Genomic DNA, 144,179 nt, shown 5'->3' with positions numbered 1-144,179 from the left:
AGAACGGGCTCCTCACTAAGATAGAGGGGATGGTTGGTGGCTGGCATGAGGACATGCAGCTGTGGGCCTAAGCTGCTGTTGGCTGTCTTCCCCAAATTTGGCGATACATGAAGAGAATCAGGACTCTGATGCACAATTGGGAACTTATTTGAAGACAGATGCTGCTTAGACATCCCCTCAATAAGAGGCTTTGCTCCAACTGAGCCTACACTTGGCCATTTAACACTGTCTCAGTATGGTTCCCCCTGTACATGACCAATATGCATTTCAACTTGAGATACTCTTTTTTTCCATTTTTATTTAAATTAGAAACAAGATTGATTTACATGCCAATTCCAGTTCCCTCTCCCTCCCCTCCTCTCCTGCCCCTCCACTAACTCCCTATCCCATCCCCTTTCTGCTCCCTAGGGAGGGTGAGGCTTTCCATGAGGGATCTTCAGAGTCTGTCATATCATTTGGAGCGGGGGAGGGGGGGCTAGGCTCTCCCCCAATATAGCCATATGGAAGGTATTGGTTCTTCATGCATTGCACTGACACAGACACATAGGAGAGACAGAAGCTGATCTATATTATGACCAGATTTATAGAATAATAAGATATTCCTTACAAGACCTCATTTTAGCTAGAGCTTCAAGTACAATATTGAAGAGATACATAGAGAGTGGACAGCCTTGTCTTGTTCCTAATTTTGGATTTATAGTGTTGGGTTTCTCTCCATTTCATTTGATGTTGGCTGCTGGTTTACTGGATATTGTTTTTATTAAGTTTAGGTATGTTCCTGTTATTCCTGATCTCTCCAGGACCTTTATCATGAAGGGATGTTGGATTTTGTCAAAGGCTTTTTCAGCATCTAGTGAAATGATCATGTGTTTTTTTCTTTTGCAGGTTGCTTATAAGGTGGATTACATTGATAGATTTTTGTATGTTGAACTATCCCTATATCCCTGGGATGAAGACTACTTGATTATGGTGGATGATTTCTCTGATGTGTCCTTGGAATCGATTTGCCAGTAGTTTATTGAGTATTTTTGTGTCAATACTCATGAGGGATATTGGTCTGTAGTTCTCTTTCTTAGTTGTGTCTTTGTGTGACGTGGGTACCAAGGTAATTGTAGTCTTTTAAATGAATTCATCAATGACTCTTCTGCTTCTATTGTGTGTAACAATTTAAGGAGTGCTGATATTAGCTCTTCTTTGAATTTCTGGTAGGATTCTACACTGAAACCATCTGGCCTTGGGCTTTTTTTGGTTGGGAGACGTTTGATGACTGCTTTTATTTCATTAGGGGTTATGGGTTTATTTAAATTGCTTATCAGGTCTTGATTTATTTTTGGTAAGTGATATATATCCAGAAAATTCTCCATTTCATTTAAACTTTCAAATTTTGTGGAATAGAAGTTTTCAAAGTATGACCTGATGATTCTCTGGATATCCTCAGTGTCTGTTGTTATGTCCCCTTTTCATTTTGGATTTTATTAATTTGCATGTTCTCTCTCTGCCTTTTGGTTAGTTTGAATAAAGGTTTGTCTATCTTGTTGATTTTTCTCGAAGAACCTACTCTTTGTTACATTGATTCTTTGTATTGTTTTCTTTGTTTCTACTTTATTGATTTCAGCCCACAGTTTGACTATTTCCTGGCATCTACTCCTCCAGGGTGAGTTTGCTTCTTTTTGTTCTAGAGGTTCCAGTTGTGCTGTTAATTCTCTAGTTGGACTATTCTCCAGTTTCTTCGTGTGGGTACCTAGTGCTATGTACTTTTCTCTTAGCACTGCTTCCAAAGTTCTAGCTAGAGTAATAAGACAAAAAAAAGAATATCAAGGGGATACATATTGAAAAGGAAGAAGTCAAACTTTCACTATTTGCAGATGTTATGATAGTTCTACTATATATAGATGGTAAAAGGGCTGAGAAAGAAATCAGAGAAACATCACTCTTTACAATAGCCACAAACAACATAAAATATCTTGGGGTAACACTAACCAAACAAATGAAAGATCTGTAAAGCAAGAACTTTGAGTCTTTAAACAAAGTGAAGAAGATACCAGAAAATGGAAAGATTTCCCATGCTCTTGGATAGGTAGGATCAACATAGTAAAATTGGCAATCTTGCCAAAAGCAATCCACAGATTCAATGTAATCCCCATCAAAATACCAATACAATTCTCCACAGACCTTGAAAAAACAATTCTCAACTTTATATGGAGAAACAAAAGACCCAGGATAGCCAAAACATCCCTATACAATATAGGAACTTCTGGAAGCATCACCATCCCTGACTTCAAGCTCTATTACAGAGCTATAGTCCTGAAAACAGCTTGGTATTGGCACAAAAATAGACTGGTAGACCAATGGAATAGAATTGAAAACCCTGATATTAACCCACACACTTATGAACACCTGATTTTTGACAATTATACAATGGAAAAAATAAAGCACCCTCAACAAATGGTGCTGGTATAACTGGATGCTGGCATGTAGAAGACTGCAGATAGATCCATATCTATCACAATGCACAAAACTTAAGTCCAAATGAATCAAAGACCTCAACATAAATCCAGCCATATTGAACCTATTAGAAGAGAAAGCAGGAAATACTGTTGAATTGGTAAAGGAGACCACTTCTTGAAAATAACATCAGTAGCACAGACACTGAAATTGACAATTAATAAATGGGACCCCCTGAAACTGAGAAGCCTCTGTAACGCAAAGGACACAGTCAACAAGACAAAACGGCAGCCCACAGAAAAGATATTCACCAACCCCACATCTGACAGAGGGCTGATCTCCAAAATTTACAAAGAACTCAAGAAGCTAGTCTCCAAAACACCAAATAATCCAATTAAAAAGTGGAGCGCAGAACTAAATAGAGATTTCTCAATAGAGGAGTTGAAAATGGCTGAAAGACACTTAAGAAAGTGCTCAACATCCTTAGCCATCAGGGAAATGCAAATCAAAACAACTCTGAGATACCATCTTACTGCTGTCAGAATGGCTAAAATCAAAAACACCAATAACAACTTAAGCTGGAGAGGATTAGAGAACGGGGATCACTCTTAAACTGGTGGGAGTGCCAACTTGTACAGCCACTTTGGAAATCAGTACGGAGGCTCCTCAAGAAAATGGGAATGAGTCTACCACAAGATCCAGCAATTCCACTTCTAGGCATATACGCAAAAGAAGCACATTCATATAACAAGGACATCTGTTCAATGATGTTCATAGCAGCACTATTTGTAATAGCCAGAACCTGAAAGCAACCCAGATGCCCCTCAACTGAAGAATCGATAGAGAAAATGTGGTACATTTACACAATGGCATACTACTCAGTGGAAAAAAACAATGGCACTAGAAGAAACCATCCTGAGTGAGATAACCCAGTCACAAAAAGACAAACATGGTATGTATTCACTCATATATGGGTTTTAGACATGGAGCAGGGGGATTGCCAGACTAAAATCTATGCCACCAGAGAGACTGGGAAACATGTATGGTACCCAGAAGGGGAAGGAGACAGGATCTCTTGAGCAGATTGGGAGCATCGTGGGGAGGGAGCTGGGAGAAAGAGAGGGGAAGAAGAGAATGGGGAGAGGGAGAAATGGAGGAGCAGAAAGGTTGAGTAGGGAGAATAGAGGAGAGCAGGATGAGAGATATCATAATAGAGGGAGCCATTATAAGTTTGAGGAGAGCTCTGTCTCTAGGGAGATTTCCAGAGATCTACAAGGATGCAACCAACTGTCAATCTAAGCAATAGTGGAGAGGTTACTGTAAATGCCCTTCCCCGATAATGAGATTGATGACTACCTTATACGCCATCCTAAAACCTTCATTTGGTGGCTAATGGAATCAGAAGCAGACACCCACAGCTAAACGCTGAGCTGAACTCTGGAATCCAGTTGCAGAGAGGGATGAGTGAAGAGCAAAGGGGTCAAGACCAGGCTGGTGAAACCCACAGAAACAGCTGACCTGAACAAGGGAGAGCTCGTGGACCCCAGACTGATGGCTGGGAGGCCAGAATGAGACTGATCCATGAACATGGGTGTAAGTGAGGAGGCCTGGGCAACCTATGGGGTGTCTAGCAATGGATCAATATTTATTCCTGGCATACAAATGGACTTTGGGAGCCTATTCCATATGGAGGGATGCTCTCTCAGCCTGGACACATGGGGGAGGGCCTAGGCCCTGTCCCAGATAATATGACAGACTATTGGGATCCCCATGGGGGGCCTCATCCTCCCTGGGGAGGGGGTATGGGGTGGGGTGTTGGTGGGGATCAGGGGAGGAGGGGAGGGAGCTGGGATTGATATGTGAAGCAGGCTTGTTTCTAATTTAAATTAAAAAATTTAAAAATACCTCATTTTATATTTATTAACTGAAATTTGTATAAAGTTATAAAAAACTATTATCTTAAAGACCTAATATGGTTAACTACTTGATAGTCTTAAGTTTATGAGAGATACCATAAACATTTCGTACATTTTGGGTCACTATTATGAAATACCTTAAGCATATTATAAAGAAAGAAGTTTTATTTGACTCTCTGTTCTGAAGGGTCTAGTGAAGATTAGGAGGACCCACTAGGTTGAGGGTGACAGCAATAGCAGGGTACAGGTGGTAGAGAAAACCCTCTTAATCACAACATCTGGGAAGAAAAAGAGAATAAAAGAGGGGATGGGCCAGCATACCCCTATCCCCTTCAAAACCACACCTCCAAAGACTTAATGATCTTCTATAAGGCTTCCTCTCTGAAGGGTCCAGCAACTCTTAACAGTGTTCTCCTTGAACCTCAGGCCTTTTACACACAGACTTTTTGAAACTGTTCACCATCCAAATTGCATTAAAGGGTTAGAAAAACACAAAGCCTATCACTGTGTTCCCATCATGTCCCAAAGCGTCATAAAACCTGAAAAACCTCTGAGGAATTATCTGCAGACCTGAGGAGCTGCCACCTGAAGACTGTGCACTTGTCAATAACATGACAGTAATTCAACAGAGTATATAATACTTCATAGCTTCCTTTGTGACAGTGGTGTATAGACAGCACTGTGGTGTGTGCTAAGGTAAACCGATTCAATAAATGGAGACACTCTAGTTTATCTGCATGCTGTTTGACTTTGAGAGAGATGCTCTTGTTTGCATCTAAGTCACATTTCCTGTTTCCAAGACTCTGAGTCCAAAGGAAACAGGAAAGAGAAACACCCCATCTTGCTTTATAATAAACTAAACAAAAAGTTAATCCACTGACTATTTACAAAGGAATCCAACAGCTGAAACGGGGCTTTCAGAGTTTTAAGAATAGTTTTCTAATACAATTTACATTTATCCACACGACTTTAAGTGAGGGCACTTTTGTCCACACAAAATCCCTGTTGGGCAAACAGCAGTCTCCCTTTTTCAAAGTCATATGGTCCTGAAGGAACAGTATTAGAAGAAATATCTCCAGACCCTCTTTCTAACCCTCTACTTATTCTTCTTCATTGAAGCAAAAACAAATCTGGCTGGGAAGACAGAGAACAATCTGGTGTGAATTTACCACGCTGACTGGCATAGGGATGCCAACACACCAAAAGGACAACTGCACACACTACTCACTCTTGTAGCTGGCCTCCTTTCATAGCAGGCATTGGAGTACAGAACAGTCATGCCACTCTGTGGTCGGCTGGGATTTGTATTCTCTCCAAAAACATCTCTCTCTGCAGATGGGGACACACCTAGACTTGGAGGAAGGGAGAAGATGGAAGGCCTCATTCCAAATATGTGTAACTCAGTCAACTGACACTACTTCCTAGTGGCCACCAAGCCAACAAGGCTAAAACTCTGCAGCAAAGAGAATTGTATTGCCTTCCACTGAGTTCAATTTATTCAGAGCCCATAGTGTTACTTAGGGTGATCAGCACCCTAGGTCCTAGGCTTTTGAGTTTGGGAAAGCTATACCTTGTCAATGGAAACAGCATTTGGCTGACGAAGAACTACCGAGAGCCCAGTATCTTGATGCCTCTTTTGCCCTTGGGATGTTGGAATTTAATTAGCCTGACTCCACATACTTTAGAGTTACTGTTAGTTACAGCTCTGCTTGATAATTTGAGACACAGACTTCAGTTTCTGTTTATAATGAAAAAGATTCATTTGGGGATCGAGACAGCTTTTCCTAGAACCTAAAATGGGGTAAGAAGAAATACTCTCGCAAGTTTTGAGATAAACATCTAGATCTAAGGGAGAGTCTTTTTGGAAATTTATTTGTTTTGGGTTTTGTTGTCGTTTGCCCTTTGAGTTTTTGTTTTTGTTTTTTGTTTTTCTCTGTGTAATAGTCCTAGCTGTCTTGGCACCTACTCTGTAGACCAGCCTGACCTCGAACTCACAGATATCCACCTACCTCTACCTCCGAAGTGCTGGTATTAAAGACATACACCACCACTGCCTGGCTTAGAAATTTAAAAAAGAATGGTAACTTTATTCCTTTAGAGGGGAACTTGAGAGGAAAAGACACACAAATCTTCTTAGTAAGGTCTGTATTGTAAAGACAGATGAAGGTAGAAAGAACAATTCTTGATTCTTAATTATGGTGTTTTTTTTTTAATTTCCAAGAAAAAGTCATTTGTCAATGAAGACTACAGCTATAAAATTGATGAGTTTCCATGACAGGTTTCCATGACAAGGGGTGGAGATGAAGCCTTAATGGAGTAGACTGAAATTACTTGGCCTCAGATACCTAGGACCATCTCTACTTTGTGACTTTAGCTGGTTCTGAATTAATTAAGTGTGTCTTGAGTATGATTTTCAACTTCTTATTTAAAGCACTGTAGTGAGAAAAAGTTACTATATTTTTTAAAAAGATGAATAATTTCTTTGTATGTCAGGATCTATACTATTTGAGTTGCAGCAAAGCAAAAAAAAAATCTCAGTGGGGTAATAGCATCTGGGCCAGGACATTTTAAAAACCTATGTGGGACCATTGAATCACTAGGAAAGTTTTGTTTTGTTTCCAGACTTAAAAAGAATGAATATCAGTGCAAAGTGTGGGTTTGAAGCTTTACAAAATGAGAGTGAAAAATGGGAAGTACATTTCTGTCAGTGAAAAGTTCCATTAACAGAAGCAAGACTAGCAAGATGGCTAGGATAGGGAAAAGGAAAAATCCTTGTATCCCTGTGTATAATGGCAATCTTTTTCATATGCTTCTAAAGACAAAACCAGGAAAGAAGTGGGCTGTGCTGTGCATAGTAAAAACTACCCTTTAGACATGTAAAAACAGCTTAGTCAGGAAGGCCACCACACCCAAGGCTGCATCTGAGACATCACTGATGTCTTTCACTCAGAATAACTAGGCACATGACTAGAACTCCATGAAGCCCACTGGACAGTGTGTAAGCAGAAACCAAAAGCAATGCTCTGCTCTGCTCTGCACATCTTCAGGGCTGCTGGAGAAATGCTGTGTTGATCCACCCTGTGGCTGGAGAGTCGATCCTGGGATCCTGACCCTCAAACCCAGAGACTATTGTGAGATACTGGACCCAACCTTCAGCTAAGATATGTCTCACAGGGAGAAGCCTTGGGGAAATAGGCTTAGAACTGTAGTTAGGAACTTGTGTGATGACCCTCAGCATAATTAAATATAACTTGTGTTATATCACCTATGTGTACCTACGTTCTTGCTTGCAAATGGGCACTTTCCTCAGTAGATTGAGATCACATGTACATTCATAGTCTTCACATTTACAGAGATATAGCCATAGACTTCCTGTCCTGTCTTTCTATGGTGCTACTTCCAATTCCTGACAACCCAGAGAAACCATTATCAGAACCACCACCAAGCTAACCATTTGGCCATCTCTCCTTCTAGCTACAATGAATAAGTGGGTGTGCTTGTTATCGTTCTGCACACACTTTTTCTTTAGTTTTGGCCATGAGTACAGTTGGGAGAGATAGGTAACATGAGTGAAGATCATGGGAGTTTGAATTCATTATTCATGAAAATTAACTGACTCTTCTAGACCTGCTTGAACCAGGTGTAACATTTTCATACAATGATGGAGTGTTGCTATTCATGATAAACTTCATGGCTTCCAGGGTCAGAAAGCATCTAGTTCATGCCTGGCAATCATACAACACGGTCTCACAGCAATTTGGTAGTCCATGATCACAGGCATCCACAATCTGCTGGTGCTCAGGGATAAGTCAACAGCTGCTTCTAAGAGAAAACAGTTATCAGGGCTGGAGAGATGGCTCAGTGGTTAAAAGTACAGGCTGCTCTTCCAGAGGATCCATGTTCAATTCCCAGCACCTATGTGGCTGGTTACACCTGTCTATAAATCCAGTTCCAGAGAATCTAACACCCAGACACAGACATACATGCAGGCAAAGCACCAATGTATATAAAATAAAATTTAAGAAGAACTATGAGAGAGGAAGAAAGAAAGAGAGAAAGAGAGGGGAGGTTATCTTCAGAGGATAGTATACCTTGGTTCCACATTGTGATGATCTGTGTGGTCATTTATCTACAAATTTACAATTTAAAACTTTCCACTAAAAACTGTCAGATTGGACAGTCAGTGGTAAGTGTACACGTTTAATCCAGCACTCATGAGGTAAAAGCAGGGAAATTTTTTGTGAGTTTGAGGCCAGCCTGGTCTACATAGAAAGTTGCAGAACAGCAAACGCTACTCAAATAAACTCTGTCTCACAAAACCAAAAACCAAATGTATATATACATGTAAATGTATATATAAATAAATATATATAATTAAAAAACAAACTTGTCAGATTTTCTGGATCATGCAATATTCTTAAATTTTTGTGGTATTTATTGCAAACCATCTGTTACATATATGTCTTTCCAGGATTTTTAGAGCAGTTGGTAGACCTGCTCACCAAATTCTATGAGCATACCATTAGTGTAATGGGTTATCCTGGTATCTTAGTGAAGAGAGCAATGATTGAGACCCCTACAGACAAGATTTGACATAGGACTGGGGAATTGATATGGAGCAAAGGTAATACAGATGATAAGTGACTTAAGAGGGTTTGATTTGTGAGTTTTGGTCTTTACAATGGTATAAAAGCAGTATGTGATCAATAGAAACCTTAATTCCAAATTTGAAATTAGTTCTTCTTCTGAATTAACAGTGTATTATTCTCTTAATTCAGGTTCAAGTAGCCATGTTCCCCATCAGCCATATCAGCAGGAGAGTAAATCAGGAATATGCAGATTGCTCTGAGTTGCTGAGCTGTGATGGTCAGTAGGCTAAATGCATCGAACCTATGATAGCTTCGCTGTATTCAGATGTATCCCTGTTGTAAGTGAAAAAGTTCCTGTACATCAATAGTCTTGCCAATTGAACAACAACTGCAACCTGATTTGACAGTTTTACTAATAGGCATTTACCAGATCAATAGCTGTCTTCCAGGTGCTTAGGGTGGGTAGATTTGCTCCAGAATGAAAAGAACATCTGGAACCGTCACTATAATTTGCATCAACATCTGATTAAACTTCTAATAATCAGCTATCATTCTCCAAGATCCATCTGTCTCATTCACAATCCAGATAGTAAGCAGATAGCGACTACCACTTGAATTTTCCAAAACCTGGATGGTGACTGTGATCTGGTCCTCCTTCTGGGGCTGCAGAATTGCTGTGATATACAGAAGAACATCCCCCATCACTGGTCTAACTAATTCTGGAAGGAAAGGTGGTCTTTATTACACCAGCCTCTTCTAGCATAACAGCTGTCACCTCACAGAATACAGAACTAATTTGAGGTTTCTCCTGTTGCTGAATATGTCTTTTCCAATCTGGCAATCTGGAGTTGGGTTGCCAGAATCCTTGCCAAAAAAATTTGAGCTAAGAGAGGAAATCTGAATTTGTGGCTGAGATCAACAAATATCTTTCAAACAGCAGTTTCTACTTCAAACCCAACCCTAAGGATCCAGCTTCTTAAATCAGTAGTTCTCAGCCTGTGGGTCACAACCCCTTTGGGGGTCAAATGACCCTTTCACAAGGTTTGCCTAAGACCATCAGAAAAAGATGTTTGCATTACGATTCTTAACAGTAGCAACATTATAGTTATGAAGTAGCAATAAAAATAATTTTATAGTTGAGGATAACAACAACACGTGGAACTATATTAAAGGGTCATAGAAGGTTGAGAACCACTGCGGTAACTAAATTTCAGGTTTCAGATAATACAAATTGTCAAAAAGAAAGACCCTTGCTTTTTCCCCCCTGGAGATGTGAGTTGTGCTTTTGTGTCTCCTCAGAAGGAAGTTTTTATCTTACTATCTAGAGCCTGGATAAAACTGAGTCTTATAGGTGAGAAACAGTAGGAGGTGGTGGACTTATATTCTAAGGAAGATTAGGAATGCCCTCAAATTCATTATGGCTTCTTTTAGCATGGAGGTACTGGCTTCATCAGATGAGAGGGGAAAGACTAACTCCTTTTTTTTAGCCTTTGAATCTTTAATATATTCTTTTTATTGAGCTATACATTTTCCCCACCCCCCTACCCTCCTCCCCTCTCCCCTCCACCCTTCCTTCCCCCTATCCCCATGCTACCAATTTACTCAGGAGATCTTTTGTCTTTTTCCATTTCCTAGGCGGATCCATGTATGTCTCTCTTAGTGTCCTCTTTGTTACCTAGGTTCTCTGGGGTTGTGGACTGTAGGCTAGGTGTCCTTTGCTCTATGTCTAGTATCCACTTATGAGTGAGTACATATTATATTTGTCTTCCTGAGTCTGGGTTACCTTACTGAGGATGGCTTTTTCTAGTTCCGTCCATTTGCCTGAAAATTTCAAGATGTCATTGTTTTTTTTTTCCACTCAGTAGTACACCATTATGCAAATGTACCCCATTTTCTTTATCCATTCTTTGGTTGAAGGACATCTAGGTTGTTTTCAGGTTCTGGCTATTATGGATAATGCCCCTATGAACACAGTTGAGCAAATGTGGAAAGGCTAACTTCTGATGGCACAAAAGGGTTAGCAAAACATAGGCGTGCCAGGCTCTCACCTTGAATAGCTTCCTTCTCTTTCCTATTTGGGCTTTCAGCACCCATTCATCATAACTTTAATACACACATCAAGGTTGGTAATCCAAATTGTTCTGAAATGGGGTTGGGCCTGTGTGAGCCTATACTGTCTCTCCACAAGACTAGCTAGCTTGAGCAGAGGAATCAACACCCTCAAACCCCTGGAAGCAGTTTGAGCAGCCTCTGAAAGGGGGAATAATGGGCCACGGGCCATCCAACTCATCCCTATTCTTACTACACTAGACATTGTTTGCAGGGCTCAGAACTAAAGCAGCTGGACAGAAACCTTCTTTGTGTCAGTTAGCTTCTCTGTCTCACCAACTCTCAAGAAAACCTTAGAGAAATTTCAGATCAGCTTAACATCCTTCAGGACCAACTCTATTATTTGGCTGTTGTAGTACTCCAAAATTAAAGGGGACTAGATCGGCTTCTGCTAAGGATGGGATTTGTGTCATCCTCCACAAATAGTGTTGCTTCTTCACCAACACACCCTAACTGGTTTGAGATAGGCACCAGACAAAAATTCAACCACAATCCTCCTTTTGGATTCCTCTCACTCTGGCTTCTACCCTTAGTCACTTCTCTCCTTCGTATTTTCACCATGCTCATGTTTTTGCCCTGACTTTTAAATGTTTTACTTACTGAACTCCCTATACCCAAACAAAATATTCTGTGTAAGCTCTTCTAATGGTCCTCACCCTACAACAGCTCTATTTGTTCCTGATACATGTGAAAAAATACCTTTTAGGCACCATGAAGAAACTGTGGATGCATGGGATTGAAGAGATCGATCCACAGTCTGTAAAGCTAAGGTTTCTTTATTCAGATAACACCAGCCAAGTGCAAGCCAAAGCGTGCCAGGGGCAGCCAGGCAGCCAGGCCACAGAGAAGGGAGAAGGGGATATCCACGTGTGCATGATCCCTTAAAAACCCTTCTGAGTCACCTTTAGACCTCCCCTCACCGCGTCCTCATGGGCGTGTCCCGGCACACCTGTCCAGGCTACTAGGAGATGGGGCTACAGTGTCTCCCTACAAGGGATCATCATCACTTCACCCCAGGCCAGAAATAATTCTTTGTATCAGTCCTCTGTTTTCTCTTGTGTGGCATTCCTGGTAGTGAGTCTAGTCACTGTCACCCTGAATCAACCCTATATCTACTTCCTCTCACTGACTCTCTCTGTTTCTCCCACCTCTAGTCCTTCCCCTCCACCCACCTTCCTGGGAAATCTCTCATTTTGCTCTGTAACCAAATCATCTGCTTACAGCCTTCTAACAATAGTTTTTCAGAAGTCTCTCCAAGAAGGTCTGATGGCAATCACGTTATCCATCACAGATGATCAAGCTAAGGACCTGCTCTTCAATGAACTCAGGACGACCCCCTTCTGATAATGACCCTCTGCAGCAGGAAGCAGCTAAGAAAGGATGGATGCCTCCACCCCATTCCACCCCTTTAGGGTTTGGAATGAGAGTGCCTCATCTGTAATGCAGGATTCCTACAAGGTCACAGATAATCTTGCTCAACCTTTCTGGGTCATCCTAGAAAGCACTATCTGTTGCATCTGGATCTTGTCTTTTTGTGCTCCCATGTTCAGAGGAGGAGAATAGTGGACTAGCAGGGATTAAAAGTAGATGAGAGATGATTGGGCAGGATAGAAGACAGAGTAGAGGTATCAAGGTATCAATAACTAGTGATAAGACCTTTGAATATGCCATATGGAAACCTATTTCTGTATAAACATCCTAAAATACATACATATACATATACATATACATATACATATACATATACATATACATACAAAAGCAAATTAAAAATAGCAGGGGGATGTGCCTCTCCCAAATACCATAGACTACCAATAAAAAGCCCACTACTAAGTCTGTGTTACCTCTTCTTGACTTTTTGGTTAGTAGGGTTCCATAGATCCTCCCAAAACATTATAGGGTATTGCCATTGCTTTCAGTTATCCTCAAGAAATTGATGGATGTTTGTTTCTGAAGATACCACACACTTGAATCATATGACATAGAGAAAGCAAGCCAGTACCAATTCTGAAGCTTTGTTCCTACTGACTAGCTTTCATAGTGCTGAAAATCTGTATTTAGACTACTAGGAGAGAAAATTCCTCAACAGTATCACCCTGCTTTTATTACAATAAAGGCAAGATAGGTCTGCTGATGCAATAGTGGTACACATGTTATAGTATTAATCAACAACTTCCTAATTGGATTTAAAAGCCATTCCATGAACAGAACCATTTGTGGTACTGATAACTGGGCCAAAAGGAAAAAAAACCTTCAGTTGGCTAGGTCATGAACTTCAGGGGAGAATCTAATACTATTGTTCTGTTTAGTGGACATACTAATAAGCTGCACCCTAAACTCTCAGTTTTATACTCATATGTTAGTATATCTTTCAGCCTCATCAGAGGAGTGTACTTTGGCAGTAGATGGCAATTAATAAGAAGACCCACAACTGGTCAATGTGCAGAGAAGAGACTTCGGAGTGTTCAACCCTAAATCAAATATTTAATTCACCACCTCCCCAAGGCTCAGGGCTGAACCAAACAGGATTTGCTTGATATTACAGAGCTGCTGCACACATGAGCTCACAGTGTCTGTGACTGCATGCATAAGACCTACACAAGATCAAACCAGAAAAAAATACCAGCCTGAATTGGGAGGGTCTTATAAAGCCCTGCCCTTAGCTGAGTTATTGGTAGCTGATGAATGATGGGGGAAGCAAAGTCAGTTTTCTTCAGGGATACAGTCCTTGAGAGGCTACATGTGCTCTAGTAGATGATTCTACACTCATGTCATACAGGCAGCACTAACTGGACTCACTGGGTTTCATAAAAGGGTTCATGAAGTTGGGGAGTTAGGAAAGATGGGGAGGATTTGGTGAGAAGGGAAAGGTGGTAGATTTGACCAAAACAAATGATATGCCTGTGAAATTCCCAAACAGTAAATAATCATAAAAATATTAAAATCCCATTGTTAAGTGAAGAACAATTATCATTAGCTGTGGGTATTTTATGAATACCTTTCATTGGGATAAGAAACAACCTTTATGTTTCAAATATTTTCATTTTGTTGCCATACATGGGCTTTGGACTTTTCTGTTCCTATGAGATAACTATATTAGCAGTGAAATGCAGCCTGCCTTTCTCTTTACAGACAAGAATAAGGCCAGAGTGTTCATTCTTACCATCACTATTCTAACCATACTTGTGGTTCTAGCCAATATGATGGGGGAAGTTGTTTTTTTTTTTTTTAAGAAAGGGAGATAATGGAATTCAGATTGGAAAGAAACAAATCAAATCATTTTTATGCACAGGAAAATAATTTCATATTGTTTAGAAATGTATAATGGATGGGGAAGCTAGAGCTGTAAAGTCAATATCTGTTTGACTGTGCTGTGTTTAAACAACCCTTAGTTATATTTAGATCACTGACATTATTTTGTCAGTGACAAATGCTATGCTTGATTCAAAGAAAAAAATCCCAAAGGTTAAAACATGCTAATTTGAGTAGCTTTTCTAAAAATGAAATTCCCGTTTTACTTCAAATTACAGAACAAATAGTCGCAATCTTTTTTATTCAAATACATACCCTTCAACAATAAAAACAATAACAAATAAATCAATACTTTTCAGGAAGAACATAAAAGGAAACTCTTGGAAGAAGTGGGTGATTAGGGATGTAGTTCTGAAACCTATCTTGTGACCAGACACTTCCCTGGGTGCTCTCTCTCTCTCTCTCTCTTCTCTCTTCTCTCTCTCTCTCTCTCTCTCTCTCTCTCTCTCTCTCTCTCGGTGTATACTAATGTTACAATACAACTGTGAGCTTGAACAAAACTCAGTCTTCCTCCACTAAGTTATTCTACTCAGGCGTTTCATCTTAGTGACAAAAATTAACGCACCTTTAATCTAAAGAATTAAAAGCTATTCTCTTATGGTACCACTCATAAAAATGAGACTTTTAAAACATGTATATTCTGAAACTGGCATTGTACAAATAGTTAACAGGAGACAATTAGGGTTGCTGATAATTCTTTCCAAAGCTAACTGCTTCTGCATGACCTATTTGTATGGTGTTGAAAATCCAGTGAAACCCTGTTCCTTATATTTTTTAATATTTTTACAGTTTTACACTTCCTTTTTATAATTTCCAGAAAATAGAAACAAAACAGCAACATGATCTATAGTTTCCAGAAAAAAGGAACAAAACAACAAAATATGTTTCCTGGTATCAATCTACAAATTCAAGCTACAAGTTCAAGAAACTAAAAGACTTAGGTCCAACCCCTTCTATAGGTACAGAAGCCAGTGGGGGCTCAGCCAAGAATAAAGCAGGCACAGAAAATGAAAGTACTAGGCGGGAATGAAATCAGCCAGATCCTGCCTCCACTGACTGCTAAGTCCCCGGGTGACAAGCTCAATTCCATTTCTCCTTTTACAAGCAGAGCTTACTGCCATTTTCTGAGTACCAGAAGCGTTGCTGATTACAAGGTGATTCAGTTTTTCTGACAGGAGCCAGAATTTAAAGCTGGCATCAAAACTAGCCAGTTTCAAGCCAGGAAGAAGAAACCATTGCCTGGTTTGTATAGAGATGAGCCATTCAATATTTCGGTACAATGATGCTATGTTTATCTGAGAATAGCTTTAAGAAGTCAGGCTGCACAGGACCACCTATGTGTGACTTCATCTGTCTCTGACTAGATGGATAGATGATTAATGAAACAGTCACTAGGGGCTGCTGCCACCAATGCAGTTCAGTGAAGTCCAGTAGCCCTTCATAGCATGCTCTCGCAGAATGATCTAGACCATGGCTAGCTTCCCTAGGTCAATATGAACCTTGGGAAGATGTTCTTATGTGGAAGTCCACGTGACTGGCCATACTCAGGGAAGATTCTTATTTGAGGAGAGAAAGCTGGCAGTAGTGCAGGGAAGGGGTTAAGGGAGATGCATGCTAAGTTTTTAAAACATCCTAAAAATCAAAGGATGGAAGTGGATTCAAAAACTTATTCAGGATTACCTAAAATAGCAGCACCTACTCTCTCTCTCTCAATGCATCAAATGCTTAAAAATGATGAATAAAATAAAAACGCTCTTCTTGCCTTTGACACATTTTCATAGCTTTCAGTAATAAAAAAATAGTGGCTCCTTTAGCAATTTCCAAGGCTTAAAGGAAAGCTTATAATGCCATTAGCATGGAAATAGTAAAACCTAAGCCACCAAGTATTCATTAAAAAGGGCTAAAATGACATTTAATTTTAAGATTTAAACTTGAATGGAGGTTCAATCCTCTTTAAACATATTTTAAAGATTAGACACCCCTATCTGCTCATCATATATCCGTGAAGGAGGTTACAGGCTTAAAGGAACACAGGCTGGTTTTTAACCTAGTCATAAGTTATTAGTTATCAAGGGGGAAATACTTGTGCTTTGGGTTGAGAATCCAGAAAGCAATATCTCTAAAACACAGCTGACAACTGCTCTAGAGAAATGCTCTAGAGAAATGGACATGTGTTCACACAGGAACTGGGCTACAAAAGGTCTGTGTGCCCAAGGCTTATCACATTGGGTAAGTCCAGTCATTGGAGGTGACAGGACTGTGAATGAAGATATCTCACCACTGGTGAGTTCATACTGAAAGGACAATTCGGAGATAGCATTTGGTTGGAGCAAGTAGGTCCTTGGAGGCATGTCTCTTAAGGGTGAATTTCGCCCTGATCTCACTCTTCCCCTCCCCTCCCCTCCCCTCTCCGCCTCTCTCTTCTTTCAAGTTGTTGTGGTTGAGTAGTTCTACAACACTACAATTTTTGGTCATGATGCTTTTGCCTCACTATCAGCCCAGACACAGCAGAGTCACCTGCTATGATAATAGACTGAAAACCCTGAAACTGATCTCAAATAGCTACTTTTTGTGTAAACTGCTTCCTTCAGGCCTCTGACATCATGATAAAAAGTCTGGTGACACACCACAGTGTCTGGCCTGCTGGCTTAGTTTTAAAAAGCCCATAGACCTTAATTAAACAACACATAACTTATTAAATGGTCTAATTTTTTATGTAATCTAATGTTTATCTAGCTTAATATTCCCTAGGTTTGATTCATGACTTTAGTAGAAACCATTGGAGAAATATCTTTTTTTTTAAATACAATATTTGTGGCTGGAGAAATGGCACATTTAGAAGACTTGGGCAGTCTATGGGACCTCTAACAGTGGAGCCAGTGTTTATCCCTAGTGCACAAATGGACTTTGGGAGCCCATTCCCCATGGAGGGATACTATTGCAGCCCAGATACACGAAAGAGGGCCCAGGCCCTCCCTAAATGATGTGAGGGGCTTTGATGGTCCCCCTGTGGAGGGCCTCACTATTCTTGGGGAGTGGGTGGGAGGTGGGTTGAGGGGGTCAGTGGGGGGGCATGCGCAGATGGGAGGGCGAGGGAATGGGGGATTGATATGTAAAATAAGATTGTTTCTAAAATTTAAAAAAATTAAAGAAAAAAAAAGATGTCTTACTTAGGGTTTCTATTGCTGTAAAGAGACATCATGACCAAGACAACTCTTATAAAGGAAAACATTTAATTGGGTGACTTACAATTTTAGAGTTTCAGTCCATTATCTTCATGGTGGAACATGGCAGTGTGCAGGCAGACATGGTGCTGAAGCAGGAATTGAGAGTTTTACATCTTGATCCATAGGCAACCGGAAGTGGTCTGAGACACTGGGTGTGGCTTAAGCATATATGAGACCTCAAAGCCCACCTCCTAGATGACATACTTTCTCCAACAAAGCCACACCTTCTAATAGTACCACTCCCTTTGGGGGCCATTTTCTTTCAAACCACCACAGTAGTTATGAACTTGAGTTCAGATCCCAAGAACCATGAAACAAGTTGGGCATCCCATGAACTCCGGTAACTCTAATCTGAAGGAGGCAATTCTAGGATCTCTGGGATTTGCTGACTTACAGCCCATCCAGAAAAATGGGAGCTCCAGTTCTAGGGAGAGACCCTGCCTCAATGGAATAGGCAAAGAATGACACAGGAGGACACCTGACACCCTCTTCTGCCTTCGGCAAGCACACACCCACACAGATACATTTATAGAGATACATACACACAGGAATAAAAATAAATAAATATTTTAAAATACAATGTTTGTACAGAGACAGGGTATAACTACATTCATGAATGAGGTCATAAAAGAGCCTTTGAGCAATAAATGGTGGTAGTTTGGGTTTTCTGTATTTCAAGCAGTATCTGGTAAAATATTGTTTGACTTAGCCTGAAGTCCCTAGGAAGCAAAGTCCTTAGAGACAGAATCTTTACATTTTATTATTTTGTTAGTGAAAGAAATACCAGGAACCAAACTGAGGATAAGGGCTTATGTGGGGAAAATAAAGAGAACCATTTTTATTCTGCACATCTCCAGGCACAAATATGTGCTCCTCTCATGAGACCCTCCTCTGCTATGCATAGAAGGTATAGTTTAAGACAGTGTCCCTTGCATTTCCAAGTTTGCAGGTTTGGGAGCTGCAAGTTACTCCCCATACCTCATCTAATGACACCTGTAGTCACTCCTTAGGAGACCTGGTTATGGTGTCTCCCTACACTTATTCCTGAAGCCATGAAAAACATAGGCAGCAGCTCAGAAGCAGCTCCTTGTACCGGCATAAGACAATAAGAGCTCACCAGAGATGGGTAAGAAGCACAGATCACGTTGTTCTACATAGGGGAATAGGATACAACATATAACATATGTTTTCTGAAAGCATATAGTTCCATTATAATAATCTCACTTACTAGTGAAGAGGTTTGAAAAGTTGATAATCATCCCATAGCTATCAATGACTTAGTGAAGAAAGCACACAGGGTCTGCTCTGAAAGAGTTAGTTTCATGTCTGAGTTTTAATTACTTAATTCTTCATCAATTCCACCCCCCTAACTGTCAACTTGCATAAAAGGGACTGATTAATGACAAAGCCATCACTGGTGGGCATGCTCTTCCTCCAAACTAAAGCATGAGGCAAATAAAGCATGAATTTCATAGCATCAGGGGTAACAAATATCTCAGTTGGTGTTCATGTTTCTTGAACTCAGCCACTCTCATATGCACTGGCCCTTCTACTATCCTGCCAGCCTTCAAACACCAACTGGGAAATCACTGCTACCAAGACACCTTCCTCCTGACACATTGTCTCTCTCCACCTTCTTTCTGTTTCTTTCTCCTTTTCTTCCTTCTACCTAATCTCTTTCAAGGGCTTTTAAGTGACCCAGTCACCAGCTATTGTAGCATTTATATTCTATTGGACTTTGGACTTTCCCTCTGGATGGTCAGCTCTTTCAGCACTGAGACTGAGACATTTCTCAGCCCAGGATACAACACACAGGAGACAGCCAGTGAATTTCAGCCTAATGAAAGACAAAGTAGGTTGCTTAGTGTGGAGAGAAACGTGGGTAGTTAAAGCTGGCTAGGCAGAGAAACGGTGCAGGAGCGGGATGAGGACTCAACAAAGAAGAAAGCTTGGATTCATGGGTGTGGAGAAAAAGAGAATTACATTCCAAGCACTGACTATGAGGCAGAAATGCACCCAATGGACTCTAAAGCAATAACAATTACAGTTAAACTAGCATAGAAGGTTCTAGGAAAAAAATCACTAAGAATGAAATGTCAGACTGGCAGCTTAACTGCTTTCTCTATTGTGAAGTTTTGACCAAATGGAGTGATAATCAGATGGTGGGTGGAGGGCCAGGTAGTACAAGCCCATTATCCTAGGTATTCATGATGCTGAGGTGAGATGACTACTTGAGCTCACAAGTTCAAGACCCACCTGGAAAATATCATGAGAGCCTTATCCCTACAACAGTTAAACTAGCAAAGAAATGTACAAAAAGACATGTAGAAATTGGGCTGAAAAGAAAAACAATTCAAATTGAAGAAAAATATGTCTCCTTGTCTAAATATGAACCAAACAAATAACACAAAATTTGGCTTTGGAAAATAAATGATTTTAGAGGATTTGAAGACTATTTCCAAATCAGCAATTTTCTACCCTTTGTTTAGAGTTTGCCTTTTCCATGGCATATTCAAGTTACACAGTCTAGTCCAATGCCCTATCCTACTAAATCAAACCATTAACTGTCTTCACACATGACCTGATCTGCCACAGTTCTGAGAAAACCTTGGGCCTGGTATGTTTTGCCTTCAACCCATTTTTTCCTGTCAGAATTTGACCTGTATTTCAACCCTCTCTTCCAAGGCTACTTCATAATGGAGAGCCCATGTGAAAAAGTCACTCTCAAGTGACACAAGCCCCTTGTATTTGAGCCTTCTGGTGACAAGATTTTCTATTTCGCATGTCTGTGTCATACACACAAGACTAAACTAGTGACAGCCCTCTCGAGGATTTTATTTGAAGAAGAAATGAAGTTGATTGTATTCTCTAGAAAATCTAGTATTCACTAGAAAAAAAAAGCAACTGATAGGATGCAAACACACGCACACACACACACACACACACACACACACACACACACACACACAGAGTTGCAATTTGTACTTTTAGAAATTTACTTCTAATTAGACATGCCCTGCCATTGCTCTCTGAGATTGATTGTTGTCAATACATTTTTGTATCAGTTTAGTTCCTAGACTGGGACAGAAAATGAAGAGGTAAAATCCTGTCTCCAATCCTGTTATGTTTTCTGGACTAGTCATGAAATGTTAACAGGATAGTGGAACATTTCCATTTGAACCATTCTGTCCCTTTGGATGGGTCTGGAAAGAAGGGCTTAACAGTGTACAGAATGGTAGATGTCTACATGATCCACTTAGTTAATATTGATGTACCTGCAATTATCAACTCTGTGCTGTCTGACCCAATGACGGGTAGTTACATGTGTCAGCACAAGTGACCCATGTGCCTTTCCCTTAGCCAAGTTACTGGCAGTGCATGTGTTTGTGGCTCAAATGAGCTACCCATACTTAAAAGACTAAACAGGCATTTTGTTGTTGTCTTGCCAAATTCTGCTAGAAAGTGCTACTAACTTGCAGGGCCTACTTGCACCAAAAGAAAAAATGGTGGCAGAGGTGGGGGTGGGGTGGGCAGGTCATAGTATTTTCTAGCTGCCACAATGTTTTATCAAGGAGAATCATTTAGCATTTTAAATTTATGAGGACGCCAGTCTTAATCAAAGGTCTCTGCCACCTGGAGGTTTATAATCACTATTATATGCAAAGCTTCCTAATTTGTCTCTAGGATAGATGATTTCGGTGGTCCCTAATGAGTTTCTTGATTCCTACTATTTCTCCATACCAGAATTGTTCTTGCTTACATAATTTTTGTCTTGAAGACTAAGACAAGTTTTTTTTTCCAAATTTGAATATTTAATTTTTTTGATGTTTCCACTATTTTGTGTTTGGTCCAAGTACACATTGTGTGAGTAATAAAATAGAAGTCAGGTTGATAAATATTCACTGTATTTTTTCACTTTGAAAATGCACAGACTTTTTCAAATAGTCCATAATAAGTATGTTCTATTGTATGAGCCAAAGGGTATTTTTAAATGAGATAAATTACTGTCGTTAAAGACAATAAGCATAGTCACCTTTAAAATAATTGTTAATAGCAACATAGAAAATAATGTGTGGTTCTTTTCTGGCTTTTCCAAAGAGAGAGAAAAGTTAAGAAAATCTCTGTTGTTGTTGTTGGTTTGTTTTTGGTTTTTTTGTCAAAAAAGATGAGCAAATCCCTACTACCTTGAGAAAAGTGCATTACTGGAACCATTACTCTTGGTGACTTAGAAAAGTCCCCCTCTCTTTGGAGCTCTGGAAAGTGACCTGGCAATTTGTGTACATCTGGAGGAAAAAGCACCATTTCATCTCAATTTTCACAATTTCCAAGTTATTCTCAAATTGTGGCTTGGGTCAAAAAGGATCCCACAGATTCTACAGAGGCATCTATATGCAGTTCAGGGCAGCCTGTGGCTGAGTCTCCAAGCAGATTTGTGAGGACACCTGGCTGGCCATGTGCCTACAGCTGCTCATACCTACAGATCTGGTCAACCTAGCTGCATGGCTATAAAGCAGTATTCATTCTTTCTATACAAGGTTAACCCCTAGTTTACAGACTTATTCAAAAGCAGAGAAGGGATCAAATGGAAATGTACCACAACCCTGTTAACATTTCACTATCAGCCAGGAAAACCTGAAGTATGGGAGACAAGATTTTACCTATACTGTCTTCATTTGTGGGCTGGGTCACAGAACTACACTAATAAGAGGTGGATTAACAGGAGAAAAAGAATGCAAATGCAAGTGATACTAAGTTCCGTGTAACACAGGAGCCCTCGTGAAGAAACATAGAAACAGAAACCTCAATGTTTTGTATTAGATAGGTGCCTTAGTTAGGGTTTCTATTGTTGTGAAGAGACACCATGACCATGGCAACACTTACAAAGGAAAACATTTAATTAGTGCTGGCTTACAGTTTCAGTCATTTAGTCCATTATCGTCATGGCAGGAAGCATGACAGAAAACATGGTGCTGGAGAAGGAGTTGAGAGTTCTACATCTGGATCCACAGGCAACAGGCCATACTGGTCATGGCTTGAGCTTCTGAGACCTCAAAGCCCACTCTAGTGACACATCTACTCCAACAAGGCCATATGTCCTAATAGTGCCACTCCCTACGGCCAAGCATTCAAACACAGGAGTCTATGGGGCCATTCCTATCCAAACCACCACAGTGGGCCAAAGAGGCAACCAGAAAAGTAAACTCTGTAAGTAGGTTATTAGAAAAATATTTATCTCAAAAAGGTGAGTCTGTAAGAAGTCTCTTATTCTCAACTTCTTGTCCTGGATGAGAACACTGCATTCCTTTTTAGTACAGAGAGGACACCTTCCAGTTGAGGGCATTCCAGATGAAAGAGAGGCCAAAGAGTGCCTCCTTGTACTTTTAAAGTCTATTGCCTTTCAGACATATTTCTGCACCCCAAGCTGGAGATCAGAGCAATAGTGGTTCAGCTACACTTTCCTTTGTTTTTTGGTAGGCCAGGGAAAGTGACAATACTCCCTCCGCAAAGTTCCATATGTTTAGGAGCCTGAATATTTGTTGATAGTATTCCAAATACAGCATTCTCGGCAAGTTGTTCTTGATTTATACTGCCCTGTACCTTTTGGCTGTGCATTCTTGTGGCCTGTTACTTGGGGAAAATACCCAGAGAGCCACAGGCAGCATGTCAGTGACAAAGAAATCCAGAAAAATCTGCAAATGATTTTGTTAGCAATAATCTCTTGGACTCTGAGAATTCAAAAAAAAATCATCTTCATTCAAAATAGTTATTGACTCTAGGTTCCCTTCAGGATATCTTTTATAAACATCTAGACATACATGAAGAAATACTCAAATGGAAATAGCAAATACTAGTTGTGGTGGTTGCTCCAAAGGGAGGAACACTAATGGGAGGTGTGCCCTTGGTGAAAGAAGTGTGTCACTGTGTGGGTGGGTTTTGAGGTCTCCCATGTTCAAGCTACACCCAATGAGAATGTCCACTTCCTGTTGCCTGCCAATCAATATGTATAACTCTCAGCTCCAGCACCATGTCTGCCTACATGCTGCCATGTCCTACCATGATGGTAATGGATTAAGCCTCTAAAACTGTAAGTCAGCCCATTAAATGTTTTCCTTTATAAGGGTTGCTATGGTCATAGTGTCTCTTCACAGTAATAGAAACTTTAAGACACTAGTAATATATTAATGATAGAACTCTTAGCTCATTAATGTATGAAGAGCTTTTACCCTTTCATTGCAAACCTACCAGATACACAAGCTGGGGATGGAGATGGGGACTTATAAAACTATCCAATAAATAAAAGGAGAGAAAAATAAAGGAGTCATAGTTCTGAAAACTAGAAGATAAAACTTGTCAAGTGATGATGCCCCACAGCTGGCTGATATACATGAAAGGCCTACATTTTTCTGAAGGGAAGGGAGAAAGAGTGGGCAGGGGAAGCAAGAAGGTTGAGGGAAGGAACTGGGAGGAGAGAAAAAAATGTAATCAAGCCTGGAAAAATTAATTAATTCATTACTTAAAAAGTAAAAAATAAATTGAAGAAAGATTTAAAAAATACTTTACCAAGTGAAGTAAAGCTGTATTTCCCAAAGGAGACTGGTTTTTATGAAACATATTTATAACTGACTAGCTTCTGCACACCCACCCCTACTTCTGATCTTTTCTCTCCTTTATTTCTAGTTGTTCAGTGAGGAAGCATCACATCCTCTAGATTGGGTCTTAAGAGAATTTATAAAAGTCTCCGGTGCCCACAAGCCTCTACACTGTCCATCCCTCGAGCCAAAAGAGAGACAAAAGCCCAGAGAAATGTGATGGAAGGAGGTATGTGATATGGAGGCAGTCACCGAGTATTTGCAATAGGCAACAGTGCAACGCACACCATGGTGCTATTTAAGCTTTTCACAGGCCTTCAGCTATTTCACAATTCTTTATAATGGAAAGAGAAATAATAATTACAAACAATTCTTGCTTAGCAATACACTGTAAATTGCATCTAGTGGAGATTAAATTGATGCCCCTTTCTACACATGGAAAGCCACTTTTGCAATCTCTTGCATATTCATATCAACACTTCTGAGTTATAAATGTATCTGTCCTTTGTGTTCTCCTTACATCAGCTATAACAACACTCTGAATTCCCTCATTAAATTAATGAATTAAATAAAATATTTGACATATGCTCATTTTATATTCATATGAGTCAGAAAGTTCCTTTTTTGGGGGGAAATTACCCTTTCACAAATTTAGGAAATAAAATATTTCATCACTTTCAATTTCAAAAGAACTCTTCAATTTTTACTGAAAAATGAACCCAACCAGTAGATTAAATTTAACTGAATTTGCATTTTCCTATTATATATTCCTAACATAGAACTCTTATATGAAAGAATTGATTCCTGCAGAGATGGATTGACAGCTCAAGGCCATTAAATGCACAGCGTTTCTATAGTATCCCCATTTTGATGACTTTTGGTTAGACGATTTCTATATCAGCCCTGTTTTACTCAAAAGAAAGGCTGGAATAAAGCCACAGAAAATGCAAATTAATTTGGCTTCCCTTACAAACTAGCACATCAAAGTCAAGGTAGACAACAGTGTGATTCTAAAAATAATTAGCTGCTTGATGATAATGCAATCATTATGTTTGGACAATAACTGCACAATTTATACATCACAGAATAAGAGAAGGAGTAGAGAAAGGAATGTATCCTTCAGCTCAATTCTGTTACTACCATTGTGCCCTTTCTGCCTATTGCCATGTCTCTCTCATCAATGATGTAACTGTAACGGTAACTAAACTATAACCTCAAACAAATCTTCTCTCTTGTTACTTATCCCATCACAGTAGCAAAAAGTATCTAGGGTACAATCTTTGCTGACAATAGTAGATTTTAAATAACTTTGATTTTCAAATAGTATCTACTTTCGACATGTTAACTTTTCTAGGCAAATACCATTTTTTTAAAAAGTTGAGGTTGGTGAGATGATGAAGTGGGTACCAGTATGTGGTGGTTTGAAAGAAAACGGCCCCCAAAGGGAGTGGCACTATTAGGAGGTATGGCTTTGTTGGAGTGGGTGTGGCCTTATTGGAGGAAGCATGTCACTGTGGAGGCAGGCTTTGAGGTCTCATATATGATCAAGATATACCCAGTGTCTCAGACCACTTCCTATTGCCTGCTAATCAAAAATGTAGGACTATCAGTTCCTTTTCCAGCAGCATGCCTGCCTGCCTGCATGCTGCCATGTTTCCTGCCATGAGGATAATGGACTAAAGCTCTGAAACTGTAAGCCACCCTAATTAAATGTTTTCTTTGTAAGAGTTGCTGTGGTCATGGTGTCTCTTCATAGCAACAGAAACCCCAAGACAAGCTGTTTGCCATACAAGCTTGAAGAATCAAGCACAATCCAGTTGTTCCTCTGATTTCCATATATGTGTTGGGAGTGTATGCCCAACACACACACACACACACACACACACACACACCATGCCTCACACAATAATAATAAATAAATAAATAGCTGCATTTTTAAAAAAGGAAATTAAAACTCATGCAAATAGTTATTCAGGTTTTGACTGAAAAAAGGCAAATTAGTGGAGAAATGAGAGCCTCTCTCCCTTTGTAAAACATGTTCAAGGTAAATCATAGACCTAAATATATAACTTGAAACTATAATTTTTCTTTAAGGTAGCAGGTGACAAATCTATGTGGCTTTGAGTTTACTGATAACTTTTTAGGTTAACAACTAAAAGCATGATTATTAAATAAAAATTTGCTAGATGAGGCTTCATAAAAATAAGAAATCTCTATTCTTGGGAAGATAAATAAATATAAGCCAGACACTGAGAAGATATTTGCAAAACATATAGCTGATAAAAGATATTTCCAAAATATGCAAATAACTAAGAGCTCAACCCAAGTGAACAGTAGGAGAAATTTCTGAAAACATACCCATCTTATTGCATAATTCTGGAGGATGAACACACAGCAGATAAGCATGAGGAAAGATGAATGTCTTTAGGAAATTGAAAGTTCAATTAATGAGAAAAAATTCTACACCTATTAGAATGCTTCAAATCTCAAACATTGATGATACCAAATGACAACAAGAATGAGGGGTAATTCATCCCTCACGGGGGGGGGGGAGGCGAAATGAAACCTACTTTTCAGCTTTTTATCAGCTAATTTTTCTCACATTATCCAGCAATTACATTCCTACATTTTCCTAAATGGGTTGAAAACTCATATCCATATTCTCTTACATTCCAACTATATATTTGAGAAGAACAATGAAAAGATCAGTAGTCTACACAACATGCTCTAAGCTGCCAGTACCTACTTCATCCTGTCTCAATAATTAGCGGTTACTGGGGGTTTAGAGAAGAGGGGGAAGGGAGAAAGGGACGGACGGCTAGAGCATGTTTCAGAGGAAACTATTCTATGTGACACTGTAAATGCAAATAGCTCAAAGGCCCTGAAGGCATACACCAGGTGACCTGAAGTAGTATGCTTAACACATGTTAAGTCTTCAATTGAAAATAGTAACCGGCAGCCTCTTTGAAGGAGCCAAACCTGCCACCGAAACCCAAGCTAGAATCAGAGTACCGTCCTGGCGCAAGGAACTCCGAGAAGAGTTTGGGACCAGGGTGGGTCCTCAATGGCCTGCTTGGACCAACAGACCCTGCCCATAGCATGGAGTGGCCAATGCCGAGGAGCTGTGTGGACCTGGATTGGTCGGTCTTCACCAAGGGCAGAGAGATGTGTCCCCAGGATGCCCTGCCTAGACAAAAGATCACCATGATTTTGGGGAACAAGAGGATATCTGAAAGGATTCTCAGTGATAGTCCACTATTTATAGTGCTTCAGAAACCAGAGCCCTTGAATGAGACTAGTGACCCACTGAAATAAGTGTTTGCATGTAAAGCTGTTCGGACAAAAGCATATCGTGGGACACACTGCAGTTTGCAATGCCACTTTGATGAATAAAGCTGTGAGAAAGATGGTGGAACAGAGTGACATGCCTGTGGCAGAGAGGGACAGAACCGGTGGTGCAGCAGCACCATTGACAGGAGTGAGAGCAGAGATGCAGGGACCGGGGGGGGGGGGGTTTGCCATTGCCAAGTAGGGGGGCAGGGTAGTGAGCAGCAGCCTGGAGCTCGCATAGGCACTGCCCCCAAATGAGATGCGCAGTCCCGTGGTTGCCCCGGCTCTGAGCAACAGCAGGATGTCTGAGAGGAAGAACGGTTCCGTTTCTGAACTGGGCCTTCTAAGAAAACCTCCATGGTCTGCGCGGCCTCCAGAGCATGTTGCTGTATGTGGCCCATGCTGAAGACCAGCATCCTGGCTGCCACTGCAGGCTGTGTTGATGCCCGGGGACCATGCTGTTAGCAGAGGCAGTGTGGTCCATGCTCCGTGCTTCCAACAGGGGCCATGTTGATGTTAGTAGTCTGTGGTCCCTCCGGCATCAAGTTGATGTTTATGGTCTGTGCTGGCCCCTGAGTCGGTGTTTGTGTCTGTGAGCCGAAAAGCCAACTTGGCCATGTTGATGTCCATGGTTCATGATACTGCCAGAGCCCATGTCAGTGCTACCATCATAGGCCATGTTGATGTTGGTGGCCCATGCTGCCATTGGAGGGCATCTTGATGTCCATGGTCTGTGATGCTGCCATGGGCCATGTTGATGTCCATAGTTAGGGTTACTACTGGGAGCCATGTTGACATCAGTGGTGTATGCTACTGCCAGAGGTCTTGTTTATGTCTGGTCTGTGTGGTCGCCAAATATCTTGTTGATGTCCATAGTCTGTTTGGTCACCAGAGGCCATATTCACATCCATGGTCTGTGCTGCCACCTCTGGCCTTGTTGAACAACTTTCAGAGGACATGTGGGTGTTCACGGATTGGGCTGCTACCTGAGGCCATGTTGACCTCTATGGTCTGTGCTGCTGCAGAGGACTAGATTGGTGTCTCTGGTCCCTGCTGCTGATGGAGTCCATGTTTATGTCCATGGTCCACCCTGCCACAGGGGTTTATGTTGATTGATGTCTGTTGTCTGTGCTGCCAGAGGAGACCATGTAGATGTCTGTGGTCTCTGATGCCACTGGAGGACATATGTGTACATGCTGCAACTGGGGGCTGTGTTGATTTCTGAGATCCATGAAGCTATCAGAGGCCATGATGAGGTTTGTGTTCCATACTGCCACTGGAGACCATGTTGAGTCTATCTTTCATGGTGCAATCAGAGGGAGAGTGGATTTCCATGGTCCATGCTGCCACCAGAAGAAACCATGTGGATGTCCATAATCCAAGTTGCCACTGGAGGTCATGATGAGGTTCATGGTCTGAGATGCCACCAGAGACCATGTGGCTGTCCATGGTCCATGCAGTCATGGGAAGCCATGTGGAAGTCCATGATCTGTGCCGCCACTGGTTGTTATGGGCAACGAAGCAGCTGCTTCAGTGATATCAACGACTCTACACTCATAATTGAGAATAAAAGACTTTGAAGGATTCTGCAATGCACCCCCACACACACACACACACAAAGAAAAAAGAGGCAGTCTATCTAGACAGGAAACCATTGAGGGAAGTCCTTAAAAATGATAAAGATGCTGAAGTGTAGCTCTTCAAAGTTGTAGACTTCTGGCAGGAGGATGGGAAAGGTGTCATTATCAATAAGGGGCTGGCCACTGGGAGCTTGATCATGCTTCAGTGAGTATATGGGTAACACAAGTTATACTTGGTGACAGAGTGGATCTGGGAGGAATGGGAAGCAAGCATGACCAGTGAGTTGTATGAAATTCCCCAATAATCAATAAAAATATTATGTTGAACAAAAATAGGGAAAACAGTAAGCATTTAAATTATAAATTTCCTTGTAATTTTTCTATGCTTCTATTTTTCTTTCAATTATAGGACTTCAAATCCTTTCAAACATTATGGAGAATTATCAGTATGGGAGACTTTTGTTCTTCTAAAACCTAATCTGGTAAGACATATACTATGGTTTGTTTTTGTTTTTGTTTTTTATAAGTCACAGTATAAAGTATTCTTTGAAACAAGAATGTTATCCTAGGAATACATACCAGGAATATGTATATGTAGTTACATTTTATATAATGAATTCAATTTTAAGTAAAAATTTAGGGCATCTTTTCCACTGGAAAGTGACAAAATATTTCATAAAACTTGTCATCAATCTGTGAAGCAATTTTTGGAAAAGTAACTTTTTGGCTCATATGAATATAAACTATATGTAAAATGTATTTTCAAAACTCATAGAATTATTCAAAAACCTATGATAACATATATTTTCCACAATTCATAGACTCATTCAGGGATAAACTAGGGATTTCAGTTAAAAATAACAGCAAACATTAGTTATATAAAATGTGCCTTACCACCACGAGATGCTCCTAATAAGGAAAACAGTATGCAGTGGTAGAGGACCGAGTGCATCTTCTATGCACTATTTATGTAAACTGAAGATGTTTTACAAGTCATGCATATAAGAGAATCACAGACAAAGCAAGATGTTTACACAAACAAATCACTCTTAGTAGAGTACTGGCAGATGGTACTAAGCATTCTGGCACCCCTGAACCCCAGTCTTCAGTCTTTCTCCTTTAGAACCATTCCTTGTATCTGTACCTGTCCCAGACCTTCTGATGGGCAAATATCAGTAATTATACCTTATCATCCCCTTGTATTCTTGCACACAGAAGGTGCTGACACTTCCATGTCAGACTTAAAACCAGACACTGACACTTCCTATTCTACTATAGTCTCTGGCTTTTGGCATTCCTGAAATAGGAATATATATATATATATATATATATATATATATATATATATATATATATATATATTCCCTATCCATTACTCTGCTGATGGACATTTAGTCTGGTATCAGTTCCTTGCTATTGCAAATACTACAAAATACTACAGTAACGAGCTTGGATATGCAAATATTTCAGTGGGAGAATACCAGTTCCTTTGAGTGTAGGTCCAGGAATAGTATAGCTAGATCATATTGAAATTTTACTTTTCATTTTTAAAGATTTTATTTTTACTTGTGTGTGCACACACGCATGGGCACATGCGCACAAACACACACACAAGTGCATGCACATTGTTAATGTATACTACTTGTGTGCAGGTACCACAGAGGCCAGGAGAAGGAAGGCGTCAGATCCTCTACAGCCCGAGTGTCCCCTTTCTTGACCAAAGCTGGACGATGGAATTTCAAAGTCATTTTAATTTGCATTCTCTGGTGGCTACGGATGTCACACACTTTATTTTTATTCTTCTTTTATATAATACATCCCAACCATATCCTCCCCTCCCTCTACTCCTCCCAGCAGGCCCCAAACTCCCTCTCTCCAGGATCCACTGTTCCTGTTTCCCTTCAGAAAAGAGCAGGCCTCCCAGTGATATCAACAGAACATGACCTAACAAGATGCAATAAGACTAAAGACAAACCCTCTTATCAAGGCTGGACAAAACAACCCAGTAGGAGGAAAGGGTCCCAAGCAGGCAAAAGAGACAAGAGACACTCCCTACTCCCACTTTTAGGAGTCCCCCACCACACACACAAAAAACCAAAACAACAACAAAAACAAAACAAAACAAAACGCTAAACAACCACAACATATTTGCAGAGGATCTTGCACAGATCCATGCAGGCTCTGATTGCCACTTTAGTCTCTGTGAGCTCCTATGAGTCCCGCTTAGCTGACTGCAGGGGCCGAGCACTCCTGGTGTCCTAGAAGCCTCTGGCTCCTACAGTTCTTCCTCCCACTTTTCTTCAGGAGTCCCAGAGCTCCAGGTTTCCTTCCCAGTCCATTTGGCTGTGGGTCTTTGCATCTGCTCCTATCAGCTGCTAGAGGGAGCCTCTCGGATGGTGACTGGGCTAGATCTCTGGGCCGTCCAGCTTGCAGTTCCTGGCCATCCCAGCAGTATCAGGCCTGGACTTCCTCTCGTGCTTGAGCCTCAAGTTAGACTGCTCATTGGTTGGCCACTCCAAGTTCTGAGTCACCATTATCCCATCACATCTTGCAGGCAGGACATACTGTAGGTTGAAGGTTTTGTGTCTGGGTAGATGTCTCAATCCCACTGCTGGTAGCCTTGCCTACTTACAGAAGATGGCTGATTCAGCCTCCATATTCACCATTACTAGGAGTCCTCCCTAGGGTCATCCTCATAGGTTCCAGAAAGTTTCCACTGTACTAGGTTTCCACATCCCCCCACCCCACCAATGCCCTCCAATTCATCTCTCCTCATACTTTCTCCTTTTTACGATAATTACGACTCGATTCCTCTTGTTCCCATCCCCATCCTCCCTCAGTCCACCCTCAAAATCTATTCTATTTCCCTTTCCTAGGGAGATACATGCATTCCACCCTAGAGCCTTCCTCGTTACTTAAGCTTTTCTGAGTTCGTGGATTGCAGCATGATTTTCATTTATTAACAGATAATGTCCATTTATGAGTGAGTGCATACCATGTTTGTCTTTCTGGGTCTGGGTTAACTAATTCGAGATTTTTTTTTTCTGTTTCCATCCATATGCCTACAAATTTCCTGTTGTCGTTGTATTACATAGTGCAAATGTGCTAAATTTTCTTTCTCCATTCTTGAGGAATATCTAGGTTATTTCCAATTTCTGGTTATTATGAATAAAACCACTATGAGTATAGTTGGGCAAGTATTCTTGTGTAGGACAGAGCATCCTTTGGGTATATGACCAAGAGAACTGGATCTGGAGGTAGATTGATTCCCAATTTTCTGAGGAACAGCCATATTGATTTTCATAAAGGCTGTACAAGTTTGCACGCCCACCAACAATGGAGGAGTGTTCCCCCTTGTCTTAGCTTTAGGGTTTTCCATTGCTGTAAAAAGAAACTATGAGCAGACTCTTACAAATAAAACATTTAATTATGGTGGCTCGCTTAGTTTCAGAGGTTCAGTCTATTATCATCACGATGGGGAGCATGGTGGCATGCAGGCAGACATGGTGCTAGAGAAATAGCTGAGATTCCTACATCTTATAGGCAACAGAAAATCAACTGACTCACTGGGCAGTACTCTGAGCATAGGAAACCTCAAAGCCCACCCCCACAGTGACACACTTCCTCCAACAAGGCCAAACCCACTCCAGCAAAGTCATACCTCCTAATAGTGCCACTGCGTATGAGATTATGGGGGCCAATTACATTCAAACTACCACAATCTTGATCCACATCCTCCACAGCACGAGCTGTTACCTGTGTTATTGATCTTAGTCATTCTGACAGGTATAAGATGGAATATCAAAGTAGTTTTGCTCTGCATTTACCCGATGGCTAAGTATGTTGAACATTTAAAACTTTCTTGGCCACCAGGTGTTGGTGGTGCATGCCTTTAATCCCAGCACTCGGGCGGGAGGCAGAGGCAGGCAGATCTCTGTGAATTCAAGGCCAGCCTGGTCTACAGAGTGAGTTCCAGGATAGACTCCAAAATAATACAGAGAAACCCTGTCTTGAAAAAACCAAACAAAACAACAACAACAAAAACCTTTCTTGGCCATTTGAGATTCCTCTGTTGAGAATTCTGTTTGGAACTGTACCTCATTTTTAAGTTGGATTATTTAGTGATTGATGTCTAGTTTCTTACACAATGTGGGTTTAGTGAAAATAGTTTCCCATTCTGTAGGCTGCTGTTTTGTCCTATTGTTGGTATCCTTTTCTATGGAAGCTACTCAGTTTCATGTGATCCCAATTATTAATTGTCAATCCTAGTGCCTGCACTATCAGTGTCCTGCTCAGGAAGTTGTCTCCTGTGCCAGTGCATTCAAGCTATTTCCTAATTTCTCTTCTATCTGGTTCAGTGTGTCTGGTTTTATGCTGAGGTCTTTGTTCTGCTTGGAGTCGAGTTGTTCAGGGTGATAAATATGGATCCTTTTACATTCTTCTACATGCAGACATCAAATTAGACCAATGCCATTTGTTGAAGATTTCTTAGATGGCATATCAATCATCATTGCAGTAAGCTGTGCTGGAAAAGATACCACAGACCCAAGATCAGCCAGCCTCCTGGAGATGGTGAGCCTATAGCATAAATGATTCAGAACAAGACTGCCATTCTCAGGACATCCCTGTCTACACTGGCAAACTAAGATGAAATGCTAAGTCCTATACTAGGCTTCATTCGTAAATATTTCAGCAAAGTCTTACCTTTTGTTCAAAGATTGGACTCATTTGCCCAACTTGGAAAACTGAAGCCAAATCTGTTGGATAACTAGGATGACTTCTGATGTCAATAGAGATTATAAAAGTTCCCAAGGGAGCACAGCACTATCAGCTGAGACGTACACAGCCCCTAAGGGAGCACAGCACTGTCATCTGAGATGTACACAGTTCCTAAGGGAGCACAGCACTATCAGTTGATGTGCACACAGTTCCAATGGGAGCAAAGAACTATCAGCTGAAATATACAGTCCCTAAGGTAGCACAGCACTATCAGCTGAGATGTGCAGTCCCTAAGGCAGCACAAACTATCAGCTTTGGTGCACACAGTATTGACAATGTGTTTATGACACCTGTGGCAGGAAATCTCTCTACCTTTCCAGAAAGATGTTGAGGAAATGCTTTTTAGCTAACAAAATAAGAGAGACTTAGAAAGCAGAAGTCTTGTGCTCCGGGCAACAATTTTTCTGTGTGTTTATAGAAATCTTTTGCTTAAAAATCAATATATTCTTATCATTGAGAACTTGGGATAGACAGTCTGGAACGTCAAATACCTTCTTATACCAACATTAGGTACCACGAAAACAAATATTTTTGTAAAAAAATTTATTTCTCTGTAAATACAAATTCCAACATCAACAAACAATAGTCCAGTGGAAAAATACTAGCCATTAACATTGAAAACATTTTTTTCTTAGTTTAATAAATAGAACTTTGGCATTCAAATTTCTAGCTGTAAACCCTATTTAAAAAACAAAACCAAAACAACTCCTTTCCAAAAAGGAGGAAAAACAAAAAGTTAGAAGGCATAAGCCAGCCAGTGGCTTCACATTTTTTTTTTTTACAATAACTGCATTTCAGTTAAGTCATGAACACTGTATTTACACATGAGGTATTCTGGTGGTTCAAAAACTGAACCTAGTTTACAAACCTACCAGTCACTGACTGATTGCACGCTCTGCTGTGCTCTTAATGTGACCAGCTAGCACCTGATGACTTCTGGTCACCACGGCAACATGATGTCAATAAATACACACATACATACAAATGAATACATTTTAGAGGAATTTCCTGCTCTCTACAAAGAAAAGGCTGGGCTTCAAAAACATCCAAATAGGATACATCCTCTCACGTTTACTAAGGTAACTATCATCTAAGAAGAAATGGCTCTTTTTAGAAAAATTTTTAAGTCTATTTACCAAAGAACAAGGTGCAATAATTGACATTCTTATAGTTCATGTAAGAGAAATAAACACTGCAGGCAAAAAGGCACAAAAGGTTCTCTCTGTATACAGCTGCAACAGTGTTGCCGATGACTTATTGATTTCAAAGTACATTCTATTATATTCAATATTTCATTTAAATAAGAAATCTCAAATCATTCCCTTTCATGATTAAATGTATGATACATTCATACAGCAATTATCATCAATGTGTTTGGAGGGTGAAGTTGAAATTTTTACTCTTTATACCAAACAGGAGACAGTTTCTCTTGGTTTGTGAACACTCAAAACAACTCTCAGAAATGGAAACAAAAGGGAAGCAAGAGCCATTGGTGGTTAGAAATGTCATCTGCTATGTGTGCTCATTCAGAGAACAGCCTATCACTGTAATTACATATCCAATGACAAATATGAATAAGAACTCCAGCAATCCAAACCAGAGGCATGCTAGAGTTGAACAGTACTGTGCAAAACAGCCCGGGTGTTCAGCTCCTGTTGCTCAGTGAACAATTACTGGTATTTAAAGAGCATTCTCCAATGAAACAGTCCCTTTATAAACATCTGCCAGAGATTCCCACCGAGTCTGAAGCAAGAACACTATTTCCTCACAAGCCTCTAAGTCCAACTGCCCCACACTCATTTTAGCAACATTCTCTAGCTCTTGAATTTTCTAATAATCTACTGAAAGTTAAATTTAGTTTCATAAAATTACAACCCTACAACCATCACTAAGATGTAACAATGTTAACATTAAACAGTGAATCTTATTCAAATATTAAAAGGGAACATGCTCTTAAAAATGAAATTCTTGTATATTTACCTAGTCAAGATTTACCATCTTAAAATCAGAGGTCACTGAAAATGTACTAGGTGTAAGTCTTATTTTTCTGACATAGAATGCAAGGGCAGTGCATTATTTTGTTCTTGATTCAGCTACATTTATCTGCATAGGTAATAGGGGTCTTTCCTGAGGCAACTGTTAGTCTACCTCTGTCCTATGTGGCTGTGTTTGAAGGGCTTCAGCTCGAGCAGACCTAAAATAAAATACTGTGTAACACTTCCTAGGAGAATTAGACTTTATACACAAAAGCGTAAGTGAAAAGCAAGTTCATTACATATGGGAATTTACAGGTAGATTTACGAATTTGAGTCCCTTTTTATTTTAGGCTTATGTCATTACAGTATCTTCCATGACAACCTACTTCAAAACAGAGATAAAACACTATAGAATTACTATTTGTCATATTACTCCACCTAATGGTAAACTTCTGTTTTCTATGTGATGTGATATTATTACTTTTCTAGGAAGGGTGTGCTTAAGGAAGGAGATGTTTCTGAAAAAATGAAATGCTGACTAACTAGAACGCAACTAGTCCATCTTCCTCAAAATTCCCTCCAAAGCTGACTACTTACTATCAAAGTCCTTCATTAACTCTAGACTCTAGTTAAGAGATTACTATTTTGTAACCCATTATATCAAAATCTATCACATATAAATGCCTTTAAATGGTAGTATACAATTTAGAAACTGAAATGTATCAGTAAAAGTTTGGTAGTTTCTTAATTAAAAATTTCTTATTCTAATAAGACCTGTGAAATAAATTCTTTAAGTTTTAGAAAACTAGCCAAAACAAAAATTATTTATTGCAAGTGACCAGAAAAAAAGGTATGTGTGCATGTCTCTCTGTATATATAGTTTTATGTATATATGCATATATATACATATTAAAATATATGACCATATATTCATTTTAAAACACAGTAACTATAAAACCTCAAAACATAAAACTAAAAACCTAGGACTTAGGAGCTGTAAGAAGATGCTAACATGGAACAGCAATGGTTGCTTTATAGTACTGTAGTTTTGGGTGCCTTTATTTCTGAAATCATGACAGGACAGTGAAGACTCTATCCAAAGAAAAGGCAAGTCTGTTACTTGGTGCACTGTGGTTGACCCATGTAGGTGCTATCATCTGACTTCACAGCTCAGGACCATCTGCACAGACACTACTTTTTGCAAGCCATATATTTTTGCAATTAACAATTTCTTGATTGTCATCAAAGCCTTAAAACCCAATGAACACATTTTTAAAGAACCAAATTCTTAACGTGGCTAAGTTCCTCTCTGGGTTAGGGAGTTGGGATGCATATTCACCTCAACACACTGATTTGTTGGTAGGCAGATCCAAGAGGAGTAGAGTGAATTTATCATTAAATAGAAGGGAAATCTGTACTTATGATGGAGTATAACAACTACTGAAATATAACTATCAAAAGACTATGGACAGCAGAATAAAGGCCCGTTCTGAACCGAGTGGGTCTTCTGGGCAGTCTCCTCAGAGGCCAGTCCTGCTAAGTTTTCATTGTTGAGATTAGGAAAAATATTTTCTAGGAGCAAGCTTTACACCAGAATAAGCTTAGCAAGAAAACGGGTATGTGTCTGATTTCAGCCCACTGTACTACCCTGCTGGTTCCACACACTTTACTCTCCCACCTATGCAGTCCTACCTGAAGAAAACAAGGTTATATTAAGAAAGAAGGAAGGAAGGAAGGAAGGAAGGAAGGAAGGAAGGAAGGAAGGAAGGAAGGAGGAGGGAGGGAGGCAGAGAAGGAGGAAGGGAGGGAAAGAAAACCAACCTATAAAGGGCAATGTTTTGCCTACATGGGAAAGACTGTAATGAATTCTCAGCCAGCAATAAAATATATAACCTTTCCAAAACATAAAATGATACAGACAATATTATTTGACATTTAAATGGCTGTGTATCTGCCAGATGAGTTGCATTTCATAGTAGTACCCTGTGCTCCAGATGAACCAACCTAAGCAATATCATATTCCATGACAAACTATAATGTAACAAATCTAATAAAAGAAATTAAAATATCATTAAGACTTAGGCTTTATGCTACTGTTAATTCATTTATGAATAATGAGTTGGCCTTCTCTTAAAGTAGTTAAAGCAGGCATGAAACTGTTTAATGTAAACGCTGAAATATAGATAAAAAGCAACTCTGCCAGACTTACTTTATCATCTGTCTTTTTATAATAGTCACCAAGGGCCTCAGAGGGCTCCTATTAATTTTATATGGCTGTTTACATATATATATCATAAAGATTGCTTAAATTAATTGCAATTACTTTTCTTACAAAGCCAATGAAAATATCACAGCAGAATTTTCACACTGCTAAGACAATCTATGAACACTCCAGAAGAAATAGCTGTCTTCAGTACTAAAATCAGTCCAATTTCACAATCACACCATCTAGACAGTCACTTTTAAAACACTAATGATTTTGCTTGCTGTTCTTATGCATTAGAACACTGCCTTGTTATTGGATCTAGTCAGCCTGCCTATAAAATTCCAAATGAAGAATTGACAGTGTGGGCCTTTCAAAGCTTTGCTTTGACCCTTGAAATCCTATTACTGTGTGAATAGAGTCCATGCATTTGCAAATGCACATGCATGGCATGCACACAGAGAGACAGACAGACAGAGACAGAGTGATCAGGCGGGAGAACGAATGAGCTCTGACTTGTACATACATAAAGTGATAGGATTAAGGAAACCCTATGCCTTTATCTTCAAAGCACTGTTCACAGCTTGGTCCTACAATCAGTAGTTTGAAAATGCAGGTTGTTTTGTTTTCCTTTCTTGCAGACATTATCACATTCTTTTAAATAGCAACATGATTGTTTGCCTGATTTGACCAGCTCCTTCGAACTTCCTCAGTAAAGCAAACAGAACAACAACAAAGCTGAAGTATGCCACAAGGAGCTTCACCTTTCCCTTATAAGTCTGAAAAAGAAACAAAAGAGTCTAACACAGCAGCATTTTACAATGGATCATTGTTGCTGTGGACCAACACTTGATCACTGGGTAACACAGTTGTCTCCCATGTCCTGAGCATAGCGGTCTGATATTGTAGTCCTTAATTCATCAATGTCCCTCCGTAACTGGCACACATCTGAGAGCTTTTTTGTGAGTGCTTCTGGGCTGTGGTCATGTTCAGTCTCTTCAGCTGAACAGTTCATTGCTGTGTAAAGAAAGCACGGAGAGAAGGTCTCACATTTCTGCACAGACATTTCAAGATTCTCACCTTCACCATGGGAACATCATGATGTACAATGAATACTGGCAAGGCTTAGGTTCAAATCATACATTATCTGATATTAAATAGAACCTACCTATGTAGTTTAAAAAAACACTGCTAGTTAGAATGTATTGAATTCATATAGCATACACAACTTGAGCATGCTTGGTGGATGACAGTATTAGCAAAGTGAAACAGAATGTACCCTCACATCTATTCAAGGTCCACGGAGCACTTAAGTCTTTCCCACTGACAAAATCTCAAAATTATTTGCATAGAGAAAATGTCTTAAAGGCGGGTTTTACTGGCATGCAGACATTAGTTTCAAAAGACAGAGCCAGAGTATTAGGACCCTAGAATCTCAAACAACTGAATCAAGTACATATAGAGTGCCCAATGTCTGGATAATGAGGATGAGGCTCTACTCAGCTAGCTTTTAGGTATCTACTCTAGTTTCTCTTTTTAAGCTTGTCCCAATAAAAAAAAGCAAGAAAGCTGTGAAATAACCTCCTTTTACCTTGGACACTACTGAACATTTACTTATTCTCAATGCTTTCTATACAATTCCATAAACAACTAAGTGTACAGTATATTGTAGATGACTCACCACCACCCAAAAAAACACAGAGGCACAGGCAAAAGATACAGATACCTAACTGGACAAACAGCTGGACTTATTTATTGGTGGGCCATTGAAACACAAAACAAAATAGTCTGATAGAATCTGAGAAACAAGACTAATATCTAGCCATAAAGCAGCAGAACACAAATTATACATGACAAGAGACATAATAAGGAACAAACTACAGAGATAGGTAGAACCTATTATATCACAGGGAGTATATTAGGAAAAACCATTTGTGATTTAAACAAAACACTGGCAACAATATAAAAAATGAGTAGGGAAAGGAGGAAAAATAAGATGGGTAACAGTCCAGTGCAGGGTTATGTGTGTATGAATTAAGCCTGCTATAATAGTAAGAATAAATATTAGCTCTAGTAGAGCTCAATTGTCATCAACTTGAGTGAGGATCAGAGACTGGGAACAGCTTGTGGAAGAAAAGGCTGATAGAGTGTGGTGGTGCTCATTCCTGTGAGGAGCAGGGCTAGTTGGGGCAACTGGGATTCTACTTCAGTCATGCTGAGTCTCTGATGCTGCCTAGGAAACAGCCAGATTGAATATATAAAGAGAAAGAGTTGACTACAATCAGGACACCAAAGATGCCTTCTAGGGTGAGAGATCAGTATCTGTATTGGGGGGAGGAAGTATTGTAATAACAGAAAAGATATAAAAACACAAAAAGAAGTATTCAGAGATAATAGGGACTAAAAGTAGAAACAAATGAAAACACCAACTGACTAGTAGTTCTTATGTACCCCAGTATGATTTTTTTTTTTTATTTTTGAGACAGGTCCCACTATGCAGCTCTGCCTGACCTGTATCTCATTCTGTAGACCAGGCTGGACTTGCACTAACAGAGATCCACCTGTCTCTTCATCTCAAATGCTGGGGATAAAGGTGTGTCCAGCTTAAAGCCAGTAAAAAAGTTGCAGAGAAGTCTATAGAATATTGAGGCTAAGTAGTCATAAAGGTGGAAGTAGAACTTGGAGAACGATGTCATGAAAACCAAAGAGGCAGAGAATTTTAAGAAAAGTGGGGTAGGGCTGCCAAGAGACAGAAATCCAAACAACTTCATTGGTTCTTTACAAAGTAGCTGGCTGAACAGAATTTCACAATGTCAAATGTAAGGTAAAGACTCATAGGTTGAACCTGAAAGCCTAAAAAGAGCATGCACTGGGATTAGGGATGGGGAAAGTGGTGAGAGTCTTGAATCTCCACTGCATTCATATTAGCATAACTCTGTTAACGTAAAGGTTAATAAATGCTATACTAAAATGTCAATTATAAAATAACCAAAGGTAAACCAATTTTAAAGCTTTGAAGTCTTTTATATGTGAACTTCAGTTTCTTCCTCCAAGAGATCCAGTCTTAACCAGTGTCAGTGTTCATCTGGCATCTTCTCCTCTAAGATCTGTATCAAACACCCGTTACTCCATGAAGCCTTTGCAGTCCTTCCGAGGTATATTTAGTCATTTTAATTACTTGTGTTACCACCGTTCTTTGATCATATCTCAATTATAGCACTTACTGCATGGATATAATAATTCAGTTAGTGTGTGAGAGGTGGTAGTTTCATTATCTGCACCGACAGGACCTCAGCACCCACACCACTGAGGTGTCTGATATGTACTAATACTAACCAGTGGTTTTCACATGCCTACACTTAAGTATGTGCACAAACATACCTCAGTGAAATGAAGGTGAAATTCTGCTGACCTTGCTTAATACAATATATGTTTCACTTAACAAGTGACATTCTTTAAAAGCATTTGTTCTAAGCCAAAATACTTATTATGATGTAGTATGGTAGAAAAGATAAAGTAAAATGGATAAAAGGAAAATATCCTCTTGTCACCTATGAACCATACATACTGAGGTAAGCACTTAAAAAACATGTTCAACCAGAAACTTCTTTTATGTATGTAGCCTTACCATATTTTTAAGCTTTTTACTTATCCATTTCTTCTCTATTAAAAAGATACCAACAAGATAATATTCTACTCCTTGGGAACCACACAAAAAGATGGGCATTCCTACAAAAGGAACCCCCCAAGGAAGGGCCATTACTTTATTACTGTGGCAGCTCTTATACAATTTTAGGTAGAAGGGGAAAGAACTGAGACAGCGTAGCAGGATGTCACAAGGAAAGAAGAAGTGCCATGTGTGGTAAAGGCAGCACATCTGGGGGAGAGACTGGCTCACATAAAATGACTAGCAGTGAGTATTATTTTACAAATATTCTAGCAGTTGAGACACAGCTGGCGCACTCATCTGGGTAACCGCCACAGAAGACTAAATGGGAAATCACTGCTAACTGGCACTGCAGGCACACATCCACATACTCGGTGTAGGAAACATCTCTAGGCATTCTGCAACTATGCCTTTGCTGGCTTCCATAAGTCTGTGTCAGTTTTAGTAATGAACTACAGAGAGGTAAACCTAAAACTACCAAATGAGTCGGAAACTTCTAAAGCCAAAGAAAAGGAGAGCATAAAGCAAACATGGAAAGGACAGAACAAAGGCAAGGCAGCAGTCACTTACATCTGATTCCCAGTAATAAGGAAAGGTTAGGCTCCTTGCCCTGAGCTCGTTGATTAAGAATACTGCACAATGCTTTCAAGTCAAACAAACAATAGGACATTTCCTTGAACAGCTGGTCAATCACTGTCAGATCAAAGACAGGCCACTTAGAATGAATGGTCTGCAGCCCAGACTGCTCTGCTTCTTGGCCCTGATCCAGTAGAGAGTACATCTCTCCTGTCTGTCTTTGGCTCTGTGGTGGATAAAGAAAAAAGAAAGAGAGAAAAAGCCAGTTATTAGAACAGAGAAAATGTATTCAAAAGTCAAAAGGCTTAACGTTTTCCATGAAGTCTATTATCAAACATCATAATGTATTTATCCTAACCAAATTCAATGTCACACATTCAGTAGAAAAAAAAATCTATATTTATAAGTCTGACTGTTCTGCGTCATCTGACACTATCATAAACAAAAGGAAAGATCATACCCAAGCAGACTGGCTATGTATGCATTCCCCACAATGTAACCATTTGGATGAAAAGAACAAGGACAACCTAAACCTCATTCCATGGTGTTGTTAAGTAGCAGAAGTGACTTAACTATACTGGAAATATTTCTTTGTCTTCTTTTTTATATGAAAAAACATTTTTTCATAAAATATATCACTTTTCCCTTCCCTGAACTCCTCCTAGATCTTCCCCATGTCCCCTCCTCACCTACCTAACTCAATGTCCTTTTTATCTCTTTTTCAAAAACACAGACAAGACAAACATAAAACAAGAAACTCTGTCTCTCTCTCTGTCTGTATGTCTGTCTGTCTATCTGTCTCCCTCCTCTCTCTCTCTCTCCCTCTCTCTCTCCCCCCCCTCTCTCTCTCTCTCTCTCTCTCTCTCACACACACACACACACACACACACACACACACACACGCACACACACCAAATTCCCACCCATAAAACAGAAACAAAAATATACAAGCAAAAGATAAATAAGACAGTGTTCAAACAATCCAAATGAACAAAAAGTCTACAACAAATCCATTGAGTTTGTTTCATGTTGGTCACCTATTCCTAGGCATGGGACCCATTGTGAAGTGTGGCTAATTTCCCAGTGAGACTCCACTGAAGAAAACTGGAACTATTTAATTTGGAGAAAAAGTATTTATGTTTTGATATTTATAGGAATTAAATTTTATGATTTAAGACACAAAGAAATATACATGTGACATGAAAGGGAAAGAAACGCCAGCATCTCAGAATTGTTTGACTGGAACTGGAAGTATCAGCATGGATTCATGACTTACTATACTCAGAAAATGCTATCCTTACCTCCAAAATTATTTCCTCCTCCTCAGCCCGGAAATTGCTAATGAAAAGTAAGCTTAACAGGATTTCCAACTGGAACCGCACTTAAGAATAATCAAATAAACTGAGTGATAAGAAAAAGATTGCTTTTATATATGAACATTGGGGAATGAAGTACATATGAAAAATAACATTTTTAAAAACCTATTTAGGCAATCAACTTTTGTAGAAGCTAACCCCATCAAGAAAACAGATGCTGGCAAACTGCATATTTACCCAGTCCCACAGGTCACATGCTGTTTGTAGTGACTACACCTTTATAATAAAAAAGCCAAGCTGTCACCACTTTAACCTAGAGAGATTAGTATGTGCACACCACTTAAGAAGGATAATCAAATATTGTACAATTTGTCCGCAATATAAAGTATCCATAGCAAAAAACAACTGACATGAATTTCATGTAGCCTTTAGCTCCAATAGCTAGCATACTAGAAACACAGGGTAAAGAAAAAATGGTACCATTAAGGAAGCAACTGAACAAATCTAAAAGTTATGACAATTTATGAGATTAATGAGCTTCTAGTGTCTTCAAAAAGACAGTGACATGGGGAAGAGTGGCACCTCATGTTTTTAAGACACCACAATGAAAGCCGGGTGCTGGTGGTGCACGCCTTTAATACCAGCACTTGGGAGGCAGAGGCAGGTGGATCTCTGTGAGTTCGAGACCAGCCTGGTCTACAAGAGCTAGTTCCAGGACAGCCTCCAAAGCCACAGAGAAACCCTGTCAAAAACCAAAAAAAAAACAAAAAAAAAAAAAAAAAAAAAAAAAAAAAAAAAAGACACCACAATGAGATGCAAGAGTGGCCCTTGAAGGAGTAATGTCTTCCACAGCCACTGAAAAAATACTTGGTGAAGTGGGGAAATGTGAATACCGCTGATTATGAACATCAAGAAATCATGATTTTTATAGGGCATGACAATTGTATTGTAGTTATGTAAGAAGACAGCCTCCACTTGAGGGATTCAGTTGAGTACTTCGGCTAACACATGTGCTGTTTGTAACATGTCCTTAAACACAGGTTAAGTATGTAAGTTCACACTTAGGAAAGTGTGGTCTGCCGCAGCAGCAGTACTGCAGTCCCCTGGAGGACTTTGTTTATGTTCAACCTATGCCTTCTTGGTGCACTCTGGGTCTTCGTGCATGTGTAACATTTGACTATACCCAGTTAAGCCATGAAAATTGTATTCTAAGGTATGACAGGGGAGAGATAAGAAACATAAAGGCTTGTCTTTTTATTACAATTTTCTTATGAACCCTAATGAATTTAATTAATCAACACATCACAGTCAAACCTCCAACATGAACATGTTTTATACCTATATGTAGAAAGTAAGCATGGACTTTAAAGAGGTGGAGAATCGCCCTTCCAGGCAGTTAGAGCTGTACTCACTTCAAGCAGTACGTCTGTTAATCTCTGGAGGCTTCCTTCTTTCCTTCCTAACTCTTCCCCCACGTTCTGTGCAGTCAATTTCTCTTTAGAAAGTTTCGCTTGCATAGACTAAAATGACAACAATGACAAAACTGTAAAGCAAATACATTAGTACATAAAAAAACATATGTCAATCTATCATATTCCAAATACGAAAGATCTTTTTGCCTCCCTGGTCCCTTCTAAGATGAAGTAGTCACTTTTCAAACAGTTCACATTAGATCCAAAGAATAGGGAGGCAATACCAAAGAAGTTTTTAACCTGTGTAAAACATGTCAAATTGAGATTTCTATCTAGTGCTATACTACAAATAATTCTTATTTTACTAATTGCTGTTAGGAGTGTGTTGGCAACAAAGTAATACTTTGTTACATTTTTTCCTGATATGTAAAATATTAGAATAAGACAGTTATTTTTTTAAAAAAAAAATCATTTGTAGCTAAGCTCCCCTTTCTGTTTATACTGTCCTGAACAGTGAACATGAGCCCAAACTCAAGCCAGAGGAAAATTTGAAAATTAATCTGCTTATATCATCGTTTAGATAAGACAGTACTGTGAAAAAAACATCCCAAGAGTGACAGAGCAGCATAGAAGGTGCTTTAGGAATACCTGGGACATTCCAGCTGACTCCTGATTTTTATTGCATACTACAGGAAGAACTTGTCATAACTCAATAGCTTACTAGGGTTCCTAGGTGTTTCTATCATCTTTCCCCCACTGTGGTTAGAGCATGAAATCAATAAACTTATGACCAGGAAAGAGAAATCATTTTTTTCTACAAGTCTATCTTTATTCTTAACTAAAAATGCTTTAGCACACTGACTTCCCACACAGCACATGTCCATTATGTGTGTATCATCTCTGCATGTAAGGGAGGAGAGGGTCCCAGAGGAGGCATAAGATTGAATGCAAAGCATGTTATAAGGGACAGATATTTAACTTACTGTTTTTAAATGTCACTTGATAAAACTCTGAAAGACTATTTAATGACTTAAAAGTTAGATAAAAATGAACCAAACCTTTGAACAAGTATATTTCCTTAAACAACCTTGTTTTACATTCCCTCAAAATGCATTTCACAATATAGCACAGAAGGAAAGCTCTCTAAATATATGTTTGTCACTGCAATTGTCTTGTAACTTCATTTGATTGAATGATATATGAAGATTTATTACCTACTTGGAGATTCAGATAATCTGACAAGATTATCTATACTCCATAATTCAATTGAAATTTTCTTAAGATACATGGCACAGATAAACACTTCAAAGCTCACGTAACAATAAAACCTGAGCCCAAAGAGGTTACTTTCATAATGCAATCCCTTAAAAACTTTGATCAACTCAGAGCCATGCTGACTACGAATGACAATTAGCTAGTCATTAATACGTTTCCATATAAGACTAAAATTAAGACAGTTGCAAAACAGGCAACTTTTTCTATCAGGAGAACTCAGAAGTATTTGGCAATAGTGTCACAAGAAGGAAAACTGAAATAACATCAGGATCACGTGTCATACTGGCTGGGAACCAGGAAGCCCCATGGGAGAGAGGGTTCACAGTCTTGTTTGCTTCCAAGGATAATTCTAGTTACAGTGCTGACAATGCCTGACAACAGCACTTCACCCACAAAAGCAGTTAATGTGTGTATTCTAAACTATATGAAAAAGTAGTACACATAAGGGTTAGAGGAGTGAAGTAATGCTATTGTCTCAACAGATGAAAGAACAAAAACATGACTGTCACACTCAATCTCCAAAGTCAAGCACAGATATTTAAGCTAATGTTCACAAGAACTCTTGTAATATTTACTAGTGTTTATAAATACAAATGTACAATATATTTATTTTGATGTAAGAATTCGTAATAACAAGCCAATAGTTACTTTTCTATACAGAAACCTAGAAAATCTGATCAATATTTCAGCTAATTTATTCTACTAAGAAAGAATAATAAATGTTATTTCACAAGGAATTTTCAAAGCATTTTTTGAAATCTTGTGATTTTTAAAATGTAACTGCTCCAAATAGTGGATCCCTAATATGTATAAATGAATAACCCATGTTTTCTGAAACAAATATTTGGCTGTTGTGAAATGTAGGATACCAATCTGTTGCACTTCATTAGCCATGTTAAGAATTAATAAAATTAAAGGACTGAATTAGGTTTTAAATGTCAAAAATATTTCTTAAATTCCAGACTTAACCATCTTAAGACTGCACTAAGTTCATAACCTCCTGGCATTTACTATGAGCATTTCTGAAGTTGACAAGTAGTTTTAAATGTATGTTTTGTTCAGATATAAGAATACAGAAATACACAAATAACTCAAAAGAAGGAAAGCAGTGTTTCTGCCAACAGACTCCACATAATCTGTAAACCCAACTTAAAAGGAGTCATTTGAAAAGAAAAACATACTAGTATTGCATACATACATGAGTGCATGTGCATACAAACACAAACACACATGTCCCACAAGAGTTACCAAAACAATCTATGAGCAAATTGTTCTTTTTAGTAAGTTATACAGCAGTGAACAAGACAGAGAAAGCTGTTGGACTTTGTGGAATGTTTACTAGGAAGAAAAAGACAAAATAAATTGTAGCTGTATAATATTTATTAGTTTGTTTACTGCTGCAGAGAATGAACAGGAGCATGGTAGAGAAGATGATGCTGAAATCTAAAACTGGGGGAGAAAGGTACATGGAAAGCTGACACTGATGCTGCAAAGGTTTGGAGTGAGCAAGGGACTGTGTCCACCCGATACCAAGAGAGTTTCAGTCTGCAGAAATTCTGGGGCAGGCATTGCATTCTGTTTGATTAAAAGAAAAGTGGGGCAACAAAGCCAGGGTGACTACAATTACAGAGCAAGAATACTCTGTACAGGCTTCATAAATTAATGTTAGAACTTGGATTATTATTTTGGATAAAAGAAACCATTGAAGAGTTCTGAACAGAAACATGCGACCTGAGTTTTGTTTTGTCCAACAGTATCACTTAAGAAGAGCACAGACTATGTGAACACAAGAACAACTCCACAAGAGAAACAAAAATAGCTTGGATGATGCTGACAACAGGAGGAAGGTGGAGAGGGCTATATTTTAAAGGTCATGGAATTTCCTGAGAAACATGTGCTAAGAGTTAAGGTTAATAGTTCAGTACTGGGAGCTACGGCAGGGTTTGCAGTAGACTTTTTTCAGAAAGTTTCAGTGTTTTTGTTTTTAATGCGTTATAGATCAAGTATGTCACCAGTAGTGTGGCGATACTGAACAGGAACCTGAACACACAAATATGGAAGGGAGAATTGTGAGTTGGAGACAAAAATCTGGGGAATTTATTGGATGCATGCCCTAAAGACTCTGAGTTCCATGAGAGAAATAGTTGCACATCCATGTTTACTACTGACCTACTGCCCTACATCAACAGATGAACAGATATTGGAGAAGTGGTACATAAACACTCTGGAATATTACTTGGCCATAAAGAAAAATGAAATTGTGCCATTTGCAGGAAAATAGATAGAACTAGAAACTATACTAAGCACTGGGACCCAGAGTTAGAACAACAAGCACTACATGTTTTATCACATATTTGGGTCTCACATTTTAATTTTTGTGAGATTCCATGTGAGCATGGAATGGGTAATGAGACAGGGAAAAAAAATAAGAGGGGACTGGGCAGTGGTGGTACACACCTTTAATCCCAGCACTCAGGAGGCAGAGTTTGGATGATCTCTGAGTTGAAGCCAGCCTGGTCTTTGAGCAAGTTCCAGGACAGCGATGGCTGTTAAACAGAGAAACCGTCTTGGAATGAGGGGAAAGGACTTCTTCAGTAAGGGAGAAAGAAAAAAAGGTAATCAAGTTCATGTGACATGGATGTGGAATGTGGCTACTTGGGGGAGAAGGGTGGACAAAAACAGTTTGTAGGAGAGTTGTCAGCAATGTCCATTACTGGACCAGTATTCACACTTCAGTGAGGTCCAGTCTACATAGCCACGCTTTGTGTAAGAAGCTTCTATTAGAGCCTGCTCTGCAGTAAAGCTTCCTGTACTTACAATAGAGATGATTATTCAAGAAGACATATTTGTAAAGTGAGGGAGAGGGCATCTAAATACCCCAGCAATTATTATGTATTCCCAAAGGGATTGTCATCATCTGATGATCAAGTCTCAGAAATCTCGGCTGTGAACTTGTCCCACTTCATTCCCATCTCCCCACATCTATCTAAGAAGTAAGAATGTGGGTACACGCATACACACATGTCATGCTCACAGCGGGGCCAGCACATCCTCAGCCCCCAGTTACCACTGGCACTTCAGCACCAAGGCAGTATCACTCTGGCTCATTCCCAGGACCCCAAACTGCTTCCTATAGCCTAGCCTCAGCACTGGCCAGGCCCCTCTTCCTCCTGGATAGAGGCAGGGTTGCAGAGAACCGTGCAGGCTGCTAGTGTTATTGGTCACATAAACCTGGGCTTTCTTAATGACATCTAAAAGTAATTTTATCTTTTGTGGTTATAATAATCACTCGCTGACAGATGCCAATTCAGAAAGGTCATTCAATGGCATACTTGCTTCCATTATAGAAACATTTTAATGTTAAAAAAAAAAAACAGTAAACGGGTTGAAACTTTTAAAGTCTATACTTCCTCTGTCAAGACTACAAACACAAAATGCAATGGTAACAGCTAATTACAAGTAAGCTGATGAGGGTGAAATGCTCCTAACAATGAAGAAATCAATCATAGCCTGACTGTAACCATAACGTTTACAGAAATGATGTCAGAATGTTCATAAGTGAACAGAAGAAAAGCCCGAAGAGCAGCCAGTTTACCTTTCCTGGTCTCTGGGTATAAAGAAAAAAAAAAAAAAACATTTCTACACAATCAATTAATCAACAAGGTATTCACCCCAGTCAACAATGTCATCTTGACAGTTGACCAAACTGTATAGAAACCTGAACCTTACAAGGTTCAATTTCACACAGGACTCAGTTTCCAATTTAATAGCTGCTTTTATATGAAGCCTTGCTTTTTCTGTATTTAACAACTGCAGTATTATTACTAGTCCAAGATCAATTCTGTCCCCTTCTAAAACTGAACCACACTGGCCAGTGACCTCTACCAGGTAGGTTTTTTTGTTTGTTTGTTTTTGTTTTTTTTTTAAACTGTGGGTGTGAAATGGCAGATGACAGCTGTATTTAAATAGTATCTTCATGCCAGGCCTGGTGGCACTTGCCTTTAATCCCTTAATCCCAGCACTTGGGAGGCAGAGACAGGCAGATCTCTGTAACTTTGAGGCCAGCCTGATCTATATAACAAGTTCCAGGTCAACAAAGGCTACATTATGAGACCTGTCTTGATAAATAGCATTTTTATTATAAAACAATATCATATTTTTATCTTCTATTAATAAGGGAGAAAATGTACACAGAAAAAGATTTTACTGTTTATCTCTGATCATTTAAATGTTTAACAGGAAAAAAGCAGTGATAAAAAATGGAAGTCTAAGAACACCAAGTTGTTTCTATCTGCTAAAAGGCCTTATTGTTGCAACTATTAGAAAAAGAACATTAAAATTATAGTGAAGCTTTATAATTATTATTATAGTTATAGTTAAAATTCAAAATTTTTGTTAATCATTGGGATATTCTGTTTTTCTTATTGACATGGTATTTTGGCTATGTAAGTATAGACAGATACAACCTATGGGAGGGAAACAGACAACATAGGGGAATACATTTAATTCTGATATGTGAGCTGCTGACTCTAAGGTCAATGAGGGTGATATGGCTGGGATAATTGTTATGCAATGACTACCAGAGTTCATTCACTCATAAGACTCTCTGGGAGTGGGCTCCCTCCCCCCTTCCTTACTGACCCATGTGTGTTCCTTCCCAAAAGCTACATATCCTATCAAAAATGATGACCTTTCTCATAGAGGACCTTTGCTTCCCCTAGGGTATATGAGTAACTGTGTTCCCTGCTAGAACCTCCAAAAAAACTCTCAAAAGTATTTCTAGGATGAGGATTATGATTCTAAAATATTCTTCAGTAAAATTTGTTTGATAGTTTTCTGTCATATATAGAGTAAAATGTAAACACTGGATCATCTTGTCCAGGCAACTTTCCTGCATCACCTGCATCATCTCACTGCTTCAATCCCCCTCTCTAGGAAAGCAGTATCCCTGAAGACATCAGACAACATAGGGCATCTGTTGCTTCCTTTCCCCAGCATGCACTATGCTTCCCTGGGTTATCTTCATTGAAGTTGCTGCTCAAAAATCACCTCCTTTATAAAACTGACATGGTCACCCTTTCAAGTGCAGTCCTCTCTGTCACTGCCCTGTATCCTACTTATGTTTTTAATTAGCACTTTTATAACAGAAAAAAATAGTAGGACTTGATATGTATTTCCATTTTTCTAATCCAATCCATTAGACTGACTGGAGACTTGTTTTGCTCACTAATGAAATTCAAGAAGTGTATCCACCATACAGACAAGGGCTCCATAAGTATTTGGCAAATGAATGAAGGAATTAAAGAACTGCTAGCTTCCAAACTTTTCAAGTATGCATTGTGTGTCCAGAGTTTTGTTAAGTTAATTCTAACTCCCCCACTGAGCTACCAGAGCATCATTCTCAAGAAACTCAGTAAAATGTAAAGACATAAACATGTAGCATAATATCATTTGGTAACAAAGAAAGAGCAACAGTGTCATTAGGAGGAAGAGGGAAGCTAAAAGCACTGCAAGGCTGGGAACATGTTTCCATGCTATATGAGACAATGCTATGTAGAGTCTTCACAGGTGAGGAGGTTTTGACAGACACAGACACTTAGGGGGCTTTGATTTTTACAAAAATTTCCTGAGGCATCATGTGTACACACAAGCATGCTCAGGATAAGTAGGTAGGGAGGAACTATAAAAGCAGATTGTGGGATGCCATACTCAGAACTGATTGTTTAACTGATATATAACTCCACAAATGACAGACACTACATTATTCCTGTAACTGGTGAGCATCACCTATAGCATTATAGGCATTATAGCAAAATGGCAGTAGGGAAGCAAAATCAGAAAACAGAACGAGAGAGAGAGAGAGAGAGAGAGAGAGAGAGAGAGAGAGAGAGAGAGAGAGAGAGAGAGAGAGAGAGAGAGAGAGAGATCTTGGAGATCTCAATATTGGGCAGCACCATGGGATGCTAGGGAAAACATTAAGAATTCTGAAGAAAATTTGATGGAGGAAAAGAACATAAAATGGGCAGAGTTGGGTTGGAAATATGTTTCCATCTGGAAACTAGCATGGAACTAGCATATGAAAACTAAATGATAAGAAGACTAACAACATTCCACTCTCTCTTGTGATTAGGTCTCTGACAACCTGAATCAAATACATTCTCAGCATCTGAGAGAGACTATGGTCAATTATTGAAGAGACTGACAAAGAAGAGAAAACAGTCTTACCATCCCTTTGGAGAACAGGTTTACCAGGCAGAATTTTATTTTATTAGTAAATCTTGGTCTTCCACAACTGTATACATGTACACTATGAATTCTGCTCAGATTAACTCAGGTACCATTAATATTATATTTTCACATAGTTACACATATACTTTAATACTTTTAAATGATATAGACACTAAAATATGTACAAAATATTCCTTACCTGAATCTCTAAAATCATTCTGTTAATTTCATCCTGCTGGCTCTCTATTATCTAAAACACAGCAAGTAAATTAGTCTGAATCTTTTCCATTACTTTAAAAAAGCATTAATACTTCAAGAAAATTCAAGAGAAAAGTTTATTTTTAAATGTCTTATTTTACAAAAGCATTCGTAGCTAAATATTCTTTAAATTGCAAATGGCATAGACCACCCATAAGCAAAACTGCAAACATTTTCCTGTAATTCTTAATATCTGTAAGGCTTTTATTTAAGTTTAAATAATTTACAATATATCAAATTGCTACCTTCTTTCTAAATCAAAGTAAACTAAATATTTTATAAGCGATTAAATATCATTAAAATTATACACCACTCAGAAAGCTCTAAGATACACAAGCTCCACGGGACAGACGTGACCTCTGCTCTCAGAGTGTATACTAACCTTACTAGCAGTTGCATTCTGCTCTCTAAGATTATCATTTTCACTTTGAAGCTGTTTTGCATCTAACATGGGAAGGCGGATTCCATCTTCAAGGCATTTTTCTACTTTTTGTTGTAAGCTGTTGTTTAGAAAAAAAACAATTTCATGAAGAAACCTTTTTACTCTTTTGCAGATTTTTTATTTAAATTTTTTAAATTAGAAACAAGATTGTTTTACATGACAATCCCAGTTCCCTCTCCCTCCCATCCTCCCCTACCACTTGCCCCCAACTAAAACCCTATCACATATCCTTTCTGCTCTCCCCTGGATGGTGAGGCCTTCCATCGGGTGTCATCAGAGTCTATGGTAGTCTTCAGGATAAGGCCTAGGCCCACCCTTGTGTGTTTTGGCTCAGAGAGTACTTCTCTATGTGGAATGGGCTCCCAAAGTCCACACCTATGCTAGGGGTAAGTACTGAACTACTATAGGAGGTCCTGTAGATTTCAGAGGCTTCCTCACTGAAACCCATGTTCCTGGGGTCTGGATCAGTCCCATGCTGGTATCCCAGCTATCAGTCTGGGGAGCAAGAGTTCCCCGATGTTCAGGTCAGCTGATTCTGTGGGTTTCACCAGCCTGGTCTGGACCCCTTTGCTCTTCACTCATCCTTCTCTGCAACTGGATTCCTTTTCAGTTCAGTGATAAGTTGTGGATGTCTGCTTCTACTTCCACCAGCTGCTGGATGAGGGCTAATGAGTATATAAGTCAGTCATCAATCTCATTATCAGGGGGAGGCATTTAAGGTAGCCTCTCCTCTGTTGCTTAGACTGTTATCTGGTGTCATCTTTGTAGATCTCCAGACATTTCCCTAGTGCCTGATTTCTCTGTAAACCTAAAATGTATCCCTCTATTATGGTATCTCCATGAAGAAACCTTTTTAATCAAACAATTAAGATTCACAAAAAATATATAAATAGCTATGAATTCTACATAAGTAAGAAGAGCCCATAACTATATAGAGGCTGGTCATCATGTTAGAAATGGCAAATCTGAAGTTGGGGCTGTTTATAGTGTGGCATCCCTATGTCCCATTGAAGTCCACCTCATGAAGCTGAACTCTGTACTCTAACCCCATTCTTTCCTTCTTCCCTAGATGAGCATTATCTTAAACACTGGTTCAGTAGAGTATTACTTGACCAAGGTGAGTAGGGTGGGAAGATTAAGAACATGGATATGTGTTCCTGCCTTTCCTATGAGCATAGTGAAAGTTTGATTGTAGGGATTGTTGTTGCCAAACCAACAGAATTACTTTCCCTTCACTAATGAGAATACGGTTCTACCAAGCCAACAAACAGCTTCCTAGGTTTGTCATGCTGTCTATGACAAAGGAAGCTCTTCTGGCATACTAAAAATAATTCAGTTTCTTCCAATGCAGTCTCAACCCCACTTAAGGACTGACTTCATGCCTAGGAATAGCTGGCAGCACAAAACAAACTCAGTGGTATTCCTTTAGACTTTTTGTCTTATTTTGCTTTGCTTGTTTGCTTGGGCATTTTTTTTATCTTACTGGTGTGTTGCTTATTTTGATTTCTCTCTCTCTCTCTCTCTCTCTCTCTCTCTCTCTCTCTCTCTCTCTGTGTTGTGTTGTGTGTGTGTGTGTGTGTGTGTGTGTGTGTGTGTGCGCGCGCGCTAGCACACGCACTCAAGCATGTATCTGAGTAGGGGAGTGGGAGGATCTGGGAGGAAAGTGGGGGAGTAGAAAATGACCAAAACATACTTTATGCAAAAAACTTTCTCAACAAAAAAACAAAAGATAGAGGGAAAGGAGGTATTAGCCATCAGAATGGAAGATTAGTGATTGGTAAAAGCAAACCATGTCATTCATGGTAGTGCGTAATTGGAATCCTAGTACTTAGACAGCTGATATATAAGGATTGCTCAGAGTTCTAGGCCACCTTGGGCTAAACAGTGAGTACCAGGCCAGCCAGGTCTACATATGCCAAGACCTTGTCTCAAAACAAACAAGCTGCAGATGACTGAAGGAAAATTCTTTTATAACTCTGATTTTGTTTTTTTGTTTGTTTTTTCAATTATTATAGCAATCTAAAGCCATCTTCTTCAATAAGAAGAAATGACACTACTTAGGTTGAGGGAAAAGAACTGATAGCACTAGGAGGCAAAATAAGGGCTTCGGATATATTTATAACTAAGGGCATTAGTGATCATTTATGTAGTATTGATATTACAATACATTGTTAGTTGTTGCAAAAAGTATTTACTTTTTCAAACTCAAGTACAATTATAATTTGCAACTTGATGTAAAACACTATGTTCCATGTACTTAACAGCATTACAAGAGGATAAAATGTACTTTAAAATTTAAGATCTTTCTGTCTGGGGAGATAAGTCAGTCTGTACAAGTCCAAGGACCTGACTTCTAGCCCCAAAGTCCATGTTAATAAAGCAAACATGCTTGTCAATCAGGGGAGTTGGGAATAGGAAGATCCCTGGAGCTCAATGGATAGCTAGACTATCTTACTTGACAAGTTTCTGACCACTGAGAGATTCTGTCTCAAACATCAAGGTGAATAGCTCCAGAGAAATGATACCAGAAGTTGACCCCCAGCTGTCATACACATGGACACCCACATGAACATACACAACCTTTAAAATTTAAAGAGCCAATAATAAGGAAGGAATTACCATGTTACTGTACAGCACCAAGTTTTCTTTCGTGCATACATTTGAATTATGTATCAAGGCCATTTTCAAAAGTAAGAAAGCTTTTGAAAAGTAGAACTAATTTATGCATTTTTACTTTTTCATTTCTAATGAAAAGCTTTAATTTATGAAACACTATATAGACTGTAATAATTCATAGTCTTATACACACCTGAAGTTCTTTCAAAATATAAGAAATATTTTAGAGCCAAGGAAACTTAAATACCATTCCTATCCCTCAACAATATGTGATGCCACTGTCAATATAAATACTAGAGAGTTAAAAATAAACTTTTACATAAAAGCAAGAGGAATCATCTAAGATAGATCTATGTCAGTCTCAAGATAAAATTTAAAGTGGAAAATATTTTCTAGAACACATTATATAAATCCTTGCAAATGAATCATTTGTGGCTTAGTGTTCTACAAAAGCCTAACAAAAGAGAACACTGAAAATGATACAAATCTGCAAAAGCAAACAGTGAGACAAAATGGCATTCAGTAATCTTCCAGAAATGCTATGATGGCTCCAAGCTCCACAGTTTTAAGTTTCCTCAGTAACAGTGACCTACAAAACACAGGCACTGTTATTATTATTGTCAGCAAAGATAAAATGGTTAAATTAGTGAAGATCAGGAAGTTTTCTAAAGACTAAAAAAGTTTGTATAAATTATGGATTCATTGAAAAATTAAAGTGCAAAAAAGAAAAAATATTGGTATAAAAATGTCAGTTCCCACTTTTGGGAACTGACATCAAGAACAGAAATCAGAGAGTCCATTGTACTTAAATCTAAGAGAAAATAGTAAACCAAGTACATTTTAGATTTAAAAAATAAAATATTAACATGAATATACTAAGTTTCTAACTAATACACTAATCAGATTTTTGCTGTTTTATTATTTGACTTTTTTGGATAGTTTTATCTATTTATGATTGATAATAAGGTTAAAGGCTATGAAAAGAATATAAACTTATGCATGTAACAGTTTTCTAATATTTTATTATAAAATTTTTTATAATTTTTATAATAAAAATTTCCAAGTTTGAGCACAAGCTCAGGAAACCAACAAATGTTAGTCACTGTATTACTGGAGACTTCAGAGTTAAGACTGGACAATACCGAAAGCAAAAGGCACTTTTTTCTTAGGGTATCTGAGGGCAAGTGAATTGTCTCACATCACACTGTTCCAAACAAGCCTCTTTATTATTCTGCTTCTATTCTAATTCTCCTGTCCTTATTCTAATTCCTCCTAGCTTCTTTTTTCTAGACTAGAAACTCTCTTTCTTACAGGAGCCTTGAAGCTATATAAAAAAAAAAAATTACAAGAGTTGCCTCTCATTAGTCAAAAGCATATTCCTAAGGTAATTGATAAGTAGCTGAGCCATTTACCATGGCAACACAAGGTTCAAAGGTTACAGGAGTAAGAGTGAAAACAGACTAGGGCAGGGGGGAACAGTACCCAGTGACACACTTTGAGACATAGGTCTACTGTCAGCATACTTGGCAAGCAAAGAATTGGCACGCTTTTCTTAGGGGGCTCTGTGTTAGCAACCTCCATTGGACATCTGTGTATAGCTGTAAAGTTTTAAACTTAGGATCTATTTACAAAAAGCCTTTAGTCTAGTTTAAACTTGCTCTGAGGTAAAAACCAGATAATTGTGTGCAGTTACTCTGAGAAAAAGGAACAAAGCAGGTTTTTAAATATCTACAGTTCTTATGGAACAAATAGATCTAGTTATGAAGTATGTCCTAGTATATTTTCTATGTATCAAAATTATACAGGTAAATGAAAAGTCACCTTTCTGATCATCCACAGATACATGTGCCCATAAGACTGAGATGTAATCATGAAATTACTTTATACATCACATGAGCTCACACACTACAATGTAGGTATTGGGGAGACACCAAGCTGCTTTAGCTTTGTGAGAAACAGTTTCCAGAGTGGATGGTTCTACAGACCTTGCCTGGAAAGCATTAACTTCCATCAGAGAACCATTCCTCTGGGAGGTTGACATCTGAACACTGTCATCTGCTGCAACTCTCATGGCCTCTGACAGATTTTAAAGTGTAAAATGAGGCGAGGTATGCAGGTGGGTCTGGAAAGTACAGTCATTCACAGTGAGATGAAAACAGACCCCATCAATCCCCTTTGGTGCACGCTCTATGAAGGAGTGTAGTCTATTTTATAAGTTACTTTCTGCTGTTTAGAATTTTACCAGTTTTGATAAAACCTTCAACTAAAGAGTTTGAAATGGTATGTTCAGGCTTTAGTTGTTGAGTTGACTTTCTTTGTTCATTCTTTTGCTATTTTCACCTAAAATTTTTGGCAAAATGCTCGTATAGTGCTTCAAAATAACAAATTACAACTGAATCAATCAGCTTCAGTAAAATGACATAGCACATTTCTAAGGTGGACACTAAGGTAATGACGAAGTACTGCTTATGTAATGACGAAGTACTGCTTATGTAGAACATACTTTATGGTGATAGTGGCAGGTTAAAGAGAGTGAAGACATGGAAGGTCCCCTCACCTCTGAACAGAAGTCACCAGCTCCTTTTCCTTCTTCTTCTGGCACAGTAGCTGCACTTCTTTGTCTTGGCACTGCTTCCTAATCTCCTCAAGCTTCTTCTCTGTGTCTATCAGAGTCTCTTGCAAATTCTTGTTTTTCTCTTCAAGAACTTGCAGCTAAGGAAAAATGTTTACAGTTTGAATTGCATGCACTACTAAATATACTGCCATTAAAATCCCTACTCTTCTCAGGGCTAAATTGACTTATTTATACTTTATCTAAAGAATTTCACTCTGCTGCTTCCTATTTGAAAGAGTTGGGAGAATGGATTATGAAGCAGAAAACTAGATAACATTTTCTGGAACACAGAAAAGTTCATAATATATGTTTATAATTAACATCATAACCATGTCTGGATTTATGACTCTTTACTATTAGGGACATCCAGACTGTTACAGTGACAATTCCCAGAACTTATACACCTGTACCTACTAAGTTTCTTTCCAATCACTACTTACCCCACATACTACAACACTACTTTCTGTATCTCTGTAAGTTAACTGCTTTTGAATCTCATATAATATAACCATACAATATTGCCTATTTATGACTGGCTTACTTTACTATTATTTTATTATAAAATATTCTCCAGGTCTACCATGATGAAGAATGTGCCAGAATGTCCTTCCTTTATAAGATTCAACATTATTCAGTTCTATGTATTGTGTACCTATTCATCCATTTGTGAACACCTTACTGGTTCTATATTTTGATTCTTGTAAATATTACTGCTATAAACAGGGTCTATGAGCACCATGATTCTTGGTAGTGGCTATCCTAATGAGTATTAGGTATTATGATCCCATGTGTTTTAATTCTTTACTGCTGCCTCTTCCTGCTTGTGTAATCTCCTATGATCCTTTAGTGCCTTCCTATATTTAACATTTTAGTTTTATAATTTATAAATTAATTTTGTCTATATACATCTGAAAATTATATAAATAATTCTCAACTGAAGATGATTTTTACAAGATGATTTTTCACAAGAAATTGACAAATATCCATCATTTGCTTTGAGGGAGAAGAAGCAGTATGATCATCTAGGAGGTAGAGGTCAGGAGGACTAATTACAAGAACTACATATCCTGCAGTGCACAAGGTAAACCACACAGAACAACTGCTCCCCAAATGTTGTTTGAGCCTAGGTTCAGAACCCATGGCTTGGAAGGACTGAGAAGACTAGAGTGCATTCATGCTTCAAGAAGCCTTCACCAGAACTGGTAAAGAGACGGAATGAGGTATTAAGAAGGGAAACTAGAAGTCAGAGGAGTGAAGCGAGGTTACAGATCAAGGTATATTAAAAATTAAAGCAAGACTAAGAACAGTAAAGAAAATAAACATTTATAAAGACAAGTCTCAAAGAGTTTTGAATCCCAGAGAACACTGAACAAAACCAAAACTAGAGCGAATAGAGTAAATAGATATATGATATAGAATTAACAACTAAGTTTAGAAACTACTACCTTCCAAAACCAATGTTAGGGGTCAAAGAGATGGCTCAGCAAATAAAGGTGTTTTTCAGTGCAAGCCTGATGACTGACTTTGATGCCTGAAACCTACATAAAGGTGGAAGATCAGAACCAATTCCACAAACTTTTCCTCTGACCTCCATACACACATCACACATACATACAATAAACAAAAAAAGAGTTCAAAATAGAACAATAAGTAAGACAGTAGATTTAGTTTAGAATCAACTTATATCTTAAGAGCAGTAATTGAGTATGTAATTTCTAAATAGCTAAATCTCTAGAACACCAAGCATTTCAAAGGTGCATGCTTGACCACGTTACCTGTAGACTCTGACTCTGTACATCATCTAGAGTTGGAAGGTCTGCCAGGTACTTTTCTAAGGTCTCAATTCTTCTCTGCTTCTCCTTGTTCTGCTCAGATTCCTTCTGGCATTTCTTTTTCAGGCTGTTGATGTATCTATCTCTGGTTTTCAGCTAAAGGAAAACATTATGAATCCCCAATTGTTTTGAATTACTGAAAATTACAGTTTCATTCTTGGATATCATTGAATTTATCAATGAGTCTCAGAGTACAGTAAAATCATCAACTGATTCATTGTAAGACTCTTTTTCTTTTACTTGAAGCATTTATACATCTGAAATAAAGAATCTGGAGGATTTTCATCAGCATCTACAAATGACTGCATTTTACTGTACTAAGCCAGGAGACAGTAATAATCAAATTTTATTGCCTATACATATACAAATTTGGATAAGGTTATTCATATCTCTGTCACATAAATAATGTTATGTTAAAATGATTTAATTAAAAGGATATTAGGTACCAAGAAAGACATAGAAACAAAGCTACAAATAGTTTTTTAATCATCAAAGCAAATATTCATCTCTAGAGGACAGATTCTAATTTCTAATTTTCTAAAGCTATACCAAAATACTTTACATGAACTAAAAAAAAAGAAGATACATCAGCTACTTTGTTACATTTTTAGTAACAAATCCAGGAGAACTTACCAAATATTTAGAAAAAAGTAAGGGGCTAAGTCAGCCAATTTACATACTTCAAGTAAGGATATTTTTATATAGTACCATAAGTGAATTTGTACCACACTTCCTTTCTTAAACCTCTACTGAGGTCACTCCAGGGTTGAGGTATTATGTGAAGTTACCATCTACTATTGAACAAGATTAGGTAACCCTAGTAAGCCCCCAGTCTGTATCTCAAATTCAGAAAACGCTTTCACAACTAAGACCAATTTAAAACAAACAACCCAGTCAATAAACAGACTAATGAAATGAATGAACTGGCTGTTTTCAAAAGATGAAATATAAATGGATAATCTGTGAAAAGAAAAGGCTCAACACCTTTAGCACATAAGGGAAATGCAAATATAAGCTACACTGAGATTAGATCTCACCCTGCTCAGAAGGACTCCCATAAAGAAAACAAATTACAGAGCCACTGGTGAGGATGTGCGGGAAGTGGAGAAAATGTAAATTAGCCCAGCCACTATGGAAATCAGTACAGCAGCTACTCATAAAACTAAAAATGGAATTACAATACAACCCAGCCCACACTGCTTCTGAGCACATACCTGAACAACACTAAGTCAACACCCAACAGGGATACCTGAACATCCATGTTTATTACAGCATTATTCACAACAGACAACTTATAGAATCAATCTAGGTATCAATCAGCAGATGAATGGATGAAGACAATAAGACAATGTGATGCTTTAATAATACAAACAAACATACAGTTCTTTCTCTCTTTCCTCTCTCTCTCTCTCTCTCTCTCTCTCTCTCTCTCTCTCTCTCTCTCATATGTGTGTGTGTGTGTGTGTGTGTGTGTGTAACGAAGTTTAATTCAGCCATAAAGAATGGGGTTATGTCATTTGAAAGAAAATCGATGCAAATGGAGATCATCCCAATAAGTAAAATAAGCCAGACTCAGAAAGATAAATATTGACTATTTTCTCCCATTTGTGGATCACAGGTCTTTTATAGATATATAAAACCACATATGCATGACATGAAGTCTACTTATTCAGAGTAGGGGCTCGAGCTTAATAACTTGAGGTAAGTCTTTGAAGATAGCTTCACTTCATTCCCCAGTGCTGTATGGTCAATGAGACCAAGAAAGAAGAACTAGAATAAGGAAAATGAAGGAAGCCATTGGTGTAGGCATCTGGCTTTAGAAAGTTTCACAACTAGTTAGAAAAGTATAATTAAGACTTAAAGGTCTTTAACCCTCTTCTGATAGCATAAGTTTCTTGAAAGTGGGTGTACATAGCATTAGTTACTATAATACGGATGTATAACCTGAAAGAACACCTGGAACATGGCGAATGGTAAACAAGCATTCTTTGTTGAAGAAAACTGTTAATCCACCACAGTCTTCCCAAGACACCCACCTTTTCCTCCAATTTCTTCTTCTCTTCACTAAATTTGTTTATTCTTTGTTTGAGAAACTCATTGAGCTGTAAAACTTCTTTCTCAGTAGATGCTAGCTTTTGCTCAAGTTCTTCTTGTTGGGGATGGGACAGTGACTGCTCTGAAAATGGAGTCTGGACTGGACTGTTCTCATATTGTGGCTATTAAGAAAAATAAAAGCAGATAAGTCTTCAGAAGTTTACTAGTCTTGAACAAATAAAAATGAAATGGGAAGGGGTTACAGTACAATAAATACCTATAAGCTTTACAGACTGTCCTCAAACTAAAGCCTAGCTCTTCTGCTTCCTAGATATAGACCATGATTAAAGTAAATCAGTATCACTAAGTCTTGGTTTACTCATCTAAAAATATAAATAATAAAGCCATTTTACAATGTTCAAGTATGCAAGCTCCAAGCACATAGCAAAAATTCAGTGAAAGGCAGCTACTATTTGCTTTAAAGGTATACTGAAAAATACAAATAATATATTATGCATTTTCATCCTATAGATGTGAAGCTTTTAGGGAAGTAATTAAACACAAACAAAAAAGCTGGGTGTGGTGATGAATTCCTAAATCCTAACACTCTGAAAACAAAAGAAAGAGGTTTGGAAGGCCAGCATGAGTCATAGAGTAAAGACACTGTCTCAAAAAAACAATGCATGAAATTTTTCTTCACAAGTGATCATTTCAACAACTTAAAATCAATAAGCACTAATAGACTAGTTCTATAACTACAAATCGTATTCATAAAGTCATGTTTTTTGTCCATGGAATGAAAAAAAAAACAGTATTGTTTCTTCCATCTAGAAATATTTGATGGAAATGCTTTTGTAGGAAAAAAAAATGGGCCCCACTGGGTTAAAATCTGGAAGGGATAACAGAAAAATACATATGTTCCTTTAGATGAATCAAAATGAATATTCAATCAACAGAGAATCTGCTATTTACTCAACAGATATTTATAAAATATACCCCTATTGGTCAAGATTGTAAGGCTAATAATGGTTACCCATTGGAAAAGGGTCCAAAAAGCACACAAAATTGTCTAAGATGGTGACAGATGCAGTAGTTAGGGGAAGGTGGAAAGAAGTGACTTTGAACAAGGTCTTAAAGCACTAGTGCTTTGCCAAAAGCTAGGCATTCATTCAATTTGTAAGTACTATTTGTCATGTGCAGGGATATTTCAATGTTGCAGACTCTGGCACTAGCTTTTAAGAATTCAAATGTTAAAGGAGAAGCCCTTAGATAATTATAGCAGCATAGGAAACAATATAATGAGGTAACCAAATAAAGGTCACATAAAATACAAAGTACTGGACAAGAGCAAAATAAAGAACACTGGGAGAATGAATAAATGGGCTTTAGTGGGGTAGTGACTTTTGAGACATTTCCTTAAAAATAGGTTGATTCTGCTGTGGCGATTGATTTTTGTCAACTTGACACAAACCTAGATATATGTGGACACTGGACTTAAGATTAATTGCAAATGTATGTGAATATTCTAGGGCAAACACTAAAGTTATTGAAATAAAAGAAAAATATTCATATATGATGTTTAATTAAAATGACAAAAGAGAAAAACTGTTATATTGAAACATGCAAATACAGAACAATAATAGAAAATATTTACACATGTGGTAGCTATTAAATCACTACGAACATCCCCGGATTAAGTGCACCAACTTAAAACCAGAGATTGTCAGAGTGGATCAAAGAGCAAGAGCCCTATTTATCTTCTATGAGAAACTTTTATTAATAATACAAATCAGTCTTAAACAGGATAAAAGAGTAACAAAATACTATAGGCTGGGTAACAGAACTGCAAGAAGAAATACACTTCAACTATAGTCACTGAAGGCTTTTCAACAGCTTCAAGAATGGACAGCCACACAGGCAAAACATCAATGAAAACACACGTACTCTCACAGCCCATCAAGCAGCAGATTACTCAGTCCTCAACTAGACCACAGACTTCTGAAGTTCCTTTGAAACACTCAGCAGGAAAACAGCATTCTAATCCATAAATAACATTTTAGAATTTGAAAACTCATCAAATACCTGCCTTCAGACCACAGGTATATTAAACCAGAATTCAACCACATACAAAAACCTGGGACATTCCAAAACAAAGCACTGATAAATAATATATGGCTTAAAGAAGAACTGTCTGCTGGGCGTTAGTGGTGCACACCTTTAATCCCAGCACTCGGGAGGCAGAGGCAGACAGATCTCTGTGAGTTCGAGGCCAGCCTGGTCTCCAGAGTGAGTGCCAGGATAGGCTCCAAAGCTACACAGAGAAACCCTGTCTCGAAAAAACAAAAAAACAAAAAAACAAAACAAAACAAAACAAAAAACTGTCAAGGGGAACTTTAAAAGTCTCAGCTAAAAGATAACTAAAAATTTGTGAGATTTAAATAAAGCAGTGCTTAGAGGAAATTTATACCACTGGATATATTTTATACAAGAAAGATCTAAAATTTATGTAAGTCTCCAATGTTAGTAAACTAGAAAAAGCATAGAAAATTAAATTCGAAGTAAATAGAAAAAAGTAGAGCAAAAAAATCAATGGAATTAAAAATAAGATACAGAAAACTCAACAAAACAAGAGTTGAGCATTTATTAAAACCAATAAAAACCAGTAATTCTTCAGGTAGGCTAAGGGAAGAAAACAAAAAGAAGACCAAAATCACTAACATCAGAAATAAAAGAAGAATTGCAATGGAACTTCTCCAGTCCCAGAAAACTTTATAAACTCAATGAAATGGAACAACACCTGGCAAAACTGACACACAAAAGAAATTCAGAGACCTTTAATATATTATTAAAGAAGCTGAATACACAATTTGACCATCCTAAAACAGAAACCATCATTCCCTAAACTAAACACCAAATGGATCTCTCTCTCTCTCTCTCTCTCTCTCTCTCTCTCTCTCTCTCTCTCTCTCTCTCTCTTTCTCTCTCTCTCTCTCTCTCTCACACACACACACACACACACACACACACACACACACACACACACTTACAAAACACAACAAAAGAAAGAAAAGTGGAGGACAATCTCAACCATCTGAACTGGAATGAGGACTCTGATTCTCACAGGACAGGCAAGAACCACAAAAGCAATCATTGATAAACTGACTCAGAGAGCCATCTACTGGCCACAAACACTGTTCAGATGGTTTTTGTTTTTTGGGTTTTTTTTTTTCTCTCTCTCTCTTTATTTCTTTTTTTCTTAACATGCTTCTGATAACACAATAATTGTATAATCCAAGAATAATATTTATTAAGGATGAAGTTGTAAGGAAATATTGCATGGCTCTACTAAAATACTGTTTTCAAAACAAATTATACTAGTTAGGAAAAGAATACTATTTTCACAAAACTGCACTGTTAGTCTCAGCACTAGCCCATAGGGAAATGCTGTTTGTAACTGAAGTCAAAGTAGAGTACACAGTAATGAAGTATCATGACATAGTGCAATCAAAGTAAAAAAAGCTAGCTAGACCACTATCCTAAGGGCCCCTAATTGCATTCAGTCTTACAGCTAGTTGGTTTTTAATATTTCCTGACTTCAATATCTAATTAGTTTAATTTTTACAAATAACACATTTGAGAGTACAATGAAGGAAAAAATCCACTTCAAATGAGTTTTGACATCTAGGAATAAAGACCTTAACAAAAAATAGCAAAAATTGCTCCACAAACTGAAGCACATACCTATAAGAAATGTTCATTTCTTATTTTAAAATCACAATAAAAATATTTTTCTTTGGGAAATAAATAGACCAAATATAAATTATACAAAAAAATATGCAAGTTGAGTTTTAAGAAAAAAATTCCTAAAATGGAGAGAAATCTTTGAAAAAAGTGGCCCTATAAATTTTAAAGACAGAAGAGACACCATGTCTGCATTCCCACTAAACTAGGCTTAGCCACAATTTTGTTCCCAGGTCACAGTCCTTTACTAAGATCATGTGGAGTCATTCTCAATGGTATATCTGCACTTTAGTCTCAAAAAAGCAAACAAGCAAATAAACAAATCCTGCTAAAACACATAAGAAAGAAATTGAAGGCACTAGCTATGGCAGTTTGAATGTGATTGGTCCCCACAATATCACAGGAAGTGGTACTATTAGGATATGTGGCCGTTTGGAAGAAGTGTGTCACTGTGGGGACAGGATTTGAGGTTTCCTATGCTCAGGATACCGCCCAGTATCTCAGTCTACTTTCTGGTGTTTGCAAGATGTAGGATTCTCAGCTACTACTCTGGTACGTCTGCCATGCTCCCCATCATGATGAAAATGGACTGACCCTCTGAAACTGTAAGTGAGTCACCCCAATTAAATCCTTTCTTTATAGTAGTTGCCTTGGTCATGGTATCTTTTCATATCAATAGAAACCCTAACTAAGACATACATTGATAGACACACACCCCCAAACACATGGTTACACACAGTTACAATTAAAATGATGGGGATTGTTAAATTATTTTTTCTTTTTTAACTTTCATTGATTGTGGACTTCACATCATGTATTCCTATCCCACTTATCTTCCCAGTCCCCTTGCATCTGACCTCTGCCCTTGCAAACCTCCCCCAGTGCCAAATAAAAACCAAATTTAAAAGAAAAATCAAAAAACAAGCAAAACAAAAGAAAAAACAAAAAAGGGAAAAAAGAAAGAAAAGAAGAATCTTTTCAGGGTAGTTGCAGTATAGCCTGTTAAGTCACATGGTTTAGCTTCAAATGGTAGAGAACGGGCTCACCAATCCTTGGTTAAAAAAAAAAATTCTTGCTGTGCAGTGGTGGTGTACGCCTTTATTCCCAATACTCAAGAGTCAGAGGCAGGTACATCTCTGTGAATTTGATGCCACCCTGGTCAACAGAGTTCCAGGACAGGTAGGGCTGTTACACAGTGAAACCCTGCCTCAAAAAACCAAAAATAAATAAATAAATAAATAAATGAATGAATGAATAAAATCCTATCATCATTCACATACCTAGAAAAAGCTGAAACGGGGTATGAAAGCCCCAAATATCCTGAAAAGCAAAAGCAATCCTAAGAAAAAAAAAGTGCAATGTTAAAGGATCCATGACAGCTAGCCTCAAATTATACTACAGATTCATAGTAACAAAATTACCATGATACTGACACACAGACAGACATACAAGATAAAATGATGGAACCACATAGCTACAGCCACCCAATTTTTGACAAGATTAACAAAAACTTACACTGGAGAAAAGAGACCAACAATATGGTGCTAAAACAACTGACACTGGGCACATGCCTCTCAATTTAAACCTAAGTAAATTAAACTACAGATCCAAGACCTTCATGCCAGACCTGAAACTCTGAAACTTTTAGAGAAGGGACTGTTGAGAGACTCAGCAAGAAAGGGTGCTTACTGCCATGCCTTCAGACCTGACTTTGATTCCCTGCACCACAAGATGAGAAAACCTGACCTCTGACCACATACACACCATGGCACATACTCAAATGGACACATATACACACACTGACAAATAAATGTTAAAAAATAAAAGCTCCCAAAGATATAGGCACAGGCAAGAGCTTTTGGAAAGGATGCCAATGTCTCAGGAAACAACTGCAGAAACTGATGAAATATGAAACAAATTTTTCAGCAGTAAAGAGACAGTCTACAGAATGGGAGAATGTCTTTGGCAACTATACATCCAAAAGTGGATTAACACATGGACTCTAAAAGGAACTAAAAAATAAAAATAAAAATAAAAAAACAACAAAATCACAACAAATTAAGTCAACCAATAAATGAGCAAATGAACAGTTATCAAAAGAAAAAAAATACAATAGCTAATAAGTATTTGAAGAAATGATCAAACCTTAGTCTTGGGAAAATGAATACAATGAAATTCTCTATCGCGCCAATCAGAATGGCTATCATTTTTTTAAAAGCCAGCAAGGCTGGGAAAGAAAACCCTTTAAGCACATTGGTGGGTGCAGTTACTATGAAAGCAGTTTGGAGGTTCTTCAAAAGAGTAAAACCAGTACTGATACATGATGTAGCACTACCACCCACAGCAGGAAGGAAGCTAAGCATACCAGAGACACTTTCAGGCCATGTTTATTGTTACACTAGTTGCAACAGTAAAAATATGGAACTAACTAGATACCAATCAACAGATGAATAAATGAAACATATGTATACAAGATGGAGTTTTGTTCAGCTTTAAAGAAAACTGAAACCATTGTTTGCAAGAAAATGGATGAAATGATATCCTGTTAAGAAAATTAAGCCACAAGTAGAGTCTCCATTTAAACATACACATATACATCTATCTAACAGAAATTTCACTTTTCAGAACTTTAATTTACAAAGATAAATGTATGTGAGGAGCAAAACAATACAAAAGGTTACTTTTTGGAACATCATTTATAATATACCAAATGGCAAACAAACTTAATTTTAATGAGTAACAGATGGTTGAATAAATTATGATTTCTATAAAATAGAAAATCATATAGCTACAAAACCAAATAAAAATAGAGTGGTTTATCTAAAATGATGTAGAAATAATTATCATATTTTATATAATCCTATATTAATAAGAATGATACCAGGTACAAAACAATGTGAATATCCTTAAGATTCTTGTAAATATACAGAACTAAAATGCATTTTTATCTGTTTACAATATGCATCAACTCTGGAAGGGTACCCTAGAAACTGATGACAGCTTATTCTGTATGTGTGTAGGAAAGGGATGTGAAAAGGACAAATGGAAGAAAGTAGTTACAAACCTTTTATAAACAAACATGAACTATGCAAATCTGCTGCTATTTCAAAACATTAATTTAACATGCTCTAATGTAATAAAGAAAGTATACTGTAAGTACAGATTTATTAGTCGACTATAAACTACAAAGAATTCTATATGCTTACCTGCAAACTGCTCATATAAGATTCTTCACAATTTACATAATGTCCTAGCATGGCATGTTGTGCCCGTAATTCATTATCCCTTATCCTTTCATGTAGGTGGTTAATTTGTTGCTTCTGCCTGTAAAACATAAATTGAAGTCACATTATAAAGAATATACTTTCCTAAAAAATAGTGAAGCAAAATTTTAGTATTTTACTACTTTTTAAAAAGTGTGTAAAAATTCTGTCTAGTCTCAACCACTGGGGTTGAAATTAGTTAACTAAACCCTTTTTCTATGTGAAAGAAAAGAAAACCATTGGGCTAAGGAGATATGCTTTCCACCCAAACATGAAGGACAGAGTCAAACCCCCAGAACCCATGTATATGTCAGGCAGGCATGGAAACTGCCTGTAGCATTCAGGATGCAGAAATATGATCCCCAGGGCAAGCTGGCTAGCTAGACTACCTGGAATTGGGTAGCCCTTGGTTCAGTTAACCATCTTGCCTCTATAAATAAAGTGGAGAAGGGTCTAGGAAGACACCTAAGATCAATTTCAGGCCTACACACACACACAAATACATTTAAGCATACTGCATATACATAAGCACATCATATAAGTAAATATGCATACCAACAGACACGTACACATGAAAGGACATACACACAAAAGAGGAAAAAGCAAGACTGGAAGACACTACCCACAACACAATAATCATATGTATAATTTATGTGTGTAAACAAGTAGAAATCTACATATCAAAACTCCTCAGTGGAAACTATTCTTCTAAGAAAATTTAACAAAGATACCCTTTCAAAAAATTAACAAATACACAGTTTCTTTTCAAAATTTTTCTCAGCAACTAATTTTTTAGATATTCTAATTCTTTTGCTGCACTGGATTCCAAGCTACCATAAATTATTTTTTCTGTTAACATGGTTGTGATAATTGCCTGAGGTCTCACCTGTGGCTGGTGTCTGAAGCAAAGAAAGGGATTCTGGGGACCATGTCTTTGATCCTGTGGAATCTAATGCTAGCTCACCAATGTTAGAATTCACCTTTAGAACTTATCAGTTGAGAATGGAAATACATACTTAAAAATAATCTATAATGGATTCAATATGCTATGTACATAAATATAAACAACTACAATAAAAGTAAACTATCAAAACTGTATTTAGATGTTCAAATTTAACTGACAACTGTGATGCAAAATCACCACCACTCCTTCACTACAGTGTCCACCACAAAGCTAAAGATACATATCCTAAGTTACCATTAACACCAGTTTTCCTGCCCATCTTTTCCTCTTTGGTTAACATAAAAGTTGTAAGTTTCACTACAGCATCATCATCACACATGTGTCACACTTTGCTGGCATTTGTTCTCTTCCCAGCATCCCTCCCTCGGGTCTTCTGACCTGATGTCTAGTTCCTTACCTTCCGTCCCTAAGTTTTCTTATCACATGTATTCCATTATTCTATTTCCTCCCTCACTTAGGATCTCTTCCTTCCCTCTCATGATTCAATTCTTATTACATGAGCTACACACACACACACACACACACACACACACACACACACACACACACACACACTTTAAATTTAGATTCCACACAAAGAGATTTAAAGCCAAACACAATGTGGAATCAGATCTAGATTGGTAACAGGTAGTTTATTAAGTAATAGTACTCACCCAAGTCCACTCAGCCAGGTGGCAGGGATGGGGAGAAGGGGCCGTGTGCACCTCTAAACTACTTAAACCTTTCCCAGGTCACTCTGACCACCCCCAAATGGGCGTGGTCAGCAACATCTGTGGCCAGCCCCAAGTGGGCATGGTCAGCATTACCTCTAAACAGGATTTCCCCCTACAGAGATTCCATCCATTTTTCTGAATATGCCATGATTTCACTTTTTCTTGTGGCTGCATAAAATTCCAATGTCTGTATCATCACATATCTTTTTTATCTATTCAGCCTTTGATAGACATCTAGGCTGGTTCCATGTGTGGGTTAGTGTGAATAGTGCAGTAATAAACATGAATGGACAAGTATCTCTGTAGTATGTTGACTTAAGAGTATGGTTGAATCCCAAGGATTTCTATTTTCGTTCTTTGAGGAATCTCTACTGATCCCTACAGTGGCTGTACCTGTTTACATTTCTACCAGGTGTGAATAAGAACTCATCTGAGCAAAGGGGTCAAGACCAGGCTGGTGAAACCCACAGAAACAGCTGACCTGAACAACGGGAAGCTCTTGGCTCCCAGACTGATAGCTGGGAAAGCAGCATGGGACTGATCCAGACCCCATGAACGTGGGTGTCAGTGAGGAGGCCTCGGATATCTGTGGGGTCTCTTGTAGTAGATCAGTACTTATCCCTAGCATAGGAATGGACGTTGGGAGCCCATTCCACATAGAGGGATACTCCCTGAGCCTAGATACATGGGGGAGAGCCTAGGCTCTATCCCAAAGGATATGACAGACTCTGAAGACCCCCTATGGAAGGCCTCACCCTCCCTGGGGAGCAGAAAGCTTATGGGATAGGTAGGGTGGTGGGGGCAGGGGAGGAAAGCATGGAGAGGGAACTGGGATTGACATGTAAAACAATCTTGTTTTTAATTTAAATAAAAAATGGAGAAAAAAATCATTTGTCCCTATATTCACTATATCAGTGAGAACTGACCTCACCATATTTGTTACCACATAATTTCTTGAAAACAGACATTTCTGACTGTAGAGAGATGAAATATGAAAGCAGTTTGAATTTACATTTTCCAAATTTTTCAAGCATTTATTGGTTATTTGTATTTTTCCTTCAGGAAATGTTCTATTCAGTTAATTAGGCCATTTTCTAATAGGATGACTTAGTTTTGTGGTGTTAATTTTTATAATACTTTATAAATTCAAGAAATTAATCCCCTGTATCAAATAGAGTTGGTAATGATTTGTTTTCATTCTGTGGGCTGTCTCTTCATTCTTCTGAATATTTCTATTGCTGTGCTGATTTTCTTATTCATTTGTCAATTGTCAACACACCCCAGTCAGTGAGGCTAAGTCTCCACAGATCCCAGAGCACTTCTTTTTATTACTAAAGCAAGTAATACACAAGGTGATGTTTACAGCTAGTTTCCTCAAATACAAGGACAGAAGGCAATATACCTAGTGTTAATGTATCATGAGTACATCTTTGGTCATGTGAAAGAGCCAAGAATATTCCTACCAGGCCTTTGCCTTTGCCTTTCCCTCAGATGTAATGTGGCCATGCCAGGGCATTCCCCTCATGACTTTGCTTTCATGTGCTTCCACTGACCACAATGTGCTGGATAGTTTTGTATCAGTTTGACACAAGCTGAAGTCAACTGAGAGGAGGGAACCTCAACTACGAAAATGCCTCCACAACACTGGATTATAGGCAAGGCCTGTAAGGCACTTCCTTAATTAGTGATTCATGGGGGAGGGCCCAGCCCATTACAGGTATTTCCACCCCTGGACTGGTGGACCTGGGTTCTATAAGAAATCAGGCTGAGCAAGCCATGGAGAGCAAGCCAGTAAGAAGCACCCCACCATGGCCTCTGCATCAGCTCCTGCCTCCAGGTTCGGGTCCTGACTTTGATGATGAACAGTGCCAAACAAGTCCTTTCATCCCCAAGTTGCTCTGGTCATGGTGTTATGTCACAGCAATAGAAACCCTAAGATACACAGTTTAGCAATTCTTCCTAGGACACTTGGTGGGAAGAACATTCTACACTCTGCCCCACCCATAGTTCACAGTTTTCTTACACAAGCTCCCACAAAGTGGTATTACCTGTTCTTATGAGCAAATTCCTGCTTATGCCTACAATCTATGTCTTACTCTAATAGTTGCAAACTTTCAGGTTTGTATTAAGGTAATGAATCTTCTTTGAATTGCTAATTTTACAGGGTGAGGGATCTAATTTTATTCTTCTACATATAAGAATCCAGTTTTCCCAGTACCATTTCTTTTTCGAGGGGTGGGGAGTTTAAAAATTTATATAAATTTATTTTATATCAAAATTTTAGGGCCGGGTGTTGGTGGCGCCTTTAATGCCTTTAATCCCAGCACTCGGGAGGCAGAGGCAGGTGGATCTCTGTGACTTCGAGGCCAGCCTGGTCTCCAGAGCGAGTGCCAGGATAGGCTCCAAAACTACACAGAGAAACCCTGTCTCGGAAAAAAAAAAAAAATTTTAAATGAGGTAAAATATACATTTCAAAAAACTCATTATTTTAATCTTTTCAAGTGGACATCCCCACTACAGTGCGGCCACCATTACCATCTGTCTCCAGGCCTTTTTACCTTGTAAGGCTGATATGTGAGGCTTTCCTTTTTTTTTTATTGTTTGGGAATTTCACATTATGCAATCCCACTCATCTCCCAGTCCCTCTGTATCTGTCCCTCACTCTTGTAGTGCCCCCACAAAGAAAGCCAAGACTAAAAATAAGATTAAGAAAAACAATTGTTTTAAAAAGGAAAAAACATTTCACTCCTTCATCTTTCCTGGCTCTCCATCACATCTTCATTTATCCTAGTGGCATTAGGACTATGGTATTTCATGCAGCATATACCCTTTTGTACAAACAGCATTGCTTGCAAATATTCATTGTGTAATGAATTGTTGGTTCGATTCAAGGCCTCTGGCTTTGGTATACCATCAAAATTAGACCCCACCAATATTCTGTCCCTGCCCATAATAGCAGAGCTGGCTCCCCATATTCGAGAAAGCTCACCTCACCCCTCATCGTGGGCCTGGGGGAGCTGGATCAAGCCCTCACCTGAGGTGAGCCAGCCTCAGTGGCCTAGACTGACCGACTCAGCTGTCACCCAGGCACACATCCAAGGCTTAGAGTTGGCACTTCACAACATCTACCCATCTATGATCTTCTGGAGTATTTTAAGGAACTGATTCTGCGAAACCATAGTTGCAGGATCTCTAAGACTCAGGGCAACAGCAGTAATAACAGTACCATTTCTTAATGAGACCATTTTTTCTCCAGTGTATGTTTTGACACCACTGTAGTTGTAGCTGTGGAAGTTATTTCTGGGTCTACGTGTCTATTTTTGTGGTAACACCATGTTGCTTTGTTACCATGTTTCTGTAATGACTTAAAATCAAGTACACTGATACCTCCACCATTGTTCTAAGGATTACTTTGACTACTAAGGGATTTTGTTCTTCTAAACATATTTTGTAAGGGTTTTATTTTGTCATCTTGCTAAGAGACAGTTTTAGGTATCCCAAGTTGGCTTTGAACTCACTATATACCCCAAGGGAGATCTTTTGTATGTATTTGTTATTCTTTCAGAATTTCATACATGTACACAGTGCATTTTAATTATACCCACCCTTTCCCCACACTCTTCCCTCTAATTCCTCCTAGATCCCCACAACAATGTCTCCATCTCTACTTGATGTAGTCTTTTTTAAAAATAACTGAGTCCAATCAGTAATTCCCTTATATGCATGAATACAGTGCCCTCTACCAGGAACATCCCTGAAGAAAACTGGCATCAACTGTCAACAGTCCTCTGCTAGGGGTAGGGCTTTAGGATTCCCCCACCCATGCTGGAATTTGACTGGCTTGTTCTTGAGCAGGTCTTGCACAGGCAACTACAGGTACTGTGAATGCATGTGTGAAACAGTCCTATCATGTTAAACTGTTTTACAGTAACATCTAGATCTTATATCTTTCCACCCCATCTTCCGTAATGATCTCTAAGCCTTAATGAGGAGTGGAGGAGGACAGAACTCATACCCGGAACTATAAATTGGGTGAAGAACCCATGACTATATACATCATAGTCCCCAAGGGAGAACCTACTTTTGTTATTTTGCTAACTGGATATAATATCCAACTGCCTTCTTAATACTTACCCTTATATCAATCAATAGAATAGTGTACTTCTCTAACCTCAACAAAAAAGATTCACACTACATGGGTCCTTGAACTTCTTACCCTCCTGCCTCCATGTCCAGAATACCAGGACTACAGGTACATATACCACATCTAGTTTATGTGGTGATGGGAACTAAATTTGGGGCCTTATGTATGCTAGGCAAGCACTCTACCAAATAAATTATATTCCCAGCCCCACTAAGCAATTTTAGAATTTTTTTTCTATTTCTTTGTAAGAATATCATTGGAATTTTGATGGTAATTTCTTTGACCTTGTAGATTGCTTTTGGTAGTTTAGTCATTTCTATAAAATTAATTCAGCTAATCCACAAGCATGGTATGTTTTTATCTTCTAAGTATCTTCTCTAATTTCCTCAGTGCCATAAAGTTTTCAAAGAAGTTTTTCACTTATTTGGTTAGGTTTACTCCTAGGTATTTTATTTTTATTGATGCTACTGTGAATAGGATTTTCACTTCTTGGCATATTTATTTATTGGTGCTTAAAAACACTACTAATTTTTAAGGTTTTGATCTTGTTTCTGCTACTTTGATGAAAATGTTTGTCAGAGCTAAGATTTTTAAGTGGATTCTTTATAGGATCCTACCCCATACTAAATAAAATCATGTCACCTATTTGTATCTTGCTATCATATATATATATTATATATATATATATATATGTATATCATATATATATGTATATCATATATATAATATATATATGCCTTAACTAAAGTAATAATAATAATAATAATATCAACTGCCCTTTTATGAAACATTAATACTTCAATCTCTCTAATGGTTATAGGTCAATTTAAGTTGTTCTAAAATGGCTACTATTTGAACATCTATTTCATTTTTAAGGCTTTGGGAAGTTTTCTGCTATAATTTCATTGACTAGATTCAGTATGTCTTTAGTGTTTCTCTCATCACCTTGTTCTATCCTATGGGTTCTTAGGTTTGGTCTGCTCATCATATCCCACAGGTTTGAAAACACTGTGTTCATGTTTCTCTTTACTGGTGTTTGAATGCAGCATTTTATCAACCTCACCCTCCATTTTTGAAGATCTTTCTTCTGGTGAAGCCTATTCATGCTGTTTTCTCTTTGACTGAGATTTTTATGTCCAACATTTTTTTTTTCAAAACTTCAAATTCCGAGTTCAATTTTTCTCCACCCTTCTGAATTTTCATCCACATTGTTGATTTCCCTCCATTTTGATGACTTCTTGCTCTGTGTTGCTTTTACATTCTGGGGATTCCAGCTCTTGGTAATCTCTCTCAGATTCTTGATTATTCTCAACAGGAAACTTTAGAAATCTTCATTAGGAATTTCACTCATTTCCATATATTTGAGTTCAATAGTTGAAGAATTATGATTTTTTTTGAAGGAGTCATTTTGCTTTGCCACCCCACCCCACCCATGCTTCTGATAGATTCTGTGTTATAATTTGTGTGCTGTTGGTTCGGGTATCTCTTCTGGTTTGTTCTTACTGAGAAGTCTACTATTTTCAATTCTGTTCTCTCTCTTCTCTCCTCCATTTCTCTCCTCTCCCTTCCCCCATGCAGTCCAAGCTGGCTTCCCACTGGCTATTTAGCCACAGATAGCCTTGAACTCGTGCTTTTCCTGCCTTCTTGCTTCTACCTTCTAAGTCCAAGGGATATAGGCATTCTAACTACTCCCAGTTTTAGATGGTCCTAGGGTGCTATGTATTCCAGGCAAGTACTCTACCAACCGAGCTATGTTGCCAGTACCCTTAAACTTTGACCATTTAGGAAATACTAGCATTCTTTTTCCCCTTTATGGTACTGGATACTGAACCCAGGGACTTGTGCTCATAAGACAAACATTCTACTACTGGACTGAGCTCCAGCCCTGAGCAGCCTACCCTTGAAGGCTTAATCCCTATCTCAACTCCACAAGTAGCTGCTGCTTCTCCTCCCTACTTGCTGTGAAACTGAGGATGTTAAAGTTCCTTTTCCACTTCATCCCATTTTTTGCAGCTCTTTTCAGCTATCTTTTCACTTCCTTTGTTTATCCTATAGCTGCACACAAAAGTAAGCAACAATTAACACTGGCTTCTGAAAAAAATCCTCCTCAATTTCTAAAGTATCTTAATATGAACACCCTTGACAATACCAGATACTAACGATGTACATCCATATATTTTAAAGATAACATAACACAATAACCTTACGATTATTGCTCAAAACTTTCTAGTAAGTCTAAATAAATTTAAAATATTAAGAATTTTAAATGCTGTAAAAAGAAACCCTTTCACAATTATTACTCTAGACTATATAAATTTTAAAATATAGCCTTTTCGTATTTACATGGTCTCAAATCTAATATATACTAGTCAAAAGAACTTATAACTTCAGTGTGGCTGTCCAAATCTGGCAGTATCCTAAGGCAAATAAAAAGATATCACCTTGCAGCTGTGACAGTTAGATGCAGCCTGTGGAGAAAGGTAGAGACTATCTTCCAAAGAATGATCTCACTAAAGCAAATGCAGAGCATGTCAGAGACCAGACAGACACACCAACCTCAGTTCTGATAGCTCTTGCATGCCATGGGACTAGAGAGGACACACATGAGACATTAATTTGTTTGTAATTTCAAATTCTAAGTAGTGGATGAGATAGTAATTGTTTCATTAATCTACAATTTTTACAATCTGAAATAGTAATTAAAAACAGACTTACCTATCAATTACAATTTCCTTCTGCCTTAGAAGTCCTTCTTTTATTTTCAACACTGATTCCCACTTACTGAAATCCTGAAAGCCAGAAGGTGAGTAACTCTGACGAGATGATCCAGGCAAAACCTGCACAAAAAGTTTATATATTTAGAATGCTATCTAAAGGGAACTCTTGCAGATCATCCAGTATTTCCCCAATGGTTTCCATTAAAAAAGAAAAACAGACATCTCTCTTCCCTCTCTTCCTCTCCCCCTCTCCCTCAAAGGACTATCTAAAAGCACATATATAGAAGAAGCCATCAAGCAGTTCTTCCATGGTTCTGCCTCCAGTTTCCAGCCTTTTGCTCCTGCCCTGACTCCTTAATGATGGACTGGCTTAAGATGTCTTCCTTGATCAGGTATTATTTAGTACAATATAAAAGACCTTTAGTAGCTAAAAGCAGTAAGCCATGTAAACCTTTCCCATCAACTTCTTAATTTCCAGAAGAGGACTACTTAAAGGAGAGTGAAGACAAACTAAGAAGTACTCATGAGTTATGGGAGGCGGTAGCTAATTATTCATAAAAGGAATGATGATAAACATGAGCAATGCCAGTACTTTCAGCTAGATCCTGGCAGTCAGGAATACTCAGAGAGACAAGTTTTGCTAGCCCTTCTTACCAAGTGCTTCACAAAGTGCAGGATGGAGCCACACCTTCAAACTATATTGTTCTATGGACATAACACAGAGGATATTAAAAATGATGATTCCCCACTGTGTATTCCTGTGGGGAAGTCTAATTTGAAACAATCCTCCTACACTGTAATCATGCTTTATGAATCCATCCAAACACATTGCTACATGCCCCTAGAAGATGCACTGGTGCTAGCACTGGAAATTTTGAGGGCAGCTGAATTGATAGATGACTTCCTTGTTCAGGATCACCTAAACTGTTAGTCTGTGCTGTCTGGCATTTGGCATCTTCTTTTCCTGTTGAATGAGGGGAAACATTTTTCAAGGATGATCTGGGCCTACACATGGACCAGGAAAGAGCAAATGCAAGGACTGGCCAACCCAATGGTCTGCTTCCAACCCTATGGTCTGCTTCCAACCCTTTGCCCTTCTTCAAACAGGTTCCTCAAAGAGGTCTGCTCCTTTGGGAAGTCCCTTGCCATGATTACAAAAAAACACTGTTTCAAAGAAACCAAGCCTTTTAGTACCATGACAGATCTTTTGGAGTCTTTGCCACACAAGTGGTTAGTTCAACCCACATCCTTGCAGAACCAAAGGATGAATTGTGGAACCTGAAGAACAAGATTGTGGAGGCCCAAATGGCAACTTCAGCTCCTCCACAAACAGGCCCCTACCTCACTGCAGCACTGATGTCTAGGCTCTGAACACTGTTGTAGCTTTCTCTGACACACAGTGTCATGATACTCTCTCACCTGTGGAGTGTTTCAATGACAAACTGAAGAGTTGTAGGAGTCATCACTGCAGACACTGGCCCTTAACAATATTCAATTATGAATTCAAATGAAATAAAACTGGCTTTGACATAAAACACACATTTACAAATACTGTACATTAAAGAATTTCAAGCATTTTCCAAACTAAATATTTAAGTCTAATGAAGAACTGACAATAAAAGTTTCAAAAGGTCTACCTATTTACAGCACTATATATAAGATATTATATTCAGTATCTTGTCTAAGGAGAAGTTTACTAAAAACAGGTCAGCTATTACCTCAGGAAGTAATACAATAAAGGAAATGTTCTATGGCTCAGACAAACACTACCAGGAGGATCACCATAGGAAAAAGATAAACACAGTACCTAAGATCCAAACTGTAAATTGTCATGATCATATCTTCAATTACTTTCATCAAAATTCAAAATCATATTTTCCCAAGGTATAAAACATTACTCACAAATAATTATGCAGATAATTTAAATGGCTACTTGTCTCCATTGTAATTACAAAATCTAACAATAATATATTTAGAGTTTAAGAAATTTTTCAGATACTTAGCATATATCAACAATAATAAAAATCAATATGGCAATTCCAGAAAATTAGAAAGCATTCTGTAAGAGGGGGATAAAAAGAGACTTTCGCTGGACATGGTGGCTCATGGGAAACAGAGGCAGGCAGATTTCTGTGAGTTCGAAGCCAGACTGTTCTACAAAGTGAGTTCCAAGACAGTCAGGGCAGTGATAGAGAAACCCTGCCTTAAAAAAACCAAACAAATAAAAAAAAAGGCTTTAAAGGTGAGGGTAGGTGGTAGAACATGCGATATGAAAGTGGAAGAGGAATACTGGGAATGGAAATGGTTAAGAGAGGAGGAATGGGTAAGGAGATGGAAAAGGGGTGGAGAGAGAGTAACCTCAAAACTACATGAATACATGCAAAAACATAATGAGCTTGATATTCAGTAAACTAATTAAAAAGCCAGAGAATCTGAATGAGATATTCTGTGTGAATGTATATATAAAGCTGCTACCGAAAAACACGTTATTAAATAAAATTTCAGTGCCACAGGTGGGTTCTCCCTCTACAAGCTGTTAGTTCAGATTTAAGTTCCCTAAAATAATACAAGCAATTGCCACTACTGCTGTTTGCCCACAAGATGGTAAAACCCTATTGCTGAAGATAGCATGTGTTCTGTTTGTAGGACATAGACAATCAACCAGGAACTAAGTTGTTAGCTTCCTCCTTGCTGACTAGCTTCCATAGTGTTAGAAAGTGTAGTTTGGCTGCTGAAGTTAAAGTATCATCTATAGTATTCAGTTATTAGACCCTATGTGCTATACTAACAAACCAGTTGGGCAAAATGTACTCACTGGTATAATAGTGGCAAGTCTGTTGGGGGGAATACAACCACTTTCTGATGGAAGGTCTATCCACAGGAGGGAATTTATGTCTAGTACTATAAACCTGATCTCAAGCTTATGTACACCTGTTACTGAAGCACTCAAGTAGTTTCCTTGTGGTTGATGACTTCCTTTCATTTGCCCACTACACTTCCTAGCCCACTGTTGAGAACACCCCCACAATGCAACAAATAAGGAGCTATGTTCCAGCATACAAGGGATCCTTGAGGACTCTATTTCCATCTATGAATGGCATCCTTCTTTTGACTGGCTACTTCCTGCACAAATCAGCCTCCACACACTGGCTAGCAGACTACATTCAGTAGACAGAGCTACAGCTGAGATTAAGGCAGCCCAACAAAGAACACCTGCTCTTCACACACAGCCTCAGCCTATGCACTAATAGCTTATAGCATACAATCTAAGAACTATAGTTTTAATATCATCTCCTTTGTTAAAAGAAAAGAAGCTACATAACAGATGACTGTCTCTTCACAAAGCCTTAACACTACTCTTGACATATTACTGGCTGAATTCTCTCCCCATAGCTAAAGCTATTCTTCAGGAAAAGCCTTCATTTACACTGCCACGTTTTATTTTGTTTAAACAATTGTGAGCAACAAGAAAATAGGAATTAAACAGAAAGATCAAGGGATCTGCAAGAAAATGATAACTACCTGATTTTACATACTTTGAGCCATTGGCAGGATGGACCACTACAGCACCTGCCAAGTACTTTCATGAACATACATAAATAAAAAATAAAAATAAACATAGTTTTATTCTGAATTGTAATCCTTGACCTAAACCCTTCAGAAACAAAAATGAATGGAAAATAGCTATAAAATGAGCAAACAGGGATAAGCAAAACATGGGTCTTACCCTGTAATTAAGAAGATAGCAATATACAAACAATAACCAAAATTAGTAGGGTTCTTCCTTACTAAACTTCAACAGTGATTAAAAGCCCAAAACACAAGAAAATATAACACAGCAAACAGCCAAATGTGGCACATGAACTTAAAGGTAAGGCTCACCACCACCACCATCCACTCCTCCTCTGTTTCTGTTCAGAAAGGGACATGCCTCCCATGGGTGTCAACAAAGCATGGCATATCAAGTTGAGGTAGGACTGAGCTATTTCACTCATATTAAGGCTTGGTAAGGCAACCCAGAATGAGGAGCAGGTTCCCAAAAGACTGCCAAAGCATTAAGGACCTGCCTCATTTGCATGGATAGGAGTTGCACAAGTATACTAAGCTGTACATGCTATACAACTGTCACATGAGTGTAGAGAACCTAGGTTGGTCCCATAAGGGTTAGTTGTTGGTCCAGTGTCTATGAGCTCCGATAAGGACAAGTTAGTTGTCTCTGTGGGTTCCCTTGTGATGACCTTGACCTCGTTGGTCCCTCTCTTCAACAGGATTCCCAGATCTCAGGCCAGTGCCTGGCTGTGGAACTCTGCATCTGCTAACATCAATTACTAGGTGAAGGCTATCTAATGACAATTAGGGTGGTCATCAATCTGATTACAGATAGCAGCCTGTTGAGGCTACATATCCACTGTTGCTAGGAGTCTTAGCTGGGGTCATCTTTGTAGATTCCTGGGAATTTCCCTTGTACCAAGTTTCTACCTAACCCCCAAATTCACCCCCATCAAGACATCTCTATCCCATTGTGTTCCCATTCCCACCTACCCAAAATTTACCCAGGAGATCTCTTGTATTTCCTCTTCCCAGGGAAATCCATGTTTCCCTCTTTAGATCCTCCTTGTTACCTAGCCTCTCTGGTCTATGGATTGTAGCATGGTTATCCTTTACATCTAATATCCACTTATGAGTGAGCACATACCATGTCTATTTTCTGGGTCTGCGTTATCTCACTCAGAATGATTTTTTTGTAGTTCTATCCATTTGCCTTCATATTTCCTGATGTCATTATTTTTAACAGTTGAGTAATATGCCGTTGTGTAAATGTACCACATTTTCTTTTTCCATTCTTCAGCTGAGGGCCAACTGTGTTGTTTCCAGTTTCTGGATATTTCAAATAAAGCAGCCAAGAACATAATTGTCCTTCTGGTTTGACTGAGCATCTTTTGGGTATATGCCCAATATAGTAAGTATAGTTGGGTCTTGAGGTAGGTTGATTCCCAATTTTCTGAGAAACCTCCACATTTATTTCCAAAATGGCTGTTCAAGTTTGTACTCCCAATGGCACCGGAGGAGTATTCCCCTTTCTCTACATCTTCTGTCATTCGTGTTTTTTATCTTAGCCATTCTGACAGGTGTAAGATGATGCCTCATAGTTATTTTGACTTAATCCTGATGATTAAGGATGTTGAACAATTCTTTAAAAGTGTCTTTCAATCAGTTGAGATTCTTCTGTTGAGAATTTTCTGTTTACATCTGCACTCCATTTTTAAATTGGATTATTTGGTATTTTTATGGACAGTTTCTTGAGATTACCCCTAAATCAGATGTGGGGTTAGTGAAGATCTTTTCCTATTCTGTAGGCTGCTGTTTTGTCTTACTGACAAGTGTCCTCTGCCTTACATAAACTTTTCAGTGTCAGGAGATCCCATTTATTAATTGTCGATCTCAGTGTCTGCACTACTGATATTCTATTCAGGAAGTTGTCTCCTATGCCATGAGTTTGAGGCTACTTCCCCACTTTATCTTCTATCAGGTTCAGTGTAACTGGATTTATGTTGGGGTCTCTGATCCACTTGGACTTGAGTTTTGTGCAGGGGATAGATATCTATTTGCATTCTTCCACATGATGATATTCAGTTATGCCAGCAGCATTTGTTGAAGGTGCTTTCTTTTCTCCATTGTATAATTTTGACTTTGTCAAAAATCAAGTGTACATAGGTGTGTGCATTTAAATCATGGTTTGGATATGATTGGAATCATATGATTCCAATGATCAGTGTGTCTGTTTTTATGCCAGTATCATGCTGTTTTATTATTACATCTCTGTAGTAGAGCTTGAGATCCAGGATGGTTATTTTTCTGGTAGTTCTTGTAGTGGATTGTTTTAGCTCCGCTGGGTTTTTTTTCCCATATGAAGTTGATTATTGTTCTTTCAAGGTCTGTAAAGAATCATGTAGAATTTTGATGGGGATTGCATTAAATCTGTAGATAGCTTTTGTAAGATAGCCATTTTTTCCTTTGTTAGGCAGAAAAATTGATGAGCATGAGAGATCTTTCCATCTTCTGATATCTTTTCTAATTTCTTCAAAGACTTGAAGTTCCTGTCATACGTCTTTCACTTGTTTAGTTAGTTACCTAAAGGTATTTTATATGGTTTGTGGTTATCAGGAAGGGTGTTGTTTCCCTGATTTCTTTCAGCCTTTTTATAGTTTGTATATAAGAGGGCTATTGATGATTTTTTGAGTTAATATTTTATCCTGCCACATTACTGAAAGTGTTTATCGGCTATAGGAGTTCCCTGGTAGAGCTTTATGAGGTCACTTACATATACAGTCATATCATCTGCAAATAGTGATACTCTGACTTCTTCTTTTCTAATTTGTATCCCCTTGATCTCCTTTAGTAGTCTCATGGCACTAGCTAGAACTTCAAGTACTATATTGAAGAGATATATGAAGAGACAACCTTGTCTTGTTCCTGATTTTAGAGGAATCACATTGAGTTTCTCTCCATTTAATTCGATGTTGGCTGTCAGTTTGCTGTATATTGCTTTTATTATGTTTGCTATGTTCTTTGTATACCTGCTCTTTCCAGGAGTTTTATCATGAAGAGGTGTTAGATTTTGTCAAAGGCTTTTTCAGCATCTAAAGAGATGGTCATGTAATTTTTTTCTTTTAGTTTGTTTATATGGTGGATTACATTGACAGATTTTTATTTGTTGACCCATCCCTGGATCTCTGGGATGAAGCTCACATGGTGGATGATGTTTTTAATGTGTTTTTAGATTTTGTTTCCCCGTATTTTATTTCCCCATATTTTACTGAGTATTTTTACATCAATGTTCATGGAGGAAATTGGTCTGTAATACTTTCTTTGTTGAGTCTCTGGATATCAGGGTAACTGTGGCCAAATAAAAAGAATTTGATTTCAAAATTATGAAATGTGATCAGCTGCCTCATACTCCTGCTACCATGCCATCCCTACCATAATAGACTAGTAGACTACATGCCCTCAAAATGTAAGACAAAACAATCACTCTTGTCTACATTTTTGCTCTTCAGAGAATTAGTCACAAAACTTATAAAAAGTTTATCAGTATTAATTATCTATCAGGCCCGCTGGGTGGTGGTGGTGCACGCCTTTAATCCCAGCACTTGGGAGGCAGAGGCAGGTGGATCTCTGTGAGTTCTAGACCAGCCTGGTCTAAAAGAGCTAGTTCCAGGACAGCCTCCAAAGCCACAGAGAAACCCTGTCTCAAAAAACAAAACAAAAAAATTATTTTATTTATATTATTTATATATCAGGCCCAAGCATTATGCCAAATACAGCAAAAGGAAAAATAATATGCCAAATACAGAAAAAGGAAAAAAATAAACCTATCTCTTTGACATGAAGCTATAGGGCACTAATTACACATAACTCCACATTTGACAATGAAGCTATAGACAGCCCAAATACACATAACTACACATTGGAAGGTTCTAGATATTTAGCACTGACAACCTTGTAAATAGAAAAGTGTGTGTGACTGTCATTAAATCTTCAATTCAAGCTTCCAAAACTCAATGTTTTCTTTTCTTTTATTGTGGATCAGGAGTATTGAGACTTGCATTCTACCTTCTTACATAGTACTGTTTATATCAATAAAAAGTATGTAGGGGTGGCTTTTCACTCTTACACATAGGGAAATCCAGTCCCATCCAAAACTCACACGCATCTTAAAAAATAATTTTTAAAAGTTTGGGCTGGTAAGATTACTCAGTCAGTAAATTGCTTTTCTTACAAGCATGAAATGAAAAAGAGAAATAGGATTTGCAAGACGGCTCAATAGTTACACTCTTCAGAACCACCTCCCCCTTCCCCACACACACACACAAAGCCATGCATAGACCAGGCATGGTGGATAGGGGCACAGACCAGGGGTGGCACTCAGAAGCAAAGGCAAGCCATCTCTGTGAATATGTCTGGTATTCATAGCTGGGGCGGAGGCAGGCATACTGGAGCATGCTTATAATTCAGGGATAGCAGACACAGGCAGATCTCTGTCACTGAAACAGTCATGTTCATTCTTTTATATGTTATTAGACTACTTTCTCAACAGCAAAGGTAACAGATGCAAAACATTGTCTAGATATATAGAGATATGAATATACATATCTATTTAAAAGTCTGCAAATGTATTTAAAATTAGTTCACAAAGTGCCTCAAAACTGTGTAATGATGTACAGCATATCCTACCTAGTGACACATTTTTCTGAAAGTATCTCAACTCCAAAAAATTTGAAATCTTCCCAAGCCTCATAGCCAAATTAATTATATGCCTTGAGATCATCTAAGACTATGTATTTAACCTCCTGCCCTAATGTGTGCTCAGCCTGGTTAAGTTTATCCTGCCTTTAACAATGTACCCGTGACCTTCTCATGCAACCAGCTTTTACAAGCTAAGCTAAATTCATAGCTTAATCCTAGTTATATACTCTTCCATGCCCCTGACTCAGAATAGATGCATGCATGCATGTATATGTATGTTGTAGTATGCAGTATGTAGACAGTTCAGATGTCCACAAAAGACAGACTATCCATATGTCAATAAACACAGCTATGGAAGACACAGGGAGAGAAGTGAAGAATTCAAACATGGGCTCACTCTTAGTTAAACTAATAAAAGAGGAAATCTATGGTTTTAGTCTTTATTGTGCCATGGACACATTTTTTGTGCCCACTCAAAGTATGTATCAACAAGTATTAAATTTTATGTAAAATGAATAATTTTCAAAGAAATTTTCAATTTCCAAATAATTTCTTGATAAGTTTGATATTACTGGAATTGGGAGGATTAGGAAAAAAATGAAACCATTCATCAAACAAAGCCATAATTTTACAGGTAGTTTCTATTTGAATCTAAGCAAAAGATAAACAAATACAACTTTTGAGTAAGGTAATGTGGTGGCTTGAATGAGAATGGCCCCTTCATAGGGTCACATGTTTGAATTCTTGGTCCCCAGTTAGCAGAACTATTTGGTAAGAGTTAGGAGGTATGGCTTTGTTGGAGGAAGTGTCACCTTGCTGGAGGAGGTATGTCACTTTGAGGTTTCCAAAGCCACACCAGGCCCAGTCTCTCCCCACTACCTCCAACCTGCAGACCAGTGTGGAAGCTCTTTGCCTGCTGCCATGCTCTCTGCTATGATGATCATGGGATCACCCTCTGAAACTGTAAGCAAATTAAATGTTTTCTTTTAAAAGTTGACTTGACTATGCTGTCTCTTCATAGGAATAAAAAGGAACTAAGACAAACAATGAGGCAGAGTTTGAGCCGCAATGAATGTAATAAAATTACAGTTTAAAATAACAAGACATTTTATAGATGTGGGAACCCAAACACCATCATCATTTTTGGTATCACTGAAATTAAACTTCTAAATAAAATGTGAATTTAACTGAACGAAAATATCAAAGGTGTAAGAAACAGCTAAAGAAAATCAGAAGTGTATGGCAATAAGAAGGTATTGGAAACAAGAATATATACCTGTACTAGTTACATTTTTCTGTTACTGTAATAAAATACTCTGAAAACGCAATTTAAGGAAGGAAGGAAGGTTTTACCTTGGCTCACAGTTCAAAAGCATAGTCCATCATGGCAAAAAAATCATAGCAGCAGAACATTGGAGTGGCTGGTCCCATTGCATCCAAAGTCAGGAAGCAGAGAGCAATGATGAATGCTGGTACTCAGCTCACAGTCTCCTTGTAATTCAGTCCAGAATCCCATCCCATCCAATAGTTCCAGTCATAGTTAACACGGGTCTTCCCATCTCAACCTCATCTAGATAATACCTCACAGGTATGCCCAGAAACTTTTCTAAGTAACATTAGATCTTGCCAAGGTGACAATTAAAATGAACTTACACAACACTTGAAGCAAGCATGGAAGAAAGTAAGTCCCAAACCCGAAATCAAGGAACTTTAAACCAGAGAAACAACAGACAAAAATCAATATGGAAAGAAGCATGTTATGGGGTGAACCTCAAAGGCATGAGGCCCAGAAAGCAAGAGAACTCTCTGTTAGAGCAATGCTCAGGGCTGCCTCATGTGCACTGCAGACACTGGAGTGGACAGTCCCAGTCAGTGTCTTTTCTTGCTATTGTTTCAGTTCTATCCTTCACCTTCAAATGGCGTGAGATAAAAGTTCAGGTGAAGTAAATAACCACCCAGTACAGTGCAAGATGAGACTTACTAACAACCAAAAGTCAATCTGGCCTTTCAGAGCTACCCATATTCTAGAACAAAGATGTTTTCTTTGTAGAGGATAGGCCATTCTACATCCTATCAAAATATTTTCCTCAAGAAGTTGGAAAACAGTAAGAATTTATGTTAAATAAAACCATAACTGGCCATGATACCCTGATGTGTACTTATTCATAGTGATAGCAAACGAAATTTTACCAAATTTAGAAAACTTAGCTACTAAGCCGGGCGGTGGTGGTGCACACCTTTAATCCCAGCACTTGGGAGGCAGAGGCAGGCGGATCTATGTGAGTTCGAGACCAGCCTGGTCTATAAGGGCTAGTTACAGGACAGCCTCCAAAGCCACAGAGAAACCCTGTCTGGAAAAACCAAAACAAACAAACAAACTTAGCTTAGCAACTGTTTGATATAAAAATACTTATCAAAATTTCCACATAGAATAGAAAAATACTGCTGTTGTGCTGCTTTTCTGAGAATTTCAACAGAATAGCTTGTTTTTATTGACTGTAGACAATTTAAGTAATCAAGCATATAAGAAATTTACAAATATGTAACTAGTGTATGTCATAAGTAATAAAACTTAACTGAATAGGAACATAAAATATAAAGGTAATCTTAAGGGCTTGTAACTCAGTTGTAACTGAGAAAGGAATAGAACATCTGTCAAAAAGTGATGTTTCTGAACTTAAAAAAGAGAAACAAAGGGTTTTTTTTTTTTTAACAAGGAAATGTTATGAACATATTTTACAGTTGTCAAATTTAGGGATGGAAAATAATTCATCATGTAGATGTTTTACCTAACTGCATAAAATACATTATTCTTTGATAATTAAAGAAAACACTAGTTCAAGAGCCAAAGAAAAGTCCTAACTTCTCTGTATATAGGCCCTACTTAGACCCAAATATATGCAGATAGACTCAGTAGAGTCTCTCCCCACCCCACTTCCCCATCTCATTGGAAATGGCAAATTCCACTCTCCTAATTGAATAAGCATACCTAGCTCCCATCTACAACAACAGCAAACATGCTACTGAGATGAAACCCAGATGCTATGAAAAGCTGCCAAAATATGTCACTTAGTGGCCAAACATGATTCTAATAAAAGTATACTCTAGTGCATCTGAAAATAGCTCGTGATCTCTGGCTGGACACTGTGGATCCCAGATACTGCAGAGCAACTGCACTGGCTGCCCCACCACCTCTGCAGTTCTTCAGGGTGTTATCTCTCTCCTTCATGTGCCTTTGTCCCTGAGCTCATGCATCACTCACAGCACGTCAAATAACACAGCAGATCTCCGTTTCCTAGAATAGTCTATCTGAAGTAGTACTTTATAAATGCATTTTGGTAAAAGAATGATACCTCAGCCAAAAAAAAAAAAAAAAAAAACTCACAAAGCTCAATAAATAAAAAGAAAATAAACTCCAAACAGCACAGAATTTAGCAGCTTTTTATTTACTGAAAGAAAAACTAATATTAATAAAAGAACTATGAATTTAGTAGAAAACTGAGCTATGTTACTACCTATGCAGTACACTGCCACATCTTTCAACAAAACCAAGGCAAAAACACATTTTTGATAGTGTCATTGGTCATCATTTCCAATCAGAGTGACCTTCAAGTCCTCAAATCTCTGAATTACATAAGGAACTTTGTATTGTGGAACTTTCCTTCTTTTAAGAATTTCTCTTTTGAAAGGTGGGAAGATAAATCATCTAGTTAGTTTTCTGAAACAGCACCTCACATGACCCAGGCTGGCCTAGAACTTACTATATATAGCCAAGGTTGACCCCAAAACCCTCATCTTACTGCTTTTACTGACCAAATGTGGGAATTACTAGTAGACACACCACAGGTGGCTCAGGAACCATTATTTCTTCTATTTACTTTCACTAACTCTATAATGCTCGCCTGTTGTCCAAATACACTTTACTGAAATAAACACTCAAATGTATTGAACTATACAGAGGGCAAGAGAAAATAATAAAGAGGATATGTACATATATACACGTATCTTAAATGTATGTGTGCATGAAAACAAAACCTTAGAAGTTTTTATCCCTACCACACTACACAACTAAATTGCCATTAACTTTCATTTAAAGAAACATGGTTTTGTCTCAAAACTCAATCTAGGTTACATCTGTGTTAGCTTATCATGTACTTTATTATTAAATACCAACGAAGAAAAGATTGATACATGAAACATGGTATCTCTATAGCTATAAAAACGATTGCATGGTGTGTCAACAATTGCAGAGTAAGAACTGAAGATATGGCTTAATGAGTAATGTACCTGCCATGCATCACAGGGTTCTAATTTAATATCTTTAGCCTCTACATAAAAGCCAGGCACAGGTGATGGAGAGATGACTTATGAACACTTGTTGCTGCTCCTGGGGACACAAGCTCAGATCCCAGCACCCATGTCTGGCTCACAGACATCTGTAACTCCAACTCCATGGGAATCCACCACCTTCTTGTGGTCTCCTCAGGCACTTGTACTCTTATACTTACTTGCACATATCCATACACAGAGACATTCACATAATTTTAAAAATACTTTTTTTTAATGACAGACATGGTGGCACATGTATATAAGCCCAGAAATAGGGAGATGCAGACAGGAGGCTCCCCAGAACATGTTGGTCTGGCAGTTTAGCTGAATCTGTGAGCTCCAGATTCAATGAAAGATACTATCTAAAAAAGGAAGAAGAAAGTGATTGAGAAAGACACTCCCTGTCAAGCCCTGGCATCCATATACACAGTCATACATATGCACCTGGCACACACATACAAATGCACACATACTCAAACTGAAAACACACTAACCTTAAAAGATTAAATAAAGATCTATATCTTCAAATAAAATTAATCATGAATTTCTTTCCCCAAAACTGTTTACTGCCTTTACTTTCAGGGTTTATTAACAGAGGAATTCAATTTATTTTTATTGATAAAATGGACTATTTAGTCAAATTGGATAAAAACTACTAAAAGTATATTTATAATTCATATAAAGTTAACTGTAAAATGTAAATAGATGCAGGATGTGGCACCACACACCTGCAATTCCAGGACATGAGAGGCAGAGGCAGGAGGGTCAGGAGCATTGCAGGTGATCTTCCACTACATAGCAAGTTTGAAGTTGGCCTAGGATACAAGATATACCCACGTTACCCCCTTACTCAACAGGGTGAGAGTACAGAAACTACCAAATTAAAGTATTTAATATAATATGGGTCTATTTTACATGCTGTTTAACATTATGAGTAACAATGTACCAGACAATACAGATAGCTTCTATTAAATCTGAGCTGTAACAGAAATAACATACTTTCTATTAAAACTCAGATTACCAAAGTGTTTTCATCATATTTTACTATTAAGAGATGAAAGAAAAAAGTTAAAATAATGAAAGTATGCTGAGACAAAAACAATGCCTTCATTAAACCACACCAGAGAATACATTAAATAGAACTATTAATGATGGTTACCTTAGAAGGGGAGAGACCTTTTATGCTACATCAATTATCTATCTTTCCTTATTGTTTACCTAGTGGCTGTTTTCTATTATTGCACTTGGAGATATGTAATACTTTCTTCTATATATTGAAAGTACTATTAAGAGGCCTGGGTAGGCTATGGGACCACTGACAGTGGAACCAGTATTTATCCCTAGTGATTGGTGGCCTCTACCTGTAATCCCAGCAACAGAGGCTGAGGCAGGGAATGATGAGCCTGAGCTCAGCCCATTCTATATACTGCAACGACATCTAGTCTACATTCTCAGTTTACTGCAATATTATTTTAATCTTTTTTAAATTTAGAAACAATCTTATTTTACATAAAAATCCCAGGTCCCTCTCCCTTCCATCCTCCCATGCCCTCCCACCAATGCTCCATCCCACCCCCATCCACTCCTTAGGGAGGGTGAGACCTTCCATGGGGGATCATTAAAGTCTGTCACATCAAAAGAGTAGCCCTCCATGGGGAATAGGCTCCCAAAGACCATTTGTGCACTAGGGATAAATACTGGTTCCACTGTCAGAGGTTCCATAGCCTACTCAGACCTCCTAACTGGCACCCACATTCAGAAGGCCTGGTTTGGTCCAATGCTGGTTCCCCAGTTTTACAACAGGGGTCCATATGTTCCCACTTCGTTAGGTCAGCTGTTTCTGTGGGTTTCTCCAGCATGGTCTTGACCCCTTTGCTCATCCTTCCTCCCTCTCTACAACTGGATTCCAGGAGTTTGGCTCAGTGTTTAGCTATGGGTGTCTGCTTCTGTTTCCATCAGCTACTAGATGAAGGCTCTAGGATGGAATATAAGGTAGTCATCAATCTCATTATAGGGGAAGAGCATTGAAGGTAGCCTGTCCACTATTACTTAGACTCTTAGTTGGGGTCATCCTTGTATGTCTCTGAACATTTTCCTAGTGCCAGATTTCTCTTAAAACCTATAATGGTTCCCTCTATTAAAGTATCTCTTTTGTTCTCTTCTATTCTTCCCCTGACTCAGTCTTCCTGATTCTCTCATGTTCTCCTCCCCTCCTCTTTCTCCTACCTCCCTCCATGCTCTCAATTTGCTCAGGAGCTCAAGACACTTTCCCCCCTCTCTGGGGGAGCATGTATGTCTCTCTTAGGGTCCTCCTTGTTTCCTATCTTCTCTGGAGGGTTTACTGAAATTTTGTATTTATTGCCCTGCAAAAAATATATCCTAGATATTGGTGGGCAGGTGAGAATGGGAACATAAGGGATTAGACCAAAGGTGGGACAGAGGGGTAAGTAATTAAAAAGACATCTTTGAGCCAGGCCTTTAATCCCAGCACTCAGGAGGCAGAGGCAGGTGAATCTCTATGAGTTTGAGGCCAGCCTGGTCTCCAGAGCCAGTGCCAGGATAGGCTCCAAAGCTACACAGAGAAACCCTGTCTCGAAAAACAGAGAGAGAGAGAGAGAGAGAGAGAGAGAGAGAGAGAGAGAGAAAAGAGACATCTTTGATGGGGGAACATTTCGGGGTCAGGTAGAAACCTGGTGCAAGGGAAACTCCCACAAATCTACAAGGATGACCCCGGCTAAAAAAAACCTAGCAATAATGGATACATAGACTGAACTGGCTACCATCTATAATCAGATTGGTGACTACCCTAATTGTCATCAGAGAGCCTTCACCTAGTAATTAGTGGAAGCAGATGCAGAATTCCACAGCCAAATATTAGGTTGAGCTCAGGGAACATTGCTAAAGAGAGGGAGGAAGGGTTGTAGGAACCAAGTCAAGGACATCACAAGAAAATCCACAGGAACAACTAACCTGGCTAATAGGAGCTCACAGAGTCTGAAACAACAACTAGCAAGCCTGCATTGATGGACATAAACCTTCTATATGTGTGTGACAGTTGTACAGTTTGGTATATTTGTGGTACTCCTAACCATGGGTGGGAGCAGGGACTGTCCTTATTGCTTCAGCTGGCTATTGGGAACCTATTCCTCATACTGGATTGCCTTGTCCAGCCTAAATACAAGAGGATGTGCTTAGTCTTACAGTCAACTTGATATGCCATGTTTTGTTGATACCCATGGGAGGCCTGCCCCTAAAGAGGAGGAGTGAATTGGGGGGCAGGGAATGGGAGATGAGGGAGGAGAAACTCTTGTTGGGATGCAAAATCAATAATTAAAACTTAAAAAAAAGAATAAATTGGAAACCAGCTTTATGTGAAATTTGTATGCTCATTTTAAGCTAATTTAGTGTAACCCAAACATTGAACTTTTGATTATTTATAGAAACACTAGAATACAGGAAATTTACTTCCCCAAAACCATTCATGTAAATAGTTGAGCATGAGAGAAGATAGGAGGAATGGCAATTTAAACTAATATTAAGAAGCCATGAATGACACACAACCACACCACAAATCACCATGTTACTATGACAGCTGTGGGCCAACTGTTTAGACTGCACTCCTATACCAGAACCCAGTGGACAGACAAAATAGCGATGGAGTCATTTCACTAGAAACCTAACCTCATGGTCAAACTGAAAAAAAAATAAAAACCCAGGACATTCCCAGCATTCAATCGAAAGCCAAAAGCTAAAGAAGCCCCTTTTCAATCCTTTGAGGTTAACTAAAATGATCAATTTGCTTTTCTGAACCTTTGCCACTTCCTTCAGCTTTTTTCTGCCTGCCTATAAAGCCCACTTCTATTTAGCATGAGAGACAATTCTATTTGTGTAGATGGACTGCACATATGTCAAAATGAGGACAGATTAGAGATGGAATTCATTTAAAACCCCAGGTTCTCAGGACTGCTAAGGAGAAAGGAACCAGCTTATTTAAAGTCTCTGTACCTCCATTCTTACTCTTGTCCTCTGATGGCAAATAGTATTGAAGACATCCATTAGCTCCAAAAATATACTGAGACCTCGAAAAGGTATTAAAAAGTTAGAAAAATCAACTTTCTGTCCATAAACTTTTAGCTAAACTTTTGGATATTCTGAAATAAGAAATGATCACTTGTAATTTATGTAAAGATCTGAACAAACTAAATAGAGCTCCCTACTTATTTCTGTAGGAGATAGAAGAAAGTCTGTAAATGTCGTAACATATAATGACAGAATTGTGCAATTGTAGTGGTGTGAATAGATGACAACTGTTATATCAGAAAAGACAAAATGTGTATTCTATAAAATGTAGGTTTTAATCCTGAAGTGACAATGAATTCAACGGGAGTTTCTCAGCATGTGAAAGGCAAGAAGGTAAACTTGAGAAAGTAAACTTTGATATGACAGTGAAGAATAAACAGAGAAGGGTCAAAAACAAAGGCAATTTAGTATTTCATATACTTCTGTTTTTAAAAAGCTCAGAAACCTGCTAAGGTCATGTGAACACAGATCTGTATGTGATGATCTATCTTAGTGAATGGTGATTCCAACTTTAAAACGGGGGGGGGGGGAGCCTAAATTTTCCTCCTTTTCTTTAAAAAACTACTCTAAATACAGTGGAAGCTCGAGGATCAGGTGCAGTGAACTTAACATTTGTAAGGCTATACTAAAAGTCACTCAACTGACCTGGAGTATTAAAGGTACCACAGTACCCTGGTCTATAGAATTTTGAAGCAGGTTTCTGGAGAGCTGAGGGCTGTTTGCTTTTCTTTGTTTTTTCAACCTAGCCCATGTGATACACTTCCCTCCTGATGTGGGCAATGGCTCTGTCCTCCTCTGCAACTCCTAGAACCACAAGTCATACTACTTCTTACATGGGATCTCTTAATGCTTCAGCCTCAACTCTCTTTTCCTCTTGAGTGTTAACTCTGGTGCATTTAATTTCTGCATATTCATTAGTTGTATACTAATGGATGTGTTTCTAGAAAACACACAGTGGCCTCTAATCTTTCTATCACTTAGTGTAAATGAAGTTCTTAAGAACTTAGGACTCATTTAATAAATTTTACAAATTGGGTACTGGTAACCTATCTACTTAATACTAGTGAAAGCATGGTTACTAGAGGAGAATCTACTTAACTAAACTCAACTTATTAACCCAAACTACAATCTACAAACATTTGTCCTTACAGTTAAGTGTACTATTCTTCACCTCTCGTCAATGAATCTTCCCTTTGCAACAGATGGTGACCACTACAGAAAAGCACAGCCAATGAAAATGAAGAGTTGTAGAAACTGTCCTAACAGATACATCTACAAAACACTCTAATGCCTAATGCTCAGGGGAACACTGCAGAAGAGTGGGCAAAAAGATTGTGAAGCCAGAGGATCAGGGAGTTTGCTATAAGACTGTGTCTCCTGGTAACATCATAAGCTATAGCCATAAAGTCTCACTAACATCACTGCTGACACCAACAAACATGCCAAAGTAGACAGGGAAAAGCCCACAAGGTCTCTCAACTATACACAAATAACTACAGGCAACTGAGGAAAGTTGGGAATGGGAGAGGTGGCCCTCCCCAGAAGAGCACACCAAAGAGCAAATCAGTGCCAAACTGTCAGCCCTGAGAGCATACATTCGAATAATAGTCCATGGACTCAGTACATTGTATTTAGGAATATATATGTAAATACTGATAGATATATGCATGCAATAGCAATTGAAAAAAGAGGCCACAAATTTGAAGGAAGACAGGAAGGGGTAAATGAGAGGATTTGTGGGAGATATTCTGCAATTAAAATACAGTCTCAAATATAAAATCAAAATTTACAAATCGGTATACAATTATACAAACCCTCTTCATAAACCATCTAGCCTGTCTTTATGTCATATACTTCTTTATTTGTGTGATATTTAATAAGAAAATAGATAATCTGCCTATAATTGATTGATAATTGACAAAAAATGAAATTTCTGGACCTTTGACTCTAAGCAAACTACCATCTCTCAGCAAACCTTAAGGTTACAGGCTGATTTAATGGGGTGTTTGCACTGCAGAGCCCCTATGGGTCTTCCCTATATCAGAGCAGACTTCTGTCCTCCTAGGCTCAGATCATACTTACAATATTTCTTAAGTTTTTTCTCAATCTTTTTTTCTCTTGGTCAACTTCAATATTGAGGCAGTAATTTTCAAACTTCTAATAGAAAAGGATCCTCAGGCGTTAGGTAAAATTATTTTCCCCCTGCGATATCTAACCTAAAAACAGTCCCACAACTTTGAGATTAAATATTTAAATTGATTTAATTTAATCACCATGTGCTACACTAAGTTCTTGTCAAAATGTTTCCAGAAAACTGATACTCCTTTGCCTCTACTAAGAACACTCAATGTTACACACACACAACATAACTGATGTTAAATCATGATATACTTTACAGGAAGACAGGTTTTTAAATCCTTTTAGGAAGCATACAAACTATGAAAAAAGTATGCCAGTGGCCAGCAAGACAGTGTAGAGAGTAAAGCCTGTTGAGCTACGCTCAAATACTGGAAGTCATACATCCTACAACAGAAGGAGAACCTATTCCATAAAGTTGTCGTCCTCTGGTATCCAAACACAGACACAGACACAGACACAGACACACACACACACACACACACACACACACACACACACACACTGTAAAGTATAAGTAAGGTGAAAGCAAAAAAAATAAAACCAATAAACCCAAAATTCCAAGTAAGCGTTTTTTGAGTGAGGAAGTTGAGGGAACAAAGCAAGACAGAAAGGCCACATATAGGTTACTGTTAATGATTGGTGCTCAGTGCTTGTTTTGTGGGAAAGGGCCAGTCTGTTTACCTGTCAGGTTTTGAGACACTTTCTTTTCATAGGCCAGGCTGGCCTCAACCTGAAGATCCTCCTCCCTCAGCCTTCTAAGTGGAATTACAGACAGGCAAACACTACGCTTTTGTTCTAGGTGTATATATCACAGGCATGCCTTACTAAAATTCACAAAAGTAGAATAAATGTACATTCAAGTAAAAGCTAAATTTAAAAACTGTATAAATAAAAGTGTATGTGTGAGAAAGCCAATGTTAAGAGTTTATAAAGTACCAAGAAATGCTGCAAATCCACTGAAGAGACAAAATAAAGTCTTAATTTAAAAATAAAAAACACAAATCAGGAAGCATAGACTTACTTAATATGGTTTTTCTTCATACTCACCCTCCAAACATATTTGCCTTCTGATATAATAACAAATGTATTGTCTTTGATTCCTCTACTATCCTATGTGTCTTAATCATTTATATTCTTTACCCCTAAATAAGCTTTAAAGAGGATTTAAGAATTTTCGCTAACAGTTCTACAGTAACTCAAAATCACCTGGCAATCTTCCCCAGAGCTCACTCTATTATTATTTTCAACTCTTCATTCAGTAAGTATTTGCGAATCACCACAGGTCAGTGTACTATAAAGAACAAGTGGTGGTAGGGCACCCATAATCCTAGAATTTGGAGGGCTGAGGGAAGAGAATTTGAGGCTAGCCTGGAATGCATAAAAAGACCTTAAATGAGTAAAGAAAAATAAATAGCAAATAAAAGGAGTTACTGAATTGGCTGTCAAAGAGCTTGTAGTTTGTCTGGCAGATAAACTAATAGAGCAGACAGAAATGAACAGAGGAATGTAAAATGGTTTAGGAAAGGGCAGGAAAAGCTTCACAGAGAGATAAATTGAGGAAGCACTCTGATGGGACATTCCTGTGAAAAGTACCCTGGCTTAAAATAGAACAGTAACCTGTCCACAGGATCACAGGAAGCTGCACAGAGTCAGAGCACAAGACACAGAGGAATGTGATAACAGACAAAACAAAACAGAGAGGGCCTGAAAGACCAAAATATCTGATTTCAGTCTGCTGAAAAACTCAAAAGGGTTGTCCCAACCACAGAAGCTTCCCATCACAGGAATTCTATAGTTTTGTGTGCCACACACCCTGTTGGTAAAGTTGAATGCTCTGTTCTCAGAATGCATAAAATAAAATACGTGGAATTCTAAATAATTCCAGAGAGTGTCCACACTTCAGCAGTACAACACAATGTAACACCTTGGCACCTAAAAAAAAGCACCAGCAGGAAAACCACTGTCACCTTCCTCTTGCTTCAACCCTGCAAATCATGCAACCCAGGAAAGTCACCCTGATCCTTCCCACCCTTTCCTCACTAAAACTAAAATTGGAGGATCCTATCCTCCATAGGAGGATAGGAGAGGTGTTCCCCTATGCCCAGAGGAAAGGGTCCACTATTACACTCTCTGAGATGCCATGAAATATTGTATGTATCACGCCGGGCGTTGGTGGCACGCGCCTTTAATCCCAGCACTCGGGAGGCAGACGTCTGGCATGGCAGTGCATACTTGCAGGATCAAGAGACCCAGAGAAAATCTGGACAGACATGACTTGCTAAATTCCCCTTTATTTATTTATTACTAGACCACATACTGTTATCTAATCATACTTCTCCATGACTACATACTTTTCTATTGAACCTAACATAAAGAAATGCAAGTTTATTTGTTTCTTTGAGCTATTTTCTTATAAAGACTCCATGACAAGCAATACTTAAATGTGTGTGCCTTTGTCTTTGTTAGGCTGCCCTTTGTCTTAACAGCCTCACTCATGAACCTATCGAGGAGGGAAGAAAAGAAGCCTGTTCTCTTATACTTCCAAAGAACAGTTCAGAAAGAGGAAAAGGAGTAACTTTACAGGGGGAAAAAAGCTCGAAATCACTACTCTTCTTCTAAGGGATCAAGGTTAACAACAGTGATCAATATGTCAGTGTAAAGGACCCAATAAAGAATGTAACGAAGTGGCATCTTACGCCTTTGACCTTAATACCAGAAAGTTATTAACTAGCTTACGCATTAGAGAAACATCAGGCAATCAAGATTTAAGGAGATGATATAAAATAACCACTATTCTTCAGCACTGCCAGGATCATTTAAAAAGCAAATTTGAGGAAATTGTTAAAACCAAGTGAGAAGAAAAGGGACATGATTACTAAGTGTGGTTTTAAAGAGAGATTACGAAAATTTAAGTAACAACATTACTAAAAACATGGCAGTATCTGCACAGTTGTTGAGAAAACATACATACTAATGGAAAATGCTAATATGAGAAACTGGATATAAAGCATATGTACTATCTCTGCCATAACTCTATAAACTGAAAGTTTCCATTTAAAAGGTAGAATGCATGGAATTAGAAAAGAAACATTAATATAGTTATTTGTCAATGCATTACATTTTTAAAAATTATTTTTGGATTTTTATGACAGGGTTTCACATGGCCTAGGCTGGCCTTGAGCTAGCATGCAGGCATACATGCACCACCAAGCCTGGTACATTAAGTAATATCTACAGACAGGTCTAATTACAGAAATTTCAAAACAGTGATAAATACAATATTTCAAAAATTCTCAAACTGCTATAATAGGTTTCCCTTCATGCCTTTAGGGGGTTAATTCCAGATCCTAATTTGAATACCAAAACTGAAAATGCTCAAGTCCCTTATAAAAATGGCACACTATTTGCACATTCTCTTATATACTGTAAATCATCTCTAAATGATTTATGTGAAATGTAATAGAAATTGTATATTATTATTTATGGAATAATGAAAGAATGGGCTGTATGCATTGCAAATGCAAGTTGCTTGAATTACTTTCTATCCACTGCTGGCTGGATCCATGGATATAGAGTACACAGACTCTAAAACTCAACCTTATGAAATTATCTGAAATTTCCACAGCAAGAGTCAAATGCACAGCTAGCATTTCAGTGGCTGGTGGTCTATAGTCCAAAATGAACAAACAGGACTTTCCTCCTTTGCCCCTCCCACTCTCAAGGTTTGTTTTTTTTTTTTTAACATTTTCTTAGTAAGTCTGCTTTGCAGAAAAAGAAAATGAATAAACAAAAAATTTCATTTAAAGCTTAGTAGAAATAACAAATAACTGTTTTTCTATAACATGTTCAAGGACCTGTGCTACATCTATTCATGGCCATTGGTTACCACTCCATTCTTGAGTACTAACATGAAATGGATACCTTGTCACAGAATCTCTGATAATCACTGTGTACACTTCTTGTTGCTAAACCCTCAGCCACAATATCATTCCACACATTTCTTAAAGTCGTGTGCCCAAAAGCGGATTCCAATGATAATGTGATTCCAAAAGAAGTCTGGCAAATACTTCTAAAAGTTTTTCCAGACTCGAGTGCAGCAATTTTTGATCAACACTAGATAAATGACCAATGTTTCTACTAAACAATCTATTTACAGAATCTTATTGAAATGTAAATAATTCCTAAAATTCTATTGGAATTATCACGAGTGGCACAGCTAACTTCCCAAAAGGGCAAACCTGAAAGGTCCTCACCTCATAAACATCTACACAATGGAACTGGATTCCAGTTTTCAATTGTCAGAACCCCATAGTACCTTCTCAAGGTTTGTGCTTGTATGTGTGTGTGTGTGTGTGTGTGTGTGTGTGTGTGTGTGTGTGTGTGTGTGTTTTAAATAAACTTGCAAACATAAAATAACTAGGATATATTTAGTCTTTAGCAATTCCTTACTTTCTCCAACCAAGTATTATCAATTCTATTTTCCCTAAACTTCATTCTCAAATAAATGTGTGTATCTGACAAAGAAGACTTTGCAAAAATAGTCACAATCTTGAATAATTCATTTATAGCTATATTAGGAACGTATTTACTGATATATGCTATTGTATGAAAGCTAAATCCAAATTATGGATTTCATCAGGAACTGTAATTTCATGTATCTTATTGCAGGCCTCATCTGCTCTTTACCAGCTGTTACCTTTGATAAGTTACTAGGAGCCACCGAGTCGTCTAAAGTTTCCTAGCGGTTTTTTTCAACTGGTGACACAGTAGTTTATCAAGTAAATACAGCGAGAAAACAGTTGTAAAGCATAAAGGAAAGTGTCAAACACTGACACTTTGGGCACTACACACACGGATAGGGAATTCTTGCAATAATATAGTCTGCACTTTACTCCTAAGTAATAAATACTTGCCTAAATAATATTTGTAGAAGAACTTCGATAAAATATTTTCCAGTCGGTTTTCGCTAACCTTCTAAGTAACAAGAGATCTGCTCAAGAGGAGGATTTCATCTCGCTTTCCAAGAAGCCAAGATCATATCCATTTAAGGACACACAAGCAGCTGCAGTCACACATTTTTGTTACTCACAGAAAAGGGAAGGCTTTTATTTTGCTATAAGCACTCTAAACGTTACAAAGAGGGTCTCCAAAACTAAGCAGTCTAAAAATCAGGATTTGCACATGTGCTGATGTATATCATGTAATGCAAAAGCAATAAGCATCTGAAGAGAAAGCAAGACAGCTCTGCTTGGCTCTGCAGAAGGACTCAGTTCTATCCAAAGGCAGCACAGAACCACAAGTGTCATTCTACTTTCTAAAGTTTTACTCACATTTCAGAAAAGAAAATGCTAGGTTAGTGCAAAAACTTTCAGAAACGTTTCAACATTTAAATTTCAACACTTGAAAACCTGGTCAACAATGCCTCATTGCCATACTACTGACAGGAACCTACTGCCATTTCTTTCCAAAAAGCTACTGTTGGTTCTATACCAGCTTACTAAAAGTCTATTTGGTTTTTGTGTTAATATAATGTAGCTATACAAACAATCTTAAGGACTTAAATTTATAGCTTATCTTTCTGGGAACAATTTGCATACCTATTGAAATGTGGAATTATTCATGAAAACATTGTTAAGCTCCTCAACTATAAGAAAAATCCTTTTTTCAAAACCCAAAGCAATTATTAACCTAGTTTTCTCATACACATTCTCTCCCCTATACCTAGACAGCTATGAAGCACAAATATAATATAGGACAGGAAAAGGCACCAATGCCTAAGGATGCTGGCTGCACCCGAAGCTGCAGCCCTAAAGACCGCAGGCAGCTCCATGTAAACTACTCCTGTTAAGCCCACACCATCCCTCTCACGCTAGCTACCTGCATTCCATCACAACAATTATTTTAGTTCTTCTACACCACCAGTAGTATATAATTATCTCCAAGCCTGAAGATGTACCTCTTTATCTACTATGAAACTGTTTCTTCAAGCTTACTTATTTTCTCAGTTATCTGCTATACACATTTTAAAATTAAAAACTGAAAGAAGTATAAAATGTTAATGACTTTCCAAAGCTAAAGTAAGATGAGTTTTAAGGCTAGGCTGTGATAAGAACATAGCTAACCAATCGCAGCATTAGAATTCCGATGTGACATCACAAGGCCTCCCTAGAACACTTTTTCTCCTCCATCTACTGCAACTGTTCCCATAAACTGGGAACAGAAAACTTCCAGGCTAAGCTCCTCTAAGACTTCATACAACTTCATACTCTGAGCTGTTATGATCACAGAAGCCAAGGTAAGACATGATATCACTGATTTGGGAAACCCTTACTTTCTGTAATTCAAACTAAACTTTTAAAAGAATCCTATCTTCCAAATTCCAAATCAAAGGCAGAGAACAAAAGAATCTGTTATGACTGACAAAATGCTTAATTTCTAGATAAATGCTTGCCCATTTACTGAGAGTTAAAAGGCAACTTTAAAAGAGATTCTGTTCATCTTTAAATTTTGGTTACTGTTTGGGTTTTTTAAACATGAACTTCTTCCAATTTAAAACCCTCTCAATTATAATATAGTGGTAGAGGTAAATTAATATTCATGTAAAGAAATGGCTTCATTTGTTGTGTGCTACTCTGCTGAGACCATGCAGGACAGGGCCACTGACAGCTGTGGGACACAGTTTATTTATAACTGTGGGACACACACACTGCTAGCATACTTATTTTGATGCTATCATTATGGTTCTTAATGTGACATGATAAGAGATTTTAAGAATACATAATAGAGCTCCTTTTATTCTCTAGAGTCCAGTCAATTCTAAACACTTCTAGAACTTTTTAAAGAACAAGTTAGAGATTTTAAAAACACTATCACAAACAAGTATTTTTTTTAAAGCAACAGAAAAATAATTCAATGTTTTAAAGGGGGGCTTCTTGGTATATAAACATTTCCAAATAGGAAAAAATTTAAATATATATTCATCTAACAACAGAATATACTTTTGTCAAGGTTTTATTATCCAATGTTCTTAAATTTCCTGTTATAAATTTATAAGAATGTAAGAACAAACAAAATGCCCAGGAATGGACATGCCACAATTTTTACTACTGTCATTTGTTACAAACCTCAACTTACTAAATGTTTTCTCGCCCTTAAATCTATTAGACCACATAGAAAATTATATCACTTTTTATTTCACTATTTATAGTCATACATATATTCAAAAATAAAACTTTCTCAATTCCTGTAGTAGTAACTGTTGCTTATGACAAACACAACTTTGGAATCTCCTAAGCAGCATTCTTAACATGCAAAAACATTTCCATTAATATGTAAAAACATTTCCAGTATGTGTCCCTAATGCTGAGGAGCCTTAAACTGCCTCTTAATACTTCAGTACTCATAAAAATACTTGTCTTTTGATAGCATACAAATGACACTTGGTACCAAATTTTGATATGCATATTTCTGCATTTTTTAACGTCTTTATTCATCTAGTGCTCACGTACTCGTGTATGTGTGTGTGCACACATGTGTGTGTAAGAGATAGATGGGGGAAGAATATCATGGCATGTGTGTGAAGGTCATAGGGTAATTTGTAGGAGTCAGTTTTCTCCTTCCTCCATATAGATTGCAGAAATTGAACTTGCATCATGAGGCATGGCAGCAAATGTCTTCCTGGCATTTACCCACTGATCCATCTCCCTGTCCCTAAATTTTTTCTTTAAATCCTATCAAATAATAATCTCAAACTTCAATGATGTATGCAAAAGTTTTTTTCAATGGGGAGAGAAGGTAGATATCTAAAGTTTCTTTCCACCAGAATTTCCCTACATCACATTTTTTTCCAAAAAGTAAACAACTTCAAGAAAAAAATTACAAATTCTGTTATTAAAGTATCTTTAGCAGGTTAAAAGGGAGGCATAATTAGGGGCTGTGATTAAAATTATATATATAATACAAGATATGTTTGAACTATGCATTTCTACATAGCTTTACAGTGGCACTGTATTCTTTAAAACCAAGCACTTAAAAGTCAGATAAAATCAAATAGAAGAAATATAAAAGACAAATTATGAAAATACAAACTTTTTATCATGGAGAAAAGAATAAGATCATTTGCTTTTTCAAGAGGAGTTGCATCAATGTCATTTTCTAAAGCAAATCAAAATAATTTTAGATGTATTTATTAGACATAAAAGATATCATTACATTTGGGTCATATATTAACAAGTGTTTCTTAATCTCACCAACTTATTAAGACATTACTTTCATTAAAAATGTTCATGTAATTAAAATCTTAATGTATAAAATCTATTAAATTATAAATTACAGGGATTATATAATTTAAATTGTATATTAAAATATGTAAGTGTCTATCACACCTCTATAAGTGGATAATAAACTTCCTTATTCTGAAGAACAATTTCCTAAGTGCACTTATACACAAATACTCTCTGATCTTAATTCTTTGTGTGTTTGGCCCTGCATCTCTACATCACAATTTAGAAATCAAAACAGGTGAGCTGATCAGGTTCACAGAGATACGTGAAAATAGAAGAACTTCATCAGGCAAGGCCATGGGCACATCTCATCCTAGTCACTTATTAGCATGGTTAAAATAAGTCATCACACTGACAAAGAACAGTAAAGAAAGTGTTAAATGCTGTAAATGGTACTTTTTATTAAGACAAATGTAGAGGATGCAAACTTCCATTAAGTTAAAAAATCATTCTAATTCGTTTAAGATCCACTAAGTGTTGTATCTTTACTACTCTGTATTGTATCTTTACTACTCTGTATATTATTCTAGATATCATTTTCAAAGGCAGGCATAAAAAATTACTGATACCGTTATAGTCAGAAATGTTCAAAATAATCACAGACATAACCATACCACAATCAATCAAATTAAAATCTTCAATTATTTAGCTTGTTTCATTGATAAAACTATGCCTCCATTCCATCTAGGTTTGATTAATTTTTTCCCATAACTGCACAAAAACTTCGATACTTTATTCCACTCCCATATCTAATCAATTTCCTTTCTTACCCACTCACTCCACCATTTTAACTACTGGTCATTATTTTCAAGGTTCCAGAACAAAAGGATCTGGCTTTGTTCATCTAATGTGTGAATTCACACTCTAACAAAAGCGAAAATTTAGAATTGGGAATCAAGGACATAATCCTTCTAAGTTACAGCAGCATGAACTGATAAGAAAAATGGTGCATCAGTATCCTTACCTGACAATTCTGAAGCATTCATTACCAAATAAACACAGGAAAATAAAGCCTGAGTATATGCTCCTCCCTCCCCTCTCCCCTCTCCCCTCCAGAGTCGCAGTCAACTGAGGACCTCTAGTGCTGTCTAGTGTGTACTTCTCCAGAGCTTTAAAAAAGAGCTGAGTAGGTAAGCAGGGGTATATTTGCTAAGTGTTTTTCAATTTTTCTTAATACTTCCCTAACACTCTCTCCCTTCAATCTCTTTCTGAAGCCTCAATATAAGGTTAAAAACACTTTCATGGTGGCACACAGCTTGAGAACAGATTTGGATATAAATTGACCCTGTGTGGCTCTTTATCATAGCATACACATGAAGGACAGAAACACACACCAAATGAAAATCCAATTCACTACTACAATTCAATAGAGCCATGCTGAAGATCTGAGAACTATGCCATCTTTATAAAATAAACACCAAGTTCTAGCTGGTTCTGCTTGATGCAAATCTCCCCCTTTCTCAGTCTCCTTTCTCCTCTCCTCAGCACTTGTCTCAGATGTGGGGACAGCAGACTGAGGTGAGTTCCCAAGAATGCAGAGCCAAGGGAGCAAATCCAACTGCCAGCGAGAGTCTATAATAATATCCTGCTGACAGTGATGCATCAACAAATTAGACACAGTGGTCTCTAGACAGTAAATCATTGCATTTTGTTTCTGTTTATTCTTCCTGTTTTAAAACTGACACAAAAATGTTCTGACAAAAAACAAAACATTAGCCCAGCATAGTAGTATAGGACAGTAATCCCTTTACTTAGTATGCAAAGGCAGAAAGGTGGCGGCCTCCAGTTTGAGGCCAGACTGATTACTGCCTTCGGACAGTACACTTAGTTTATTAATAAGCTTTATTGTTTATTAATTATCAACTCTTTAGACCCTACATATTCAGCAATGGTTTAGGAACTTTGAAAGAAGGCCAGACACAAACCAGGTAAGCAAGATTAGCTGAAAATCGGAACTGTCCATGGTAGTTTTGTACAATAATTATTACAGTGCCTTCCAAGCTTAGCAGTCTTTAGTATTCATTATCATGTACAGTATTTAAAATAGTAGGGGGCATCAAAGGTATAAATCATAAAGAAGAAGGCAAACAGCTAGAATTTGTTTTTTTTATTTCATGTTTAACCAAGCTTTTAATTTACTATATGCATCTCTTTGTCCTGAAACACTTATGTTTACATCAGAGAGATAGCATTCCATAAACCAAGTAATACCTGCCAAAAACCACAGTTCCTACAGCTCAAACAGGACAAATGGGACTGTGAAGTAACATACGAGATATAGAAGCAGAGACCATGGAGCCCAGGGACAGTTGATGTCATAAAACACAGAGACCCAGAGAATGGGTATGGGTATAGGTATTAACCTGGTCCATTTACTGTTTTTACATTCCAGGCCTCCTAACAGAAGACAGCTGCTTACACTTGCCTGCTTACAAGCAGCTCTTTCTTTCTCTTGACCACTCAAAACTTCAGGCTTCCTGATTGCATCATGGAAAAAGTCCAATACCTCACTCGCTCTGCTATCAGGAGAGCCTCAACTATTGAAATGCCTCAGCAAGCACGCCAAAATCTCCAGAATCTATTTATCAATTTCTGTCTCATCTTGATATGTCTCCTGCTGATCTGTATCATCGTAATGCTTCTATGAAGTGCTGCCACCACCTCCAGGATCTGTAACATGCCAGTTCAACTTCAAACCAGCACTCCCTCAAGAGGAGAAACAATACAGCCTACTCCCTGTCTAGAATGTCTTTCTAAAGGTCAAGATTAAGAGGGAAGCAAATTGTTAGCCAATGTATTCACCTACTGGATCTTGTAAACAAACTTTACAATGACTAAGTGTGCATAATGTAGCTGCCAATTTCCTCAAAATGGCCCATAAATATCTTTCCTAATTATTTCTGACCATGAAGTATGAATTTTAATTTTGAAAAAGCACTACAAAAATGTTCACTTTCTACACCCTACTGCTAAGAAGTTCACCATTTTTTTTTTTACAGGAACTAAGTATTTCTCAAGTCTCCACAAAACTGATCATCTAAATGAAGTGTTCTTATTCAAAATAGCTCACTGGGTCCTCACGTGTATGGCTACTATTATTATTACCACATTAGTTATGCTGTCAGAATAAATACCTTGAAATAAAGATCATGTCATTTATCTATACACTAATATTTTTAAGCTTATGAAAATCAAATAGGTAAAAGATCAGATTCTCATATTTCTCAAGGATAAAGGAATTCAAGTACATTAAATAAGTTAACCACAAATCTGCTCTCTCTAGGGCTTTGTGATCAACAATCAAGAATATCTTACTGTGTGTCTGTGACAATTACTAACCATGATAGGATTTCTCCTGTTCCAATCAAATTTCCAAAAACGGTATTATTTCAAACATTGTATAATTACAGGAAACAGTATTATTTCAAACATTGTACAATTTTAAATTCTGAACTCTCTCCAAATACTAATTCTTCCATTTTACTTAAGTGTGAAATTTTATCCTGCATATTATCTGTAATAAGACTCAGCTGTCTTCCTCTATTGCCCAGAGAATAAACATTTGCTTCACTAAATTTAATAGAACTAGCAATATTACCTTGTAATTTTTACTGATTTTTAAATATCTTTCATTAACTAATAAAATAATAGGAACAGAAAATAATGTTGGAAAATATATTCACCAAAATTATATTAAAACAGTTTAGTCCTCTACTTTGTAATCCCCTGATTTTAAGTCCAGTACAAGATATGCTACCAATACAGCAATTACTAAGGAGGAGAAAGTGTAATTAGACACACTTTCCACAAAGATTACAAGGATATAAAGCATCAATATTCACTTTGGTTTCTAACATGAGTGTCCTTAACCAAGATGCTCATTCAAACTGTCTGAATCCCTGACAGTTCATGTTACAGGAGTTCACATTAACAGGGTTCTCTTCGGTGAGGGTTTGAGATTCCCATAGCCAGGAAATAAATATAAAGCATGGATGACATAATCATCTAAAGCAGTGTTTCTCAACCTTCCTAATGCTGCAACCCTTTAATACAGTTATGTTGTGATGACACCCCCAACCCAAAAGTTATTTTCATTGCTACTTCATAACTGTAATTTTGCTGCTGTTATGAATCATAATGTAAATATTTTAGAGATAGAGTGTAGGGGGTTGTGACCCATAGGTTGAGAACCACTAATAAATGGTCTGAACAATTATCTACACAAAAATACACAAGTTCTGTAGTTGCCCTGTACTGATAGGAAGAATGAAAGTGCCAATGAAAAAGCCCCATGTCTTTTTATGATATTGCTCACTACCACATCAACGTCAAGGCATTAACCATCAACTTAGAGTTCCATAAAACACGTTCTTGTTCTTTTTCATCCTGTCTTTAATAGAATTACAATCTGATCCTATGAGGATTCCAGAATAGTGTAGTTCATTAAAGTGAGGAACAAAAAGCCCATTCTAAAAATGGGAGCTGTTTAATCATGATTAACCATGATATGCAGAGTAAGTTGTAAGGAATAAAACTCTGAAGAACAATGAAGTAAGTTATCTTAATTTACAGGATACTAAAAACAAACTAATTTTTAAACATCTAATATTGCCTTTTACATTTTAGTGGTAAAAAAATTATAAAATTTAATCAGAATCACCTATATTCAAATGAATGTCTGACTTTAGTGAAATTGCTATATAATTATATGCTACTGGCTATAAAATGTTCTAATTATAAAGAGTTGTTGTGTGGTAAAGATCTGGGAGGGGTACTTTTCCCAAATAAGTAAAAATCAAGATTTTCTAAGACAAATACAAGAGGGGGTACCTCCATAAAATAATGACTTTTCTACCAGATATTGTTTAGCCTTGTTTTTGAGACTTTTGACAAGATGGGAATATGGTCAATCACATAAAAAGGTTTGGTTATATGCTAATAACCATTGTAATGTCTTAAAACTACATGTTAAATTATATAGACATGACACTGTGTAGTGTCATCATCACGTCTCTCAGAATGTAGATTATCTCAGTCAAAAAGTCAAAGCATAACAGCATGTAAAAGTAGTGAAAACAAGGAAAATTTCAAAGAACATAATAAAATCCTTCCAAGCTAGAAGCCAGACTTTTGATGCACAATTCACTTTGAAGAAAAAGGTCTTTTATGGTATCTAATCAAAATCTTCATTTCAGCAACAGAAGAGCCTCCATTAACATGTTAAAAGTATTAATTGTCAATACCTTGACTAATCAAACCACTTTATGATTCATATAGGCACAAAATTTCATTTTCCTTTTTAAACAACTATAGCCCAGAGAACATGAAAAGATGTAACATTAGCAACAGAATTCACTACTTAACTACCATGGGGCATATCCACTGTGAGCTTAAGAGAATCTACTAGTTACTTTGTGTAGAGGTCCACGTTCTCCACATCCCACTTTGAAAACAAGGGATGCAAGGGGCACATGTAAATTCTCCCCCAACCAAAGTCCAGACTTGTCACAAACAGAGTCAGTTTGGAGAATTATGGGTGGGGTATCAAAACACAGAGGAAATAGCCCAGACTAGTGGTTAACAGTGTGCACAGTCCTATATCCTAAACCAAATGAAGGCAGATGGTTTTTCTTCAACCACAAAGAAAAATTCCTCAGAATTACACTAGTCACCCTCTCTGGATGGTTTAGCACAATGATTCTCAACCTTCCTAATGCTGTGACCCTTTAATACAATTTCTCTTGTTATGGTGAGCTCCATCCATTAAAATTATTTTTGTTGCTACTTCATAATTATTATTTTCTACTGTTATATATCAATGCAAGCATCTACATTTTCTGATGGTCTTATGCTACCCCGTGAAATGGTTGTTCAAACCCGCAAAGAGTCACAATCCACAGGTTGAGAACCCTGCTCTAAAGCATAAATAAAACATATAGGAATGTTTCCCATTAGTTGTATTCTCTCCCCTCTACTGTGTTCTAGGAGGATTCAAAACTGAGTTTTTTTCTCCACAGTGTACATCATATCAACCCCTTTTTCCAAATCAAGAAATTTACCCATTAGTATGTTATCCCACAGACTCAATAAGGATTGATACACTGTGTTTCTCTATACCCTGGATTATCATAAAGAGGTTCCTTTAAACTGATTCAACACATCTTGATGGTAATTCATTTAACAATGGCAGTTGACTTATAGGCTTAAACACAAAGAAACCATTACCAAAATGGTACAAAAAAACTGGGTTCCACCTTCTCATTTTATAGAAGAAACTAAGGCCCATAGAAATTAAGTGACAAGTCACAAGACAATGGGTTCTCAGCACCTAAGACTTAAGTCCCAAAAGTCTAAAAGTCCTACCATAGAAATGAGTGCACACCCATCGTTACTGACATTCATAGCAGCTAGAAGTGAACCCAGCCTAGAAGTTCATCAATACATGAATGGGGAAGAAAATGTGGTACATATAGACAATACAATTTTACTTGGCCATAAAGAAAAATGAAATCATGGCATCTGCATAACAATGGGACTTGAAATTACTATCATAAGCAAGGTACCCCAGATCCAGAAAGACAAATACCACATGCTTTCTCTAACATTGTAACCTAGATTTTAACTGTATAAATGTAAGGGTTAACAGTTACAAAACTACAAAGGGCTAAGATGGAGGAAGAATTAAAAAGAGGGTAGCAAAATACATGTGACATGAGAGCAAAAGGGGTCTTGTGGGAAGAGGAAGGGAACCAATAGGAGGGAACTGGACTGGGGGTGGAGGAGCAGAGAACCAAGAAAAACAATGTATGAAAATTCCATAATAAAATCAACATAGTGTATGAAAGTTAAAAAAACAAAGAAAAAAGAAAAATCAGGCCCTAATGTGATATGATGAGAAAAAAAATAATTTTCCATTATACCATGTCGGCTTCTGTTTTTGTTTCACATTTCTTTAGACCAAATGTGTTTTATTTTTACACACACTTAATAATAGATGATAAAGCAAAGGCCAAATTAAACACAATGTTTAAGGTTCTCACGTTAATTTATCTCAAAAGGATTTATTTTTCTAACTAACATAGCATGTCAAATTTATAGCATTATGGAGATAGAGAAAAGAACCTGTGGTGTAGGCATATACTTACTGCAATAAACAAAATATCCACTGGAGGGAAGCATACACTAGGTTTTTAAGCCTTACCTGCATTGGTGTTTCACTTCCTTGTTGAAACTCTTCAATTTGTGGCTGTTGCCAAGGAGCTAAACTGTAAGAATCCTCTGAAGTTCTGTCTTCCAATGGGTTTGTTCGTAACTGCTCTGTAAGCCACATCTGAGTCCTCACGGAAGGTTGAATGGGAACTCCACTGACTGCCTGCTGGCCAAGCATCAAGTACTTGGGAGACTCAAAAGCCTCTGAGCCTGTCACAATGGGCTTGCTCTCAGGTAAGGCACTGTAAGTCATGTCTAAGGTCTGTCTCCTAAGAGCAGAGGAGGAGGCTCTGGTGTCCTCTTTATTGTAGCTCTCAAATTTATACTTGCAGTCCAGAGTTGAAGACCACTTTTTATTTATTTCCTTGTCTTCCAACTTAAGCATCTCCATACTGTCATGTAAGCAACTGGGCCCAACCGTCCTTAAGTGGGGTGGGAAATTCTTGCCCTTCCCTATCTTTTCCAAATCATTCCTCAACTCTTCTGTGTATGCAATGCCACTCTGGTTGCAGTTATCCGGGGCAGTAAGTTTGGACAAAGATGACCATTTCCGTAGGGGCCTGAAGTCCTTCATGTCTAGTGAGGAGTCCTGCTCCCCTCTACTGTGGTCTCCCAGTGACTGCATGAGGCTTACAGTCCATTTAGAGCTATCTGATGCTACAGATTCCATGTGTTTGGAAATTGAATCACTGGAGTTAGACGGCATCACATGGGCAGTGGGAAGGGTAACCAATGATCGACTAGGTTTAAAAGACAGCGTGCCACTTGAAGTTGAATGATCTGAAATGAGAAAAGATTGCCATGTCAGTTTCAATTAAATTGAAAAACACAAAATATAATGTAAAATGCAAAATGCCACAGTAAAAATCTGAATGTGGCTTCCCAGTATGTATTTCTGAGTTTCTTCCTTAAAATGAGGCAATTGCTAATACTATTATCACTCTAAGGTTATCAAAAATAATTCAACATCCTTTCAAACATCATCCCTATACCCATTTCTCTCCTCTGTTCCCCATCTGCTCCCAGTGATCCCCTCCACAGCCATCTACTGCTGTGCCCATATTTGTGTATTCTTGATAAGCAAGTGAGTTTCCTTAGGGTTGGGATAGGACCCAGGGAGAGCACACACACTCCTCATTAGTGTTACCCACTCAAGAAAATGTGTCTCTCTCCTAATGGACCACTAAGTGGCCATAGATGCTCAGGAAGCAGTGGGGTCTCATGAGACCTGGACTCTTAGCTACTATTATCTGCCTATAGGGACAGGACATGGGATGTTCATGGGTCCTTCTTCCTCTTCCTGTCCCCATATAACACAATGTTGGCAGGCCCAATCTTACACAGGTCCCGTACCAGGAATCATAGCTGCTATGAGATCAAGAGTGCAATGGTAATATCATTATAAGGAGTGTTTCAATTCATCCCCTGCCTCCCCTCTCTGGCTCTTGTGTTCTTTCCACCCATCTTCTGCTATGTTCCCTGAGCCTTGAAGTGGGTGATATAGGACTCCATTTATGGCTCAGCATTCAGCAGCCCCTTATTCTTGGCAATTTGACCAGTTCTAGTCTCTGCAGTTACTGTCAAATCTAAAGAAAATCAAAGGCTGGTCTATTTATACACATGTGTATATCCATAACATGCACAGTAAAAGAGCTAGTGACATGTTAAGACTGTTTAAGGACATCACTATTACCTAGCAATGTAAGTGGGTTACATTTAAGATAACACTTCTAAATCTTTAACAAAATCTCAACTTTCTGTTATTTTTATCTATGAACACACTAATTCTATCTTCTCTTACACAGAACCTCCCCTCCTCCAAATCTTCTCTGATCTACTCTCCTATAACAAGAAGGAATTAAATGCAATAAACTTTCTATCCTAGATCCAAATGCTAATCTTAAGTTTTTAGTTAAAAATAAAACCTCAAATCAAAACATTCTGATTAAAATGTAGGACCATAATTATTAATCAGTATAAATTCTAATAATATTTTACTTTAACCACAAGGTAGTCATTTTTACATATCATGATAGTTTTTTTTCTTTCACTTTCTTCCTAATATCATAATCACAGTGTACTGTAACATATGGGAAAAACATTTTTATGCCACAAGTAATCTCTTCCTTTTTAAAATTAATATTTCAAAGTAATCTGTGTATCTTAGGTAAATATTTTTAAATATTTTATGTATCCTATGACCTACAACCCTAAATTTAACAACTGCCTATAGAGATGACCTAACTTAACTAAGCCCAGAACCCAAAATAAAAGTGGGGCTTTTTCTCTATCTAATGTCAGCTAGACAACACCACACTCCTGCTCAGGCCTTCTGCCTCTATGTTCTTCCTAAGCATAGGCATGTCAGTGTTAAGAAAGGCTTTGGAGTGAGAGGTGGACAATGTCAGTTCCACTACCTGCAACCTCTGGACACATTACTAAACTGCTCTAAATTAAGAGGGATGAATTTTACCTCAGGATTTCACAGTTTATATGAATTATATCATACTGCAAAAATGTACGGGTTTTCTCTTTGACTTGTTTTAAGACAGGGTCTAGTTATTATATAGATGAAGCTTATTTTAAATTTTCTATGTAGCCCATTCTGCCTAAATGTCACAATCCTCCTGCCTCAGACTTCCAAGTACTGACACAGATGTATGCCACCACACCTAGCTTACAGAAGACCTTTGAATTCATGTTTGAGACCTGGAATGCTGTGATATCTCAAAGTCTAAGTATTGATGACGACACCTGCTAGTAACTCATTGGCTACATATTGTGCCCAAGACAAGCCTGGAATATATGAGACCTTGTCCAAAACACAGGAGGGTGAAGGAGAAGGTATGATTTTATCTCCTGAATGATCTCATTTTCTTCTCCTGTCTCTCTCTTCTTGTGACTGTTACCATCAGCTCCTACTCAAATACAGCAAGCAGTCCCTTGACATCCAATTTAGCTTTTCTGTGATCTGTCCTTCACATTACACATAAACCACAGTACGGTCTTACTCTCAGACTGACCATGCTGATCTCTCCACCTAGACTGCACTCCTCAAACCTGCCCAGCCAGCACCTACAGCCTTCTTGTGAGTCCTGTAATCCACTCCATCCACCACTGCCCAACACCTGTCCATGCCTCCCAGCATGCTTCACTTGCCAGACTGCTTACTTATTTTACAATACTTGCTGTCTTCTCTACTGAATGGTATATTAACAACAAGGAGAAATAGCTGCTTTGTTTCTAACACTATCAGTATTTAACACACAGGAGACACTAAGTAATGGCTAAGCAAATAAATGACTAATAAACCCTTACACTTTGAGAGCCCTGGGTTTTTTTTTTTCCAAGATAAAGACAATTTAGCAAGTGACTCCTCTCATACATATATACAGAATGAGCTCAAAATATAAAATAGTAAATGGCATGTTATTAGTAAACCAACTAATGAAGATATGATTAAACAGTTCTTTTTATTGGACCTATTTATTTAAAATAAATGAAATTAATTGGATAAAACTACCATCCCCAAAGAAAATTAGCAGTAGGAAATTGTCAAAAGCAAAAACTTAACTCTATCTGTACCTCTCTTTAAGTACACTTAAAAAATAACCCAACACAGACGACTAAACTTAGTTAGGTATGGTAAGCCAAAGGGTTTTTGTTGTTGTTGTTGTTTTTCATAGATAAATGAATCCATGTAATTTGTTTGACACAGTTTAATCTTTGTTGACTGACTTTACACATGTAGTATTAAGGCACTACATCAATAGAATCAAAACAAAAAACTTATTTCATGTACTTTTATCTATACTCAAAAATTAAATTGGCATTTAGCATACAGATAATCTTCAACCTTAACTGTCTTACAGTCAAAAAGAAATAATAACTGGAATAAATCAATCCCATAATAAGTTAAATATCTGGATTATAAAACACAGTATAATATTATTGGACATATCACCAACAAAAAGCCTGAAGACAGCTTATTAAAATATTTTATAGAATGAATGTTTTATTTGAATTTTTTAAATAAGTTCAGATTATATTTGCTAACACTTAAACAAAATGTATATTGTTTATAATAGGCCACAGAAGGGAATTCTCAAGTAGGAGCTATAGTAAAAAGTAGCTGAATATACTGAAGGCTACTCTCCACTGCTCAGAAGTATATGCTTAACAATGATAGATTAGCTGTGGATATAGCTTAATGGTGAAACACTGCCTATCATGTGCAAGATCCTGGGTTCAAAGCCCTAGTACCAAAAAAAAGAAGAAAAATGAGGTAAACAAGCATCAATTGATTTTATAAAAAAGACATCTGGTTAATAGATGGCAATTTACAGAACCAAGGACTGAGTGTGGAAAGCATGTACATTCATATGACACTTTTACAAAGCAATCCAACAGACAGCACACTTTACAGCTGACATTTACTGTAAGCATCAACCTATTAAACTGTATTCTACTGCAAAGATAATTGCAGCATTAAGTAATTCTCCATAGTAGTTATTTTTTAGGTCCCTTACACTAAAAAGATATGCCATGAAGCAAATCTCACAACAAAAAACAAAGTCTATAAATCAACCTTTGGACTTGGTAGGGACAATAACTCTCATGCAACAGAAACCATGAAAGGCATAAAAATTCAGAAGAGAGAATACACACTAAGAATCAAGTGTTAAATCAAAAAAGACAGTAGCCTTTCCTACTAAATAAGTAGTCTTAGGCAACTTACAAGAGAAAAGAAAAAAGTTTATTTGGGCTTACAGTTCCACAGGGTGCTAAGAGTCCAGAGTAGCAGAGCAGAGTCATGGTGGCTAGAACAGAAAACTGTAAGCTCACATCTTAAACCACAGGTACAAACAGAGAGCATGAAACAGCTCATGGCTTTAAAACGTCAAAGCCTACCCCTGGTGATGCACCTCCTCTAACAAGGCCACATCTTCCAAACATACCCAAGCAGTGCCACCAACAGAGGACCAAGTGTTCAAACATCTGAGCCTATGGGGAACATTCTCATTCCAAACACGGTAAAGTTCGTCATTCAAACAACAATCCTGATTCATGTTCCACAGGAATAGCACATCTGTTACCCACAGTCAGTCTATCGTCCTAGCTCATTCTTAGTCACAATTCTTCATAGTCCTTATTCTTTCCTAAATGTCCTGTCCTACTTGCCCTGTCTTCACATTTTAGCAGTTTACCCATATAAAATAACCTTTACATAACACAATCTTCTAGGATCATGCCTTAAATTCAATGATTGTCTTTTAGAATATCAATGTAGTACTATACAACATAACATAAAAATCATCCATTGTTTCTTGTATTAATAAAAAATCTGGCAAGGAAAGGAGCTGAAGTTTAGCTTGGAAGTGAAAGCACAAATCAATGCAAGTTTACCGGCCCCACCCCACCCCCCCAAAAAAGCTGTCTTTAGTCAGCCTGTTGGAAGAAACAAGGAAACTCATGCTGTCTATGCCTGGAAGATCACATTAGCTTGTGTTTCATGCAATTATTTAGTAAGAAGACAGTATGATTTGCTACTAACACAAATTTACTTCAAATTAATTCACAAAATAAATAAAATCTTTAAAGAAAACTTTAAATAAAAAAATTCAAGAGCTTCAAGAAATTATGAAAACTACAGCCTTCTCAGTGAATATGATTAGATGTTCTCCAGGCCACTGTCATAAAGAAGACAGCACCCCCGTCTCCACAGGTCCTGGGATACACAGGCAATATTTTTAAAAGTGCTCTTGGGTAAACTGAGGAAAGCTTTCCAGTGGGAAGCTCTAGAGTTTCCTGATTAATATAATATCCTTTTGAGCTTAAGTAACTCACTATAGAATCATTGATCTTTCAAGTCAAAACTTCAAAAGCTACAGAATTTTTCTTGGATCTCAAGTAATTATCTAAGAAGGCATTACACAGGAACCTCTAAGTTATGGAAGAGAATTAGCTGCTTAAAGTAAAAGTGTAAAACAACCCTAAGCAAATAGAGTACACACTCTGCAACTTTTAAATCCCCCATCTACCACCTTCGCCACATCATTATAATAAATTTTAAAGTTTGTTAAGAGAACAAATAACAAAAATATTGTTTGAAGCTTTGAGTACAGTTCCCCTGCTTCATTTTTAAATTCACTGTAGTTCCAGCTACTCGCTGGCACTTTTTATGCCTTTCCGCTTAACCTCACAAACTGTGTAGAACGTTAAAGTGAACTGTCTGCTATTGTGTCATATCATACTTAAGATAATCATTCTCTCTCTCTCTCTCTCTCTCTCTCTCTCTCTCTCTCTCTCTCTCTCTCTCTCTCTCTCCACACACACACACACACACACACACACACACACACACACACACACACACACACACCAGTAAATATGATATGAATTCATTATTTCAAAAATCAGTCCTAGCTGGGTGGTGGTGGCACACACCTTTAATCCCAGCACTGGGGAGGCAGAAGCAGGTGGAGCTCTGTGAATTCGAGGCCAGCCTGGTCTACAAAACTACACAGAGAAACCATGTCTCGAAAACTCAAAAAAGAGAAAGGGGGGAGGGAGGGGAGGGAGGGAGGGAGGGAGGGAGGGAGGGAGGGAGGGAGGGAGGGAGGGAAAAGAAAAAGAAAATCAGTCCTTTGTAGATGTAATCAAAATTGGGATAACAGTCATATGGAATTAGGTAGAAGCAAATACCATTGCCTGGTATTTCCAAACATTTTCCTTATAAGGAAAAGAAAGAGAAACATCTGAAGACAAAGGAGACAAATATCAGAAAAGGATGCAATGGGTTGCCAGAAAAAACCATGCCTTTTGCCTAAGGCCTTCAGAGGGAAGGGTTTTCCAACATTCTGGTTTTAGACAATCTCTAAAAATCTTCAAGGAGATAAAGGTGAACTTTCCCTTGCGATTATATCCAAGAATAGATTCTAGATGACGAGTTCACAACAGAAGCCTTGCAAACCTGGAACTGCAGCTCTCAAGCCTTTCTGAATACCCTTAGGGCCATCTAGATTTTTTGATGCTAATTTAGGATCTAGTTACTTAGGGCCTGCCAGCAATTTTAACAATGGGGGGAGGGAGCAAGGTTCATTATTTAGCCCTGGCTGTTGTGGAACTCACAGATGTCTGCCTGCCTCTGTCTTTCAAGTATTGGGACTATAAATATGGGCCACCACACCCAGCTAAAATTGCCAAAGTTATTCATCTAATAATTCCCATAATCTTAATAACAACATTTTTCTTTTTATTATCTTCATATAGCTTTTTGGTCTTTTATCTAAGTTTTACCAGCGTTTCAAGGGCAATATATAAGTATATTTAATTTGTCATCTTAACCTGAAAACTTGCTTGAATTTCTTCTTGTAAGATATAGAAAATATATAGGAATATGTGTGTACCCATACACACATACTTAATTTAAATGGATACTTAGAGAAATACTTAACCATTTTCCTTTTTTTGTACAGACTCTTAAAAGTTGTTTCACACTTTTCAGTGTTACGGTAAATATTCTTGTATATATTATATAGTTTTACCTACACAAGCTTATGCTGAATGACAATATGTATATGTTACCTATGATTTGTTTTCTGGTGGGTTCTTTTGTTTTTGATTTTCTAGTTGGATAGTTTGGTTTGGTTGTGGTGCTGAAGAGTAAATTCCCTAAGCACCTTGCTGCTACACACCCCCACACACACACTTACTTAGGAATAAGTTACATAGCCCCTTGTCTCATCTCCTCCCCCCTTCTCTCTCTCTCTCTCTCTCTCTCTCTCTCTCTCTCTCTCTCTCTCTCTGAAAGATGGGAAGAACAGTAACTACTGTGCCTAGACTATAGCAACAACAATAAGGATGCTATCATGACCGAGTTGCCCCTCTAACGAATAACATTTTCAACTTTGCTCAGATCTGGCTATCACTGTGTATTTTGGAGAACAGAGGGTCAGTTTCATTGGTGAGAATTTGCATCTCATTTGACATTCATTTTACTATGACTAAATCTGATCACCTTTTCAATGGTCATCTGCAATTCATTGAATAGATTTCGTATATTTTTTACCTGTGTTAAATAAAGCACTAAATACATAAACATTTATATATGAATATGAGTTTGTGGGCATTAGCTATATTTGTAGAAGCTCTTTAAGTGTTATCAATATTGTCAGTTTTATTAAAAAATGTTACTCTATATATCTCTGTTATTTTCTAACTTTAAGAAGTATAACAAAGTTTCAATACCCTATGGACTGATAGTAATATTTAAACATGATGTATCAAAACAGCAGTGGAAAGAGAGAAAAGTTATTTTCCCAATACTGCTGTCTAAATACAACAAAAAGTATTGAGCATTACATACAAAACATATATGAGACCTGAAAGGTTATAGGGAGAAGGCAGACCATCCAAGAAGTCGACAAGGAAATAGGGTATTCTTTAAGTTTTCTTTTTGCCTCACAGCTCTAAGATTCAGGAACAGCAAAGCCACAAATTTAAAATGACCAATAGGAACTGTCCAAAAGAATCTCCACAAAAGCTCATTCCTGCTGGCCCAAGAACAAAGAAAGAATACATCAAAACAGAAAAAGTCTGCACGGCAACTACTTTTTACTAACCAATCAGCACTAAAAACAGTATAGTCCATCCTGCATCATCACCAACTAAAGCCAAGTGAGAGGCTTCCAATCTTGTCAAGTTGTAACAAAGCATCCAAGGGCCTTACAACAGGGGCCACACAGGGAAACAGGAGCCTCATCCCCTAAACACACACACACACACACACACACACACACACAGAGGAGACCTACCTTAATAGAAACTCTGGATGTCCATCACACCTCCAGATGGTAAGAAGTAATCCATACTGGGATCAGTGATGTTACCAAGGGAAACCTAAATTTTATTCCACATCTACCCAACCAGCAGTAAGAAAGTGCTCTCTTCTATCCCTTGGGTACCCAAAGAGGTCATCCCATTGAAAATAAGGAATCAGTATTCCGTTTCTTTCAAAAGCAAGAACAATATCTAATTAAGCCAGGTAGCAAAAAAAAATAGTTAATAAATAAATACATTCTACATAATCCTAAGGTGCAAAGAGGAAGTCACAAAGTATAAAGCATATTGAACTTGTTGCTCTTCCAGATACCCAGGGTTCAGTTCCCAGCCTTTACATGGCAGCTCATAAGCATTCTAACTCCAGTTCCAAGGGATCTGGCATCCTCTTCTGAATTTAAGGGTATATGATACACTTACATGTGTGCCAGAAAAATCAACACATAATAAATAAACTATTACACACACATACACTCAACTGAATAAAAATCAAAATACATTATGAAAATGAAATAGCATTATTCAATAATTTGGCAAGCAGATGGATAGATAGCTTTGTAAAAGTAGTGTGGCTTTTTGTTATTGATTTGAAATAAATTTGATTCACTAATAAATCCAACAGAACATATTTAATCAGAAGAAATAAAAAAAAAACGAAAATACAAATTCCCAACTCTGTGGGACACAAGTAAAGCACTTTCTCAGAAAGGAGATGTTGCAATTTATATATTAAATGTTCCCATAAGCATCACATTTTTTGTTTAAGGGAAGGACAAGGATAATTTATGGGAGTCAATTCTCTTCTTCGTATGTATTCCAAGTAAAGAACTAAACTATGGTTGGGCTTGGTGACGAATGCGTCCATCAGCTGAGTCATCTCACACATCTCCAAGTATCATATTGTAGAAGCTTGGTCCCCAGAGGGCAGTACTGAGAGGTTCTATAAACTTAAGTGGTGTTCAGGACACAAGGAAACTATGAAATTCTCTCTTCCCTGCCTTTCCATCTCCTCTTCCCCTCTGTCCTTCTCCTTCCACCCACTCCCAGACTTCACAACAATGAGGTGAAGAGCTCTGCTCTGCCACACACTCTCCCATGTTGTACTGCTTTAATTAAAATGATGAGCCCAAGAAGTCTTGGGGTTTTCACCTCTAAAATCATGCATCAAAATGAACCCTACCTACTTATAAGCTATTAGTTTCACTATTTGCTACAGGGGCAGAAACTGGGACGTAGAGACGGGTGGCTTTCCAATTACTCATATCTCACTGTGGACAGGCTTTAGAATTGCTCAACAGGTACTTAGAGAAGGAGTCTCTATCCTTGCTATGCATTTCACACGTTAGAAAAGCCATTGGACCGTCCTATCTATTTATTTGCTTGTAATTTTCTTTTTATCAGACAAGATCTTACTACAGCCCTGGCTAACCTCAAATTCATGGCAATCTTCTGCTTCAGCCTCTTAGTGCTGAGATTACAGGTGTGTGCCACCATGCCGGAAGACAATCAGGCTAGATAAAGCTTCAAGTCATAAGCCATGTTTAATACGTAATTCTAGAAAAGGGCTCTGACAAGAATGCTGACTGTGGAGGTTTTAGAGTATGAGAGTATGGTTGGGATCTAGATTACAGGCAACTCTTTTTAAACAGTCTTGCTTCAGTCGGATTCCTTCTTCCAAGTCCTCTATTCCTATTTTTGGTGCAGGAATGTTTGCTTTGTGCCTTTTATACCATGGTATCAGAGAAGCTGTAACAAAAAAAAGTTTTGAATTTAGACCTTTGAGCAATGCTGAACAGTTAAATCTAGGGGACTCTAGGGATGTACTTTGCATCTCAAATGCAGTAAAGTCCCATGTATAAAAGTTTGCAAGATCTCCAGTTTGGTGGAGAACCTTTTAGTTTCGTAGGCAGGAGTATTCCTAAGAGAGATTTTTATGTCTGCACTCCAGAAGGCTTATAGGATTCTGGTTTCCTCCAGTTCTCTTTCAGTTCCTAGCCATGAGATGAGCAATTTTGCTCACCATGTCATCTGCCATTGTGACCCCCCACTAGAGGACCAATAGGCACAGGTCACTGGATCATGGACAAGAGCCTCTAAAACAATGAGTTGAAATCAACCTTTGCTCTGAACAGGCTGATTTTTCCCATCTATTTGCTGTGATACTGTGATGCTGCTTTTAAATGAGAGAGAGCTCATTTAAAAGAAGTCTCAATAATCTAACTTCCTACCTTAAGGAACTAGCAAAATAAACCAAACATATGCAGAAAGGAATTAAGAAAAAGCAGAAATCATTGACTCTAAAAAGTCTAAAAAAAAGAAAAAGGAAAGGAAAGGAAAAAAGACACAAATTACTGAAACAGAAATAGAATACAGAAGGGACTATCACCCTATCACCATAAACCCTACAGATATCAAACTGATCATCAGAATGCTAGAACTACACTATACTACACACACATCTAATTTAAAAATATTGACTAACTGTAGCTATGAGAATATTTCACACTTAATTCAAAGATTTCCAAAAGAACAGTCTGTAGTTCCAGGCCAAAGAAAATGATTTAAAAATAAACTTTTTTCACGTCTTTCAGAAACTAGAAATACCTAATCAATTCATATTTAAAGGTAGTATAAACCCTGAGAGTAAAAATACACACACACACACACACACACACACACACACACACACACACACACACACACACACACACATCCTTAGCAAATCCTACGCAAACAGAATTCAGCAAGAAATACTTTTAAAAGTACATGATGATACAAGGGGTTTCCTGGTATTGGAAAGTCAAGTGATACATGCTCTTTGGTAGCACATTTATGAAAACTGACACATCAAGCATTAAATCCAACATAGTAACAAGCTAACGATAAAATCCACATAAAGCATTTGATAAAAATTCTGATTTAAAAATAAAATATTTTTGTGATAGCATGGCTCTTACACCCATGAATTCAGCACAAAACTTGTATAAGACTAGGAATGGGAGACATGCATAGGGAGAGGCAAATGGGCAGAAGATTCATAAGGCACAATACATTATGGTGAACATAGGCTTTTATAAATTCTTCCAACTTCGGAGGGAATAGCCTGACACAAAGACACCTGAGGGGAAAGAGTACTCCCTTGGCTTATACTGCCAGAGTACAGAGGCAGGAGCTTGAGACAATTGGTTGTATCACATCTACAAGAAAGAGCAGAGAGAAACAGATGTACTCACACTGCCTGATTGCTTGGTTGTGCTTACACCCAGCTAGCTTCCTTACTCTTGTACAATTTAAGGCCCAGCCGTGGGAAAGGTATCACCCATAATGGGCAAGGTTTTCCTACAGCAATTAACAAAGTAATCTCTCACAAACAAACCCATAGACCAATCTTGTAAAGACAATTAGCTCAACTGAGACTCTCTTTTCAGGAGAGTCTAGTTGCCCTGAAAATGCCCTCGAAGATCTGCCATCTCAGAGGTGTGTCCCCTGTGTAATTCAATATCCTCTCAACCTGACAGTGAAGGTTAATTACCAGCATGTGGGTGTGATACATTCAAATGAGAATGGCCCCATAGGCCATTGTTTGTATGAATACTTGGTCCATACTTGGTAGAAATGTTTGGAAAGGACTATAGAGGAGGAGAGCCACTGAGAGAAGGCTGGAGGTTTCAGAAGATTCTCGCCCTTCCCAATGCACTCTCTGCCTCCTATTTAAGACTCAAGATAGGAGCTATCAGCCACTGTTCTAGCAGCTCACCACCCACTACTACTGCTCCCTCTTCATAGACGCTAACCCTCTGGACTATAAGCCCAAATAAACTCTTTCTTTTAGAAGTTGCCTTGGTCATGATATCTTATCATAGCAGCAGAAAGTAACTAATACAGCAATAAGTGGCAATACAGGTTCATCAATAATAATGAATGTACTACTCTGGTCGATCAGCAATAATAGAAAAGGGTTACATGTGTTGGGACAGGGAGTATATGGGAGATCACTTTCATCTTCAATCAGCTTTACTGCTGCTCTGAAAATACACAGAGATAACAGTAAAAGTCTTATCTGCATGCAGGGGGAAATGTAATATAATCAGAGAATTTGATATTTTATATGTAGCAATATTGAATACTACCAACAACACAAATATGACCTTATAATCTTTAGAATCATCTCTTGAATAATCTCAGTTCATACCATTCTCCATTACCGTATCTTACCCTCTGCATTAGCTTACCTTCCACACTGTCAGAACAGGAAGTGCCAATGCCAGTGTCTCCACTGTCAGAAGTTATACTGTGTCTCCTGATATGGTTATTTCGATGGCTAGATGGAACAGTTGTGGCCTGCCACAATGCTTCATTACCAGGTAACCATGCTGATGAATAATCTGCACCTGGGGGAAGGAAAAATACAAAATGAACACATGTCAAAGGATTTTTTTTAACCTTATAAAAATACGCATAGTATTAAAGAGGTTATTTTTGTCCAAAATAAAAACCAACAAGATGAAAATTCATCAGATAAACTGATGAGGGATGGCTACTGAGTGCTCATTCTACACCTTCTGACCACAGGACTGCTTTCTGCTTCTAGTTACTGAACTTTAAAAGATGGACTGCTAACTGCTTAAAATCATAATCCCAGTACTCAAGAGGCAGAGATACAAGCAGGCAGATATTACAGATCTCTTTGAGTTCAAAGCCAGTTTAATCTACATAACCAGTTCCAGGACAACCAGAAATACCTAGTGAGACCAGATCTCAAATTAGCCTCACCTGAATTAGCTGCTCAGAGAAATGGCTTCAGAATTTCCTTCAGCAATCTACAACTCCGTAAGTTGTACTTCTGACTTACTCAAACACAAAAACAGGCCACTATGAAGTGGATGAAGTCATCAACTGTTGTCTAAAATCATATAAAGAGTGTAAATAAACTTCAACACTCTTGTGTTGAAATAAAATAAAAATAAAAAATAGATAAAAAAGAAATATAAATCTAAAAAATACACGGATGGATGGGAAACTATTGTTTAAAAAAATCCAAGCTCTTTGATAAATAATTAATGTGGAATACAAAAGGCAACCTACCCAAGATACTAGGACAAAGAACAAAATATTCCCATATATTACTAAAGATAGTGTTAATGTCTGCACTACAAAAAGGTAAGAAGGAAAGGGGGGGGGGGAGTAAAGGAAAGCCAGGCAGGTGCTCTGCCAGGCAGGCAGATCTCTGTGAGTTCAAGGCCAGCCAAATCTACAGAGTAAGTTCCAGAACAGTAAAGGCAACACGGAGAGACCCTATTTAAAAAATAAATAAGTAAAAATAAAAAGAATAAAGTAAATAAACTTGAAATGGGCTAGCAATCTGAGGCAGGAGGATTGGAAGACAAGTTAGTAAGTTGCAAGCCAGCCTGGGGTATACAAGGAAACCATATAAGGGAACTGGGGGAGAACCTTTGAAAGTGTGTATCTAAAATCTAGAAAAGTGGACTCCTAGACAGAAGACAGCTCCTTAAAAACTATTTCCAATGAAAGGAATGGAACTTTGACTACTAAAATAATGTCCATGCAGGGGACCAGATGGTTTAGCAAGGAAAGGTGCTTGCCAGTGTACCTGACCCCTGAGTTTGGTCCCCCAGAAGCCAGAACCCACATGGTGGAAGAACCAGCTCTCAAAAGTTGTCATCTGACTTCCACACTTGCACTGGTTTGTGTGTACTCACACACATACACATGCACACACAATAAATAGGGAAACAAATGTAAAACACAATGTTACTAAGGATCTAAAATACTTACATTGTCAATTTAAACAGGATGAATTTGACAGGAAGTAAATTCACAACCTCAGGTTTCAGCCTGTCTAGGGATTCTCTGAACTCAGAACCCACAAATCACAATCACCAAACTCTGTACCTATTCCGGTAGGCAGGAAAACTGGTTGTGCAAAGCCACTGTGCCACTCCTTACTTCAATCTGATTATAGAATCAAATGAAGACAACACCAGGGGACTGGAAAGAAGCTCATCCAAACACTGCTGGCAATCTACTCCAGATGTCAAGACTGCTCACTGCCCTGACTTCCATGCTTTTACTTTATTTTGAATTACTATATTTTAACTTAGATTAGAAAAATGTCTTATTTCTTTAAAATGCTTACCGCTAACAAGACTAATAACTTAGTTATTTAAATTCCACTTAACTAAAGTCTTAGGATATTCTCTCCTAGAATAGAAATGAAATATTGGCCTCTTCTGAAATAAATGGATTACATCCTAACATAAATCAAACTACTGAAATTCATGTGTTTAGAAATACAAAATGCTAGTTTCCAGACACGGCATCATCATTGCATTCACAAACTCACAGACAGTATAGTTAGCTGCATAAGACCAACCAATAATTCTAGCATGGGGGGGGGGGTCATGAGGCTCTACCGCTAGCTGAGAGCTAAGGAGCTAATGGCAGTAAACGGTTACTGAGAGGTGAGAAGACTGTTTTCTTAGGGATGTGGCCACTGGTAGGTTGCCCATGTGCAGGCAGGTAGCACTAATTGGACTCAATAGGTTATAAAACAAAAAGGAAGATGACATGACGGTGGGAGAGGCACATGTTAGGGAGTATAGGGACAAGTGGGAGGGAACCCTGGAGGTGGATATGATCAATACATTTTATGCTATTAAATTGTTTACAATGTAAAATTGTATATGAATACACACAAAATAACCTGGAAACAAAAATGAAAAACATGAGGGACTGAGAAGATGCCTTGCTCAGTAAAGTACTTGCTCCATAGCATGTGGGCCTGAATTCAATCCCAGCACCCACCCAACAGTCAGATAAAATCCCCACCGCAGGGGGAGATAGAGACTAGAAGGATGCTGGGCCTTTCTGACTCCTCTATCACAGAGATAGAAACACTGCTTTACAGTTTTAAAAATCTAATGACCCTACACACTGGAATAGAAGACCTTATGTTCTATTTTTCAATACTAAGTTCACCTCCTGGGAAAAATAGTATTTCTCAAACTGGAAATACAGGAAACTGGGCATCAGAAGAGTCACCTACTATATTTTATTTCCCGTAGTGTGTCTGAAGCACAAATGTGTTAGCATCAAGTCTTCCATAAAGAATAACCATACCTATAACTACACTTAGGATAACAACGAGTTTTCTCATCTAATGACAACACTAAGCTATAGAAAACAAACACAGCTCATGATAAAGCAAATATACAAGTTTTCATTAAAAGGTGGATATGCAGCATAAATGATAAATACAAATGACAGTCATTTGTGGGCAGAGGGGTGCCTCATTATCCCAGGCTTGCCTGGGACTCTCTATGCAACTGAGAATGGCCTTGAGCTCTTTGAATTCTTAATCCTCCTGCTTCCACCTCCACCACAGTATTTTTCAAAATGTATGTTGCTAGCCATTAATGGATCTTAAAATCAATTTAGACACCAATATTTTTAACCAAAATAGAACAAAATTGAAAATATCAAAGTACACTAATCCTTATACCACAAAAGCGTAAATATCTTACATTTTTGAATTATTAAAAAAAAAATAGCATTTTGTCACAGAGTTCAGGCTAGCCTTCAATTCCCTTAACTCTCCTGTTGATGCAACAGAAATCAATGTATGGCATGGGTTCAAGATTAAGCCCCCCCACCCCAATAACCCATACAGCCAACCAATCTGAAACACTTTGTGGTATTTCTGAATAGTGACTGCAGTACACCTATCACCTCCACTGCTGTCACAGATCACACTTTGCAGCTGGAGAGCTGTAATCAGCCCCAGGAAGCTCTGCTCCTGATAGAGTAACTGCCAAACCAGCCACTACCCATCTATCAAAATTCCCTCTGAATCAGGTGTGTTTCTGTCATGCTCCTGCTAACACAATCTATGGTCCCTGATGGCACAGCAAGAAAACTCAAACTCACATTCAGGAATTCTTCACCAACTGGAAATCTCCCACTAACTCTGAAGCTCCAACTTCCCTCACCATCTAGCTCTCCAACAAACTAGAACAGCTAGGCACACTCACCTCTTCTCCACACAGAACAGTCTATTCTGTAACTCCAACTGCTTCCCTCTTGAATTTTTTAAAGGACTTACTTGCTCTTTCTTCCTGGTTCTTCCATTAGCATTAAATGACTACTGCTTTGTTCATTTCCAAACTGTGGTTTAAATTCTCTCACAGCATTTACCGAAATGTATTAACTCATACATGACTTTCTTCTACTTCACCAAACTGGAAAGTAAAGAACAAACTTTTTATCTAAGTGTCCCAGACTAGTCCCAGAGCTGTACACTCAGGCAGTGTCAACAAATGAAGTCATTGTGAGCATTGGATATCCAATAAATATTCACTGAATAAAATTAGAATTTTGGAAGCCTTACAATTAGACCTACAAAAATAACCTTCACTTTAGAAGAAGGATTAAAACAAGAACTTTGTTGGGAAGTTCTGTTTACTTTAAAATCCAAGATATTTTCAACTATCCCTTGACCCAGTATGCATTTGCATATCTATTTAAAGACCAGTAAATATTGGCAAAGTAGCTTTAAAAAGTACTTTAAAACAGTTAAAGAGCTGGTGGTCAAAAATCTTAAGAATGTGAGAAAGTAGTCTCAAATAGGTCAAAAGACACAAAAAGTCTCTTCCACACAGAAAAACACTAAACCATATAGAAAAACATTCTTAATATAGGTGAGGGAAAGTAAGTTTTCCTTAAGGGTGTGGATACTGGCAGGTCAATGCTGCCCCAGTGGAGAGACCCACACCCAAACAGGCAGCACAAATGGACTCAGTAAACTAGTTTTAAAAAGAAAAAAAACACAGTTAGGAGAGGAGTGTTTGGGGGGGGTGGGGGGGGTAGGTAGGGAGTTAGTCGGCACTGGATCTGGGAGGAGAGTTAAGGAAACAAAAGATGAATATGATCAAAATACACTATGAGCACATATGAAATGTTCAAAGAATTAATGCAAATATATTTTTTAGATACTTATGAGGGCTTAAGAGTTAAAAGCACTTGCTTCTTGCAGAAGACCCAAGTTCATTTCCCAGCACCCATCTCAAGAAGCTCATAGTCTCCTCTAACTCCAGAGAACCCCATGCCTCTGGCCTCCTCAGAAACCTGCACTCATATGCATGTACCTGCATATACACACACATAGAAAATTAGTATCTTTAAAACTGTCAGAGAAAATGGACAGGCAAAGAGGGGAAGGGTCAGTAAGAGGCTGTGTTCCTCCGATCACAAAGAGATCAAATAACTAGTGCAGATATGAACTGTGACTGGGGGTCAAATTCTAGGTCAGAGAAAAGAACTAAGAGTAAAACAAGATCAATTCTAGAATGTGAATTAAAGCAGTCCTTGAAGATAAATCGAGAAGCATCCAATTACTAAGTGGTCTGTTCATATTAAGCACATTAGCCAGTCAGAAAGTGACTGCATTAAAGTCTAGTTATCTGGAAAATAACTGGCTCTCTTACATGTAAAGATTTAGGTCAATGTTTAAGTAATCAGTAACTAGTAGATGTGACTTTCTAAATATGAAAGGGAAGAGGACAGAGAGGTTAATGCTGATCGAAGGTACAAAGTTTCAATTAACTGGAAGAGTTAGCCTTGATGAATTTTTGTTCTTCATAGTAACAGGTTAATAATAATGTATTGTATACACCAAAATATGCTAAAGGACTGATTTTTGACAGCATCATCACAAAAAAGTGAAGAATGTTAATTAGCATGATTAAATCTTTCTACAGACTCTATTAGGTAAAAATGTGTTGATAAATTTATGCATTTTCCTAATTAAAAATAAAACTTAAAAGCCAAGAATGGTGGGTGACACACTCCTGTAATTTTCTACCTAGAAGATGGAAAGGGAATGATTAGGACTTTACGGCCAGCCTCAGCTACATCATGAATTTGGGACCAGAGTGAGCTCCCTGAAAACCCTGTCTCATAAAGCAAAAATAATAATGTATTGTTTAACTATTAAAATAAAGTTTACATTAATGTCTTAGTTAGGGCTTTTATTGCCATAACCATGGGAACACTTATAAAAGAAGTCATTTAATTGGATCTGGCTTACAGTTTCAGAGGTTCAGTCATTATCATCACAGTGGGAAGTAGGGAGGCATCAAGCAGACATGGTGCTAGAGAAGAATCCTGAGTTCTACATCTGCATCCACAGGCAGCAGAAAGAGAGACCCAAACTTCAAAGCCCACCCTCAGTAGCACACTTCCTCCAGCAAGGCTGCAACTACTCCAAGGCCACACCTCCAATATGCCACTCCCTATGGGCCTATGGGGAGTATATTCATTCAAGCCACCACAATTAATAAAATGTAAATATGAAAAAGCTCAAAGCTCCTTTTCACTAAGTACTACAAATAATTTTTAAAACATGACCACAAAAGTTACTACAAGCAGATGCTTTGAATATGATTATGAATTTCCTTATTTTTCAGTTCTACTATTAGATCCTTAAAGTTGGTCTGAGCTGTTGTTAAAACATCTCTATTTTAAAATAATCAGATGATAAGTAAATAGTTCACCTCTCATAAAGAAATTATGAACTAAAAAAAAAAAAATGTCCTTATCAAATCTCCTTACAAGAAGCAACCAAAAGGTTAGGGTCACAGATATGACTAAGTCTTCTATGAAAACATTGCCCATTGTTGGTATCGGGGATGGACAGGAAGACCACTACTTTCTGGTTATGGAAAACATACATTCTCACAGGTATTTTGGCAGATAGGCAGATCAGAACTGTGTACTTTTCTTATCAGTCTCTGTCAGGAACTGAAATCCCTGAGAGACTGTTAATTAATGAAACCACCCAATGTGTACAGGAGCTCAGCACCAGTGCTCTGAGGGCTTGCCCTTCTCTTGGACTGTAACTATTTCACATCATTGCATACAGAAAGCATTCTTTATGACAGCAAATTATGTCTGTCCACAGAAGATAAACACCAAAATCAAAATCAGTTTTCCTAAACAGCAAAACTCTTAAACAAAAAGTGTAGTGAAGGCTACCTTTATTATATGTAGCCTACACTGAATGTGTAGGCAAGTTATTCCTCAATAACTCTTAATTTTCTTAGTAGCATTAAGTACCATGAATAGTAAATCTAAATGCAAAAATAAGTCAAAACTTAAATTCTGAGAAAATATAAATATCTACAATTTTCAGTTCCTCAAATTTAAGCATTTACTTTCCAGCAAAGTTTTCTTTAAAGTTATTCTGCAACTAAGAAGAGAGGTTCTGCAGTGACAAGAAAACTTCAGGAAAAGTGTCAGAGCCAGTGCAGCACTGCCACAATGTGATTCTTCAGAGCCTGTGCAACACTACCACAGTGTGATTCTTAAGGCAACAGGCATGTGATCTTTACTTCCACAAAACAATGCATCCAACTGGTAAAAGCTTTAAAAAGGGCACATAGTCCACTTGTAAGGATAAATAAAAGCTGCAGTTCATTTGGGAGCCTACAACAGCTAAGTATTATTATCAATAAATTTTGGTCTGTTGACACCTACCATGTAAATAAAGACATAGAATGAAGCTTCTGGGTTCATTCTCTTTAAAGTATCCTAAAATCCTATCAACTATCTGAAATATAAGTTAGCACTACCTAGTAAATTTATAATGAATCACTGGGGAAAGGCAGGAGAGAGTGTAAGTCCAGAGGACAGTTAATAAAGCATGAGATAAAAGTCCACATCAAAGTCAGTGTGATGGTGCCCACTTTTAAACCCCATACTTGGCAAGCAGGCAGATCTCTGAGTTCCAGGCCAGCTTGGTCTATATAGTAAGTTCCATTCCAGCAAAGACTACATAGAAAAAACTTGTTCAAACAAAAAAGAAAGAGGGGGGAGGAGGGAAGGAAGGAAGGATCTCCTATTCTGATGAGAGGTAGCACTGTTAACACCAGGCTGAGAAACAGCAGTCAAGGTATGCATCACGAGAAATTCTTTCATCTGAAGGAAATCCAGGAAAAAAAAGTTCTCTGCTTTAAAAACTGAAGGCCACAGTAAGCCCAAGGAGGGGGTATCTTTACCTTATGTACTCCAATATTATTTGAAAACTTACATATCTATCCTATACAATGAAATGAGCTATCTAATTTCTGTCAGTTTTGTATTTTTAAGTCTCTTACTGACAGTGGTTAGTAACATTCAACCATTTCCTTCTGACCTATCAGATATGACCCCTTAGATGTAGGAGACTTTGATGATCAAACACCACATTCTCCTGGTTTTATACTCCCTGGCTGCTCCTGCTTACTCTCTTTGGATGATCATCTTTCCCTACTCAATCAGAAAAACTGGTGTCCCACAGTTCAGTCCTCCACCGTCTCCTCTATATTCCCCACTATTTTTTCTATATATCTCCATGAGACTCAGCCAATACCATTGTACACAGGAAGTGTTTAGGTGTATGCTCCCACTGAACATCTCACCTAAACTATAAAATGGTCGTCAGACTTCACGCTTGACCTTCTTCATACTCCTCCCCATTCATACTCCAACAGTTCCCATTGTAGAAAAGCAGGACCACAAGCCATTATAATTACTGCAGGTCAACTACAAAGTCACATTTGATTCCTGTCCCTCCTTTACCACCTCCAAACCATCAGCAAATCCCATCACCTTTATTTCTCATATTCTAAGCCTTTCTCTTCTCTCAAAACCCCATCTAACTGCCCTAATCCAACAGCAATGGTATAAAGACTGGTTTCCTTTTGCTATTCTTGCCTCTACATCATCTTCACAATTTCTTCCCCTACACAATCACTGTGTGATCCACAAACAATACAAGATGTCCATTATGTGTCCCTGAACAGTCCTTCGCCCTGACTCAGGTAACTTCTGTTCACACACAGAATAAAATCCAGCCCAGTGTGGTAGCGACACCTTTGATCCCTGGGGAAGCAGATGGGGGGGATCTCTGAGGCCAGCCTGATCTACAGATCAAGGAAGCCAGCCAAAAAAAAAAAAAAAAAAAATTACAAAATTCTAAAAAGCCTTCTGCAGCTAGAGAGATGGTTCAAAGGTTAAGAGTACTGCTTGTTCTTTCAGAGGTCCTGAGTTCAATTTCCAGCAACCACATGGTGGCTCACAATCATCTATAATAAGATCTGATGCCGCCTTCTTTCATGCAGGCATGCATGCAGATAGAACACTACATACATAATAAATAAATCTTTGTAAGGCAGTGGTGGTGCATGCCTTTAATTCCAGCACTTGGGAGGTAGAGGAAGGCATATGTCTGTGAGTTCAAGGACAGCCTAATCTATAAAGTGAGTTCCAGGACAACTAGGGCTATTACACAGAGAAACCCTGTCTGAAAACACAAAAACAAAAACAAAAAAGTCTTGCATCACCATCAGGCCCTCCCCTCTGCACATCCCTGTTCACCGATCTCAGGACTGCTTGGGTTCTGACAGTCCTGATACAATCCAAGCCCCACCCTTGGAGCACACATACCTCTCTTCATGTGAAGCACCTTCAGGTCTCTCCTCAGAGAGGCCTTCCCTGACCAGGCTGCCCAAAGTCATTCTGCCCACACTTCTGCTGGTTTCCTTCCTTGTCAGCAAGCCCAGCCGAACTAGAACTAGTATTGCTTACTATCCCCAGGAGAGTTTAAGCTCCTTTATAGCAAGGACCTTCACCTTCTGGTCCAGTGGTATAGCACCATGTTAGTACACAGTCTGCATATGGTTAATACTTAATAACAAAAAAAGTATACTTGGGTGGAAAGCACCATACTAGATAGCAACAATGTACTACATCAATAAATAAAAATAGGCAAAATAAAATATCAGTACAAAAAGAAGTTTGGTGTTACATTATTAAGTTGTTCCTATTCTTTGTTTTGTTTGTAGTGGGTGGTTGAATATGGATTTTTTTTGTTTTGGTTTGGTTTTGCATTTGTTGAGACAGGGTCACACTATGCACTCCTGGCTGGTCTGGAACTCACTATGTAAACCTGGCTACAATCCTATTGCATCTACCCCTCTAGTGTTGGGATTATAGGTGGGCAGCACCACGTCCAGTACTTCTATTCTTAATTAGTGACCTTCCACAATAAACGTTCCCCTCCAAATATTTTTAAAGATTAAAGTGTAAAATATCAAAATCTTTAAAGCCGTAATAACAGTATGTTGGGACTTACATGTTACCTGGATGATCACATTCTTATTTAATACATAATTTGTGGGAACTAATTAAGCTTAATTCAATAAAACAGTATCTAAGAGACTGCAAGTCTTCATTATCTTCTCGGGCACATATTTCTTATAGACAGAAAAACCTTAATATCTTTCTGTTCACAATATACATAAAAATCTACAACAATAGGTGTCATCAGCTCAACTCACCATTTATTTCCTGGCCTCAGATTAATATACCAGTTTCATTCAGGCCAAGTAGTGATCAAATTCCAATTATTAATCAAGTTCATTTCACAAAAGTCATCACTCAAGTCGTGATTCACCCCTTGCCCCAATGACTACTATGAAAGAACATGTCCAGCTGAGTTGACAGAGTGTTACCTTGCATTGTTACCAGTCCATTAACTCAGAACCACGGCAGAAAACATCATGTGTTGGAATCTTAGTAGCTATGACCACTACCATTATGACATCACTAAGCGGCTTGTAAGTGATGTATCGACTATGAAGATGCAAATTTAAAACTCAAGGCAATGAACGAATGACATCCTGCAAGTGTTAATTGTAACATTATTAGCATGTTTTAAAAGTATAATATTCTACCCTAAAATATTTTAAGGATTGTATATATTAAGTTTTAAAATATGATTTACAAAACTAGGAATGGTGACTCATACCTGTAATCTCAGAACTGGGAAGGCAGAAACAGGAGGGCTGCTATAAGTTTGAGACCAACCTGGGCTACATATTTAGACCCTGTCTCAAACAAATGAAACTGTGTGTACTTGTGTGACCTATTTTAAAGAACATGTCCATTGTAACTGGAAGTCCTCAAAATATCACTGTATAATTCTAGATTTCAAAAGCATAAGGGAGATAGATTCATCTTCCAACCAAATCTGATACTATACATTGTGAAAAAGAGTGATTTCAAATACATTCAAATGCTCAAAAGACACACCACTTCTATTTTAAAGTAGCCTTCTAGCTATATTTAAGTGTAGGGGGAGGACTTTATGTGCTCTTGCATGGAAATGCAAGAAAATTTTCATCTTAGTTTTTTTTTTAGAACATTGTTAGCCATAAACCTGAAAAACTGGATAAAGCAAAACACAATGACACCCTAAAGGAAAACCAAATGCTTCTATTTTCTAAAGTATGCATACTGTTCCCATTTGTTACCTCATTACATGTAGCAGCAGCAGCAGCTTCCTCCACTGTAGAAAGGTGACACAGTAGTACCTTTGCTTTCCCATTAGTCAATCACCTATTTGTAGAATCCAGTTTCAGAACACCCAAAATTCACTTCTTGCATACTGTGATGGAATTATTTACTGTCTCAAAACCAAACATATTGCTAATCAACTCCCTCAGATGATGGGCCTGGCAGATGTCACAAGCCTGTGATCTCCCAGCACTTTAGAGTTGTTGGCAGGATCAGTAGCTCAAGCCCAGTCTTGGCTTCATTGCAACTCTGTGCTAAAGGCCAGCCTGAGCTACATGAGATCCTCTCTCAGAAAAAAAGAAAAGAAAAAACCTGACTTTTTTGTTATCTTCATATAGGCCCTAAAATTGCTCAAATTAACCCAAAGTTGTATTTGTCATCCAGTACTTCCAAGACACACATTTTCTCCACATTCTTAGGACAAAAGAAGCTTTCCCGAAGAACCAGGCCTTAAGTTATCTTGACTTTCACTGGGATCACTTGCTAGAGATACCACACTTATTTACCTAAAGAATAACTTTTAAAAATTAATTTTAAATAATTATTTATATTGGCTCAAGGAGAAAATAATTACATTACCATTACTATAAAAATAATCCATTCTCAATGTATATCTGAAATTTTTCACTATTTTGCTGGAAAGAAATATTGCGATTTATGGCTTATTGCTGTCAACGCTAAGAAAGAACTGTTTTAGAAGGCTACATACAGTCTAAATCCCTTAAATCTGAGTACTATTTTAAATTATTTTCTCTCTTGTGTGTTCTACAAATAGCAGATGTCTAAAACCTGCAGTGTAACAGCAGTCTTTCAGTTATTTAACATCTAATTCTAAGGTGATTTCTTCGCAGACAACAATGGAAATAGATACAGTGCTTCTGTAATATACTTGCAACACAGGCCATTACCACAAAGAAGATTTTCGAGGTTAGGTTACAAAGACATCACAGATGGCTTTTGACACATATGAATAAATGGAAACCACTCTTTCTGGCCCCCAGGGATAATGAGTACCTTCTCCATTGCTAAAGCCACTTAGAGCCAGGACCTTCGACAACTGGGTAAGCATCAGAAACTTCTAAACTCCTCTCTCCTCTTGAAGATAAACAGCAAGTATTTACAAAGTAATTCCATGCATACATTTTTACTAAATTCACAGCTAATCTAATCTGTTACTTCTAAAACTACTATGGGTCTAAAGTGTGAGATAATTTCAAACCTAATATATATGTATATATGCATGTATATCACACATACCACAAACTTCTAAACCAGCGGTTCTCAACCTGCGGATCGCGACCCCTTTGGGGGTCATGTATCAGCGATTCATGACAGTAGCAAAGTTACACTTATGAAGCAGCAACGAAAATAATTTTATGGTTGGGGTGACCATAACACAAGGAACTATATCAAAGAGTCACAGCATTAGGAAGACTGAGAACCTCGGATAGTTTAGAACTAAACTATCACAGAATTGCATTGTTTGAAATTTCAATAGCAATAGACTGTCTGGTGTCTTCTAAAAAGCTGAGAATATCACAAGAAGAATCCTACCAAATGTGTCTAGAGCTTTGGAAAATGTACACAAATTGTCTCTAAGTTACACAAGTCAAGTTCAAACACTTCGTAGAGCAGGGTTACTACAAAGGGGTAACCAAAACTATCTAAATTTGTAGGAGAGCTTTTGCATACGGGTATATAGCCTTTTCTCTTGGGGGCTGGGGGAAGTCTATGTATCCTTCAGCTTTTCAAAGAGGTTCAAACTCAGTTAAGATTAAAGTGCCCTTAAGGATTGTCATCGTTAGATAACTTGTCATGGTCAAACCAAGTCTTTTCTATTCCAGAATCTGGTGGCTCCTACACAACTTCTGGGTGACACAGGAATGAAATGGTTGTCCGATTCTAACAGCCCCCCTCCACCCACGCAAAGCCCCAACCCCCTATTTTCCCTGAGCCCCGCAGCTCAAAGGTGGCTGGGTTCTGATGGGACCCAGGAGGTGGCAGGCAGCCGCTACCCGCTTTCCAAGAGCTGTCGACACCCCGGGGGTTACTGCCTGCCACCACGTCCCCAACAGCGTCCCTGGTCCAGCGGCTGCGGGCGACACCGCAGCGACCTTCCCGCCCGCGTCCCGCGTGGGCCAGCCACGCACCACACGACAGACAACAAAGCCGGGCCGAGCGGCCCACAAGGGTCGAGTTGTCTGTCACCCTGCGGGGGTCGCAGGCCTGAGGGCGAGGGCTCCCGAGGCACCCCGGAGGCCGCCACCCTACCCGCCCGCCGTCCCCCTTACCGGCAGGGAAGCTGCGGGCCCCGCCGGGGCTGTCCCGGCCGCCAGCCTCCGGGGCCAGGAAACGGCCCCACATAGCCGGCGAGCAGGCGAGCGGGCGAGCCGAGAGCTCGGGGCCCGCGGTCGCCTCGGCTTCTGGGCGGAAACTTGCGCGGAGCCTGGGCCGCGGCGGCGCGGGCCGGACCGGGCGGGCGGCTTAACGGCTGCTCAGCGACAGCCCGGGAGCTCGGCGGCTGCCATGGCCCAGCCGGCTTGCACTGAGGCCCGGGCCAGGGAAGCGAGCAGCTCCCCGGTGAAGGCGGCGCGATCCCGGGCTGTGCCCAGGCTCCGACACTCCGAGCGAATTTGCAGCTGAGGTTCCTCTCAGCGCCCTCCGCCCCACAAGAACCCTAGCCAGGCGGGCCTGGCCGCTCCGGGAGGGGCGGGGCCTGGAGGGGGCGGGGACGGGGCCTGGAGGACCCAGGGGCGGGGCATGGAGGCGGGGCCTCGGACGGTCTTGGCCAGGCAGAGAAACCTTTTGCCCACAGCTTGCTTGCGGGTGGTCATTTCTGAGGCCGCTCTGGTACCTCCCTACTTCTGCATCCTGTTAACTACAAGCCCAGAGAGGGGCCATGATATGACCCCAAGCCCTGTCTCTCGATGCACGCCTTCTGGGGCACGGTTATAAAAGGTGCGAGTAATCCCCGCAACCCATCACCACTCGTTTAAAAAAAGAGGTCAAATGAGGTTGAGAGGCGCCGCATCTGACTCAGGATGGAGATCAGATTTTAAACTGTCACCATGCATTCCAAGAGCACCGTCTAGGGATCACGGTGGGAATAGAAAAGAGGTCGTCCCTGCCTCCCACGTCTTGGAGCCCTGCTCCACTTTAGTGCCTCCCCTTCTGAGGAGCAGACATCCTGAGAAAAGACAAAGGGACGCAGGCAGCATCCACTTCAAATTCTTCTTGCAGTATTTAGATACAAAATAAGTATCAGTCAACCACTGTCGCAGGAGGCAGGAACTGTGCTCAGCATAACAATAAAGAAAAGCAGAACTCAAGTACCTTCCAGTCCAGTGCTGTTTTTCCTACTGAGGAAGTTGTTAACAAAAGCCTCCTATTTACATATTTTCTCAGAAAAAAAAAATACTATTTAAAACTTGTGAAGTTTAAATCTGGAAGTATACCCAATCACTCACCACCTTTGTTGAAATGTATCAGACTGAGGTTGTACATCTAGTCTCCTTCCTGCACACTTGTCATTTCTCCAAACCCTGAGATGTTGGTCAAGTGTCAACTGATTGTGATGCTAGAACCTGACAGAAATATGAAAAGATAATAAGATGGTTCTTTTCTGAATTAAAAATTTCTGAATTAATTATGACCCTTGAAAAGGATGGGTTTAAAAATATTTATTAGAAGTCCCACAAAGAAAATCATCAAAACCAGGCTTGGTGGCACAGGCCTTTAATCCCAATACTCTGGGGGCAGAGGCAGGTGGATCTCTGTGGGTTTGAGGCCAACCTGGTCTACAAAGCAAGTTCCAGCTAGGGATGTTACACAGAGAAACCCTGTCTTGAACATTCTCCCCAAAAAGAAGGGGAAAAAACAAAAGTAAAAATGCTACAAATATTCTATCCACATATACATCTTTTCACGATTCGTAGTTTAACAAAGACCCCAGATTAGCTGGAAACTTGAAGTGTAGCTCTGGTTGGCCTCAAACTCCTGATTATCCTGCTTCACCCTCTCTTGTGATTTCTAATATGAAAAGGAAAAAAAAAAGGGAGGGAGAGAGGTAGGGACGGAGAGAAGGCAGGAAGGAAGGAAGGAAGGAAGGAAGGAAGGAAGGAAGGAAGGAAGAGATAAGAAAAGAGGAAGGGAGGGTGGAAATTAAAGTCGTGCACCACCAGTTTAGGGATTCTTAAAATTAAACTCTAAAACCTTTTTGTCCAAGAAAATTTAAAAACCCTGGATGTATAGGTATTCCAGTCAAATATTTTCTGATATCATAAATTTATTTTAAAGAAATCCTTTGATACTCATTCAACTTTCCCATTTATTAAAGATGACAACAAATTTTATACTAATTAAATAAATGCAATTGTTTATTTTTGTATAAATGATTAAATCTTGGCCAAGCATAGTAGTACATACATATTAACCCATTATTTGTAGGAAACCAATGGATCAGGAGCCCCTAGATTACAACAAAAGAGTTCAAGGCTAGCCTGAACTACATAAAGAAGCCCTATGGAGGAAAGAAAAAAATAAAAGGAAGGAAGGGAAGGATGGAAGGGAAAAAGACTTAGATCGATACTAAAATTTAATACCAAACTAAAACTCTTGACTTAAAAAAAAATTTAAGGACATTATTGAGAGGATCTATTAGGGGAAGAGTAAGGGATGAATACAATCAAAATACATTGTATGAAATTCTCAAAGAACTAATAAAAATATTTTATAAAGACATTATTGGACTATACAGATGGCTCAGCAGTTAAGATCACTTGCTGCTCTTCCAGAGGACCTGGGTTCAATTTCCAACACCTGTCTGGGGCAGCTCATAATCACTAATAGCTATAATTCTGATGTCCTCTTCCTGCCTCTGCATACATGGGGTAAACATACATACACTCCAACATACACATCAAATAGTAAAAGTCTTTTAAATGAAAATCAAGTGTTACACTCATAAATTTGATAAGAATTCAGTCAATTGAGTTCTCATACTGTTTTCATGATTAAAACTTACCAGCTTGGACAAGCAACAAGAAGGCTAAGGAAGGGTATAATGATGAATAAAGATGGTTTTATATTAGAATAAAATATAATGTAGGAAACACCAACAGTTTTTAATCTATAAAACTATATAATCTATCAAAACAAGGATAATACATAAGAAAAACTCCCAACAGAAAAATAGTTGAAAGAGTTCCACAACAGAGATTACCAATAGATAGAAAAAGATGTATGGATGAAGTCTAAAAACCACTATAACTAGAAAATTCTGGTGTTTTACTGACAGATCAATGACTACAATGTGTAAACTTTCCCGCACAAGAGAAATGACAAGTTATCAATTTTATATGGGATGTTATGACTCAAATGATCCTTCATAACAATTAAAATTAAGAACACTTTGCCAAGCTGGATTTGAAAATCTTACTTGGTTCCTGGTACACAGAATTAATTAATCCAACAGTATCTAGAAGACAAGTGGGTTGCTTACCCAGTATGAGCCTCAATTTTCCTCACCTATGATTTGGGATTGTAATAGTGACTACCTGGAAGATTTATTGTAGAGATTTAATTGCTTAATATTTTGAGTACTGCATGCATGACCCACATTTGAAATACAAACATACACTATAGATATAAAATTGTTACTTCTCACTAAGAAAAAAAAAGTAGCATTAATTGTTGTGAATCCTGTTCTATGTGCACCTGTCCAAGTGGAGTAAGGTACTGTTTGCAGTCTTTTCCTGGCCATTTGTGGTTACTAATTAGCTCAGGAATTATGGTGAAGTACTATTGAGAAATACTTAGCAAACTCTCCAGGGCCAGGTTAATGGTAGCTTTCATAGAGGCCGTGATTCCCTGAGCTCCCTGTGTAGGGAGCTCCTACCTGCACTACCAAAATAGAGGAAGGAACTTTGGGAGAGGTGACTGCATAGTATGGCCACCTGAAAGAGCCAGAATCCCTCATTTCAGGAGTGAGCAAGTACAGAAAATGAATTCTACCTCAACTTTTGCCTTGAAGTTGGACCGTGGTGTCCATTGAGAGAGCAGGTAAACTACAGAACACAGGCCCAGTGCTTAGGCTACTGAAGGGCATAAAAGGCAGGACTCAGCCAACAGATAGTCTTCAAGGGACATCAATGTTTACTGGAACTGTTTGTCCTGGTGCCTTGGTCCCAGGAACTTGTAGTCACCAACTCATGTTACTGAGCTTATGAAAAGTAGAAAGATCACTTACAGTAGAAAAAGACAGCAGCCTTGGTGGTTCATAAAGAGTCAAACACTCCCTTCCTTCCTTTCCTTTTCAGATAAAGGCGGATACACAGAATAGATAGATAGATAGATAGATAGATAGATAGATAGATAGATAGATAGATAATAGATAGATATACACACTATATACAAATACATACACACACTGGACACATACTACATACATATGCACATACTGCACACACACATACATTATACACATACACACATTGCACACACACTACACTTATACACTTAACACACACACACACACACACACACACACACACACACACACACTCACACACAAAACCTCTGAGCTGACCTGCACCAGTTCACAAAGGAATTATTTAACAACTCAAAATGTCCAAAATATCCAATTTTGAATTGGGTCAAAATGTTCTGCATGGCAAATGGGGTTATCTGCTGATTATGGTTAGTAGCATTTACTGATAAAATAATCTGTTGTGGGAAGCTACTATAAGCTCCATTTAAAAGATTGGGGGAAAGACCCAGAGATGCTAGGAATGGCCAAATAGAATCAAAGAACAAGCTTTCACATCTGATCTACGTGACTCCAAGGACCATTCTCACCATGCTCTTTAACACGTAAACAGAAATTAGAAGATTATTCTTCAGATGCCATGTGAGAAGGAAGGACCTAATTATAGGAGCCCTGTGTATTGTGTACAGTTGTGCTAAGATCCCCAGCAGTGACATTAGTCTATGGTACTGTATGAGGATAGTGGGGGAGTGGGTGGAAGAAAAAGCTGGGTTTTGCTGTTTGGGCACTTAGGAAACATATCCAAGAACATGGGCTGGAGAACAAAGTAGTGGGTTGCTGAGTTTTGGGAGGGAGTAGAGAGTGGAAGTTTTACAATCAATGAACAAACACAGTGAGAGTGAAGGGGTCCACACTCCAAAGAAGTGAATGAGGGTGAAACAGAGGCGTGTTTCAAGTTTTCAGGGGTGGAAGAATTAATCAGTGAGTCACAGTGAAGTTGTGTCTCTCTGATTTCCTTCAGCAAAGACCTTGATGTCCCAGTGTCAGGAGAGCAATTGGCTAACAGCCTGCAGATCCTGCCACCCATGGGATGCACACTGGCTTCTGAGTGGAGGCTGTGAAATTTCAGAGTATTTCCACTGACCCTGGAACATCGCGGAGGGTCCCCCTCTTTCCCATGGACAGCCCCAGTGCTCAGTCTGTCTCTCCCTCTGTTGGGTGGACTGAAACCCTTTTCAGTCCTTGTCTGCAGTCTGACCCTTTGTTTCTCAGCCCTGCTTCCTGGCTCTGACATCTTCCATGGGTCATAACCTATAACCCCGTTAGCCTGCACACTTCTTTTAGTGTCGGCTTCCTGGGGTATTCAGTGAATACAGTCTGTGAAGAAGATAAAAATAGAAAGGAATTGGGATTTTGTTCATTTGTTTGAGACAGGTAGATAGGGCCCCTAAAGAATGTGACAAAAATGTTTCTAGGGGAAAGCAATATACCAAGTGTTGTGGTTT

The 144,179-nt window shown here is 38.3% G+C and overlaps 2 protein-coding genes across 2 annotated transcripts; one reads left to right on the top strand and one right to left on the bottom strand.

Moving 5' to 3' along the window:
* Positions 1-37,405: 37,405 nt before the first annotated feature.
* On the bottom strand, positions 37,406-139,095 carry Cep85l (centrosomal protein 85 like). The gene is made up of 13 exons (XM_027402095.2): positions 138,701-139,095; positions 125,228-125,386; positions 112,147-112,934; positions 77,867-77,988; positions 69,274-69,391; positions 62,329-62,508; positions 60,236-60,388; positions 58,404-58,558; positions 53,171-53,288; positions 52,730-52,780; positions 45,028-45,135; positions 42,294-42,525; positions 37,406-39,073 (listed from the first exon to the last, which is right to left on the bottom strand). Exons 1-13 carry the CDS (start codon positions 138,771-138,773, stop codon positions 38,910-38,912), a joined length of 2,421 nt encoding a protein of 806 aa, XP_027257896.1. The 5' UTR covers positions 138,774-139,095; the 3' UTR covers positions 37,406-38,909.
* Pln (phospholamban) lies at positions 107,434-107,592 on the top strand. The gene has a single exon (XM_035440350.1). It carries the CDS (start codon positions 107,434-107,436, stop codon positions 107,590-107,592), a length of 159 nt encoding a protein of 52 aa, XP_035296241.1.
* Positions 139,096-144,179: the final 5,084 nt, after the last annotated feature.

Source organism: Cricetulus griseus, chromosome 2 (genome assembly GCF_003668045.3).
Source record: "Cricetulus griseus strain 17A/GY chromosome 2, alternate assembly CriGri-PICRH-1.0, whole genome shotgun sequence".
In the NCBI taxonomy this organism is placed as follows: domain Eukaryota; kingdom Metazoa; phylum Chordata; class Mammalia; order Rodentia; family Cricetidae; genus Cricetulus; species Cricetulus griseus.
Note: the sequence above shows the minus strand (reverse complement) of the source record. Positions and strands in the feature narration are given on the sequence as shown.

Coding starts and splice junctions, on each gene's coding strand:
- Cep85l (XM_027402095.2), bottom strand. CDS start 138,773: ATGTGGGGCCGTTTCCTGGCCCCGGAGGCTGGCGGCCGGGACAGCCCC. Junction 77,989..112,146: donor GAAGTGAAACACCAATGCAG/GTAAGGCTTAAA, acceptor CTTTTTGTGCAG/GTTTTGCCTGGATCATCTCG. Junction 42,526..45,027: donor TAACAGACGTACTGCTTGAA/GTGAGTACAGCT, acceptor TATCCACCACAG/AGCCAAAGACAGACAGGAGA.
- Pln (XM_035440350.1), top strand. CDS start 107,434: ATGGAAAAAGTCCAATACCTCACTCGCTCTGCTATCAGGAGAGCCTCA.